Source organism: Stenella coeruleoalba (assembly GCF_951394435.1).
Source record: "Stenella coeruleoalba genome assembly, chromosome: 3".
Taxonomy (NCBI): Eukaryota; Metazoa; Chordata; class Mammalia; order Artiodactyla; family Delphinidae; genus Stenella; species Stenella coeruleoalba.
In genome coordinates this window covers 150,553,072-150,697,250 of record NC_137148.1, presented here as the reverse complement: position 1 = coordinate 150,697,250, position 144,179 = coordinate 150,553,072, and the positions used below count along the sequence as shown (strand labels likewise).

The window sequence follows — 144,179 nt, the reverse complement described above, 5'->3', positions numbered from 1 at the left end:
CGCCGGCCCCTCCACCTCCCGAGCCTGTGCGTTTCCCTAAAAGAGCAGCAGCTGTGCAAACTGACCGTTCACAGTTGTGATAAATCGCCTTAGGAAAGCACTTCGATTAAAGTCACATCTAAATAGAACGCAAGAAGTCACCCCTGAACAAATCAATTGCGAGAGGGGCAGCTCTGGGCGCGCACCCACCCCGCTGCTGTTTTGCTTTCCCCGCAGGACGAGGGCCGCTCACTGGGTCGCGGGGACAGCGCGCTGTCTCAGCTGGGGAAGAGGCGCTTCCTCGGGACACATACAAAACCCAAAGTGTGAAAGGAGGCCTTTATTCCATTCCTTTGGGGGATTTCTTAATGACGTAAAGCCCAACTTGGTTTTAGATCTGCCTGTCGTTTCCATGACAGAACCTTCCTGGGGGGTCCACCAGCAGCGGGGTGGCCAGGTGCCACAGGGCTGTGCTCTCCTTCCCAAGCCAGTTCATCTCCATCTGTAGCATTTTCAGAGAAACTCTCGGATAGGTTTTCTCCAACAGGTTCTTTTTCCTTCAGTTTATAAAGTCATTCTCCTGCACAAAATAAACGGCCTGAAGACATCACTGAGCCTCTTTTTCTCCCAGGGTCAGGGCCAGCACGGCCCCCAGACCACAGGGACGCAGGACCTCACAATGGGCTTCAGGTCTTCCCCTCCCCTCCCGCCCCTCCCACCCTGCCCTACCCCTCCCCTCCTCCTCTGCAGAAATCACATCCCTTTCTCCAGACTCCCCACTTCAGCTTGAATTCCAGCAGATCTTTACCCTGCCAGTTAGTAATTCAGGACTAATTAGGTGATTGCTTTCATTTATGGTAGCAGTTGGGGCGGGGGTGGGGGGGTGGGATGAAATGGCTTTGCCCCTATTCTTGTTGGAAAAATAAATCACACCCACTGTCACTTGAGATCTTATTTTGGCCCCCAATCAAGGAAATTAGCAGCGTGGTTCATTTCCCCAGCATTCACTCCTGAACAGACGGCAGTGCCCTGGAACATGGCTTAGAGCTGTGTGGTCAGTGCAATTGTTTGGGGCTGTTTGTGCCGACGGTGAGAGGAGATGCCTGTCTCCCAAAAGAAGAGTGGCCCTTGTCTTGCTTAGGCCAACGAGCTGCCCGGAGCGCTGCCCGCCTGGCTTCTGAGGAAGATGTACACCGCCATCTAGTGGATATGGGGGCTCACTGCAGTGTGCTCGCTCTCCCGCCTTTCCTTCTGGCCGGTAAGGACAAGCAATAATGCTTCTTGTAAATTCCTAAAAATAGGGAGGTCTCATTATATCACCAGGAGTGAAATGTTTGCCTCGATGTCTGTAATGAAAGTGCAACCCCATGTTTGCACAACGTCTGTCTTGTCAGTAGCCCTCTTTCATCCCGATGTTTAGGTCCAAGACAGGATTGTCATTGTCTGAGCAATGGGTATCTCTGTGAAGCTGGGTAGTTCTCCCCTGTCCCAAGTAGTGTGGGAGGAGACAGTCAGCACCTTCAGAGGCGCCTTCATCTCTGCAGCCTCGCCATCACTCCTCATCTCGCCCACAGCAAGCCCTATTCCAAAGTGCACAGGGTAGAGGCGTTCGAAAGTTGGCTTGTTCAACCAGGGGCATTGCCACTTCCCAGCGGGAGCCACAAACACACCCACATCCTAAGACTCTTTTCAGTCTTGGTGTTGAGGGGGTTCCCACTCTGTCCCCTGCCTACACACAAGTCAGCGTCTTTTTCCTTTCCACTCATTCTACCTACATGAAGAGCACGTTGATCTCCCCAGTTTTAACACAGGAACCATGATTTTCTTGGGTTTTGTGTACTGGGGGGCGGGGGAGATTGAGAGAGAGAGCAAGTACATCCCAATATGGAAGGGCTTGGGGCCGTGGTTCTCCATCAGGGGCAATTTTGCACACAGGAGACACTTGAAAGTGTCTTGGGACACTTTGGATGGTCACAGCTTACGCGACGCTAAATGTCCTTCCATCACAGGACAGGCCCACAGCAAAGAAGCATCCAACCCCACCCAGCAGTCGTGCTGAGGCTGAGAAAGCCTGGTTTAGGCTCGCAGATATCGCCCTCCAGCAAGCCGGTGAGAACACTGATTGTCCTCAAATGGGCCACACTGCAGAGGCTGTGGATAGATAATGCATCCTCTCCCAAGTCAGTACTGACCACCGTTTTTCTTCTTTTAGACTCTTCCATTTTAAACATAATTTAGCTGTCTCTTTTTTGTCCCTCTGCTCTGCTGAGAAGAGAAAGGATTGGAAAGGGGGAGGGGAAGGTGACAGAAAAGGAGGATTAGAGGCCTGATCTGTTTCTCCTGCAGAAGCTGGGCACATTCCTCTCTCACAAGCTTTGTGACCCAGCAGGGTACAATTAAAAGCACAACAATTTGCTTGTTATTCAAGTCAGACATTAGTCCCGGTAATGGCATGCTTGCTAGAGAGATGGATTTCCTTGTTTGGAGCTAAGCACAGGACTAGCTGAATTCTGCATGGAGAAATCTTGATTTGTTCAGGTCTTTCATGTTTTCTACAGAGAAGGGGTTATGTCTTCCTAAAGAGGGGCCTTGCTTAAAAAGCTACAAAAGTATAAGAAAAGGATTTAGGGCAGAGGGGCCTGTGGTTACGTAGCTGGGGTAGAGGGGTACAGGGAATTTCAGAGCCAAGGATTATTTAAAGCCATAAAGTTAAAAAAATAATTGGTTTAGGGACTCCCCTTGTGGTGCAGTGGTTAAGAATCCACCTGCCAGTGCAGGGGACATGGGTTCGAGCCCTGGTCCGGGAAGATCCCACATGCCACGGAGCAACTAAGCCCGTGCGCCACAACTACGGAGCCTGCACTCTAGAGCCCGCGAGCTACAACTACTGAGCCCAAGTGCCACAACTACTGAAACCCACGCGCCTAAAGCCCGTGCTCTGCAACAAGAGGAGCCACCCAATGAGAAGCCCGCGAACCGCAACGAAGAGTAGCCCCTGCTCACCGCAACTAGAGAAAGCCCGCGCGCAGCAACAAAGACCTAAGGCAGGCAAAAATAAAAATAAATAAATTTTTTAAAATTTATTTTAAAAATTAGTTTAGCACTACTGCATCCGTGCTGGCGAGTACGCTGTAAAGGCAATTAAGCATGAGCTAAAATTCATTTTACTTTGGCTAATTACTGCATGGATCCAGGAGAGGGAGAGGAAAGAAAACATGCCCCCTCCCTGGCAATCAGGGAGGACGTTGGCTTTGGTTTCTTTGCCTTATCGGCACGTTTATTAGTTGGGGTGCCCAGAATCCAGCTGTCACAAGGGCCTTATTAGTTAAAACACAGGAAAATTGTTCTCTCAAGGCAGAGCAGTGAATGCTCTGCTGTCCCAGTGACCAAGCAGAAGCCACTGTTAGTTTTAACACCATCGATTACTGTTAGCCAGAGAGGACATGACATACACAGTCCTGACTTCACCCATGTGCCTGCTGAGCCTGGGTCAGGGGCTCTCAACCCAGAGCAACTCTGCCGCCCTCCCCCCAGCTCCCCGCCCCCGGGACAATTGACAAGTTCAGGAGGCATTTCTGCTGTCACAGCTGGGGAAGGACTGCTGGCGTCCGCTGGGCGGAGGCCAGGGATACTGTAGGAGTATCCCACAATGCCCAGGACAGCCCACAGCAAAGAATTATCGGACACAAAATGTCACCAGTGGCAAAAGTAAGAGGTCCTGGTCTAGACAGAGGCAATTTCCTCTCCTTGAGTAGGTGAAGGTCTTCAGAATCTCCGCTTCCTCAAATACATAATGGACAAGTCATCAGATGACCATATTTCATGCTAACTAACACGCTTTTCTTCCCACTTTTCTACACTGGGTATTCATTCTCCCACTTCAGGAAATCGAGTGACACTAAGAAAAACTTGCCCTGGAAGGATGGTCCGCGGCGGCGAACCGAGACCCAAGTCGGTGCCCGCCCTCTCCTTCCCCGATTCACACACAGGCACCCAAGAGAGAAGACAGCGAGCTTCTCTGCAATCCCCCGGTTCGGAGTTTTGAGAACTTTTATTCCCTTCTCTGAGATTACCCACTCCTCCCTGCATGAAGCATGTTCAGTGAGTCATTTGTCCTGCAGCTTTACAGGAGTTAAGAGCCCGCAGCAGTGAGATATCCATTTCCTCCCTGGAGAATGAGGACTCCCCCTGAGGGAGGTTAATGCTCAGGACAGGAGCATCCCTGGAGCTGGTGACAGCCAAGGGGCTGTGACTCAGGACTGTCCCAGGCAGGCCATCAACTCTCTGGGAGAGCCTCAAGGATGTACTTAGCCTCCGTTTACAGGAGGTGAGGAGGGCAGAGTGCTGCAGACAGGGAGCGGGGCGGCCACACCCAGACTAAACCCTACCCGGCACCCTGCAAGGGACAGAAAACCTCTCCCCTCAGGTCCCACCAGCCCTGCTCTCCCATTCTGTGCACCCCTTTCAAATGCGTTTTTCTGCTTTGCCCCCTCCCATTCAATCCGTTCTAGGTACAGCAGTCACGGTGATCCTGGTAAGTCCCAAGTCAGATCGTGTTGCTCAGAGCTCAAAACCCTTCAGAGGCTCCCATCTGGATTCGAACAAAAGCAGTCTTCTCCCCCTCTCCCCCTCCCCATTCCTCTCTCTCTCTGTCTCTCTCTCTCTCTGTCTCTCTGTCTCTCTGTCTCTCTCTCTCTCTGACACACACACACACACACACACACACACACACACACACACATACACACACACACACACACACACACACACCGTCCCTCCCCTTCCCTCAAGCCCTTCCAGACACACTGGCACGCTGTCCCTGGCTGTTCCTAGCAGCTCCTTCCCCGTAGCCTCCTGCACTTACTATTCTCTCTGCCTAGAATGTTCTTTCTCTCCGTATCTACAGGGGCTGCTCTCTCCGGTCTGTCCACATGTCCCCTTCTAATTAGGGTAGCCCTCTTTCCCTTTGATGCTTTATTGTTCCTGTAACCTGCATCACCTGGTAACATGCTAAAAACTTCCATGCTTTCATTTGCGGGTCCTTCCCTACCCCACCTCTCACTCCCAGATTGCAAGGATCTCTGTATAATTTTTTCACAGCTGTCTATCTCGAGGACCAAGTACAGTGCCCGGCTCCAGCAAGCACTCAGATATTCGCTAAAGAAATTAGGAAATGGACCAGGCTACTTAGCTTCAGAAGCTCTTTCATGGAAGTTCCCATCCCCTCCGTACCAGTTCTCAGCTAGTTGACTGAAGACTAGCACCCTGACAATGAGACAGCTCTAAACTGTGAACGACAAAAATATTTACTGTGTCTCCGAGGGCCACTTGTGTTTGGTATTTTCTTGTTTTAATAATTTTTTAAATTAATTTTTAAATTTATTTATTTATTTATTTTTGGCTGCGTTGGGTCTTCGTTGCTGTGCGCAGGCTTTCTCTAGTTGCGGCGAGCGGGGGCTACTCCTCGTTGCGGTGTGCGGGCTTCTCACAGTGGTGGCTTCTCTTGTTGAGGAGCACAGGCTCTAGGTGCATGCACTTCAGTAATTGTGGCACACGGGCTTCAGTAGCTGTGGCTCGCAGGCTCTAGAGTGCAGGCTCAGTAGTTGTGGTGCACGGGCTTAGTTGTTCCGCGACATGTGGGATCTTCCCGGACCAGGGCTCGAACCCGTGTCCCCTGCATTGGCAGGCGGGTTCTTAACCACTGCGCCACCAGGGAAGTCCATGTTTTGTTTTTATTTGTAGTGAAATGCACATAAAATTGTATCATCGTATCATTTATGAGTGTAGAGTTTAGAAACGTTCAGGACATTCACGTTGTATGGCAGCCAATCTCCAGAACTCTTTTCTTCTGGAAAAACTGGAACTCTCTGCCCTCCAGCAACCGCTACCCCCAGCCCCTGGCACCCACCATTCGACATTCTGTCTGTATGAACTTGACCACTCTAGGTGCCTCATACAAGTGGAATCGAGAGCATTTGTCTTTCTGTGACTGGTAGGTTAGCATCATGTCCTCAAGATTCATCCATGTTGTAGCCTGTGTCAGAACTTCCTCTTTAAGGCTGAATAATATTCTGTTGTGTATACATCCCGTTTTGCTTATCTATTCATCTGTCAGTGGGCAGTTGGGTTCCTTCCACATTTTAGTTATTGTGAACAATGCTGCTATGAACATAGGTATACAAAGTATCTTGCAAAACCTGCTTTCAGTTATGTTGGGTATATACCCAGAAGTGGAACTGGACCATATGGTAATCCTACTTTTAATTTTGAGGAACCACCATAATATTTTGCACAATGGCTGTACCATTTTACATTCTCACCAGTAGTGCACAAGGCTCCAATTTCCTACATCCTCATTAACCCTTGTTATTTTTTGTTTTCACAGTAGCCACCCTAATGTGTGTAAGGTGGTGTCTCACTGTAGTCTTGACTTGCATTTTCCTAATGATTGCTGATGCTGAGCATCTTTTGAGGTGTTTATGGGCCATTTATGTATCTTCTTAGCAGAAATGTCTAATCGAGTCCTTTGCCCATTTTTTAGCCAGGTTGTTTGCTTTGTGGTTGAGTTTTAGGAGTTCTCTGTACACTCTAGATATTAATCCCTTATCAGATATGTGATTTCCAAACATCTCCTCTCATTCTGCGATTGCCCTTTTCCTCTGTTGATAGGGTCTGGATGCACAGAGTTTTAAAAATTTTCTTGAAGTCAATTTCTCTATTTTCCTTTTGTTGCCTGTGCCTTCGGTGTCATATTCAAGAAATCATTGCCAAAATCTAATGCCATTAAATTGGGGGCACTTGTGCTTTTTAAAAGGACCTTTTAATGACAAGTTCCTCAGTTTGGGGAGTTCAGAGCCCTGAAACCTAACTATAAGTGTTCCCAATGCAGAACGTACATAAGAACCAGAGTGCTTAATCAACATTTCTGTTGGCAAGCAAGGTCCCAAGGAGCGTGTGGAAGCACAGCAGAAGTATCATGGAGGACTTTTAGGAATGTTCTCTGCCACCTTAGTTTCCTCCCTCTTTCTCCATATATCCCTCCCATTTTTCCTTCTTTCCTTCCTTTCAGATAACATGTCTGGGGCAGCATATGGTGAAGAAAATGCTTTTACCTCACTCCCCTATAACAACACTGACCACTCCATGAGCCTTGGAGAAACAATTTGCCTAATTTGGAGAGAAAAACTCCATTCAAGTCCTGCTGGGATGCAAGTTCAAATCTGCATGACCACAAACCCACGTTCATGGACACACTTGCCTCTATTGCTTTTTTAAGCTATAGGAATGCTGGATGAGGAATGTTGTCTGTTATTAACTAGCAAAACACGATCCCCCCTTTGAGCCTTCATGTCATTATCTATACGATGAAAATGGACAAGCACAGCACATTTCCAGTGTTACTTTTGAAATTTTCAGTGCTATCTTACATGAAAATAACATGAAGACACAGAAGCAAACCTGCCTGATTCCCCCTTATGCCTTGACTTCTTGGCCTGCAGAGAGGTCTCCAAGACCCTCCTTGGACGATCCAGGGTTCAGCCCAGCACTGAGCTAGACGACCACAGGCTCCCCTCCCAGCACAGTGAGTCTTTGCATGACTGTTTTGGGGGTTTTTTTTCCTAGACTCCCATTTCTTAAAAGTTTGAGAGCCAGTCACAGATCTCCATTTCACCCAAGGGCTGGCATGTCACGAGGTCACCAATATTTGTTTTATGTACTGCTAAGAGATTAAGGGGCAGTATAATTTCAGAGAAAAGTTAGGTTCCCTGGAAGTCAGGAACCCCAGCATCCTGCCCTTAAACACTCGAATGACCTTGAGCAATGAAAGGTCTCCAGACCTTCATTTCTCATCTTCAAATGAGAAGACAAATTGGACAACATCACTGTTTCCTAAAGTGTGGTGTGTACACCGCTGTGGAAAGTAAGCAATAGGTAGAAAAAAGTTAGGTGCTTTTACCTTATGTATATATCTATAAATACTTAAATAGCCTCTCAGCTCTACAGTATCTTAGCTATTATTGCTACAGCAAGGCTGAAGTCGGTGACACACACACAAGCAAGACCCAATGCTAGTACATGTGGTGAAGGTATCGCACCTTCAGGAATTGTCCTTTCCACCCAAACTGTCCAGAGAGATTGACACCAGTGAAATGGATCGCTAGTGTGGATCCTCATATACCAAATTCCCGTGAGCTTTGCTGAGAAGACCTCAGCAGTGCATCAAAGCATCCCTTTGATGCAATGTGAATAAGGTTTAAAACAGTTATTAATGTGGCTAGTAACTGACTGCAGTTTGGGAAATCCTACACTTGATTTCTTGGTTTCTTCCACGTCCAGCTGTCTTTGACGTGTGAGGTGCTTAGACGAAAGTCAGTGTGCTCTCTTCAGGTCAGTCTTAATCTATAACCTGTGTTATACATGTGCCTCATTAAGGACAAATTGCTAGTTCCAGATGGGGAATTTGGAGCAGGCTCTTTTTTCTCTAAATGAATGGGGCTCTACTCCAAGAACACAGACTTCACATATATGGGTATAAACACATACATACACCAAAGTCAAGTCACTTTCTATCCCTCTATTCACTGTTTAGGCCCTGAAGGTATTGTTTACAGCCGGACACTTGGCTTGCAGGGAAGAATCTCATCCACCTGAGATCTTAGGCACAGTGCCTCCAATCCCCTCCTCTCTTTCTGTTAAATTTCTGCAAAGGCAGGAAGTACCAGAGTGATGCAGAGGTTGGCTGGAAGGTTGAGAAGAGGCCCCAAAGATGTAGGGCTTAGGATGACCCTGAAGAAGAGATGGGGTTTGGGCAGTCGGCATGGAAGCTAGAGAAAATTCCAACTGGGCAAGGAAGGAGTGGGCACTATAAATGGGGGACAGGGAAAAGACTGGAACACAGGGTTTGGACTGGGAAGCAAAGAAGATGGTATAAGACAGGTTCAAGGGGTGGGTTAGAGAGAGCCTGATGGCCCACTAAATCTTTTAAGCTCCACTCTGTGCCACTCACATGCTACAAAAGGATTTATTTCAGTGTGAGGTAAGATGTAAGTGCTACTTTAAGAATTTAACTGAACCAAAATGACCTGGGGACCAGGATGCTAGTCTACTGTTATAGGTACTGTTCTCCTGGGGAAAAAAGCCAACATAAAATGGTGCATTAGTCTGTTTGGGCTGCCATAATAGAATACTAGAGACCGGAGGCTTGAACAACAGAAATTTCCTTTCTCGCAGTTCTGGAATTTTGCAGTCTAAAATCAAGATGCCAGCAGAGTTGCTTTCTTCTGAGGCCTCTCTTCCTGGCTTGCAGACAGCTGCCTTCTCACTGAGTCCTCACATGGTCTTACCTGTGTGTGTGCATGGACAGAGAGAGGCCGCTGATGTCTCTATCTTCTTATAAGAACACGAGTCCAGTCTGATTAGGGCTTCACCATTATGACTTTATTTAACCTTAATTACCTCCTTAAAGACCCTATTTCTTAATACAGTCACATTAGAAGTGAGGGCTTAACTCAGGAATTGGCAGGGGCGGGGTGTTTCTGCCCTATGTGAGAGGGTTGGGAATGGCACAGAGCACATCCCGCTGAAGGCTGTGCCTGTGTTGCCCTTCCCACCTTTTCCAGTGGTAAGATATAGGCAGAGAGGGAAGAGCGTTCTAGAACAGGCTTCATGACTTGCTTCAGTTCAAACCTATTCAAACCCAAGGACAAGCATTCACTCTTGTGGACCAGCACAGCTTACCAGATTTTCAGGGGTTGGGGGAGAGTTTAAAGCCCAAATAAAGTGTTAATATCTCGTTGGCCAGGGGCACAAGCCGCCCACACAGTGTGGGCAGGTAGCTCCCTCAGCATCCAAACTCCCTCTGTGGGGAAATGAAACCCCCGGGGTCATTTGGAGGAAAGGTGCAGTTCCAATACACCCATACAAAGGGAGTAGCGTCATAAGATTTATTACTTTCAAAAATAGATAACTAATGAGAACCTACTGTATAGCACAGGGAACTCTACTCAATGCTCTGTGGTGACCTAAGTGAGAAAGAAATCTAAAAAGGAGGGGTATATGTATACGTGTAACTGATTCACTTTGCTGTACAGCAGAGACTAACACAACATTGTAAAGCAGCTATGCTCCAACAAAAATTAATTTAAAAAATAAAAAAAAATGATTTATTACTTATATATCCCAGAAGCAAAGGGACACAGTGAGCCGGGGGAAGGGCAGTCTTCCACCCCAGGTCACAAGCCAGCAGGAGCTAGAGCGGGGTAGCAAGCACCTAGTCCTTACAAGGTGATTGGGGCAGAGGCTACTAACTTTTCACAGGCTTAACTCTAAGTGGTTATTTTTTTTTTAACATCTTTATTGGAGTATAATTGCTTTACAATGGTGTGTTAGTTTCTGCTTAATAACAAAGTGAATCAGTTACACATATACATATGTTCCCATATCTCTTCTCTCTTGCGTCTCCCTCCCACCCTCCCTATCCCACCCCTCTAGATGGTCACAAAGCCCCAAGCTGATCTCCCTGTGCTATGCAGCTGCTTCCCACTAGCTATTTTACGTTTGGTAGTGTATATATGTCCATGCCACTCTCTCACTTTGTCACAGCTTACCCTTCCCCCTCCCCATATCCTCAAGTCCATTCTCTAGTAGGTTTGTGTCTTTATTCCTGTCTTACCCCTACGTTCTTCACGACCTTCTTTTTTTTTTCCCTTAGATTCCATATATATGTGTTAGCATACGATATTTGTTTTTCTCTTTCTGACTTACTTCACTCTGTAGAACAGACTCTAGGTCCATCCACCTCACTACAAATAACTCAATTTCGTTTCTTTTTATGGCTGAGTAATATTCCATTGTATATATGTGCCACATCTTCTTTATCCATTCATCTGTTGATGGACACTTAGGTTGCTTCCATGTCTTGGCTATTGTAAATAGAGCTGCAATGAACATTTTGGTACATGACTCTTTTTGAATTATGGTTTTCTCAGGGTATATGCCCAGTAGTGGGATTGCTGGGTCGTATGGTAGTTCTATCTGTAGTTTTTTAAGGAACCTCCATACTGTTCTCCATAGTGGCTGTATCAATTTACATTAAAAACTTTTATTTAAAACCCGCTTAGCTCTAAATTTTTAAAAAATTTTATTTATTTATGTTTTTTGGCCACACAGTGTGGCATGCAGAACTTCCCTGACCAGGGGTCGAACCCATGCCCGCTGCAGTGGAAGCTCAGAGTCTTAACCACTGGACCACCAGGGAAGCCCACTCAGTGGTTATATTAAAAGGTTCCACCGGGGAAGGCAAAGCAGGAACCTGTGGGGATACCCTAAACCTATCTAAAAGTCCAGACTCTGAACTTTTGGTGTTAGTAGGGTCACCATACTGTAAAATGCCTCGGCAGCCACTCAGAAAAACAAAATTTTTTCCTCAAAGTTGTTTTTCTCATCACACCTTTCTAGTTTTGACCCTCTTGCATTATTATCCTAGCTAGGACAGGAGGTGACATGATGCAGCTGCAGGAAGGGCTTGGGGGAAAAAAGCTCAGTGAGGGCAGCCTGGAGCAGAGTAAGATAGATCCTGGGTGAAATCCCAGCTTCACCACTAGCTGTGTGACCTTGGGCAAGTGACCTCACCTCTCTGAGCTTCCATTAAAAAAAAATTTCCATTATCAAAAATTTTAAACAGAAAAATAGAAAGAGAATACAATGAACACTTATACATCCGCCCAGATTCAACAAGTCTAAACTCTGCCATATTTGCTTCAACTAAGCCACTTTAAAGTAAATTACAAACGCTAAGGACCATCGTCCCTAAATACTTTAGCATTTGTGTCCAACAAAAGAGAACATTTTCCCCATAACCACAAAACTATTACGCCTCAAAAAAACAGTTCCCTGGGACTTCCCTGGCGGTCCGGTGGTAAAGAATCCACCTTCCAATGCAGGGGACTCGGGTTCGATCCCTGGTCAGGGAACGAAGATCCCACATGCTGCAGGGCAACTAAGCCCACGTGCCACAACTACTGAGCTCCCACGCCTCAACTAGAGAGCCCGTGTGCCGCAAACTACAAAGCCCACACACCCTGGAACCCACGCGCCACAACTAGGGAGAGAAAACCCGCACGCCACAACTAGAGAGAAGCCCGAGCCCACACGCTGCAACAAAAGATCCCGCATTGCCACAACTAAGACCTGACGCAGCCAAGAAAATAAAAAAATAAAATAAATAAATATTAAAAAAACAATTCCCTTATATATATATATTATTTAATATTCTGGCCATATTGAAATTTCCCCAATTGTTCCCAAATTATATTTTACAGATGGTCCATTCACACCAAGATCCAATCAGAGACCTTGCATTGCGTTTGGTCATTATGGATCTTAAATCACTGAGTTCCCATTCTGCTCATCTGTAAAATGGGAAAAGAATAATACACACCTCACAGGGTACACAAATTAGACATAATACATGTTAAGGGGTTAGGCTAGTGCATCCAAAAAAGTACACTATTATTATTAGCTTCCTTACTGGACTTGTTCTGCTCAAGGCAGCAGTGCATTGGGATGGAGTGTCTTGAGATGTCAATAGCATGGGCTAGAGATAATGAGGCAACAGGTCCCAGCATCCTCAGGGATGTAGACCCACAAGCTGCATTTTGCCCAGCCCTGGCCTGGGGATGGAGGGAACCAGTCTCACCTTGACCACCTTCAGCACCCCCGATTCCTGGTCCAGCCCATGCTCCCCCTGGAAGCTCTGCTCCCTCAGGAACTGCTCCACGGTCTGCACAGTCTCCAACACCTCTTTTTTCCACTTCTGGCTGGGATGCAGGCAGTGAGCCACGAAGGAGTTCAGCCTGGAAGCTGGGGTGACAAAGAGCTCCGGGGGCACTGCCATCTCTGTCTTGAGAGTACCACTGGTGGCTAGATCTATACCCACACACCTACCCAGCTCCTGGCACACACACTCTTCTTTAAGGGGACTCCTCCTCAGCTGACCTCCAGCACCCTGTGGAATAAAGGACCAGAGTGAAGAGGAAACAAGGGGTGTCTGGCTGACCAGGGGATCCTCTTCCTGGAGGCCATTCACTGCAGCTGGGGTACCAAGGGACACTGGGTGAAACCACCTTAACAGGCGGGGCTTTTAGTCACCCTTTCTGCTGTAGGTTTCGTTTCTCACCTCTTAGTTTCCCTTTTACAACTTGGAAACTGAAACTGGCTTGAGGATGGCCCTGGGAAAGACAACTCCCCCAGGAGATGGGAGTTGGATGGTATCCACCAATCCCATCCCCACAAGCTTGTCACCCAAAACAGGCTCAGTAAGAGCAGGCACTCGCTGGAGGTTGGGCTGAACAGTGGGAATTCTAGGGTTCCGCAGAACAAACTCTGGAATTCCAGTCTGCCCTTTGCCAGACTCTTAACCTCTCTGACCCTCACAGAAATAATCCTTAAAATGGGTTTAAGAATAATACCTACCCCATAGGTTGTGTGGATTAAGCAAGAGAACATTTAGCAGAGAAAACATTAAGTAAATGCAAGTATTGTTATTCGTTCACTGTACATCTATTGAGTGCTGGCTGGGTGCCAGACATTGTGCGAAGAAGACAATGTAAGACGTGGTTCCTGCCCCAGGGGCTCCCAGAGCAGTGGGGGAGACAGAGGAGACACAGAGAGTCCAGTGTCCTGTGTACTAGGAGAAAAGAGGGCACAGAAACTTGGTGGAAATTCAGGCAGAAGAGTTTCTTTGGGGTCACCTGTGGTGTCAGTGAACACCTGCTTGAGATGAGTCTTAAAAGACTGGGAATGCGGCCACGAGACAGAGGGCACAAGACCGGATAAGGCTGAGAAGTGTGAACCATCCTGCTATGTGCCAGGACTCGGCTGTCAGATCCACGTTGGCATGGAGGGCAGGGAGGGGAGAGGGGAGAGCTGTGCCTGGACAGGTGAGCAGGGATTGAAACTCGGAATGCCATTCATTCATTCATTCAACAAACATTTGTTGAGTGCCCGCTATGTGCCAGGCAGGTGTCCTGGGGATACAGCAGTGAATAGGCAAAATTCTCGGACTGCAGAGAGCTAACACTCTAATGGTGGAGACAGATAATAAACAGGATAAATAAGTAACATTATAATAATTAAGATGGTGATAAGTGCTAATCAGGAAAATAAAGCAGGGAAAGAGGTTAAAAGGTACTGACTACGTGTGTCGGGGGGGTGAGAAGTGGCAATGTTCAGGGGTTCAGTCTCAAGAAAGGTGGCTAGGGAAGGTCTGAAAAGCAAAGACATGCATTTGAGCAAAGACATGAAGGAGGCGAAGAGTGAGCGGTATGTATGTCAGAGGGAAGAATGAGAGAAAGTGGGACTTCCCTGGTGGTCCAGTGGGTAAGACTCCATTCTCCCAATGCAGGGGGCCCAGGTTCGATCCCCGATCGGGGAACTAAATTCCACATGCATGCCGCAGCTAAGAGTCTGTATGCGGCAACTAAGAAGTCCACACGCCCCAACGAAAGATCCCGTGTGCCGCGACTGAGACCCGGCTCAGCCAAAAATTTAAAAACAATAAAATAAATAAAAACAATTAAAGAAGAATGGGAGAAGGAACAGCAAGTGCAAAGGCCCTGTGGCGGCAGTATGCCTGGTGGGATTGAGGAATAGCAGTGTGACTGGAATGGAATGATCAAAGGGGGAGAGTGGGAGGGGATGAGGTTTGAGTACAAGGGTAGGGGGCAAATTGTGTAGGATCTTGAAGACTACTAAGACTTTGGCTTTTACTCTGATTGAAATGGGGAGCCACTGGGGAGTTCCAAGCAGAAGAGGGACATGGATGGACTTTCATTTTAACGGTATCACACTGGCTGTTCTTGGGAAGATTGGATTAAAAGCAGAGGGTGGGGAGTGGAGGTGAGAGCAGAAGCAGGAATTCAGTTAAGAAGCTACTACAACAGTCCAGGCAAGAGATGTGGCGCCTTGGATCAGAATGGTAGCAGTGAAAGGTAGGGAGAAGTGGTATGATTCAATTTTCTTATTATGGAAAATTTCAAACATGAACAAAAGTAGAATAATACAATGAACCTCCACGTACCATCCCCCATCTTCAACCATTATCGACCTGTAGACAGTTTTTTAAATGTTTATTCAGGTCTTCTGCCCATTTTAATTTTTATTGGCCACCCGGCACGCAGGATCTTAGTTCCCCAACCAGGGATTGAACCCATGCCCCCTGCAGTAGAAGCACAGAGTCCTAACCACTGGACCACCAGGGAAGTCCCAACCTACAGACAATCTTGTTTCAATGATATCTCCATCCACATCTCCCCTCCTGTATTATTTGGAAGTGAATCCCAGACCTCATATCATTTCACTGGCTATATTTTGAGTATAAACAGGTCTTGCTAAAGGATAGAGTGTGATGTGAGAGAAAAATTAGAGTCAAGGACCACTCTAAGGCTTTTGGCCTTAGCACTGGAAGGATAGAATTGTCCTTAACTGAGAAGGGAAAGACTGGGCCAGGGCACAGTGTAGGCATGAAGGTCGGGAGTTCGGCTTTGGAAGCAAACTTGAGTGTCTAATGAGATCTGAGTTGGCTAGGGAATTGCATATTTGAGTCTGGATTTCAGGGACGAAGTCTGGGGTTGAGATACAAATGACCAGCATAGATATATTTAAAGCCATGAGGCTGGGTGGGTTCACCAAGGGAGCGAGTATAGAGCAAGGCAAGAAAAGGACCAGTGACTGGGCCCTGAAACACTTAAGAGTATTAAGTGATTGGGGAGAGGCAAGCATCCGGCAAACAAGAATGCGAAGGAGTAGCCAGGGAGGTGGAAGAAAAATCCGGAGTGTGTTTTGATAGCCAAGTGGAAACATTTTTCTAGGAAAGAGAAAGTGATCCACTGGGTCACATATGAGGTGAATCTGCGCTGACTTTGTCCTGAGGGCAGTGGCAAATCAGAAGAGCGACCAGAGGTGAAATGACCATTCTGGAAAGATTGGTCTGGCTGCTTCTGTGGGGAGGAAGGATTGCAGGGGGCAGGGGTAGATATGTAGGGAGAGGTGTCAGGACACTGTACAGTGATCCAGGTGAGAGGGAAGGTGACCCGGACTTGGCTGGAGAAGGGATGGGATTCTAGGTCTACCTTGGGGGAAGGGTGAACAGGACTTGGTGACTACAGGTAGGAGGTGAGGGAGAAGACAGGATGGCTATCAGCTCTCTGGCTTGGGTACCTGGGTAATGGATGGAGGGTACTATTAACAAAGGGAGGAAGATACAAGGAGGAGTGGGAAGTGGGGAGGTCTACAAGGGTAGCTGTTTAAGCCAGAGAGCTTAAAATAGTTGTCCACATTGCCTAATGCTTCCGATAAGTTCAGGAATATAGGTCTGAGAAGCACCCAAGAGGCTACTGGTGATCATTGTGGGTGAAATGTAAGGGAGAGCTGGGAGCAGAAGCCAGATCTTAGGTGCGGGGTTGAAGAGTAAGTTGGGGGAGGAGGATGGAGACCAGGAGTGTAGATAACACTTTCAAGAACTTTGTCGTGAAAGGGAGGAGAAAGACCAGGTGTTAGCTGGAGGAAGTGGTGGGGTGGAGGGTGTTTGTTGTCTTAAATACCATTTGGGGGGAAAAAAAAAACCCTCAATCATGACACGTTTCAATTTAAACTCTCCAACTGGCTAACCCCAAACGGAAAGAATCACATTTTTAATTACATAAATTCTAAAAGTCTCCATATTTTCAAAGTTTGGTAGTGCCTCGTCCTTAAACAGTCCTATATTATAACTGTTTAAAGAGCAGTGGCAATTTCTCAAACCAAAGTCAACAATAAAGTGAGATTCCAAACATTTGTCCTATGTTTATAATGACAGATAATGAGCTTCAAGGCAATATAAAAGTTATTCAAACAAAAGTTATTCAAACATTCAGACCTTACATCTTAGTTTAAAACATTTTTTTGAAGTATAATTGATTTACAACACTATATCGGTTTCAGGTGTACAACATGGTTATTCAATATTTTTACAGGTTATACTCCATTTAAAGTTATTATAGGCACTTCCCTGGTGATCCAGTGGTAAAGAATCTGCCTTCCAATTCAGGGGACACAGGTCTGATCCCTGGTCGGGGAACTAAGATCCTACAGGCGGCAGGGCAACTAAGCCCGCACGCCACAACTGCTGAGCCCATGTGTCCTGGAGCATGCAGGCCACAACTAGAGAGAAACCTCCACACCACAACGAAGAGCCCACGTGCTGCAATGAAAGATCCCGCACGCCTCAATGAAGATCCTGCGTCTCGCAACTAAGACCCAATGCAGCCAAAAATAAATTAAATAAATAAATAAATAATAAACCTTTGAAAAACTAAAGTTATTATAATATATTGGCTCTATTCCCTGTGCTGTACAATATGTCCTTGTAGCTTATCTATTTTATACACAGTAGTTTGTACCTCTTAATCCCGTCCTCCTATTTTGCCTCTCCCCACTTCCTTCTCCCCACTGGTAGCCACCACTTTGCTCAATAGACCTTACATATTAGTTTTGATTCATTTCATTATTCATTTTCATGAGATATCTGGGAGTTCAGCAGCTTTCAAGATTTCAAAAGGGGGAATTCCCTGGCAGTCCAGCGGTTGGGACTCTGGGCTTTCACTGACAGGGACCAGGGTTCAACCCCTGGTCTGGTATTTAGGAACCTGCAGGCCTCGCAGTGTGGCCAAAAAAGAAAAAAAAAAAAAAACGATTTAAAAAGGGAACATGGGGCTTCCCAGGTGGCGCAGTGGTTGAGAGTCTGCCTGCCGATGCAGGGGACATGGGTTCGTGCCCCAGTCCGGGAAGATCCCACATACCGCGGAGCGGCTAGGCCCGTGAGCCATGGCTGCTGAGATTGCGCGTCCGGAGCCTGTGCTCCACAACGGGAGAGGCCACAACAGTGAGAGGCCCGTGTACCACAAAAAAAAAAAAAAAAATGGTGAACATTCAGTCTATTGTGTATTGGTTTTATGGTTTGTAGAAATGCCACGCAGTTGGGCACATTTCTATGGCTGTGGGGGAAGAGCTAGTGGTTAGGAAGGGTGTGGGCTGGGTTTTAGGAAGGAGGAAGATGCATGAAGATGGGTTTTCTCTTAGCTTGTGTTCCTCCAAATGCAGAGCCTGAGACAAGGATTTGCATGAGACTTGTTTTGGGAAATGATCCCAAGGGACAGGTGTGGGGGATTGAGAAGGAGGAAAAAACAGTCCAAGAAATATCATGAAATTGATCACTACTGTGGGCAGCTGAGCTTTGATCCCACTGGGGACCCTCTAAGGAGCAATGCAGAACGTGCCTCAAAATTATCCACCTGAGAGGTGGAGGAGGGGAGTATGCACTCATTGCACTCGCTGGTTCCAGTCTTTCAATGGGTCAAGGCTTACCCCCTGGGGTGTTAACTCCCTGGAACTTCCATATTTGCTCAGAATTACTTGGAAGGCTTGTTAAGACACAGATTGCTGAGTCCCACTTCCAGAGAACATAACTCAGGTAATTCTGGGCTAGCTGCTGAGAATTTTTATTTCAAAGAGGTTCCCAGATGATGTTGATTCTGCTGGTCTGGGGTCCGTACTTTTGAGAATCAATAACTTAGAGGTTTGAACTTTGAATGGTGACAACATGGGGGAGAAGGAAAGTTGACTCAAAGTCATGGAGTTGTGAGCCAGCATTCAGTGTTCTGGAATTGCAAGTGTTTGGCCACGTCTGGTATGTTTTGAGAGTGACGAGGAGAGACTGAGAGGTCGGCAAGAGCTAAATGGTCAAGAACCCTGAATGCCAAGCAAAGGAACTTGAACTTGATTCTGTAGGTAATAGGAGCCATCGGAGAATTTAAAGCAGGGGAGGATTCTGTTTCTATTTATGCTTCAGAAAGAGCACAGTGGTCTGGGTAGAAAGGGGTGAGCTAGGGGGACATGACCATAGAAGTCTACAAAATGAACAGCCTGATCTTGGCACTCGTGGGGATGTGGGGCCTCTCTTAACGAGCATGATGGTGTCACAATCCTTGATGTGCAGTCTGAGAAGCTATTGATTCCACAGTTTCTGGCCCCGGGACCCTCCATGTAAGGTCCTCCAGCCTCTTCAACCTTCTCTTTCAAGTCGTGGATGGAATCATCAGGGTCAATGGCGTAAGGCTTGCCCTGGCCACTGGAGTCCTTCATGAAGACCTGGATCTCAGGAGGGAAGGTCTCCAGCACCTGGAGGCTCCTGAAAGGAGAGACAGTGGTGTCCACTGGGGCCACATGTCCTCTTGTTTTCATAGTTTTGCCTTTCCCAGAATGTCATATGGTTGGAATCATCCAGTGTGTAGTCTTTTCAGACCGGTTTCTTTCAACTAGCAATATGCATTTAAGCTTCTTCCATGGCTTTTCATACATCACCACTCACAGTAACAAATTATTTTTTTCTTGTGATGAGAGCTTTTAAGATCTACTCTCTTAGCAACTTTCAAATACACAACGATATTGTTAGCTATAGTCACTACACTATACATGACATCCCCAGGACTTATTTATCTTATAACTTGAAGTTTGTACCTTTGGACCACTTTCAGCTAGCTATTTCACCCACCTCCCACCTCTGGCAACCAGTCTATTCTATGTATCTGTGAGTTGTTTCTTCTTTGTTTTTAAAGATTCCACATATAAGTGATCTCATACAGTATTTATGTTTCGCCCTCTGACTTAATGCACTTAGCATAATGCCCTCAAGGTCTATCTGTGTTGTCACAAATGGCAGATTTCCTTCTTTTCATGTGGCTGAATAAAAGTCCATTATCTATCTATCTATATCTATCTATCTATCTATATCTATCTATCTATCTATCTATATCTATCTATCTATCTATCTATCTATCTATCTATCTATCTATCTATCTATATCTATATGTCACACTTTCTTTATCCATTCACCTGTTGGACACTTAGTTGTTTCCTAGTCTTGCTTTGCCTATTTTATTTTATTTTTTTACACACGCTGCATGACATGCGGGCCTTAATTCCCTGACCAGGGATCAAACCCATGCCCCCTGCAGTGGAAGTGTGGAGTCTTAACCACTGCACCACCAGGGAAGTCCCCTGATTTGCCTATTTTAGAATCAGATTATTTGCTTTTGTTTGTTTGTTTGTTTTTTGCTCTGGAGTTGTTTGAATTCCTTATAGATTTTGGATATTAACCTCTTATCATACATGTGGTTTGCAAATATTTTTTCCCATTCCTAGGTTGCCTTTTCATTTTGTTGATTGTTTCTTTTGCTCTCCAGGAGCTTTTTAGTTTGATGTAGTCCCATTGGTTGCTTTTTGTTTTTGTTGCTTGTGGTTTTGTTGTCATACCCAAAAAATCATCACCAAGACCAATGTTAAGGAGCTTTCTCTTTATGTTCTCTTCTAGGAGTTTTACAGTTTCAGGGCTTACATTTAAGTCTTTAATCCATTTCAAGTTAATTTTTACAAATGGTGTAAGATAGGGGTCCACTTTCTTTGTTTTGCATGTGGGTATCCAGTTTTCCCAACACCATTTACTGAAGAGACTATCTTTTCCCTGTTGAGTATTCTTGGATCCCTGTCAATTAGTTGCCTGTATGTGTGTGGATTTATTTCTCGGCTCTTGATTCTGTTGCATTGGTGTATGTGTCTGTTTTCATGCCAGTACCATACTATTTTGATTACTCTAGCTTTGTAGTATAATTTGAAATCAGGAAAAGTGTTGCCTCCAGCTTTGTTCTTCTTTCTCAGGATTGCTGTGGCTTTTGAAGTCTATTGCAGTTCCATACGAATTTTAGGATTGTTTTTCCTATTTATGTAAAAAATGTCATGGGAATTTTGATAGGGATTGCACTGGATCTGTAGATTGCTTTAGGTTGTATGGACATATACTCTCCGAGTGAGATGTGCATGTAAATGATTTGCCTAAGACCTATTAGAGCAAAACAAAAAAAGTCAAAGAAACTGCTACATTAGAAAATACTAAACGTGTAGAGTATGGGCGGCTGGTGTGTGCTCGGGATGACCCAGCCCCCTCCAGGCCAGAGAGGTAGGTGGGAAGCAGCAATTACAACAGACAAGGATGACCCTCTCTGTTTACCCCTCCCTCTGGGCCCATTTTATTCCGGGCTGCATCGTTTAAACTCAAAACACACTTTTAATATAGGGCCCTTGTAGCCATCTTGTTGTGCTACTCTTCACAACCCATGAGCAGGGTCACAGGAAACTGTCAACAGGTCTGGCTTTCCATGTTACCACTCATACAAGCCAGTGCTTTTCCACACTTGATCTACAGATCACAGACACGTGAGGATTATGCAAAAGAACAAGAACAAAGCTTTATTATAAGTTTCACATCGAAACAGGGTCCACACGAGGCCCAGCCTGGGAGGAGGTGGACACTGATGGCCTCGCCCCAAAGTTATTGGCTCAGGCCAACTTCTTCCTCTTAAACCCCAAGGTAATGAATCGCGACCTGGAGGAGAATGACTTGGTCGATGGCCCAGTGGTTTTTTGTCCAGCCACGCCCTGGGCAGGTGATGAGGGGGCCCTAAGAGCAAGGCTGCACCTTGCTGTGCCCACTGCGGAGCTGAGGCTGATAGGAGTAGAGGCCGGAACCGACACACCCCTAAAGTCAGCCTTGGCTGGGCATGGGCTGCGCCCTCCGCTGGAAGTAGGGGGGCCCTGCCTGGGTGTGCCCCCAGGGATGTGAGTTAAGATGGGGGCAGTAGTGCCTCCAAACCCAGGCTTCTTCTTAGGTCTGGGTCCCGTGGTCGCCATGGGGTGGCTCTGGTGAGGAGGGCCCCAGGAGTTCAGGCCCACGCTGCCCTCATTGCTGTGTGTGGTGCTCGGGGGCCCCCTCCATTCTTGATGTAACACTGAGAGCTGCAAACATGCAGCTCAGATCATCTAGGGCAGCCGCTCTGCTCCCAAAACCCAGCTGTGTGCTGGCATGGGTGCCCACGGTGGAATTTCTGGATGATGAACACCCAGAAGATGCTTGTGCGGGGCCGCCCGAAGCTGGGGGGCCTGGAGCAGAGGCAAAGGCTGGAGCTTTCGTTTGCCTATGCTGGGGAGAGCTGCCGAGGTCCCTGATGGCATAGGTCTCACCCCGCAGCGCACTGTTGATGCTCCGGAACGCTGCTTCCTTCTCCGAGTCTAGGTCTTCGGCAGTGACCCGGAAACCCGGCTCAGGGGCTGGGGGCAGCATCAGAGGCTCCCCTCGCCTGTGCAGCAGCAGAGGAAACCTGCGTTTTCGGGGCCTTGGACTGTCAGATGTGCGGGAGCCGTTCCTCCAGGGCCGTTTCTGCCCTCTTGCTGCCTCTGCATTTTTTTCAGGCTGGCTTTTCCTCTGGTAAACCACCGGAGCTGCAGAGGGCGATGGAGGGCCCTCCTCGCGCCCTGTCTTTGCAGACTTCTGGGGCAGCCCTTGCGGTATGGCGGGATCCCTCCTTCTCCTCACTGGCAGGAAACCTCGGGTGGAGATATATGAGCTCTTGATGGCGTTTCTTTGGGGGCAGGAGCTCATACAAGAGGTCTGGGGCCACAGAGGCTCCCCTAGCCTGAGCAGCAGCAGAAGAATCCTGCGTTTTCGGGGCCTGGGACTGTCAGGTGTGCGGGAGCCGTTCCTCCAGGGCCCTTTCTGCCCTCTTGTTGCCTCTGCATTTTTGTCAGGCTGGCTTTTCCTCTGGTAAACCACCGGAGCTGCAGAGGGCGATGGAGGACCCTCCTCGCGCCCTGTCTTTGCAGACTTCTGGAGCAGCCCTTGCGGTATGGCGGGATCCCTCCTTCTCTTCACTGGCAGGAAACCTCGGGTGGAGCTATATGAGCTCGTGATGGCGTTTCTTTGGGGGCAGGAGCTCATACAAGAGGTCTGCAGTTTCCTGGCGGATCTGTCCTCTGCCCTCTTGGCGTGGAGGTCTCTCTGCAGAGGTCCAGGCCTGGGCACGAAGAAAGAGCCCCCCAGGGGCCTAAATGCAGATCGTGCGACCCCGGTGTCATTGGGGCCGCTTCTCTGGTCATCGTTCTTCCCTGTGACTGTGGGGACTTCCTCCTGCTTGGCCATCCCTTGCCCGCTCTCTCCCAGGGCCCTCAACACCGTCTTCTCTGTGCTGTAGTTCGGGACACAGCTGTGTGTCGTGGCCGGCACTGGCTGCCCCCGCGCCACACTGACAGTGACTGTGTCCACTGCGGACACTGAGCTGCGGGACGTCGTGGGGGTGCGAGCACCCATCACTGCCTTCTTCCGATGGCCTCGCCTGCAGATGGAGATAAGGACCCCCATAAGGAGTGCAGCGTCTGCGGGATGGTAGAATGGGGTCTCAGAGACTCTGTGGCAAAGCGCAGATGGCAGAGTCACTGGACACTTGTGGGCCGGCCTGCGAGTGGATAGCCGGCCATAGACAGCTGGGTGACCCGGGCCGGCCACGGGAAGTCGGTGGGCGCGGGGAGCGGGCTGGGGGCAGCCGAGCCCTCCTGGCAGGTGCTGGTCCCCCAGTGCCCGGGACGAGGGTGAGGGGCAGGACCTACCTAAGTAACTGCTCCTAGAGAACTTGGGTGAGGTCGGTCCGTGGATAGAGAGCTGGGCTCCGAGCACTCTCCTTCAGCTGCCAACTCGGCCAAAAGCGGAGTGCGCTCTCTTTGGCCTGTTGCCTTTTTATACTCTGAAACCTGTGAGCGAACAATGGGCGTGCGTTGGCGGGGCGCAAAAGTTTAGGGAGGGGTGGCGCATGCGCAGAGTGCACGTCAGGCCCTGGGGCGCACAGGTGAGGATGCGCGCCCCTGGACCGTCTAGCGCTTCTGAATCTCCCGGGGGTCTGAGGGCTGAAGGTGTTTGCCTTGAGGGTGATGAGCTTCTTGGCAGGACAGCTGGCCCTTCTCCCCTGGCCGCGCCCCAGTGCTGTCGGGGTAACTAACTGTACTGGACGGGATCCCCGCCCAGAAAAGTGGAGCAAGGTTGCTGGCTGTGCAGCTCCCACAAGAGGCGGCAGCTTTGGCAGCAGTGCCTCTGCGTCCTCCTGCCCTTTCCCCTGGCGGCACTGGAGGGGAGTCGCTAAGAACGGAAGTGCCCACACCATCCAGATCCTGCTGGGGTGACACCTGAAGTGGTGACCAGGGCTGGCTGAGAGGGCCATACTTACCATATGACCCAAAAACCCACTCCTAGGCAATTAACCAAGAGAAAAACTTTTCACAAAACACATATGTGAATGTTTTAGCTATCTTGTCCACAATTCCTAAATATAGGACTATTGAGGTTATCCAATTTTCTTGAGTTTGTCATTTTTTAATTGTTCTTGGAATAACACTATGTATACGTATTGTTTCACAGTCTAGAGTTAATATTTTACCAATTAAATAAAATTCAGAAGGCTTATATCCATATAGATTCTTTTACCTTCCACTCTTTGTTATAGCTGTCATACGTGTCACCTTTATATGACGTCAACGCCACCCTCTGAGACTGTGGTATCCTTTTTTCATACATATACAGGGAATTGCCTGGCGGTCCAGTGGTTAGGACTCAGCACTTTCACTGCTGGGGCCCCGGGTTCAGTCCCTGGTAGGGGAACTAAGACTCCCTAAACTTAACCCCACTCTGGGGCAATGTCCCAGCCAGGCAGAAACTGCAGGTGGAGCTGGAGACCTTGAAGAGTTTGGCTATACTTCCAGCTCAGCCCAAAGCCCAAGGATGATTCTGGACTTTCACTCTGACTCGTGCATTTCAGATCTTTCTGGGTTTGGACCTGGTATATATGTCCCTCCCAGCCCGCCCTGCCTGCCCCTTCAGTTGTCACCCCAGCAGGATCTGGTTGGCTTGGGTACTTCTGGGGTTTTTTTTGTTTGTTTTTGTTTTTTTTTTTGCACTTCTGTTCTTAGCGGCTCTCTCCTCCAATGTTACCAGGTGAGAGGGCAGGCGGAGGCACAGGCGCTGATGCCAAATCTGCCACCTCGGGCGGCGGCTGCTGAGCCAGGTACCCTGCTCTCCAGCTTTCCTGCTCTGGTGGCCGGGGACCCATCCTGTACAGTTAGAGCCGGCCGGGGGAGAAGGGGCAGCTGCCCTGCCAAGAAGCTCATCACCCTCAAGGCAAACACCTCCAGCCCTCAGACCCCCGGGAGATTCAGAAGCGCTAGACGGTCCAGGGGCGCGCATCCTCACCTGTGCGCCCCAGGGCCTGACGTGTACTCTGCGCATGCGCCACCCCTCCCTAAACTTTTGCGCCCCGCCAACGCACGCCCATTGTTCGCTCACAGGTTCCAGAGCTGCATCCCAGCAACAGGCCAAAGAGAGCGCACTCCGCTTTTGGCCGAGTTGGCAGCTGAAGGAGAGTGTTCAGAGCCCAGCTCTCTAACCAAGGACCAACCTCACCCAAGTTCTCTAGGGGCAGTTACTTAGGTAGGCCCTGCCCCTCACCCCCGCCCCGCGCACTGGGGGACCAGCACCTGCCAGGAGGGCTCGGCTGCCCCCAGCCCGCTCCCCGCGCCCACCGACTTCCCATGTCCGGCCCGGACCCAGCTGTCTATGGCCGGCTATCCACTCGCAGGCCGGCCCACAAGTGTCCAGTGACTCTGCCATCTGTGCTTTGCCACAGAGTCTCTGAGACCCCATTCTACCATCCCGCAGACGCTGCACTCCTTATGGGGGTCCTTATCTCCATCTGCAGGCGAGGCCATCGGAAGAAGGCAGTGATGGGTGCTCGCACCCCCACGACGTCCCGCAGCTCAGTGTCCGCAGTGGACACAGTCACTGTCAGTGTGGCGCGGGGGCAGCCAGTGCCGGCCACGACACACAGCTGTGTCCCGAACTACAGCACAGAGAAGACGGTGTTGAGGGCCCTGGGAGAGAGCGGGCAAGGGATGGCCAAGCAGGAGGAAGTCCCCACAGTCACAGGGAAGAACGATGACCAGAGAAGCGGCCCCAATGACACCGGGGGCGCACGATCTGCATTTAGGCCCCTGGGGGGCTCTTTCTTCGTGCCCAGGCCTGGACCTCTGCAGAGAGACCTCCACGCCAAGAGGGCAGAAGACAGATCCACCAGGAAACTGTAGACCACTTGTATGAGCTCCTGCCCCCAAAGAAACGCCATCACGAGCTCATATAGCTCCACCCGAGGTTTCCTGCCAGTGAAGAGAAGGAGGAGTCCTGCCATACCGGAAGGGCTGTTCCAAAAGTCTGCAAAGAAAGGGAGCAAGGATGGCCCTCCGTCGCCCTCTGCAGCTCCGGTGTTTTCCCAGAGGAAAAGCCAGCCCGACAAAGATGCAGAGGCAACAGGAGGGCAGAAAGGGCCCTGGAGGAACGGCTCCCGCACACCTGACAGTCCCAGGCCCCGAAAACGCAGGATTCCTCTGCTGCCGCACCGGCAAGGGGAGCCTCTGAGGCTGCCCCCAGGCCCTGAGCTGGGTTTCCCTGTCACCACTGAAGACCTAGACTCCGAGAAGGAAGCAGCGTTCCGACGCATCAACAGTGAGCTGCAGGGTGAGACCTAGGCCACTGGTGGCCTGGGCGCCATGCAGCCTCCCTGTCCCTTTCTGCTGCCTGCCGCAGGGGCTGCTTCTCCGCAGAAAATGTTTCATACTTATTTCTATTTTAATATCATGGTACATTAAAATGTATTAGTGCTTGCCTGTGAACACTAAGGTCACTTGACTTGTAATTTTCTATATTGTTCTATATTTTTGTGACTAAAGGCATTACTTGGGGGAATTAAAAGAATATCTTGAAGCGATTTTGGCTTTTGATCTGCCACTAATTCCTATTTAACTTTAATTCAGGGGTCGGATTCTTTGACCCAAGGAAACAGAATAGTATAAAAAGAAAGAATGTGAGTGTCAGATGGTGGCAGTGATTAAGTATAGCAAGAGACGCCTTTGCAAAAGTTACTGTTGGTCCCAGAAGACTCTCACTTAGCTGTGTGACCCTGGGCAAGTCACTTCAACTAAATCTCTGAAATATAGGACTGTGCTGATGATTTAAAAGTGAGCATGGTGGACACTCGGAAATCCTGGGTTCTCAATAAAGCCACTGCCCTGCTCTGTGGTCCTTTGGAATTACTATATTAGTAAAATTTATACTTGACAGTAATTTTAGCTTAAAGTTTATTTTGTCTATTTCATCTCAGCCTTTTGGCTAAGATCAAGTGTAGTATCTGTTCTTGTCAATTTAAATAGCAAGAGAAAAGAAAGGAAAATAACGGGCATGCCCCCACACTCTTCAGACAATAGGAGCCTCTTAACCTGTTCCTTTGTCCAGAGACACAGGCCATTTCTCAGTGAAGGCCTCTGCCATCACTGAGGTTGCAGGGGAGATGTGGTAACTGGGGAGAAAAAGACCAATGGGGATGACCCCCTCACTCCTCAACATCCAAGCCCCCCACTTTCTCACTTGTCTGGCTAGAAATAAAAGGTTGATCCCATGGTTTTAACTTTCAGCTGTTGCTGGACTTTGCGTGCCTTGCCTAAGCTGGGAGACAGAGGCAGGAAAAAAACCCACCATAATCACCCTGTTATGGGCTGTTATTCAACTTTGGACTTCCAGGCCCCATCTGTCTGTTAGCGTTCACTTCTTAGAGTTTCAAGTGCATGCTGTTTGTCCTCTATCTTGCCCCATGCGGCTCTCAAGCCCTCGTAATATGACCACATTTCTCGTGCCACATGTAAACATTCTAACACTTTGCAGATACTGAATTAAAAATCTATTATTTACATTGACTTCACCATTTTCATTTTCCTGGTGTGTTCAGTAGAAAATTCAAAATTACATATGTGCCTGGCATTATGTATTTTTTGGTGAGCAGTGATCCAGAGGATGGAAATGTATGCCTCCTTCGACTCCTTAAACTTAACCCCACTCTGGGGCAATGTCCCAGCCAGGCAGAAACTGCAGTGTGTCTTGGAGAAGGTCTTTTGCATTGAGATAGTAGGATGCTCTTTTAGCTTCAAGAACTTGGATGTTGTTGAGTTTAACATGGTATAAGTTCAAATTAGAGTGTTTTAATTTTAGGATGTTAAAGGTAATCCCCATGGTAAACACAAAGAAAATAGCTATAGAATAGTCCCAAAAGGAAGTGAGAAAGTAATTTAAATATTTTATTGTAAGAAATCAGCTAAACACACACAACGAAAGATAGGAATGCAGGAAATGAGGGGCAAAAAAGCTTTGGGCAGATGGAAAAGAAACAGCACAATAGCAGAAATAAGTCTTTTTTTGTCAGCAATTACTTTAAATGTAAATGCATTAAACTCTGCAATCAAAATACAGAGATTGGCAGAATAGGTAAAAACATATGACCCAACTATATGCTGTCTACAAGAGACTTACTTGAGATCAAAAGACTCAAGCAGGTTGAAAGTTAAAGGATAGAAAAGGGAATTCCAAACTCAGTGAGAAAACTCAAATAGTAACCAAGAGAGCAGGAGTGTCTATACCAATATCAGACAAAATAGACTTTGAATTTAAAATGGATCAAAGAGTTAAATATAAGAGATAAACTATACAAATTTCTGAAGAAAAAAAGGGACAAATCTTCATAGTCTTGGATTTGGCAATGAACTCTTAAATATGATAGCAAAAGCACAGGCAACAAAAGGAAAAAGAAATTGGACGTTATCAAAATTAAAATCCTTTGTGTTTCAAAGAACACCATCAAGAAAGACATAATACAACCTTCAGAATGAAGGAAAATGTTTGCAAGTCATATATCTGATAAAGCCTAGTATTCAGAATATATAAAGAACACTGGCAACTCAACAAGAAAATGTCAAATAACCAAATTTTAAAAATGAGAAAAAGAATCTGCATAGATACTGCTCCAAAGAAGACACAAATTGCCAATAAGCACATGAAAACATGTCCAAAATTATTAGTCAAAATTATGCAAACTGAAACCACAGTGAGATACCACTTCATACCCACTATTGTGCCATATAATTTTTTTAAAAACAAGGGTTGGCAATGATGTGGGGAAATTGGCACTTTCAAGCATTGCTGGTGCAATTATGAAAAAGAAAATAGTTTGGCCGTTCCTCAAAAAGTTCAACACAGAGATACAGCATGGCCCAGGAACTCCACTCCCAGTATATGTCCAGGAGAAATAAAAAACGTATGTTCACACGAAAACTTGTACATGAGTGTTATATTGTCATATCATTATTCATAATAGCCAAAAAGTGGAAACAACCCAACTATTCGCCAACTGACGAATGGAAAACTAAAATGTGTTATATCCATACAATGACTATTATTCAGCCATTAAAAGGGTGAAGGACAGATACATGCTACAACCTGGATGCACCTTGAATACATTTTGCTTACTGCAAAAGTCAGACACACAAGTCCGCACATTGTGTGGTTCTTTTCATATGAAAGGTCCAGCATAGGAAAATCAATAGAGACAGAAAGACCCAGGGCTGGGGTGAAAGGGGAGGACAGAATGAGAATGACTGATACTAGGTATGAGGTTTCTCTTGGGGATGATGAAAATGTACTGGAATTAGAGATGTCGATTGCAAAACCTGAGTACACTAAAAGCAGCTGAATCACACAGTTAAAAAAAATGTGAATTGATGGAATGTGAATTATATCTCAATCAAAGGATAATATGACAACATTTTTATAGTCATTACTCTTGATCAGTTTCAGGATGGAATTCTCACAGTGACTTCAATGGAGTGGCTTGTATGGGATGATATTTGAGGCTCAACCCTTTGGGACTAGATGTTCATTTTGAGCTGTTGAATGACGGTGAGGGCCAGCCAGTATATTTTCTTCACGGAGGATCAATCCCCATATGTATCCTTGGTTTGAATCCTTGTCTTTTTCTCTTCATATTCCTGAAACAAGTTCCTAGGAAATACATTCACAATAGTGAGAGGTGTTGACATCTTCCTGGCAAAAGTCTTAACTTATTCACAGGTGAAACTTCAGATCTCCTTATTACTAGCTGCCCGGGGAGTCCCCTGAATCAAAGTAGGGCTTATGAAGATGGACCTTGCATTTTAGCGTGCACTTAAAATACCCAACAGGCTGATCACATGGCGAAAATAACTTTATTTACATGAGACAAGTACAAAGTCAGCACAATACAATGAGGGAGAGTATGGGTGCTGGTGCCTGATGGCCTGAAATCAAATCCTATTTGAACGCCACGTGTACCTGGGAAGGTTAGTTACTTAGCCCTTCTGTTTCTCAGTTCCCTGGCCAGGGATATGGAAATATTAGTAGGACCTGCTTATTCGTATTATGTTCTGAGGCTAAAAATTAGTAAATACAAAGCCTGAAGAAAAATGATGGGTATTTCATAAGTGCTACCTACATAAATGTTCAAGTATTAAATGCCTGGAAGAATAAGTAGGTCGTCTCCAGAAAGGGCACCTAGGAGGCTACAAACAGGAGGATAGAGCCTACTTTTTCACATTGATGACATGAGTAAGAAGTTATAGAGCTCATGGAAAGAATATTATTTCTTGTGATGCACTGTGGGGTGGGCAGAGTAGGGGCTGTGACCCATATTTTATGGTTCAGGGCACTGAAATTTAGACAGATTGAGTAACTTGCCCAGAGTCACAACACTGATGAGTGATGGGTCTGAGGCAGGGGAGGGATAGAGATTCCTGAACACATGGACATGAGATCATGCCCTGGATACACAAACCAAGAGCTCTCCTCACTCCCTTTCCCACATCCTCCTGCCCCAAGGATGCTGCAGGGAGACAGCTGGTACTCGGAGGAGGTGCCTGGCCCAAGAGAATGGCTCAAATCTGGACCTACCTCCTGGCTCTACGTTTCAATCCCTGACCCCAAATACAATGTCTTTCCCCCAAATGCAGACCCCCTGATGGACCGGGGTATCCAAATATGTGTGCATCTCTCCTCCCTTCCCCCTCAGCACTTGATTCTAGCAGCTGATTTGCAGTGAGACTTCCTGGTGGTCAGGTGACCACCCTGAATGACCAGTAGTCTACTTGACTCCCTAACTGACTCAAAACCCAGGACATTCCAAACCAACTGCCCACATGACAGTTGCACAGAGAATTAGCATCATCTTCAACTGATCAAACCTGGATGATGAGCAGTTAATATTCATTAGCTGGGAACAGGGTCTACTGGGCTGGTGTTTTGGTGGCTTAACAGATGAAGTTTACAGGCCCCCAGGGTCTCACTGACTAGAAACTGACCAATCGTCTGAGCAGCTTGGACTAAGGCCTGGCTAAGAGCGGGCAGTGGCTGCACGGGCTCTGAGTGGGCACCTTCCCTGCCCAATCCTCCCTCAGCCAGATCCAGGCTCTGCTGTACAAACTACAGCCATTGCTCCTGAATCTACTTGCTGGTATTATTTCCACAGTACCTTCAATGGAGTGGTTAGTAGGGGTGCTATTTGTGTCCCTACCCTGTTGTTTGGCCAGATGCTGATTCTGATGTGCCTGAACCACCGCTGCGGATGGCCGGCAGATTATCTTGATCGCAGATGATATTCTTGTGCATCCTATGTTTGACTCCTTTATAATCTTCCTTTTCTTCTTGGTACCCGAGTCATGATCCAGGAAAACACAACAAAAACTGAGAGAACTATTGATATGTTGCTGGGAGAAGACCATGCAGAGGTGTCAATTCATTCCCAGGTCACACGTCTGTTCTCTTTGTTCACCAGCCTCCTAGGGGAGTCTAGGGGAGTCAAGTGAATCGAAGCTGGGCTGAGAAGAGGGTGTTGCAATGTGGTGTGCACTTAAAATAGCCAGCAGGCTGACTGCACGGGGACATGACTTTATTTAGTGAGATAATACAGAAAGGGAGCACAGCACAGTGACCGACAGAGTGGGGGCTGGTGCCTGATGGTCTGGATTCAAATCATACCAGAAGCCACGTGAACCTGGGAAAGTTATGCAGACCCTCTGTCCTCAGTTCCTTGTTCTGTGATAATGGAAATGTTAATAGGGCCCACTTATTAGTATCACATGATGAAGCTTAATACAGCAAATCAGGTAGACCCTGATGAAAAATGATGGTTACTTCATAAGTGCTACCTAAGTGTACAAATATTAAATGTCTGGAAGAATAAGCAAGAAATGTGGTAGTGCTGCCTCCAGAGAGGGGACCTGGATGCCACAGGGCAGGGGAGTGGGGAAGGTTATGGGTGTGATGCTTTAGAGCTTGTGAAGAATATCTGTCATCATCTCCTGTGATCCCCACATCAGCCCCGTGGGGAACTCATGGCAGGTGCTGTGAACAATATTTTATGGTACATGGCACGAAAATGTTGAGATTTTAAGTGACTTTCCCGGAGTCGCAAAGCTGATGACAGATGGATGTGGGACAGGAATGTAGTTGGTTCCCTGGGACAGAAATCCCTGAACCCCTGAATCCTCTAGATGGTGCTCTGGACCCCTGAGCCCAGGGCTCCCCTCCCTCCATGCCCCCAATCCTCCTGCCTGCCCCATGGTTGCTCCAAGGACAGGAGGGGTCTGAGCCAACAGGAGGGCCCATGCCTGACCCGCTGCCCCCCTTACATGTTGATCCCTGACCCCACAGCTCTTAAATATCCCTGAAAGAAGGTCCCTTGAAGGATCAGGGGGTCCCATCTACGTCCCTCCTCCCTCAGCGTCTTCACACACTGGGTGAGCCTCCTGGTGGTCTGACCAGTGGTCGGCTTGTCTCCACGTGGTTCAGAGCCCTGGTCTCTCCAAGCCAGTTGCCCACATGGCACGTCTCTAACAAATTAGCTTGGTGTTCAACAACCAGCCCTGGATGCACAGGTAGTGCTGATTAATGAGGACAGTGGCCTGCTGGGCTGTGCTTGGTGGTTTAGTGGGTGAAGCTGGCGTGCCCCACTGTCGCCTGACTATTGATGTGAGCAACTGTCTGAGTAGCCTGGGCTACGGCCTGGCTGGGGAGGGGCCGTGGCTGCACTGGCTCTGAGGGCGCACCTTCCCTGCTCATCCTTCCTCATCAAAATCCAGCCCCTACAAACTCCTCATCCATCCCTAGACCCTGCAGTGGCACAGGAGAGAGGCCCATGCCCTTCTAGAGGGACCCCTCCATAGCCACAGCCTAGAGACCCCATCCCAGGACTGTCTCTGAGGATGACCCAGGCCCTCCTAATCTCTGTCACCAAATGTTCATTCCACTAACCCGATGGCATTGTCCCTTCTCTCCACGTTCCCAAGCAGCGCCCAAACACCCAGTGATCCTGTTCACATCAACCACTGGAAATAACCACCACGAAATCCCAGTTTCCTTCCTTTCTGAAAACCTCTAGATTTAGACTGCTAATATTTGCTTTTGGATTTTGACATCGACATTCAGAAGTGTTTAGCCTGTAATTTCTCCTGTCCTGTAATATCTGCTGCGGGTACGACATCAGTATTCTCCTGGTCCGATGAAAGCAGTGTGGGTGTGTTCCCTCTGTATCTGTTCTCTGGAAGAGTGTGTAGGAGACGGGCATCGTTTCTGTCTTAAATGTTTGGTAGAAATCAGAGGAAGCCACCTGGCCCTGAAGTTTGTTTTGTGGGGAAATTTTTTTGGCATCTCTTTCTAATTGAAGTTTCCTTGGTGTATGGTACAGGGCACAGATCTTAAGCGTAGAGCTTTATGGTTTCTTGTAAATATAAACACATCTGCTACCAACACACAGTTCAATATACAGGATGTCCCCAGCACCCTGGCTGCCTCCTGTAGAAGGGGAGAAGAATAAGTGCTGACTTATTCGGTTATAAGAATGAAATCAGTTACTCCACGTATATTCCAAGTGCAGTGATTTACACACAAATAACTCAAAATGAGTGTGGCAGCACAATCAGAAAGTAGTGGAGGGTGCTGGAGGGCTGGGAGAATCCAGTCCCTTTGGGATTTCCGCTGTGGAGGTCGGGCCAGAGTAAGGAAGCTGAGGAGCTTCTCAGAAGCATCTGGGCTTTTACAGAGGGAAAAACTACTGCTCCCCAGAGTGCAGCGCCCATTGTAATTCACTGAGCCCTCCCTTTGCAGAAGGTGCTTTTCTATACTTGTGTGTTATCTTACATAGAAATGTTTAAAAGAAAAAGAGATCAATTTTGCTTGATGTAACAGCCTTTCACTGTTAAAAGTAAGACCTATATCTAAAATTTATGCTAAATCTGTACAGCTCCGACAGGAAGTAACCGGCACTCACTAGCTGACTCAGGAGCGGAGGGGGAGCAGAGAGGCGGCCCTCCTTCCTTGGCCTCGTGTCTCATTTAAGCTGCCAGACACTGCACAAGCTCCATCCACTCTGAGTCTCAGGCTGAGGCCTCCAGGTCACAGTCTTCACAGGTGTCAGACCAGAACCTGCCACACAAAGGCAGGGACTGGAGTCAGTGGGGAGGTGGGCTCCCTGGGGTCGGTGTGTGGGACCCAGGGGGGCTACTCAGACCCTGCAAGTGACTTTGGGCCCTGACATCCCCAGGGCTCACATCCCCAGGGCACTGGGGCCTGTTTGCTGCTCTTTGCCAAGTGTGTTCTGGTAGCAGAGAGACCTGTCCTACAGGGGCGATTTAACCTGGGCATTTGGCCGGATTGCGTTCAAGTGACTGGTCCCCTGAACAGTGAAAGTGATGCAGAGGAAAGGGGAGGCTCTGGGGCTCCAGGGTGAAAAGTTTGGGTCCCTCCCACCTGGGCGCTGTGAGGAGTGGGAGGTCTGATGACACAGGTGGGAGTAGAGACCCTGTCCCTCCAGCCCACACGCAACACGGCCCATCATGAGACCAGCACAGTGGAAGTGGGCAGAGAACCGCAATGTTCCCTTTTCCCCTAAGAATCATTTTTCTTTCTTTAACACCCCAGCCAAACTTGCCTGTGCTTTTTAATTTAAAAATACCCTGATGCTGTGGTCATAGAATCATAAATTCTATAGCTTTGCTGTATCCCAACATGAAAAGTTTGTAGAAGACACTGCTTTTCAGCGTGTAATAAAACCAGATGTATTTGTTATCTAATTTTAAGGTCATAATTAACTTGGAATCCTGGCCCTTTAACTCATCCTAAATTAGCATTGCTTTGAATTGCCTTCATTTTGTGTGTGTGTTGTATTCAATTTTTACACATCTATGGAAAATCTATAGAACCTCAGGTTGAGAAATGGTGCCATGAGGTGACCCAGGCCCTTCAGTGGGGCTCCACAGAGGCTGCGGGGTCCCCAGGGGGTGGGCAAATCCCAGCCAGGTGTGGATCCTGCAGTGTCCCCTACCGGATGCCAGGGCTACCGCGTGCCCACAGGGATGCAGCAGCGCTGGGCCAGGTGAGCTGTCTGCTTGCGTGAGAAGAAGCCCCGGTGCCTCTGTCCTCCTCACCCTTTCCCCAGGACGCCTGAACTGGGGGGTACCAGGGCCACTCCAGATATCTCACCACACCTGGTGATTTACTGGGGATGTTGCCTGCTGACCTCGGCGGGTTGGGAGGGCAAGGCTGGGTCCTGCAGAGGGAGATGTGGAACCTCACCAGGGACACTCTTTACAAAGAACACAATGTGAACAACACCTCCAGGAGTGATGTATGTGGTGACCCCACAGACGCCTTCGGCCCCCCATCTAAACATAAGAGCCTGGCATCTTCAGGGGTTCTATGGAACAGGGACTGTTCCCTGGCGAGATGCACTCAGGTCATCCTCCAGTTGCCTGCGCAGATTACCACCATTCTCTTCTCTCCACCTTTTTGTTCACATGCAGTGGTGACCACCTCCGTGCTCTTCTCTGGCTTTTGGGTTTTCCTGAAGCGCAAAAAAAAAAAAAAAAAAAAAAGTCAGGGATGGCAAGGGAAGCACATACACTTATTTGCCTTCTGCTCTTCCTCCTACCCTCTCCACGCTCACATTTCCTCTTCTTGTTCTTCCTCATCCTTTTACTTCATCCCTTCTCTTGAATCCAGGACAAGAGAATTTCTTTTTTTTAATTGGATGAGTCAGTCTTCTTTTACTTATTTATTTATTTTTAACGTCCTTATTGGAGTATAATTGCTTTACAATGGTGTGTTAGTTTCTGCTATATAACAAAGTGAATCAGCTATACATACACATACATCCCCATAACCCCTCCCTCTTTTGTCTCCCTCCCACCCTCCCTATCCCACCCATCCAGGTGGTCACAAAGCACCAAGCTGATCTCCCTGTGCTAAGCGGCTGCTTCCCACTAGCTATCTATTTCATGTTTGGTAGTGTATATATGTCCATGCCACTCTCTCACTTTGTCACAGCTTAACCTTCCCCCTCCCCATATCCTCAAACCCATACCGTTTTTATGCTAAGTTATATTCTACATGTACCTGGAAAAATGTTAAAAAGATTTTTAAAGAACTGCGCATCTGTTTTTGAAGCTGATTTGCCTGTTCAAGGCTTGCTAGCACTTTATCCATCTCAGTGCTATTTCACTTAGTAAACAAATGCAGTTGCCATAATTGCTGCATATGTGTCTGTGTTCCCTTCTAGGCTATATGTTTTTGAAGTTAGAAACTATATTTATATCACAGCCCCTATGTGTAGCACAATATCCATTGCTAATTCAGATTGTGCTTTAAGATATGAGACAAAATTTAAGACTTTTATTATAGTCATAAACATCTAGCAAACCAACCAGAAAATAAAAACTAATTTTCAATGGGTTGGCCAAGAACAAAAAAGAGAGGAATACCTAGTGCAAAATCATATCTCTAATAACTACTGTTGGATTTAGAGCACACACATGCTAAACTTATTTTAAAATATCTTCTCATCAAAGATTTGAGGTTGGACCTGAAAAAATTATATCAGAAGTGAAAATAATTATGTGGTCTGACCAGCGTGGATCACACAAAGTAAGTGTATACTATGTATAAAGTAGATAAACTACGAGGTCCTGCTGTATAGCACAGGCAACTATATTCAATACCTTGTAATAACCTATAAAGGAAACGGATCTGAAAAAGGAATATATATATCTGAATCTCTTGGCTGTACACCTGAAACACAACATTGTCAATCAACTATACTTCAAGTAAAACAAACAAAACAAAACAAAACAAAGTAACCGTAAAGGGAAGTATAGTTTTATAAATTCACCTCTGATATCCAATGGACCAACTGAAAGACAACAGAAAGTACAACTTTCTAGGAGACAGGACATGGCCAGCAAACAAGGCCATTACCCTCGGTAATGGTCATACCTGCCAAAAGATATACAGACTAGCCTGCATTCATGAATACATAGGAATTCTTCATTTATCTGGCATTGTTAGGCAATGAGGTATTGTATGTTAGGAGAAGTTTTTTTAAATGACAAATTGAAGAGGAGTTATTTTAACCTTCACTTGGTAATTTTTTTCTAAAATTAAGAAATGTATCCACTGGTGTATCTAATGTTTCCGTGATAACTCGGGGTCATCAGTTCAATCAAGGTTTGCATGAATAATGCAAATGGAAACAAGACAGGTATGCTTACTGAAACTGAAAATGACATGGCACTGGCTGGAATAACTGATGAGAGAGCAAGAAAAAAGCAAAAATGAAAACAAACCGTGGTCAAGAAACAATCAGTCAAGTTCTGACTCTCTGTACTTAGTTTCAAAAAGAGATACCACAAATCCCAGCGAGAGACTCCAGCATCATTAGCTGTCTTTCTCCTTTGTTTCCACCTTCCTTTCCTTTTCCTTCTATCCTAGATTGTTCCAGGCAGTGCTTATAGCTGCTTGCAAGACAATTTCTCATACTTGCTTTCTCTCACACAAACTTCACAATATGTCCATGTGATAAATAGTGTGGAGGTAAAAGACAATTCATCACAGGCACATCTCCTATGAAAATAAAATTAGAAACTAGCTTCTAAACATGCAGAGAGAAGGGCGTGGTGTCAGGCACTAATTTCCTTGCGAATTCCTCTGCATTTCTAATAAGACATTCTACTTTATCAAGATCCCTTTTTATTGGTGTCCCATTCCAGACTGCTCCACTCCGCCCATCCTCATCCTGTAAAATACATTCACACTCTTTTGTGACCCTACTTATTTGCCCATTAAATAATCAATCATAGAACTGTCGGAATTAAATACAGAGTGAAATTAAAATACTGGAGTCACTTGGAGGGTTTAAGCAGCTCCACCAGAAAATACTGGGCATGGATTTAAAAGAGGCTGCGTGGGACTTGCTCTTGTCCAAGTTCTTTCTCAAGAAGTATCTGAAATAAGCCTAAATTCAGAGTTAATCAGACTGGCCTGCTTTCTCAGGTGGACTGGAACTCATTGCTCTTTCCCCTCAACTCCCTGATGTCAGTGGCACTTTCCGGAGATGAGGTGGACTTCTCTGCCTACTGCAGAAGCTCAGTTCCCCCAGGACCCACTCCCCATCTGAATCCCACACTGGAGGCCAGATGCCAGCCTTCCCAGAACATTCGTGGTCTCCTTTCAGTTTTTGACCTGCTCAGATTGAGTCCCTGTAGACTCTTTCTCAGCTTGAAACCTGATCTTCCACCCCTTCCCTGACCTCGATGGTTACCTGCCTACTTTAGGCCTCAGGTGCTTTAGCTATAAAATGATATATTTGTCCTTAATTCTAAAGTCTTCTTTCTAAGGCTCTACAATGTGGTGGCTCTTGAAAATGTTTCTCTTTGCTGGTTTTAATTCTGTAGAGAATTAAAACCCCAGCCACTCTAAAAGACAGTAAGTTGCATTGGATAAGGAAAGTGTGTTTTTGTAGTTAGATTAACAGGGATGGAAGACAACTTAGTATGTTTTAAGATACTCATGATCCGTTCTCGTGAGAGTCGTGGGAAGAGAGTTAATAAAATACCAAACGATTGTGACAAATTAAGTTCACCAAGATGTAGCTGATTAGTTACTACTTGAATAAGCCACACAAATCCAATCCAAGTTGTCCTTTAGTTTTCTAAGAAGGATCCCAGTGAGCTGAGTCCCATGTTCAGTAACTCCACCTTCAATGGCTTCGTCTTTAAAAACTGTTATGTTGCTGGAAGAAGAAATATTGCCCATCAGTCCTAATTGATGTCTACCTATGACGCACATTTGAAATAAATTTATTACTTTGCCTGATCTCAGTGTAATACATTCCAAATGGGCAAAGAGCACACGAAAATTTATGGAGTCTCCATCTTCTACACTGAAGTGTGCAATAAATTACATATTATTTGGCGGTGAAATTCACAAGCCATAGAAACCACGCCATTAGCAATGTATACAGTGGTAAAGAGCAGGTAATGAGAATGATATAAAACCAAACAGACTGTGTAGGTTGGCACTGCTGCCAATAAAGCAATCATTAAATGCATTCATATGCATCTACGCTAGGTAAGCTCTTTGAGGGCAATTGCTATGAATTCTACATACCTGTCAGGATACTATATATAGCCCACTTTCTATGGCCTTTATTCAAAGACGCTGAGAAAGGGTTACTCTGGGTAAATTCAGACCTTTCTCAATATAGAATTTGGTCAACATGCATTCTGAACAGCAAAATTTCACAGTATTTTCCTACACTAATTGCCACCTCAGCAAATGCAGGATTAAGTATAATGGATTATAAGAAGTTAGAAAGGAAAGATGGAAGACAAGAAGGAAGGTAGAAAAAAGGTGGGTATGGAGTACTTCAACATTTATGTAAAGAGTGGACCTAAAACTAACCTGAGGTTACTGTGAATTATTAGCATATGCTATAGAAACTTAAATGAAAAAATAAAAAAACCCAGCAAGGGAAACTCAAAGATTCTTTGTTTTTTCACTTTACTGCATATACACATCCATCTTAAACAATCTATATGCTTATACCCAATAAGAGAGCATTGTTTTGCAAGGCTATTTGGGTTCTATCAGTATGTAAAGGTCGGACAACTCAACTTTAGCAGAGTTAGCCTTCAGGTGAATAATTGCTTCTCTCAGGTTGCGAGCATTTGAATTTTCCAGAAATGTTTCCCAAAAAATGAAAACTAAAAGAGTCCTAGGACAGCGTCCTTTAGAAGTTTTATAGTATCAAGGTTTTGGAGGAAGCGTATCCTTGTCGATTATCAACACAATGATTCCAAGCAGGTCAATTTATGCTGAGAATATTATATAACAGAACCCACTTCACCTCCATTATACTGACAGTGATCTTCCTTACTTCAACCTTGTGCTTCTTAGTAAAGTTGAAAATACTGAGCCAAGAACAGACAGTGACAATGCCAGAGACTCAGATGTACCTATAGGTGCCTTCAGACTGTTAGACCTTCGCGGTCTCCTAGGGGTTTCGACTCGCCCAGGAAACAACAAGAGTCGGAAGCCGATGCAAAACGCAAGAGGTTTATTGAAGGCCGGTGCACCGGGGTTCCTTGGTCCTCACGCAGGAGGCCGAAGAAGGAACCCCCCCAGGGCGTGAACATGCATTTTTATAGGTCTTAATTTCCTGTTATGCAAAGTGTGGATTCAATTGTGATTTTTAATGATAGGTTCTTAGCTTCTGTTCGGACCAGAGAGGGAACCTATCCCAGGCTTCCTGATTGGTTCTTTGACAGATACCTTTTTTACATTTTGTTTATCTCCCTCCTTCTCGGAAGGGGGCCGGACATCCTGGAAATTCACCCATTGTCTAAGAAGCCCCTATTGTCTGGAGAGTTCTTAATCATTAGCTGGAACAATGTCCCTCGAGTCCCACATTTCCCCCTTTTTCTTGTGACTATTGATTCCAATCATGGAATTTCAATCTTCTGTTCGTAAACTTTGGTACTGTTGTCTTAGCATTAGAACTTGTACAGTACTGATACGTTCTCTAATAAATGCTATCAAGCGATTTAGAATACATGGTCCAAAAGTTAAAATCAACAATAAAACAATAAGAGGTCCCAACAGAGTAGAGATTAAGGTGGTAAACCAGGGGGATTTATCAAACCATGACTGAAACCATCCTTTTTCGTTTTCTCTCTCCCTTTGCCTTTTATCTAAGCGTTCCCTGAGTTTATCCATGGTTTTGGTAATGGTTCCTGAATGATCAATATAAAAGCAACATTCTTCTTTTAGAGCGGCGCATAATCCCCCTTCCTTAAGAAACAGCAAATCTAGGCCTCTTCTATTCTGCAACACCACTTCTGAAAGTGAGGTGAGTGATTCCTTTAGTTGAGGTATGGAACTTTCTAATGCTCGAAGGTCGATGTCTACAGCCTGTCTTAAACTTGCATAATACTGGGGTTGTTGTATGAGGGCTGTGGTTCCTGTTCCTATCCCAGCAGTTATTCCTAGTCCTAGGAGCATGGCCAACGTGAGGGTTATAGGTTCTCTTTTCCATCTTTTTCTTCCCTCGTATTCATCTAGAAAGGACGAATCTGAATGATAGATAAGTCTAGGAACTAATTGCACTAGTACACAAAAATCAGCTGAAGTGTTGAGAACTTCTAGAGAAACACAAGGGGTTAGCCCCGTGTTACATGCCCACCATCCATCTTGGGGAGGTACAAGATATCCCGAGCCTGAAGGGAGGTTAAAATCATGACAAAGGTGTCGATGGGACTGGGGAGGTGTTCCTACACAAGTACCATTTCCAAAAACCGAAGACAGAGTTAATTTACTGTTCCCTTCCTGTTTCCATCGACAATGGTCCGGGGAGCTGACATTAGTATAATTAGAACTATATCCTATAGCATCATAATAAGGGGGAGGGGCAGCATAACAGAGCCAACATGATTTTGTAGCCTCTGGGTTTGTAGCATTAAGGACCGTAAAAGCTGCCTGCACCAAAGAAAGCATTCTATCCTGGGGGGTTCCAGGCTTAATCGTTGTCTCTTTCAGCCCAGAGGTCCCATTATTTTTAGGGGCTGGGGGTAACGGGGGGCTAATTACAAGGTTTGGGCCTATCGACACAGGAGCAGGAGTCTCAATTTTTAGCTTAAGGGTCATCAATATTCCCAAATCATATCCATTCTTGTAAAATCTAATGCCCCATGAATGGCCATTTATCCATTTTTTATCTTTTTTTCCAGGATTACTAAAGGAAATTTTGAGGGGGTGGCACCATCCTGAACATTCGGGGGCTAGGGATTGGGGACCCCTATAAGGAGTATGAGTATAGTTGGCTGTTACTGTAATAAAATCCCAAGTTGAGGTAGGTCTCCAATAAGTATCTCCTGTGGTTTCACATCCCCAGTTTTGGCAATAAAAACTTTCAGTTCCCCCACATTTATAATTCAGGGATCGGGGGCAATGGAACCCGGGGCATACATAGAAGGAGAGGGTTCTGAGCCAACTTCTTCGGACCTGGTTTTTACAACCCTCTCCGGAGTAATCAGCTTTAGTTAGAAGTTGGGACGGAGCATTATGCTGATCATAATAACTCTCTAGATCCCAATAGGGAGCTCCTATGGCCAGTTTACAGACATCAGGAAAAAGGTCTGGCCACCAGGTCCAGGGAGGGGCAGTATGGCTAATGGACCAGGTTATATCTCCAGTTTGAGAAATTACCTGCCAAGTTAGACGTTGGGGCAGGTGAGGGCTAAAATCACTTACAGTCAGTAAAGGCAGTAAAACCAAAATTATAAGTCTTAGGTTCGTAGACGCTTGAGTTTGAGCGGGTTGTCGGTTCTTTGGGCCCGCCATCCTGATGATGCCGCCGCTGGTGCAGCTTTCACGTGTGAAGCATGGATCCAGGCAGCGATGCCGTCCACTTTTATGGCCGTTGGGGTGGTTAGGAGGACGGTGTATGGTCCTTTCCATCGAGGTTCCAACGTCTGGGTTCGATGCCGACGGACGTATACAGAGTCTCCGACTTGGAAAGGATGAGTTTCTCCCGTTGTTCCCGGTTGGTAGGCCTCGGCGAGTTGGGACCATATCTCCTTTTGGACCAGTTGGAGTCCCAATAGCCTAGCATACAAGTCAGTGTTATTTTGACAGTCTGGTTTTATTTCTTCTCCTAAGGTGAGAAGGGGAGGTGGGGCCCCATATAGCACCTCAAAAGGAGTAAGATGGTACCGGGAAGGTGTATTCCTAACCTGGAACAGGGCTAAAGGAAGGAGCACTGTCCAATCTGTACCGCCAGTCTCCAAGGACAATTTGGTTAGGGTCTCTTTTAGAGTTCTATTCATTCTTTCTACCTGACCTGAACTCTGGGGTCTATATGCACAATGTAATTTCCAATCAGTCCCCAAATATCTGGCCACATCCTGACTTACCTGGGCGACGAAGGCTGGACCGTTGTCGGACCCTATTACCTTTGGCGCCCCAAATCGAGGAAAAATTTCTTCTAGGATCTTCTTGGCTATCACAGCAGCTGTTTCTTTCTTCGTTGGGAAGGCTTCTATCCATCCTGAAAAAGTATCTATAAAAACTAGGAGGTATTTATTACCGTACCTTCCAGGACATACTTCGGTAAAGTCCACCTCCCAGTAAGTTCCTGGGCGGTCTCCCCTGAGCCTTTTTCCAGTTTCAAGTTTTCCCCTGTGAGCATTTACCTGTTGACATGGAACACATTCCTGTACAATTTGTTCAGCTAATTTTGTCAATCCAGGGGTTCCGTACCCGGTTTTATGTAACAGGGATATCACTTTTTTAGTCCCCAGGTGTGTCCATCTATAAATCTGTTGTAACATGGATTCTGCTTGCTGAGGGGACAAAGTTCCTTTGGTTGTGGTCGGGATGATTTCCTCGTCGCTGCCTGGTTTTTCGGGAACTTTATCTGACAGTCCTAAAATGACTTCTCCCGATGCCATTTCTCGGGCCACCTTGTCAGCCATATTATTACCCCTAGTTATTGGGGTATTGTCTTTCTGGTGTCCAGGGCAGTGAATGATGCTAACTTTAGTGGGAAGCATAAGTGCAACCAATAGAGCCACAATTTCGTCTTTGTTTTTAATTTCTCTGCCACTTGAGGTTAGCAACCCTCTCTGTTGGTAGATGGCACCGTGGATATGAGCAGTAGCAAATGCATATCTACTGTCCGTGTAGATGTTTACCTTTTTATTCTCTGCCATCTCCAATGCCCTTGTCATGGCAATTAATTCAGCTCATTGGGCTGAGGTCCCTTGTGGTAGCGCAGCTGCCCAGATGACTTGTTTTCCGTCTACCACGGCTGCCCCAGCCCGACGCTTACCTCCTTCCAGGAAACTGCTCCCATCAGTAAACCAAGTAAAATCAGCATCAGGAAGGGGGTAGGTCCGTCAGATCTGGTCTACTACCATGTGCTGCAGCCAACACTTCCTGACAATCATGGATGATGGTGGAGCCTTCTAAATCGGGATCAGGTAGCAAGGTAGCTGGATTGAGTCCTGTGGCTGGAGCAAACTTGATGCGATCTGAGTTTAGCAACAGGGTTTGGTAATGGGTCATCCTGGCATTAGTTAGCCACCTATCCGGTGGTTGACGGATTACATTCTCCAGGGCATGAGGACCTGTTATCGTTAGATTTTGTCCTAAAGTTAGTTTGTCAGCATCTTTGACCACAACGGCTACTGCAGCGATTATCTTTAAACAGGTGGGCCATCCTGATGCCACAGGGTCCAATTTTTTGACAAATAAGCAACTGGGCGATTCCAGGGACCCAATTTCTGAGTCAATACTCCTTTTGCAATGCCCTTATTTTCGGCCACATATAAATGAAAAGGTTTGGTTACATCTGGCAGTCCTAGGGCTGGAGCTGAAAGTAAAGCTCGTTTGATTTGGTCAAAAGCCCGTTGTTCCTTATCGCCCCAAACGAAAGGAGTGCTGTTTTTGGTTAGGGGGTACAATGGGGCTGTCAGCTCGGCAAACCCTGGAATCCATAGTCTACAGAATCCGGCCGTCCCCAAAAATTCTCTAACTTGCCTGGCGTTTTTGGGAGCCGGAATTTGGGCCACCGTATCCTTTCTGCTCTCCGTGAGCCATCTTTGTCCCCCTTTTAACAGGTACCCCAGGTAACTGACCTGTTGTTGGCATATTTGTGCTTTCTTGGCTGAAGCTCTATATCCCAGGGTTCCGAGCTCTGTTAACAGTTTTTCAGTTCCCTTGATACAATCTTCCTGGGTTTCAGCAGCTAATAAGATGTCATCAACATATTGAAGTAGCGTTACCTGTGGATTTGATTCTCTATATAACGCTAAGTCCTGATGAAGAGCTTCATCGAAGATGGTAGGGGAGTTCTTAAATCCCTGAGGTAAACGAGTCCATGTCAGTTGGCCAGATATTCCTGATGCTGGGTCCTTCCATTCGAAGGCAAAGTAGGGCTGGCTGAGGGGAGAAAGTCTTAGACAGAAAAAAGCATCTTTAAGGTCCAAAACAGTATACCATGTATGTTGGGGCGGAAGAGTGCTTAAGAGATTATAAGGATTTGGTACTGTGGGGTGGAGGTCCGCCACTCGTTTATTTACCTCATGCAGGTCTTGCACTGGTCGGTAATCATTAGTTCCCGGTTTCTTAACTGGCAAAAGAGGGGTATTCCACGCGGATTGACATCTTACCAGAATGCCCAATTCCAGCAACCTCTGTATGTGAGGACGGATGCCGTCTTTGGCTTCCTTACTCATGGGGTATTGACGAACCGTTATTGGGGTGGCAGTTGCCTTGAGTTCCACTAGTACTGGGGGCCGATTTTTAGCCATCCCCATACCAGCGGTTTCTGTCCAGGCTTGCGGGAACCGAGTTACCCAATCTGTGACATTAACCCGTAGAGATGAAGGTTTTTCATATAATTTATATTCATCTTCCAATCTCATAGTCAATATTTGGAGTAATCTTCCCTTATTGTCAGTTATGGTGGGACCTTCTGGCTGAAAGTGGATTTGAGCCCCTACTTTGGAGAGCAAGTCTCTTCCCAGCAAAGGATAGGGGCATTCCGGAATGATCAAAAATGAATGAGTTACTCGTCCAATCCCAAGATCTACTGTCCTTCGTGTGGTCCATGAATATTGTTTATTCCCAGTGGCTCCTTGCACCCATGACCTTTTAGCTGAGATAGGACCTTTTGAGTGGAGGAGGACGGAGTGCTGGGCTCCGGTATCTACCAAAAATTGAACAGGTTCCCCCTCCACTTTAAGAGTTACCCGGGGCTCGGGGAGAGGGTTCGAGCCCTGACTTTCCTAGTCTTCTTCCAATGTTAAGATTTTGTTTCTGGTTGGCCTTCCTCCATTCTTTTTCTTAGGGCATTCTCTCGCCCAATGTCCTTTTTCTTTACAGTAGGCACATTGGTCCTTGTCTAATGGCCGCCTTCTGTCTGCCGTTCGCCCTTCCTGCCTATTTCTATCCCCTATATTTCTTCCTCCAACCACAGTGGCCAGTATCTTACTTAAATTCCTCTCTTGTCTCTTATCCCGTCTTATTTCATGGGCTTCCTGCTCTTTCTGCTTTCTTTCTTCCTTCTCTTCCTCGGTTTCTCTTTTGTTATATACTTTATCTGCCTCTTTTACTAACTCCTGAAGCGAAAATCCCTGCAAGCCATCTAGCCTCTGTAATTTCTTCCTAATATCAGGGGCCGCTTGATCAATGAAAGCCATTGCTACAGTAGCCCTATGTTCCTCCGAAGTTGGATCATAAGGGGTAAAGCGTCTAAAGGCTTCCATTAAACGTTCCAGGAACACAGTTGGCGATTCCTGGGGCCCCTGGGTTACTTCCCTTACCTTAGCCAAATTAGTGGGCCGTCTGGCCGCTCCATGGAGACCCACCACCAGAGCCTGGCGATACGTTTTCAGGCGCTCCCTGCCTTCCGGGGCATTGAAATCCCAGTTTGGCCTGACGAGTGGGAAACCAGCATCAATCTCGTTAGGCAGCTGGGTAGGTTGCCCACTGGCGCCTAATACATTTTTTCTGGCTTCCAAAAGAACCCGTTGCCTCTCCTCAGTCGTTAGGAGAGTCTGAAGCAGCTGCTGACAATCATCCCATGTGGGCTGGTGGGAGAAAACAAGGGATTCTATTAAAGTGGTAAGGGCCTGTGGATTTTCGGAAAAAGTTGGGTTATGCATTTTCCAATTATAAAGATCTGCAGAGGAAAAGGGCCAATATTGGAGAGGTCTATTCCCTTGGCCATCGGGGCGGCCATATTCTCTAAGAGGTAGGGCAGTGGAGTCCGGGGAGATAGCCCTCCGGCTCCTAGCGCCCGCTGAGGGACCCCTTTCTTCTTCCACCATGGATGGTTCCATTGGTGCCGAGGGCAGTGGAGCTGGGGGTCCTCTAGGTGGTAGGGGATTTTGGGCCGGAGGATAAGGTGGTGGGGAATCCAAAAGAAGCAAATCAGACTGCGGGTCAGGATAAATTGCTTTCGGTGGATCTGGGGCGCCGGGTAGCTTTTCCGTGTTGGGGTTTCTCTTTAGGGCTAATATCTCCGACGCTGCTGATGTGTGCGCGGACGTACCTGTTGAGGAAACAAAGGGTCGGACCCACGGAGGTGGGGAGAGAATTAAATCTTCCCAGACCAAGACATATGGTACTTGGTCTGGAAGTCCGTGGGGTCCTATATTAAATATCTTAGACTTCAGCAACCTAATCTTGTCTAATAAAAAGGATCCTTCAGGGGGCCATCCTATCTGAAATGTTGGCCATTCAGAGGCACACAAAGTCTGCCACTTTCCTTTCTTTACCTCTACCGAAAAATTATGGGCTCTGGCCCGAACTTCGGTCCAATGGCTTAGGGTAAGGGAAAGAGGAGTCGTCATAGTTTGTCCCATTGTCGTCCATCAGAGAAGAAGAATAGACCACAATACAGAAACAGTTAGAACTCCACGAAACACATATACGTATGGGCCGCCGCGAGCTCGCTTCAAAACCGAAACCTCTTCAGATGGCAGTTATCACAAAGGGAACTGCCGAAACCGAGTGAAGGGGAGACAGAGTTTGCCTCTCCTTCCAGATGAGCCACCAGGGCGTCCCCTAGGGCTCATGGACGCCGGCTATTAGCACGTCTGCCTAGCCAGAGGTCCGATACAGATTCCATAATAAGCCGATTCTTACGGCTTTCCTCCGATAATGGCCCACAAAGAACAAGGGACAAACAGACAATCAAGCTCGAGCTTACCTGGTACCTCCAACTCCCGATGTTCTTGTGGTCCGGGGCGAGTGGAATCCCGGACGAGCCCCCAAATGTTAGACCTTCGCGGTCTCCTAGGGGTTTTGACTCGCCCAGGAAACAACAAGAGTCGGAAGCTGATGCAAAACGCAAGAGGTTTATTGAAGGCCAGTGCACCGGGGTTCCTTGGTCCTCACGCAGGAGGCCGAAGAAGGAACCCCCCCAGGGCGTGAACATGCATTTTTATAGGTCTTAATTTCCTGTTATGCAAAGTGTGGATTCAATTGTGATTTTTAATGATAGGTTCTTAGCTTCTGTTCGGACCAGAGAGGGAACCTGTCCCAGGCTTCCTGATTGGTTCTTTGACAGATACCTTTTTTACATTTTGTTTACCTCCCTCCTTCTCGGAAGGGGGCCGGACATCCTGGAAATTCACCCATTGTCTAAGAAGCCCCTATTGTCTGGAGAGTTCTTAATCATTAGCTGGAACAATGTCCCTCGAGTCCCACAAGACAACATCAGCCACCCAGGCTAAAGTCCTGGTTTAAAACATCCCAACATGAATGAATCTCAAAAACCATATGCTGAGCAAGTGAAGCCAGATCAGAAGGGCACCCACTGTATTATTCAACTTACATGAAATTCTAAACTGGGCAAAAGTCATCTCTAAAGATAAAAAGCAGATCCGTGGTGGCCTTGGGGTGGGAGATGGGGATACTTTTGCAAAAGCCTAGGAGGAAACTTTCTAGGGTTTTAAGATTGTTATCTATCTTTATGGGGGTGCTAGTTATACAAATGTATACATTAATTAAAGTCACTGAACTGTTGACTAAAAATGTCTGAATTTTATTGTATGTAAATGATACCTTAATAAGGTTGATTACAAAATGAACCAAAACCAAAACAAAACAGAAGAAAAACCTCTCAAGACCTCAAAGGAAATACACTGTTTTCTTCCAGGGTACCAGACTGGAAATGAGGCATTGGTCTGTTCTACCCTCAGATTATCCCTAGGATTATCTAGTCTATTTTAAAGCACTAGAGTCCCCTATCAGGAAAACTCACCCCATGTTTAATTACTTTGATTTCTTCTGTGCCTCTTCTCTCAACACAGTGAAGCCATTCACGGAAGAAAAACCACCTTTTTCCAACTTTGCATCACCACATATTCTTTCCAAAGCTATTATGTATGGAATAAAATTTGCCTACACTTTGTAAAAATCTAGCTTTTTGAGCCTTACAAATCTTCACAGTTAACCTATTGCCTCCACTGGATTTTGCAAAAAAAATTATTTTGAAAAGGAATAGCTGAGACTTGACAATTTTGTTTTTTGTGATTTTCTCTTCCCCTAAGAGAGAAGTGAGTAGGTATGAGAAACACATACATAAAGGAAAAAAAATTATCTTGCTGCCTTTGCATGGTTATAATTTATAGGAGGCCCTTTTCAACAATAATCTATTATCAGAATCAATAAAATATAATCTCCATGAAGGCCAGGCCGGGATATTTGTCTCTTTTTCAGCAGATTGCAATACAAACTACATTCATGGATATGCTTCTTGATGATCTTTGTAATACTGTAACAGTTGACCATTTCCTCATGCCTCTTCCCCTTAACTTCAACCTGGTTTTTCACTAATGACCTCACATTTCCTTCTCTATCACTTGGTTGTGGGCCTCTTTTCCAACTCCAACTCGCATTTCACTCCGGAACCAAAGGAAGACTCACACCTTCCTGCTTTTTAGTGATACCTCAAGGTCATTACCATATTGTGATCACCCTGAAGAATAGCCAGACAATTGTTATTTCAGAGCCATCTGACAGTTTGTAGCTCTAAAAATTAACTAAGGACCGCATTTGTCAAAAATATCCTAGTTTAAGATTTTGGTAATACAGCAACAGTAATTCCAAAGTCATTATGCTACAGTTGCAGATTAAATAGACTAGAGAAAGGAAGCTTGCCAGATGGTGGTTTACATTATCTACAGACTGTCTCGGCTCAAGGTTAACTTCCCTGGGAGAAAACCCATAAACCCAGAATCATCAAAAATAACCTGCACATGCAGGGGGGAGACAGCTTTGCTTGTCAAATTTTACATTCTTTCTGATATCTGGGCCCTGGTGATTTATCTCCCATGGAATGGAATAAGGAGGGGAACAAGTAGGGACAGTCCCTTCGAGCAGCGGCCGCATGCCTGGCATGTCCGTAGCCTGCTCTCAAGGCTGAATGCTTCCCACACATATGTTGCCTTGTTTAAGCCTCAAGCCCTCGATCCTTTGCTGAAATACAATAATTTCATTTCTATGGTTTTCAATACCAAAAACTCAACCTCCAGGAGGGCTAAAGTCTAATTTGTACTCCAAACCAAGTAGCAGTGCAGTTCGCTACTACCGAGGCTGAATCCATAAAGACTTCAAGACCACGTCCAGAAGACAAGTTATTATATATAATACCCTAGAAGATCTGAAACATAATTATCATATACATAGCTGGTCCTTCAGAGCTTTTTACCTATAACATGTTTCTTTGATGAAAGTTATTTAATGTACTGGAGATTACTGTGACTTACTGATCAAATATTTGAATACTTATACTTATCTGGGATTTTATTTCTGCTGAAAGAAAAAGGAAGAACAGGACTCACTAAAAAAAAAAAAAAACTTTAGAAATGAAAGTAAAAATCTTATCACACACTATGACTTTTGGAAGCAGCATAGAGGGGCAGTCAACGGTAAAACACTGGTGAAATAGGTCAACACTCTAGGCCAAAATCCATTATTATTATCATCAGTGACAGTACCACAACTGTGCCCTTCAGAATTAATAATCACTCCTAAGGATCTTCATTTGGCACCAGATGATGCGTTTAAGAGAAACACTCTGGGAGGTTTTGAATCAGACTTGTTTTTTTGTTAGCCAAGTTACAGGAGAATTTTTAAAGTGGAGGGAGGGGAAGAAGGAAACGGACCAGGAAAAGAATTTAAGCCATCATCTATAAACCAACAAAGCACTGATAGTTCCAAACATTATGTCAGACACTAAAATGACTGATATAAGCTCAAGTGGTTTACAAAACCTATAAAAAGACTACACCAGCAAAGTCCCCATTTATCTGTAGAGTTCAGAAACTAAAACAAGGAATATTTTAGCTTAAAAGCTTATCTCAAGAGAATCATACACACTTCACATGAATAAAAATACCTGAAACCAAACATTTTTAAAAGCTCCAATACCCAAAATATAAAGAAAAATATTAATTCAGAAGACTCAATCAATCCATGATAATCACAAAACGGCTGGGCAATCTCTATCTCCCTTCCACACTAACCATCCATCCCATGGAAGACCAAGGGAGATCAGACCTTCCACACTTACCTTCCAGACCTTCCAGACACCTGGCTGCTGCAAAATTCTATGGAGACTCCTTGTGGAACAGCAGTTTCCCATCTCTTGTGTCTCTCCCTATCATGATCATGATCATGCAGGAAGCAAGTCTGGCTGTGCTATTTCTTATCATTGTCTGTCACCCATCTGCAACATGGTATTGTACAGATAAGGAAAAAGTTGTTCCCTTTCCCCCAGAAGGTTGAGGCTCAGGTACAGGGGTAATTCTCCTGTGCACACAGTCATTATTTAGGCCGACTCAGTGACTTCAACAGGCTTAATCATGTGATCAGGTTTGTTGCCAGCTGCGTAATGCTCCCACATCTGTAGATAGAGCCGCTCTAGGTCCATTGTGTATTGTTTGGTGTTGAACAGAGGGCTAGATGTTCTCTGCTTCCAGACTTTGCCACGAAGTTTCTTCAGGTATTCTAGATCAGTTCCCAGTTTCACAGCTATGTCTTCATATTCTTGTCTATTTTTAGCAATAAGCACAAGACAGCCTAAACAAGTGAGCTGGGAAGCTGCAACTCGGGAAGCAAGAGTCTCTCCTGGCATAGTCACCATGGGTGTCCCTGACCAAAGGACATCCATCCCTGTGGTGTGTCCATTACAGAGTGGAGTGTCCAAGCAGACATCAGCCAGCTGGCCTCTCCAAACATGTTCCTCTTTAGGAGCAACAGGTGAAAAAATGATACGGTTCTGGGGAAGGCCCATATTTCGTGCGTACTGTTGAATATTAGGTTCTCCTACTGCTGGAAAATGCAACAGCCACAGTACACTATTGGGAACACGCTTCAGAATATTTGTCCACATCTGCAAAGTAGATGGGTCAATTTTATATAACTGATTAAAGTTACAGTACACAATGGCATCTTCCGGTAACCCGTACTGAGAACGTGTGGTTACAATAATGGTACGGGGAACCTCCTCTCCAGTGGCAGCCTTAACGTTGATTTGGGTAGTTGCCAGTCCATTGCTAAGACTGAATCCATTAATTGTTATCTGAATGTGTCCTCTGTTAATCATTTCAATAACTGCTTCTGCAATAGTATTCATAGGAATGACAGGCATATTAAGAGCTGTATTACTGCTGTCTGCGTTGTCTCCTCCATGAGGACATTTCATCTTGACAATCTGCATATCTGGGAGACTATCAAGAAATGCTTTGAGGTCAATGCCATTCAGCACAATCCAATTGTCATAAATGTGCCCATTGGACTGAAAATCGATGACTGCCTTCTTCTTCAGGTGAGGGAACATATTAGCATGATCACCAATAAAGAAAGTATGGGGCATATAAGCCAGTTTCTCAGAATACTGCTCAGCAACTTCAGCAGGTGAAGTTTCCTGATCAGTGATGATATAATCCATGAAAAGCACGCCACTGGTCCCAGGGTAGCCCAGCCACATTGCCTGATAGGAGCTGGCCTGAGATCAAAGAGTTCATTTCAAGCACCCCTGGTATAACCATTCATATTTACAAGGATGTGTATACCATCTTGATGGATGCGATCAGCTGCTTTCCCATTGCATGGAATCTGAGAAAGATCAATGAAATGATGGGCTTCTGCCATCACCTTCGCTCGGAAGTTTGTGCCATCATCTGGGCTCAGGGCATAACAGAATACCTCAAATTTATCAGGATTGTGCATGCCTGGAATAGACTGCATAAGATGAGAAGTAGGATGATTCCCAAAGTCAGAACTCACGTATCCTACACGCAGTCGACCATCACTGAGCTTCAAGTCTTTTGGATGTTCGTACGGTGGTTTATGAAGGACACCGATCTCATCCAAGCAGAGGTTCCCGTGGCTCTCAGCAATAGCCTTCCTGAAGCCATGAGAAAGAGGATAGAGCATACTATGATGAGGCTGCACAGAAGGCAACCTATTCTTCTCCAGCTGGTCAGCCACAATGCTGACCAACTTCTTCATTCGCTCATCATAGTCTGTCCAATCACAGACAATCTGCAGGCAATGAGCCAAATCACAATAAGCGTCAGGAAAATCAGGTTCAAGCTTCAGAGCAGTGCGATAAGAAGCAATTGCTTCTGGAATATTCCCTGAATACTTGTGAATGGAAGCCAGATTGCTGTGGGCATCCGCAAGTGCAGGGTTAATCTGAATGGCACGAGTATAACACTGCAAGGCTCCCTGAACATCCTGCATCTCCTTTAGAGTGTTTCCCATGTTACAGTAGGCATCAGCAAAGGTAGGACTGATTTGAACAGCCTCCTTATAATGCATCAGAGCTTCCTGCAGTTTTCCCTGCTGCTGCAATACACTTGCTAAATTTGAATGGGCAACAGCAAACTCTGGGAAGACTTCTAATGCTTTACAGTACAAGCGAACTGCCTCTTCAATGTTCCCCTGGTCTCCTTTGATATTGGCTAGGTTATTCAGAGAGTCTGCATGGGTGGGACACAGCCGCAGAGCTGTATTATAACAATCTTCTGCTTCGGCAACACTGCCCTTCTCTTCCAGAGCGTTGGCTAGGTTGCAGTAAGCATCAGGGAAATGTGGTTGCAATTCAATAGCTCGCCTGTAGGTGTCTACTGCCAGATCCATCAGGCCTTGCTCATAGTATACACAAGCCAGGTTGGCATGTACCACTGCATGATTTGGGCTCAAGCTTAGGGCACAAAGGTAAGCTGCCACAGCTCTGTCAAAAATCCGTGTCTCTTTCAAGACATTTCCTAAATTGATATAAGCATCCAGAAAATTGGGGTCAAGGGTGACAGCCTTTTCAAAGTGATGAATTGCAAGCCAAATCTCCCCTTGTGCATTGAAAACACAGCCATGATTACTCCAAGCTACTGCAAAGTTCGGTTGCGTCTCCATTGCTTTCAAATAACACGCCTTGGCTCCTTCCAAGCGACCCAGGGCTTTGAGCAGGTTCCCCAGGTCACTGCGAACACAGTACAAATCAGGATTGCACTGAAGAGCAGAGACGTAAGCTTGTACTGCCCCTTCCATGTCGCCTGCTGCTACCAAAGCGGCTGCCAGGTTAATATAACCATCGATGAAATCTGGTTTGAGATGCAATGCACGCCGGTAATGCTCAATTGCTTCCTGCAACTGCCCTCTTTCCTTGTACACATTCCCCAAATTCGAATAGGCTTCTGCCAGAAGAGGGTTCTGTTTAATTGCCAGAGTACTAAAGTGGGCAGATCTGTCCAGCCTTCGACACTGGAAGTGTAGAGATGAAAGTAATAAAAGTACTCCAGTATTGTCTGGCTCTTGTCTCCACAGCTGCATGCAGTGTCTCTCAGCTGCCTCAAAATCACCTGATTGATATTCTCGATGAGCCAACTCAGCTAACCCTTGGAAGGAAAGCATACGTTTCGTTGGTTCTGTGCTGTCGGCCACGTTGCCCACAGAAGACGCCATCTGGAGCTTCTGGAGAGAGTGAGAAAAGGGGGTAATTGAGTCCCGCTGCCGCCACTACTGGCAAGAATGTTTCTAGAGGTAGCAAATACGAGGGCAGCAGCCGTACCACTGATTTGGCAGGCTTAAGCGGCGGCGACAGTTACAGGCACCGAACCTGAGGAACTCTGGTTGGTCGTCTAACTCTCACGCTCTTGAAATCTTCATTCTTAACCCTGCCCTCTTCCACCATTTTTCTCCTAACCAGGGAATAAAAATTACCTATACACTTGCCTTAGAAGAAATCAAAAGTCAGTAGTCCAAACACTTTTCAAAATTTTGTTTTCTGCCCAGTTGGAAAGGAAATACATGATTGACTTTACTTCATCATTCATATAGTCAATGTGGAAAACATTAGGGTCGTGAATTTCAATACAGTAAGTTCAGAAAATTTTAAATTGGCCTTCCCAAACCACTAATAAGTAACCGATGTTGTATATAATGCTAAAATCTTAGAGACTGATTTTGATATTTTAAAAGTTCTGAAAGGATTAGCTAATTTTTCCTCATCATACTTTGCATGCCTCAAACCTGAGTATTACTTTTATAAAAATAAATTTATTTATTTTTATTTATTTATTCTTATTTTGGCTGCGTTGGGTCTTCAATGCTGCGTTCAGACTTTCTCCAGTTGCGGCGAGCGGGGGCTACTCTTTGTTGCGGTGCCCAGGCTTCTCATCACAGCAGCTTCTATTGTTGTTCCACAACTCTATGGGTTCCTTTTTAGGTCCAATGAAGAACCCTAGAATTAATTCACGTAATTATAGGTTTTTGCAAAATTGTCAAAAGTGAGATATTTTCACTTCCATCAGGTAAGACCAGCGTCTCTTTCTTTGCCAATTTTCCTTCTATCATATTCCGCTATGTTGGATCATATTGGAATGGCCACAGGCTTTTTTGAAATCTGGCTAAGGAGATTTTCTTTTGTTCTGTGGTACGCGGACCTCTCACTGTTGTGGCCTCTCCCGTTGTGGAGCACAGGCTCTGGACGCACAGGCTCAGCGGCCATGGCTCACGGGCCTAGCCGCTCCACAGCATGTGGGATCTTCCCGGACCGGGGCACAAACCCGTGTCCCCTGCATCGGCAGGTGGACTCTCAACCACTGCGCCACCAGGGAAGCCCTAAGGAGATGTTTTAAGTGAGGCTATTATGTGATTTTCAGACACCACCATATGTAATTGACTATATACTATCCCATTACAGGAATAACTTCCAGTACTCATACTGACTACTCTACTGACTTAACTAGCACAAGACACAGAAGCATAAGGACAAAAACCACCTTACAATATAGCCATGTCTCGCACTTCACAGCTCTCAAAGCATGTGCGTTTGAAGAAAAAAAAACACAACTGAAAAGTACAAAACCAGAAGCTATTCTGTGGAAAATTACTTCAATCATCAGGCATGTGAAAGATAAGTCAAAGATTCAGTTTTCATCAATGCTTAGTCAAAACGGAAATTTTCTTCTGTCAAGAATATACTCCAGAGGCTTCCCTGATGGTGCAGTGGTTAAGAAGCCACCTGCCAATGCAGGGGACAAGGGTTCGAGCCCTGGTCCGGGAAGATCCCACATGCCACGGAGCAACTAAGCCGTGGTGCCACAACTACACTGCCTGCGCTCTAGAGCCCGTGAGCCACGACTACTGAGCCTGCGAGCCACAACTACTGAATCCTGCGTGTCTAGCGCCTGTGCTCTGCAACAAGAGAAGCCACCGCAATGAGAAGCCTGTGCACCGCAACAAAGAGTAGCCCTCACTCTCTGCAAGTAGAGAAAGACTGCGCACAGCAACGAAGACCCAACACAGCCAAAAATAAATAAATAAATAAATAAATACATAAATAAAAGAATATACTCCATCAACAATGTGTGTAATGGAATGGTGTGAATGAGTATTTTATCAGAATTCCTGTAATGCACAAGCCTATAGCAGTACTGAAATCAGTAATGCATTTATAATAGTAAATATTTATGACGAAGTAATCCATAGAGGTTTTCTCAAAGTTAACAATGAAAATTAATGTGACATTATCAATAATAAATTGTGAAGCTGAAAGAAGCTTTTCTAAACTATTAATAACTAGAAGCAAATTGTAATCAACGATGTTACAAGAAATCTATGTCTAAAAACTACAAAGTTTATTTCTTAAAATTTTATTTCGAAAATATATAAACTGTCGTATGAGGAGGCAGTTAAAGAATATATAGCTAAAAAAGTGGGGGAAAAGTTTTATAGAGACACATCTGGCAGTAATTTTTAAATGTCATTTTCGTGGATTTTGTGACACCTATAGTATTGATATTTGAAAGCATTTAAAAAATTGTAATTTGAAGATTTGCTACTTCCAGGTAGAATAAAATATTTTGAAGCAAAACAACGTTTCCGCTGAGAAAAACAAAAAAAGCCAAATAGCCAGCATTCAATCAAAAAGTTCTAGACAAACCAAGAGATAGAATCATATGACTAAAATTCTAAGAAAAGAACAGATAATACAAAAATATTTATATAAGATATTGTGTATCTTTATCAGGAAAAGTCTTTATCAAGAAAAGACTTTAAAATCTTCAGAATTAATATTATATTTTATTTATTTGTATATTATATTTATATATAGATATTTATATATTTATATAAAGAACTTAAAGATAAAGCCCTAGTTAAGGCAGTGACAAGAGCAGTAGCAGTGGGAGTGAAAAGAAATGGTTATATTCAAGCACATTTTGTCAGGAAAAGTCCAAGATCAAATGTCTGACTGCATACATGGGATGGATAGACGGAGTGGGAAAAATCAAAGTTAACTATAGAGGTTCTAGTGAAGATGGGGTTGCCGTCACCCAACCCAAGGGGTTGCGATCATCCCCAAGGCATAGGAGACTCAAAGGGAAGGTCATGGTCAGAGGCAAAGTTAATTGGTGGGAAAATAAGACTCCCAGTCTCTCCATCTCCTTATACCAGTTTTTTTTTTTTAACATCTTTATTGGAGTATAATTGCTTTACAATGGTGTGTTAGTTTCTGCTTTATAACAAAGTAAATCAGTTATACATATGTCCCCATATCTCTTCCCTCGTGCATCTCCCTCCCTCCCACCCTCCCTATCCCATCCCCCTAGGTGGTCACAAAGCACAGAGCGGATCTCCCTGTGCTATGTGGCTGCTTCCCACTAGCTATCTGTTCCTTATACCAGTTTTGTTTTTCTGCTCATATATGTAGCAGCATTTCATTCAAGGGGAAAGTCATTGATCTGACTGGTCAAATTAAACAACATAGTTCAAGGCACATTTACAGTGGTTAGTTCCTCCACAATTTAGAAAGTCACATTCACAATTTCTCTCTTCCTATGCCACAGAACACATTGGCCATTCCTCCAAAGTTTCCATTCCACAGAGTGGACCAGAGATGACGTTAGCCCTGAACTGAGAGCTTGGCATGAGATGGTGTCAGCCCCACGTAGAGCTCTGGCATAAGCTATAACCCATACCAGCTCTCCAGAGAGCTCTGCATGGAATCCTGGGAGTAAACTCAGCCATAATAATGGGATTCTGTTTTTCATTTGCTTTTCCCTCTTGCTTAACTTTCCCTGGCCACTCTGACAAACAAACTTTCAGGCATTCCTGGGCCACTCGCTAACTTTATTCCATTTAATGTCACCCAGATTCCCAAGAAAATTACTAACTATAAGGAGGGAAATTTGGAACATGGTGAATTTTAGATGCCTGAAATATACAGGTCATTGAATCCAGTTAAGTAGCAAATTATCTGGATCTCAAATATGCCAGTAGAATAGCAGACTAAGCTCAATTTAATGTACTCTTACTGGAGACACACGTAAATTCTGGGTCAATTTTGAAAAAGTTAAAAGCACATAGCTGAGATTAAAAGAAAGAAAGGAACACCTGCGTGTTTCAGAAAGTAACAGAGAAATTAAATCCAGAGAAAGAAGAGCGCACTGATGTCTGTGGGTTCCGTTCCTTAGTATAGGCCTTATGTAAATAGGGGCTGGAGCTAGAAATCTAACATTACCTTGAGGCCAGGAATTTATAGACTCAGGATGGAACAATATTGAGAAGTTGGTACAGATATCCTACAGAAATTTCATGAGGAACTGCTTAGTCCATTAAGAGGGCCAAGGGCGGTGGTGAGGAAGATTGATTATCTCTTGAAAACCTTCAGGTACAGAAAACATCAACACCTCTGAAAAGTAGGCCTCTCCTTCCCAGCGTTGTGATGGCCAGGTTGTCACTAACCTGTAAGGCCCTGTATGAATCAGAAACTGCAAGGAGAGTAATTCAAAGAAAAACAGATGCAGGATGGGTGTGGCAATAAATCCTAGGACCCTATCAGAAACAAAATTAAAACCACTCTAAAGGGAAATTTTAACAAACCAGAGCAGATAGTATCCTAACCAGAATAGAATAATAATTCTGAGGAAGTTACTTTAGTTATTTAAGTAATATTCAACATCCAGAGCAAAATTCACTTAAGTACTGTACTGGTGGAAACTAGGCAGCCCTATGGAGACAATAAAAAGGTGTTTACCATCAAAAAACATCAAGGTAAGAAAGATAATGTCTAATTTTTAATTATCCTGTGGTTTATTGAAATCTTTTGGAAACCCAAAATAGAGAAAACCTAGCAGGCAATGAAGACTTAAATCTTTAGAGATTTATCAACTCATCTATAAAAGCTTTATTAATCTCTTCTTTTAATACCACTTCTGAGAGGTATAAATGTGTCCAGTGATAGGGTTGAAGAAGCCTGAGAGAATTTCAATTGTTTACTATTCTTGGTCAGCTATTAAGACCTTTCAGGAGCATCTTGATTTTCATGGCATCATCCAACAAAAAGCAGGATATTTTACAGAAAGTCCTGGTCCACTTTTTGTCTTGCTTTTGTGTTTACGTTTTTGGTTTTCTCACATTGGGCGGTACATTAGGCTACCTATTGCATACTCCCTCATTCATGCATGCATTCATTCAAACAATATTTACTGAGTTGAGATATTTAATTAACACCCAATAAATGATGTTTAGATGAATGAATGCGCTTTTTATCAAAGTAAGTGTAAGTACTGAGAAAAATTACAGAATGTATGATCCCAGCCCCACAAAAGCGTATAATTGTGTTGAGGATATAACATATGCTGGTGAAATAACTAATATATCATATTGGACAGTTTCTAAGTTCAAAAATGAGTTTTTATAAATAATCAGAACCTAAGGAGGACAAAGAAGGGACAGTTCATTATGGGTTGAATCTATCAATAAATGTACATTTCAGATGAGATTTGAGATTGACCTTAAAGAAAGAAGAGGACTTAGATATATGAACAGAGAACAAAAAAGGCATGGTGATAGCATGTGCATAGATAGTGTGGCCAATATTTATGTTCTTCCTTAAAGATAGTCAGAGATAACCCAAATGTAACTGTTCCCATGGGTCCATTCTCAGTATCCAAACAAAACGGCAAATCCTATCTTAGTAAAACTAATGAAAAACACAGTCTTTAACAAAGAGATTGTGAAGGAAAGGGGGAGAGAAAGGCTTGCATCCCACACCACACAACAAAACTTATTTAATTATGTTTCATTTTCTCCCTCTGAACATTTACTCTCCCTCTCTCTGTACGTCTCTCTTCTCCCACATCTGGCCACACTCTACAAGCCACCTTTCCAGATCTTTCCAGAACTCTCCATCCTAGTTTCATTATGCCACAAGTTAAACATCTCACAGGTCTCCAGGACGCATCCTCATCACTTATTCCACAAAGACAAACAAAGGACACTTCTCAGGATCACGTTTCTTGGAAGGAAGAAGTCACGAGGAGTGATTATAAATAATATAAGGTGGAGAGCAGTGACTTAAAATACCATTTTTCCTCTTAGAATGTGAATACAGGGAACTTTGGGAAACTAGAAAATCTAGAAAGGATTCATTGATAATTATTTATTTTCAATGAATAAAATAAAACGTAATAATATGGCTAAACTCTGACAGATTAACTTTTTCAAAAGTTGCTTTCACACACCTTCACTATTGGGATGTTTGATAAACACATCTTTCTTCTTTCTTTGCAGATACTGGCACCAAACTTTCAAACAGTAAGAACCTTCCCATAAGTCCCTTGCCAGGCAAGATTAAGGTATAACAATCCAAACAGATTTTTGAAGAAGATAACTGGTTGAAAGCACAGGAAAAGAGCTGGGTTGCCCTTTTTCAACAGTCACATAATGAGTAATGTGGGAATTGGTTTACAAAGTCTCTCTCCATGAGGGGCTAAGGTTAAGATTAGAACTTCTGAGGCCAGAAGAGCAAAATAACTACAACAACACACATATTTTCAAGAGCCGCCCTTTGGATGTGAGGGGTTGATTTTTCCCACTCTTTTTTCAGCAGCCCAACTGGTGCCTTTAGTAAATGACATAAGAGAATACAGTGTGGCCAAGAAGGCTTAGATTTCCTTAGCCCCAAGTCAGATATTCTCAAGTGACTGTCCACTCAAATTAAAAAGAGAGATTTACAAGAGGAAACTGGATACAACTGAGTGTACTTTTATTTCAACCCTTTACCTGAATGTTTTGTTTTGTTTTCAGTTCTCCACTGAAGTTGCCTACATTAATATATTTTTAAGAACATTTCCTTAAGTTGAAGTATTCATTCAGTATATTCATTTACTATAATTGAGAAAAGCCAAATGACTTAGGCAAATTCATTTCTATATTGCCACAGCAGTGTATTGTGAACTAAATGACACCTGGCAGTTCTTTACTCAGATACTAACTCAATTAGAAGGCAGAACAAGGATACCTACCCATTCAGGGAAGGAAAGGTCACTTAGCCTCTGTAGCTGTCTTAGGTCTCTTATCATCACAGTAGCAAATTGAAGACTAAAAACCATACGATCATCTCAATAGGTGCAGAAAAAGCTTTTGAAAAAATGCAATATCCATTCATGGTAAAAACTCTCCAGAAAGTGGGCATACAGGGAACATACCTCAACATAATAAAGGCCATATATGACAAGCCCATAGCTAACATACTCAATGGTGAAAAGCTGAAAGCATTTCCCCTAAGATCAGGAACAAGACAAGGATGCCCACTCTCACCACTTTTATTGAACAGAGTTTTGGAAGTCCTAGCCACAGCAATCAGACAAGAAAAAATAAATAAATAAAAGGACTCCAAAATGGAAAGGAAAAAGTAAAACTGTCACTGTTTGCAGATGGCATGATACATAGAAAATATGAAAGACACCATCGAAAACCTATTCGAGCTCAAACATGAACTTGGTAAATTTGCAGGATACAATAGATTTCTATATATAAATTTTGTATTTCTATACACTCACAGTGAACTATCAGAAAGAGAAATTAAGGAAACAATCCCATTTACAATCGCATAAAAAAGAATAAAATACATAAGAATAAACCCGCCTAAGGAGGTAAAAGACCTGTACCCAGGAAACTATATGACACTCATAAAAGAAATGAAAGATGACACAAACAGCTGGAAAGATATACCGTGGTCACGGATTGGAAGAATTAATATTGTTAAAATGACCATCATACCCAAGGAAATCTACGCATTCAATGCAGTCTGTATCAACATATCAAGGGCATTTTCCACAGACCTAGAACAAATAATTTTAAAGTTTGTATGGAAACACAGAAGATCCTGAATAGCTAAAACAGTCTTGAGAAAGAAGAACACAACTGGAGGAATCATGCTCCCTGGCTTCAGACTGTGCTACAAACCTACAGAAATCAAAACAGTATGGTACCGGCACAAAAACATCCATCACTGGAACAGAATAGAGAGCCCAGAAAGAAACCCATGCACTTATGGTCAATGAATCTATGACAAAGGAGGCAAGAATATGCAATGGAGAAAAGTCAGGGCTTCCTTAGGGATGGTTTCATCAATTTGTTTTCCTAAATGCACCATACTTTTCCATGTCTTCGTATACCTTGTGAGTTTTTTGGTTGAACATTTGGCTTTCACATATTATAATGTGGTGTCTATGGAAATCAGATTCTCTCACTTTCCCAGGGTTTTCTGGGCTTTTGATTGTTGAAGGCTGTAGTAGTCTGTTTGTTTAGGGACCTTTCCAAACTATTTTAGCAATAACCGGACTCCTTATCGTATGTAGGCATTGAAGTCTTGTTCCTTTAGTTCATGTTTAGCTAATGTTTTGACAGAGATGTCCTTGAATTCCTGCACCTAAGACAAACAAAAACAAATATACACAAGCACATCCACATGCACACTCAAAACCACACACCTCTCCCCATTGTGCAGATTGCTGGATCACTCCTTCAACATTTAGCTGACCTGCACTGAGGTCAGGGCTCAGCCCATGGTAAAAGCTTAGAGATTCCCCTGGCGTTTTCAGAACATGCATCTGATCTTGAGTATGCATGTGGCTTTCTTAATTTCTCTGGACACATGTGTACTTTTTGTATGTTCTAAGTTCCCAAAGAATCTCCCCCAACGTTTGCTCCTGCATCTTATGTGGTCTATTGTATTTCAATGCACAGTCTTCTGCCCCAGCCATTTGTGCTTTGTTAGTTCACCTTGCACTTTTCTTGAGCAATGACCGCTGCTTTTCCAGACTGTGTTCCAAGTTAGCTAAGACACAGTTAAGCATCTTGTGTCAGTCCTTCAGGTAGCTCCCAGACAGGTTAGAACAGATACACATAATAATCTGAGAGTACGGTCTCTTCTGCTCCCTCCTGAAGCAGGATTGAGGGTCCCATACTAGGAATGGTCTGCTGCTACTTTAAGACTATCACTGCATCAAGACTCTACCACTTTAAGACCATCACTACACTAACAGTGGATGGGGCAAGGGTAAGTAAAAATGCCACAAAACTTTCCTGCCATTTTCCAATTGCCTCTTCCCTGGTTCAGTATGTGTTTGGTTGCTGTAAATCTTTGCCTGATTTCAGGACTAAGAGAAACTCAAGGAACCCCACAACAAGAAACAGTATAATCAAACTCTCAGATGCCAAAAGACAGAGAAAGAATCTTTTCTCCCAAAGGAGAAAGAAAAAACAAATTTGTTACAAAGCAGGGATCCTCAAAAAGATTCATAGCTAATTTCCTCTCTGAAACCACGGAAGCAAGAGGCCAGACATATTTAAAGTGCTGAAGGAAAAAAACTGTCCACCAAGAATTCTATATTTGGCCAAACTGGTTTCAAAACTTAGGGAGAAATTAACACATTCCCAGATGAACAAAGGCTGAGGCCGTTTGTTTTACAACTTCCTAACACTGCCCTATGACAAATGCTAAATTGAACCTTCAGGTTGAAATGAAAGGACACTAGCCAGCAACTCGAAGCTGTATAAAGAAATAGAAATCTCCAGTAAAGAGAAATACATGGGCAGATACTAAGGCCAGTATTGTGCTACTGGCTTGTAACTCTACTCTGTATTTCTTACATGATTGAAAAAACAAATGCATAAAATAATAATAAATCCATGTTATTGAGCTCACAAAGTATAAAGGTGTAATTTTTGACAACAATAATGTAAAGAGGAGGAATGGAACTGTAGAGGAACAGAGTTTCTGTGTGCTATTGACGTTGGTTTCAATTCAAATGATATTGGTTGAACTTTAGAAGGGTGAATGTAATCTTCTTGATAACCACAAAGAAAATATCAATAGACTATATGCAAAAAGAAATGAAAAAGGAATCAAGAGTTCACTACAAGAAAATCGGCTAAGCACAGAAGAAGTCAGTAATGGAGTAAATGAGGGGCAAAAAATGCATAAGACATACAGAAAACAGCCAGGAAACAGACAGAATTAAGTTCTTCCTCATCAGTAATTTTTGAAAAAGTAAGTGGATTAAGCTCTCCAATAAAAAGATAAATATTGGCAGAATGGACTTTAAAAACAACCATAATCCAAGTATATGCTGCCCGCAAAAAACTCACTTGATTTCAAGAGACACAAGTTGGTTGAAAGTTAAAGCACAGAATAAAATATCCCATGCAAATAGTAACAAAAAGAAAGAAAGAGAGAGAGAGAAAAAGAAAGGAAGGAAGGAAGGAAGGAAGGAAGCAAGGAAGGAAGGAAGGAAGGAAGATAGATCTGGGATGGCTACGTTAATATCACACAAAATAAACTTTAAATCAAAAACTATCACAAGAGGAAAAGGAGGCCACTATATGTTGATAACAAGTTCAATCTATCAAGAAGATATAACAACTATAAACATATATGTACCAAACAAGCCCCAAATATGTGAAGCAGACATTGACAGAATTGAAGGAAGAAATAGATAGTTCTAAAATAATGGTTGGAGATCAATACCTTGCTTTCAATAATGGATAACACATCTAGACAGAGGATCAGTACAGAGGTAGGGGGACTGAATAACACATTTAACCAACTAAACCTAACAGCCATATATAGATCACTCCACTCAACAACAGCAGAATACACATTTTTCTCAAGTACACATGGAATATTCTCCAGGAAAGACCATATGTTACGCCACAATACAAGTACCAATACATTTTTAAGAAACTGAAATCATACAAAGTATCTTCTTTAGCCACAGTGAAATGAAGGTAGAAATCAATAACAGAACCATTGGTAGCCACTTCCCATCATGCCTGCCACACATGATATAAAGCAATGAAGGGAAAAACATACTTGACCATTTAGAAAAGTGGGAAAGAGGACATATCATTGACACAGAGTGTGTGCTGTTTCCCGTTGTCAGGGATAGAAATAAATTAGCATCATTTATTCATTAGTGTGTTAATTTCTTGGTCAATCATTGCGTAGCCAGTGTTTCTGCCTGATGGGAAGTTTTCCTATACTCAGTGTTGAGTGGAGACAACCTTGAAAGGGACATTTAAAAGGATTATACTGTGATGGCCTTAGCAGTACCCTTCCTCCTACGCCAGTATTTAGGCTGGGGTATTTCCATGGAGTGTGTACAATCGTAGGCCCCAGGTCACCAGAATTTAGTTGGATTCGTTTTGTTAATACATTCCCTCAGTACTTTGTCTTTTATTTGACTGTTGCATTTACTTCATTCTTTATTATCACTGCAAAACAACTTTGTTTCCTGTTCAGATGCCAAAAAGTGGATATCAATACCTCCTGAGTTTTACACATCACAGATCTGTTTTACATATCAGAGACAGAGACAGCAACTATTTCCAATGACTTTGAGACATACTTTGAACATGAGATTAACATGTTGAGTGTTGAAATGTGTGTCGAGCTCATTATACTTGCTCTAAAAGGTTTCAAACTGCAAAGATTTAAAAATCTTTATCTCTGAATAGTTTTCCTGTGCTGTCCCTTTGTGTCAGACTGTTAATGTGCAGTCTGGCACCTTCAAATAATGTGGCTTTGTAACCAATTATTTACATGTTGTTTTATCCACAGAGAATCTTTTTTTAAAAAATAAATTTATTTATTATTTATTTTTGGCTGTGTTGGGTCTTTGTTGCTGCACATGGGCTTTCTCTAGTTGGGGCAAGCAGGGGCTACTCTACATTGTGGTGTGTGGGCTCCTCATTGCTGTGGCTTCTCTCGTTGCAGAGCACGGGCTCTAGGCGCTAGGGTTTCAGTAGTTGTGGCACGTGGGCTTCAGTAGTTGTGGCTCATTGGCCCTAGAGCACAGGCTCAGTAGTTGCGGCGCACGGGCTCAGTTGCTCCGCGGCATGTGGGATCTTCCCAGACCAGGGCTCGAACCCATGTCCCCTGCACTGGCAGGCGGATTCCCAACCACTGTGCCACCAGGGAAGTCCCCACACAGAGACCCTTAAGGTCAAAACATACAACTCGATTAACTACACTTCCTCCTGTTCAAATTTCCCTCATCTTTTCTTCATCTTCTGTCTATGTTTCCTTGGCCCTGTTTATATTAAGTGCTTTTGCCATTATATTTGATTGTCTGTATTTTGCCGAGTTACCACAATGCTTTATGAGACATGGTAGGATATAAATGCATTTAAGTAATATATATATAGATAGATAGATAGGTAGATATGGATATATAGATATATATATGTAGTTTGCTTGAGTGCAGTGTTTTTTGTTTTCTATACTGAATTCATTAGCATGGGTTGGTATAAAATTTAGCATAGGTCAATATGTAATTTCTAAACTAATAAAGTCTTAAAAGTGAGGAATTAAGTCTTTTGAATTTTATTATTTATTGTAAAGAGCAGAATAGCATACATAAACAGGTGCCTAAGGAAAATTTGTATTCTAATATGGAATTCTCATAAACACCTATTTTTTTTTTCTTTTAATGGTATGACAGTAGGCCATTTGATTATTTCTATTTTTATGGCTTTAACTTTAAAACAATGAAATATTCGTAAATTTTAAAAAGTATTTTTCTGGGGCTTCCCTGGTGGCGCGGTGGTTAGAGGCCGCCTGCCGATGCAGGGGGCGCGGGTTCGTGCCCTGGTCCGGGAGGATCCCGCGTGCCGCGGAGCGGCTGGGCCCGTGAGCCATGGCGGCCGGGCCCCTGAGCCATGGCCGCTGAGCCTGCGCGTCCGGAGCCTGTGCTCCGCAACGGGAGAGGCCACAGCAGTGGGAGGCCCACGTACCACAAAAAAAAGAAAAAAAAAAGTATTTTTCTTTATTTGATGCGGGTGGGATACTGGAGAAATGAAAGGTCAAACACCTCTTGAGGAATCCATACTTGTCTATATATTGTGTACTTTTATTTCAATAACTGATTTAAAATTCCTAAAAGGATGCTATAATAAGTTATTATGCCATTTTACAGACTGAATTAAGTGAATTTCAGGGAGGTAGGAAACTTGCCTAAGGCTATCCAGCTGCCAAGCGGTAGGAGTGAGAATTAAATCCAGGTATACCTATCGCCAAAGTTTCTGCTCATCTCTTTACATCATCCACTTTTAATAGCCAATGCTTTCCTGCTTACAAATATGACTGAGGTTTCCAGACAGTCAACATTCCTTTGTAATCAGATAGAAAAATTACTGTTGATTCTCTAAAGACATATTCCTTTTCCATTAAGTGCCTTTAGTTGTTCAAATAATACTTCCAGACAGTAGTAATCACACAGTTGGAGACTAAGAACAGAACTCAGGGATGTGTCTAGCAGTCAGTAAAGACCAACTGGGCTCACTGATGATATTTACGATCATTTCCTCTAGACTAACATAAGCTTATTAATAAGACCCTAATAATTCACAGTACTGCCCTTGCTTGATTGTTTGTTCTTCTCCCTCTATCACTCTCTCTTTCCCCATATTATTATTATTTTTGGCAATTTTTGGTGAATTAAATTCAGGGATTAGTATTCAGGAGTACTAGTCACAAAAGCAGAGAATCTTAGCTCACAACAAAGGAAGAGAATAGAGAAAATGTATAAATTATATGAATACACACACATACACCCATGTACCAACTATATGTTGCACTTCTCCAAAATCTATTCAGTATCTGCACATTTACTGTATATTAGCAGTAAGGCTAGAAATGAGCGTAACGCTCTGTTTACAAGGCACAGATAACAGACCCAAATATGGAAATTACTAGCAATGAGAATGGGGAAGAAAGACTACAACAAGGAATGTAGATATTTTTGTTTCCTAGCTATGATGCCAAATATTGAACTTTCAACTTGAGTCAAGGAGGCCATAAAAAGTTGTATTAGTTTCCTAGAGCTGCCATGACAAAGTACCAGAGACTGAGGAGGTTAAACAACAGAAATTTACTCACTCACAGGTCTAGAGGCTAGAAATCTGACATAAGGTGTCGGCAGGATTGATTTCTTCTCAAGTATTTCTTCTTGGTTTGTAGATGCCATGTTTTCCTTTTGTCTTCACATGGTCTTCCTCTGTGCATGTCTGTGTCCTAATATTTTCTTTTTATAAGCACGCCAGTCATATTGGATTAGAGCCCACCCATTTGACCTCAATTACCTATTTAGGGCCTTATCTCCAAATACAGTCATATTGCGAGGTATTGGGAGTTAAGACTTCTACATATTAACGTGAGCAGGACACAATTCAGCTGATAATAGAAGATAAGAGTAGTTTAAGCAAGTAACTATTGTTTACAGTGAGTTGCTTAAGGATATGAATTTACTCAAGAAAAACAAGAAGAAATTACATAACACTGTATGTTATACAAAGATATTAAATTAATCACCATAACATCCTGTGAGATGGGCATTAAATTAGACTAAGCAAGATGAAGCAACTTATCCAGAATTGTATAGTTGGTACTTTCCAGAATTTAAACCAGGTATTTTCCCAGTTCCATTCTACGTTATATATTCATTATTTGAAATGAATTTTGAGTCTTCATTTTGCTTAGTTTCTGAAGTTATATGGGGATAGAATGGAGTTGGATCTTTTCAGTGACATTCACACATGGGGAAGGAAATTGAGTGCAGAAGCTTCAGCAATCTTTCCATGGAGAACACTAACAACAGAACCAGAAACACTGTTATTCTTTTGGTTCAGTGATCTTTCCAGAAGCACTACAAGAATCAATTTTAAGAAGCCCAGTGTTTTCCAAACTTTCACCAATGGGCTCTGTAGGGTCCTCTAACAGTATCTAAGAGACTAACTAGTTTCACATTCCAAGTCACTTAAGGAGTTCTGATTGTTCTCTGTGAGGAAATCAAGTGACAATCATAGCAGGTAACTTAGGATAGTTTCTTCAGGGCCCAGGCAAAACCTAATACACAGTAATAGTCATTGTTAACTGCATCTTTGACAAGGATTAATCAGGTATCAAAGAGGTCTATAAATTGGGAGAAATTATGATCAAAGAGAAACACAGACCACAGATATCTAATTAATGCTCAATTATTTATGAGTTTAACTTTGGTTAACCTAATTTTCCTTCTTCTAGACAATTTCCAATTCATCTCCACAAAGAGACCAGAATAATCACCTTCCAATACAAGATTTATTGTGTTGCTTTTAATTTAAAGCATACAGTGACTTCGACATTCACTCCACCAAGTTTTGCCAGGAGAGAAAAGGAGACGTGATATTTTGTCTTGAATTAGGTATGCCACCATACTTGACTTAGCTCATCCTACTGGAAGCACTTTGAGGGCAGATTCTACAGTCTTGTCTTACATCCTCTACAGAATCAAGCCAAGGGAATCACACACAGTTACAGCTGGAAAAACATTTGTTCTGGGTTAATACTTTTAGCCTTTACCACCAAGACTTTATCACCAAGACCTATCTTTACAGTCTCGAAACAGGAGACCTTCTTGCCTTCCCTTTTCATATTGACTAGGAAGGTAAAGGGAAGAACTGAGAAGTACCCAAAGTCAGCTAGCAGCCAGCACAGATAAATCATCTGTGGAGATAGTGTTTCTTTCAAAAGATACAAACATAAGAGGAAGTCCTAGTGTTTGAAACAACTGTGCATAATAAAATTCCATGAAAACCTAGAAATCCAGATGCAGATCAGTAACATATTGGTTAAATAAGCTGTTATGTTCATGCAATGGACGAGTGTACATACATTAAGAAGAACGAGATACTCTTTTCTATGAGATTCTCTTTTCACTGAATTCATCAGTGCTGCAAAAACAATGTTACATAATACTTTTTCTTTAACATTACATCAGGCATCCTCATCTTGTCCTGCATTTATTGCCAGTGTAACTAAAGTCTATCACTTACCTTTTTCTCTTTTAGACATATAATTTCTTCTTATTTTGGAAGCATTCATCAATTCCTATTTTACCCTTTCTTTTAAATTACAAATGAATATTGAATTTTATAAAATATCTTTTGGAGGATATTTCAAGTGATTGTATACTTTTGCTCTCCTTTGATCTTGTTATATGGTAAATTATATTTTGTTATTTTATATTATGTTATTTATTATATATTGTATTATGTTTACTAATTATATTTATTATATTATAATTACATTATTTTTAAGGTAGCATTTCATTTTAGATAGACAAAACAACGGAATAGGAAGCATCTTAAAATTAGATGCGAGAGCATAAGGGAATTGAGATTAAAATAAAATTCATGGTTTGGATCAGTAGCAAAAATTATTCAACAAAAGTGGGAAAATATGGCTATCATAGAATTACTAAATTCTAGATACAGCAACTAGTTAAAAGTTAAAAAACAATGAAAATGTAAAAGTATCAGAAACCTGGGAGACTTGAAATAAATTATTCATGAGGAATACCTTTCTAAGATACAAAAAAAAAGGATACATTTAATTATGTAAGAATTAAAATTTTCCTCATGGCAAAATGCACTACAAAGGTCAGAAAACAAGCAAAAGAAATTGGGAAATATATTTAGAAATGGATATGCTTCTTTACAACTTTTGAGAGAAGCACATGTTTCTTTTTCCTTTAACCTGTTATGTGGGTATTAATCTATAATGTAAGTGCATGGTTCCTTTCTTTTAACTTGTAATGTGAGATTTAATCTATATGGTAAGTGCATGGTTCCTTTCCTTTCATCTGTAATGTGAGTGTCAACATGGGGCACTGCTTCCAAGCACAGACTTTGGATGTTCCTGTACTGGTCCCGTCACTGACCATCCACAAAAACTTACAAATGTTGCTTTACTTTCCTGGGGGTTAGAGTCTTAGCTAAGAAATGGAAGCAAAATAGAACTTTCCCCCAGGGATGATAGAAGGTTTAAAGGAGTAAATATGTAAGTGACTTGGCACAGTGCCTAGTACAAGAGAGATCAATTTAAGTACTTACCAATTTTTTAAAGAGACACATGAAAGAAATAAAATGTGGTGATTTCAATCTATTGATATATATTCTTGACATTAAACTACCTTTTCATTCATTGGATGACCTAACTTGCTCATGCTTTTTCTTACTCTAGTGAACTTGGGTAGCTAATAGCATAGTTTAAAATTTTTGCTTTTATATTTACAAGTAAATTTGACCTGTAATTTTCTTTTTCCTTACAGTCTTAATCTATTTTCAGTATTAGGATTATATAGACTTCATAAGATGAATAAAGGAGCATTCTTCCTTTGCTACTCTCTAGAAGTTTTTCTTTGTTAATATTGATGTTATCTGTTTAATAGAAGTTGGATAGAATTCACCTCCCAAATGATCTGGCCGGGTCTGGTATTTTCTTGGTGAACGATTGTAAACTATTGACTTAATTCCTTTACTGGTGCAAGAACTCCAGCTACAAATTTCCTCTTGTGTCAGTTTTGGTAAACTTTAGGAGCTAGGAAATTGTCCACTTTACAGAAATGTTCAAATTTACTGGCATTTCATATATTCTCTGTTTGTACTCTATGCTATAACATTGTCCTGATTCTTTCTGTATAGTATTTACTTACGTTTTTGTTTTGCTTAATCAAAGTTTGTTTTTTTAAATCTTTTCAAAGAATATTCTTTTGACTTACTAAATCATCTCAATTTTATATTTTTTCTGTTTTATTAAGTTCTGCTCAAATCTTTATTGTCTATTTTTTCTATGTTCTCAGGGTTTATTGTTTTACTCTTCTGATGTCAATTAAAACACTTGGTTATTAATTTTAATAAATCTTTTTAGTTATAAATAGTTGAACTTTTTGAAGATTCCAGCTTAGTTGTACGTATCTAAGGGTCAGCTCCTCCTCATAGTTGCTGGCCTAAGGTTTAGTTCACCCTATAGCAATGTATATATTGACATTTTTTCCCCTCGACTTTCTGTGTTTTGCTACTTCTCACTTTTCTTTGCAGAGAAGCCCTTTGACATACCTTTAACTTATTTTACAGCCAATAAGTCTTTAAAATACTGTGTATTTTCTTAAGATAAATCAACTTATGTAATTAGGCAGGAATCTGATCTGCCATATTTTAAAAAACAGCATAATTTCACTCTTCTCCACGATTAATCTGCTGTATTACACGACCTTCGAGTTTTTAGCTTTATCAATGACATGTACTTTAAAAATGTTTGAAAGATCCTACCCAGTCTTTTAAAACATCCTTGCTCCTTGTTTCAGTTCTAGTTTTATGTATATTTTCTGCCTGGCACCTGATTATTCCAACACCTGATGATTGGCCTTGGGAATCTAATTCTAGTATTGATTGTTTTTGCTGATTCTCTCCACTTGTAGCTGATTTCTTCATTATTGTGTAAATTTAGATCATGAGCTCACCTTTAGCTAAACTTTATCTGTGGGAACGCTATAGGCCTGTGTTGAAGGTCTACCTCTCCAGAAAGGGTTTAGTTTTGTGTTTGGAATACCACCGATTTGGGAGCATTTTAAGTTCATTTCTTAGCTTCTGTTTGCAAGACCGCAAATAAATTTGCAACCCAAACACTGTGAACACAGATCTGCGGTTCAGAATTCTCAAGATTTCCTACCTGTTTCCTACCCAGAGCAGAGGCCAAGAGAATTTGCTCTTAGTCTCCCTTTGCCAGCAGATATTTTTTTCTCCTGGCACACCCTTTCATTAAAGGTGAAGCCAGGGATAGGTAGGTTTAGTTCTAACTTCCCATCTAGTAGGGATGGAGTCTTACCTCCTGCCTCCCATGTGGTCATGGCCATTGAAAAACAAGTCTCTATACCAGGTGTGTCATTCAACTACGGCCTGTATTCCAAATCCAGACAGCTGCCTATTTTTTATGGCCTATAAGCTATGAATAATTTTCACGTTTTAACTGGTAACATTTTAAATGGTTACCTAAGTACCTAAATAATATCCTCAATTTTGCCTCTTTGGTCTACAAAGCCTAAAATATTTGCCATTTGGCTCCATAAAAACAGGATTTCCAGCTTCTGTTCTAAGCTATCAAGATCTTCAATCCACTCTTAATAGAGCTATAACTCTCACACATGGACCACCCTTTCTTCATGGGTCCTGGACATTTCGACTGCACACTTCCCAAATCAACCACGCACTTAAAAATAAGCTGTGTACATTTAACCTAGCATACCTCACCCTTTTCTTTTAGGAGAGTTTTTCAAGTAATCTTGCCCACCATATTCTTCAGAACTTCATTAATAATGGCAAAAAATTGGGCTTACCTGGTGGCGCAGTGGTTGAGAGTCCACCTGCCGATGCAGGGGTCACGGGTTTGTGCCCCGGTCCGGGAAGATCCCACATGCTGCGGAGCAGTTGGGCCCGTAAGCCATGGCCGCTGAGCCTGCGCTCCGCAATGGGAAAGACCACAACAGTGAGAGGTCCACGTACCATAAAAAAAAAAAAGGCAAAAAATTAAAACATTCAACAAAAATGGGAATTGTTCATAACAATTGTAGAAGCACATATCGTAGAAAACTATAAACTGTTACTGAAACAGTGAGACATACATTTTTATTCTTAGAGAACTATGTTTATTTAGGTCCCTTTTGTTTAAATAAGTATATTTCTGTGTATGTATGTATACAGTCATGTATTTATATACACATACATTATTTGTATGATATATATATATAAACATATGAAATACATACCTATACACATACCTTTGATTTATATTTGTATACATACACAGGAATATCATTATATATTTTATAGACATTGAACTGAAAAGTGGTACTATACATATGTATCGTGTATAAATGTGTGTCTACGTGCATGTGTAGAAAAGCAGGTTGAGAGATATGGAAGCATGAGTTAGACAGGGTTCAAGATTTTAAAAGTAGTCATGTGTAGGTAGTGAGGTTAAGGCCCATTGGATTGAAAATATTGCATATTTTTACATCAATTGTTATGATGACCAGATTCCTATGTAAATAAAATTATAAATAGCTATACATACTCGTATGTGTAATGTATAACCAAAAGATATATAGTTTTATATATGTATTATATTTATATTATATAATACAATTATACTAATACATTATATATTGTGTCATATAGAATATATTAACTATAGTGTATTATATCAGATAATAATAATTATATATTTATATATTATGATATAATTGTTTTATAATCAATATTACAGGATATATCATATTAATATTATGAACATATTAACCATAGAAATACATTTCATTACTCATGTATGTTGTATATAATATATGCTAGGCAAAAATATATATTAATATAATACATAATTGTTATACATTAATATAAATAATAGTATATTACATTTATACGTCAATATAATATTTAATATTGGTATATTTATATTATTTTTAATATATACATAGCTAATGCTCTTTAAAGCCATCTGCTACAAGTAGGATAAGACCAGGAGTATGGCCAAAGCAAATTGTAAAAATATTAGATTACTTATATTCATTTATATGTCATTTTCCTGGAATCTGCCTCTGGCTATTAGAGAGGACACACAGCAAAATCAACAAAAAGTGCCCAGGACATAGGATCCTTTCTTCATTGGAACGGAACCTCAAAGGAAACACAGTGCTATTCAGTCCCCCTTCAAAGAGCCAAGAGCAAACCTTGAAGCACCCAGTAAAAGCCAATTCAAACAAAAAAGCTTTTCCACTTAAACTGGAAAAAGTTAAGTTCCCAAGAGACCCCCTACATCAACCACTGAAGCTCATTTGGCAGTAAAAACAATAATGTTCACCGAACAACAAGAAACGCAAAACAATAGTTGTTTTACCAAAAACACAAAAAAGCAGCTAATTAGTGTCTTTCCTGTTTGAAAGAAGGGGGTGGGAAGTGGGCAGGAGACCTGATAGGAAAGATTAAAAGAAAAGGAAAAGGAAAATAACAGTTTCCAGTTTGACACTCAAGCTGTCTTCTGCATCCATTTGGTCAAGGCCACCAAGTCAATGTGGAGGCTTTTTCCTCCTTCCTTTTCTTTTCATGAGACTGATCACAACCAGCACTGCAGATTCCATCCAATTAAGGAATGCTGTTGCCTACATGTGTGAATGAGCTGTGAGTAAAGTACTGAAGTAGAGGACACCTAAAGTAAAACGTCTTCATGAATGTCCACGTGGCTGAGCAGCAAGTTAACCTTTCACAGATGTGCTAAAGAAGAAGAGTTGGGTTTTATTTTATTTACTTTTCCCTGGACTGTGTTGAATGACTATCATCGACAAGTTCAGGCTACTTTTTGCTGAGGATCAATGCACTGGGAGAGCTGAGAGAACACTGAACAGTAGAGCTGTCTTTTTCTTGACCAGTTCACCTTAGTTTCCCAAACTCTAAGTCTTTCCCTAATTCTTTCTCCTTTTTATTGTAGTAAAATGAACATAACACAAAATCCACCATTTTGATCATTTTACAATTCACTGTACCATTCAGTGGAATTTACTACTGTCACAATGTTGTGCAACTATCACCACTGTCCAACTACAAAACATTTTCAGCACCCCAAGAGGAAACATACACCCATTTTGAGGAGTCATTCCCTATTTCCCTCTCTTCCAAACCCCTGGCAACGACTAATGTATAATAGTTTCCGTGTGTATGGATTTGCCACTGCTGGACATTTCATATAAATGGAACCATACAATATAGAGCCTTTCGCGCCTGACTTCTTTCACTTAGTTGCATCCATGATGTAGCATGTATCAGTAATCCATTCACTTTTATGGCTGAATTCCCTGATCCTGTTTTCTTCATACTGTTTGAATACAAAACTTAAAATAAGTTGAGAGTGAAGCTCTGTTTTAAGGGCACATCTACGAGGCCAATTCTTTAAAAAAAAAAGGTGAAAATGGAGATATTGTTGTGAAATGATAATTGTTGGGAAGCCTCAGCCAATTTGATAATGAAAAGTTTGGGAAATGTTGCAAAAAATTATCTGCTTTATATTAAAAGCCTTTTAAGCAAGGATTTGGGAGATTGTCTTTTTCTTGCAGGTAACTTAAATGAGTCAGAAGGGAATAACTGCGCTTTAAAACAGATTTTGAAAGGATTCTATTTATTCTTAATAGACGAATGGGAGTACAGGTAGTTCACATCCAATATGGACTCCCTGTCCAAACACTGTTTATCGTTTTAGCCACCACTATCGAATTATATTTCTTGAGAGTAAGGCAGCTCAATTCCTGCATATTACTTTTTTTCCTGCATATTACTTTTTAAAATTCATCTATCAAATCCATTAATACAGTATAAACAAGAGATGTTCATGTTTCAGTGCAGTTCAAATATCAGGTATAAAGAACCACCAGTAAGAAAAAGAATCCTATATCTCTTGCCAGAATGTGTTCAGCTCTAGGGTGCTTTGCTAGCTGAAACACACTTTCATTGTCAAGAGGATAGAGGTTGTTTAAGAGGGATGAGAGCCAAAAAATGTTAACTATGTGTATGTGTTAAGAACAGTGCTAGGTTATCTCATATTCTACATCAGTCAAGGCTCACCATTTTACATATGTGAAAAGCGAAGTTAAAAGTGTTTTAGTAGGGCTTCCCTGGTGGCGCAGGGGTTAAGAATCTGCCTGCCAGTGCAGGGGACGCGGGTTTGAGCCCTGGTCCGGGAAGCTCCCACATGCCAAGGAGCAACTAAGATCATGCGCCACAACTACTGAGCCTGCACTCTAGAGCCCGTGAACCACAACTACTGAAGACCACACACCTAGACTCCGCAGTCAGCAACAAAGAGAAGCCACCACAATGAGAAGCCCGCGCACCGTAACAAAGAGTAGCACCCACTCACCACAACTAGAGAAAGCCTGCGCATAGCAAGGAAGAGCCAATGTAGCCAAAAATAAATAAATAAATCTACTTTAAAAAAAAAAAGGGTTTTAGTAACTTACTAAAAGGCACGTAATTAGTAAAGCTGAGCAAGAATTCAATCCCAAATCTGTCACACTGAAGTTTAAGCTAATACTTGAGATTAATAAAAACAGCACTAAATTAAAAGTTCAGAGATATTTTTAATTTCATATTCTTTCACTAACGCTCTTTGGAGATAAATCATTTCTTTTATATGGGCCTTAGTTGTCACAACTATAACAGTTGGAAGCTTGACTAGATGATCTGTATGTAGTCTTCCAATTCTAAAATGTTCCACTCATTTGGATTCCTACAATAATTGCCCTTGCAATACATGCATGCTGCCACCAAGTAGCCGCAGAGACTATTAGTTCCTTTTATATCCCTAGTGGGGAGTGCATTTTGACATCAGACTTACCGGTCAATAGTACAACCTGTTACTATAACTATAAAATAACAAAATAATCTGGTATTATTTCCTGTAAAGCAGAAGCTTTACATTGTCTGTGAATCATATCAGAATCACCTGTAGGTTTGTTTGGTTGTGTTTTAACATATTTATTGGAGTATAATTGCTTTACAATGGTGTGTTAGTTTCTGCTTTATAACACCTGTAGGTTTTTAAACATAGAGGAAATCCATAACCCATTGAATGAGAATCTTCAGAGACAGCACATGGGCATCTGGATTTTTGGGCTCCCATCATCCGTATATTTTATTTTATTTTATTTTTTGCCTATGTACAATATTTGCCACATCCTCTTGAACCTTTAAATGTTTCTTTTTGTTTTAAAATTTTAGAATATTCCATAATCTTCACCTACTTTTCATAAGGTGTTATCTGTTATGTTTATTCGATCTTGTGCTTCTCCTGGTTGTCTTCTTTTTTTCCTTTTTTTTGGGGGGGGCCCTGCCTCATGGCTTGCAGGATCTTAGTTCCCTGACCGGGAATTGGACTTCAGGGCCCCAGCAGTGAAAGCGCCAAGTTCTAACCACTGGACCACCAGGGAAGTCCCAAGACTGCTGTTTTAAATGACTTTTTTCCCACTCTAATTCATTCCTGGGATCAGTTTCATGTTTGAACATTAAACCAACCTTGCATTACTAGAATAAAGCTACTTTGATTGTGATATATGATTGTTTTACATACCATGGATACAGTTTGTGCTTCTGTTTACACATTTTGCATGCATGTTCAAAAGAGAAACTGGCCTGTGATTCTACTCTTGCAATATTCTTTTTAGTTTTGATCTGAAGCTTATGTTGGCCTTATAAATATTTTGAGCAATATATACTTTTCTGTCTCCTGGAAGATTTTTATGTAAGATTACCAATATTTCTTCCCTAATATTTGGAAGAATTTACTTGGAAAGCCATTTATCCCTGGAAATCATTTTCTGTAAAGGTACTTAATTATACAAACAACTTTTGCAGTAGATATAGGTTTTTGAGATATTTTTTCTTTCTTGGGTTAGTCTTGTTAGCTTGCATTTTTAAAGAATTTGTCATTTTTGATGAATTTTCAAATTTATAAATATAAAATTATCATAATTTTAACAGCTTTATTGGGATGGAATTTACATACCATAATTTCAACACTTTAATGTATACAATTCAGTGGTTCTCAGTGTAACCACTAAAAGACTTGTGTAAGCATCACAACAATCCAATTTTAGATTTCTGTCCCCCCACAACAAACCCATTACACATTAACAAGCTTTTTTTTCAATCTCCTCAAACCACTCAGCCCTAGGCAACCACTCATCTACTTCCTGTCTCTACAGATTTGCTATTCTGGGCATTTCATATAAATGGGACCATACAATATTATCTTCTGTGAGTGGCTGCTTTTACTTTACATAATGCTTTCATGGTTCATCCATGTTGTAACATGGATCAATAGATCATTCCTTTCTATAGCTGAATGCTATTCTATTGTATGGATATTCCACATTTTGGTTATTCATTTATCCAGTTGTCATTTGAATTATTTCCACCTTTTGTTTTTAGAAATATGCTTCTATGAACATTCACGTACAAGCTTTTGTGCAGACATAAGTTTTTATTTCTCTTAGGTATATATTTAGTAGTGGAACTGCTGGGTCATAGGGTAACTCTATGTTTAACACTTGCAGGAACTCTCAAGCTGTTTCGTAAAATGGCTGCACCATTTTACATTCCCACCAGCAATGTATATGGGTTTCAATCTCTTCTCTTACAGCCTAACATGTCATCTATGCTGGAAAACGTTTCACATGTGGTTGAGCAGGATGAGTATTTTACTGTTTGGTTGAGTGTTCTGTAAACATTTATTAGGTCTTGTTAATTCATAGTCTTGTCCAAGTCTTCTATATCGTTGTTGATCTTCTGCCTAACTGTTCTATCCATTATTGACTGTGGAGTACTGAAGCCTCTACCTAATGTTGTGTAATTATCTATTTCTTCCTTCAGTTCTTCATGGATTTTGGTATTTTCTTCTTCATGTATTTTGGTTTTACCTTATTCAGGGCAAATATGTTAAAAATTTTTGTATCTTCCCTCTCTTTATCATAAAATGTCTCTTTTCATATCTAGTAACTTTTTTGTTTGTTTTAAAGTCTATTTTTTCTGGTATTAGTATAGCCACTTCAGCAATGCTTACGGTTGCTATTTGCATGATGTATAGCTTTTCATCCTTTTACTTTGTACACATTAGACTTTTGAATCCAAGGAGTGTCTCCTATAGAAAACATTTTTTAATACCCACTTCGACAATATCTGCCTTTTGATTGTATTGTTTAATTCATTTACATTTAGTTTTTATTATTGATATGGTAGGATTTATTTATGTCTATCATTTTACCTTTGGTTTTCTACATGTCTCATGTTTTTGTTTTTTTGTTATTGTTGTTGTTCCTCCATTTTCCTTTTATAGTAAGTAGATATTTTCTACTGTAACATGTAATTCCTTTAATGATTTTTAACCACATTGTTTGACTAATGGCTGCACTAGTGCTTATGTAATACATCTCAGAATCTCTTCAAATTTTTACTAGGTTCATTCCAGATAGAAACAGAAACTGTACTTTTATAGAGCTGTATGCCTTCCCCTCTTTTTTGTTTTTATTATTTATATATGTTACATACTTAACAACATATTATTATAATTATTACTTCTCACAAGCTTATTTTTTCAAGGAGCTTAGAGAAGAAAGTTGAGCAAATAAATATTTTTGAGTTTGTCGGGTTAATCTATTTACCATTTCTGGTTCTCTTTCTTCCTGCGGAATCAGCTTATGATCTACTGTCATTTTTATTCTAACACAGCTTTGTTCTCACTGCCTTCGTTGTGCCATATCATCAAATATATGATATTTCTTTATGTTATATAGAGAACAATCCAAATATAGTCATATTGTTTAGGCACTTACTTTTTAAATTAGTTAAGAGAAAAAAGGAGAAGAAATTTGAAATTACAGTATCTTTGATAATTCCCTACACAACTGCTCTAGTCAGCATTCTTTGTTTTGTTTTTATGGCTTGAGTTACTGTCTGCTATCATTTGAAGAACTTCCACTAGTATTACTTGTGAAGCCCGTCTGCTAACAATGAACTCACTCAGTTTCTGTTTCTGTTTCTGAGTTATGGTGAAGTATTGATGATAAGTTGTGGAGTGGTAGGAAAAACTAAAATGAGATGTCCTGTATGATGTATGCTTCACTGAAGTGTCTTGGTCAAATTCTAATGATTTATGATAGAAATCACATAAAGCAAGCATCACAATTCTCTAGGAATGTTCTGTAGAATGCTAATGTTAATGATGAATATGTGATCGCAAATCTTTCACTTGTATTGACCTTATCTCATTAATTCTTCTCCCAACAATGCCATAACTAGAGTTGAGTTCTAAAGTGTACCTTCCTCTTTTCCAATAGAAATGGTCCCACAATTTCAGCAAGTTCTCAAAGGTGAAAAAGTGCACACGGCGTTTATCACGTTTGCAAATGCCAATGAAAATGCTAAGGTAACACTGTCCAAAATGCAATATTCTTCTGTGAGGGCACCCAACTTTAAACAAATACACATATTCTAAATACAGCTTAGATCTGTGACATGTTTTGGCCAATGAAGTGTGAGCAGACATGATGGCCTTCAATGAGCAGCAGAGGCCTTAAATGGGCTTGTGCACTTGGGCTCACCTCTTATGTTTCAGTGAACTTTGTGAGAAGACAGGGCCTGGGAGCTGCGGCCTCACAGTTGGGCTCCAAAGGAAGATGTGTGTTACAGACCTCAAACTGACCCAAAACACGGAGCAAAACCAGCCATCTAGAGGTCTAAAAGAGAGCCACTGCAGCTAGCCAATAGGTCCAAGAAAAATAAATTCTTGTTTATGGAACTGAGTTTTAGGTCGATTTGTTCCAAAGCATTATCACAGCAAGAGCTGACTAACACAACATCCTCCAAATCATTGTTATGTAAATGGCTGCCACCATGCCTACAAGTAAGGCAATTGTGTACTCAAATTGTGAGAATTCTTGAACTCTTGGTGCCTCTCCAACACAATGTACATGGCTAAATTTCCACAAATAATTTCACTAATATACCACAAAGATCTCCATAAGCTTTAATTAAATTTAATGCAAAGTTTATTCTTTTCATTTTCTGCTTCTACATAGTTAAAATGCTTTTTATCAATGTAAAATGGCTCTTGTCTTTTGGCTTCTGTTGTGAGAGTCTTTTGAACTCCGAAACACTGTAGAATATCACCTACATATGGAATCTAAAACATACAACATTCGACCGAATATAACAAAAAAGAAGGAGAGTCGCCGATATAGAGAACAAACTAATGGTTACCAGTGCGGAGGGGGAAATACAGGGGTGGGGAAGTGAGAGATGTAAACTACTGGGTGTACGACAGGCTCAAGGATGTATTGTACAACACAGGGAATATAGCCAATATTTTGTAATAACTGTAAATGTACAGTAACCTTTATAAAGGATATAAAATTTTTTTAAAAAAGAAATCATACTTAAAATTCGAAACAATTTAAATGTCCATCAACAGGAAAATGCACATACAAATTATTGTATTTCCCTACATGGGAATCCTACGTAGCGAGGAAAGTACATGAACTAGACAGATCTTTATGTGTCAGCATGGATGAACCTAGCAAAGATAACACTAAATAAAGCAAGTAACAAGAGAAAACAAAATAGCATATGATATGCAGCTTAAAAATACTTAAAAATGTAGCCTACATAGAAAGACATCCATGCCAGTGATAGAGACCAAGTTCAGAAGAGTGGTTACCCAGGGTCAGCTTGGGGAGTGGCTGTGTTTGGGAAATTGGTCACACCAGAGACTCTTCAACAGGAATGGTAATGTTTCACTTCACACGCTGGCTGGAGGACGGAGGAGTGTCTGCGATGTTATAATGTGAGCACGCTGCATGTAAAAGCCATTGCTGACCACATCTAGGGGAACTGATACGCGGGAGCTGGTAGTGGGTGGAGGCATCCAGAAGGTGGTGGTAGAAGAGGAACGTTTTACACGTAACGCCTAAGGCCTGACCAGAGGACGACCACTGCTCTAGAAACTGGACACAAATCCAACTTCTACGGCCAATCTTAGAAGACAAACTGAGGCATATTTAAAATTTTAACAATTTATGTGCGCAAAAATAGATTCAATTCACGCAGCACAAAGCGGAAGAGGTGAGGAGCACTCCAGACACAGGAGCTGCACAGATGTTTATTTTAAAAGGGCAGAAGCAAAGCAAGGAAACGAGTGATTTGCTATGGCTTTAACGCCTAGTTGGTGGTTTGTGACTGGGTGTCCTCAGCGGTGTTCGTCACCCTGAGGCGCTGACAGGCTTAGATTTGGGTTGGTTTAAGTGGGCAGCCGTATCGCTAGAGACACCGCAGGCTAACGGCCTCCTTGCAGGGTTAATTTACTAACACCAATTGTCTAAGTCCTTCCTCTTACTCAGTCACTTCACTTTCTACGCCTCACTTTCTCTTCTGTAAAGTGGATATTCAGTAGTAAATTCTCTGTGGAGGTGTCAGTACAAAACAAAGTGATTACTAGGAACCACGATGATGTCCTGAATGCACGGAACACGTCACCGTTTGCCAACCACCGTGTCAAGTCAGCAGAAACGACAGAAATTAAGAGCTCTCCGCAGAAATTCACACACCTGTGCACCAGGTAAGGGACCACAGGCAGACGTTCACTCAGCCTTTCCTGTGTCCCTCACGGAGTTCACGCTCTCTTCTGGGCGGGGCGAGCACAGACACTTAGCGGGAGTTTAACTACTTTTAAAATGCGCTGATACAACCATGTCTCACTTTTGTTTGCATCAGTCAGCAAACGTACCCCAAACCCTCCACACCGCCTACCTTTCGCGCTGCCCTAGTCTCAAAGCTGCCGACACCGCTCCTCAGGCCGCATCGTCAGGAAAGGCGGGTCTGCGTGCTGCTCCTCAGGCCGCGTCGTCTTGGGAGGCGGGTCTGCGTGCGGACGCACGGCGAGCGCGCGGAAGTCCTCGAGCCCCGCCCCCACGGGCCCGCCCGGAGGCTTAAACCGCAACCCCGCGGCTCGGGAGGGCGTTGATGCCCGCGCCAACACCAGGCCGCGCGTCGGCTCCGGAGCGCGGCATGGAGGGCCCGGCCTAGCTGGGGCCCGTGGCCCTATGTCTTCTGGCTGCGACGCCGGTCCTGCGCACGATGCGGGGCCGCAGCCGCCGGGCGGTGGGCGCCCGAGGGGCCGGGAGGCGAGCCGGGACCCACAGGAGGGTGTGGGCATCCTGTCTGCAGCCAGCGTCCCCGAGGCCGCGCTCAGGCCATGATCACTCGGTGAAGCTGCGCCCGGACAGCGCGGCCGACTCCTTCTCGCGCTCTGAACACCTGTGCGCGCTGCAGGACTCGGTGCCTCTGCCCTCCGTGCGGGCTTCCCTGAGGGAGGGCCTGCTGGACTTAATGCCGACTGCCTCCGCGGGTAGACTGGGCGCCGCTCCTGAGCACCCTCTGCCCCTGATCTGTATCCAGAGCTTCTTCCAGCCACGGCTTGTCGAGACAGGTTTGTACTTCCCGCTTCCAGGGGCCCTCGTGTGGGCGCTGAGAAGCGGTGTTTTAAATGGTTAAAGGTGGAGGGTGGGCACTAGAACCGGTGCCCAGTGACTGGGTGTGCGTGCACTGGACGGGGCGTGCGGCCTAGGACTCCTGCCAGCTCGGTGACCCCGGCCGAGTGCCTTAAGGCTTCAAGGTCTCAGTGTTCTCATCTGTAGCATGGGCTTCACAGGACCCAGCCTCTGTGGCGGTTACAAGGATGCACTGTGTTAATGCTTCTAGACTCTACAAAGTAGAACACTTAGCACAGTTTGGAGCATCGTTAATTGTTGCACAGATGTTACCTGGTCTGTTGAATGACTTTGCCTGGTACACACCAAAGCGGTTAGGAAATGGATATATCCCAGCTTCACTTCCTTTCCATTCAAACAGGGCTCAGGAAAAAAAAATTTTTTTTCAATAGGTGTATCATATATAGTGGAAAGAGCACCGGTGTCAAGGCAGCTTAGGGTTTGAATTCCAGGGCTTATGCTCTCTGTGGCCTGGACAGGTTTCTTTTGCACTACAATCCCCACACTTGTAAAATGACATTAAAAACCACTCTTTCTGTGGGTTCTTAGAATTAATTAAGCAGGTTATGTGTGTAAAGTATCCTGGCACTTGAATGAGTTGTCAGAACCAAGGGCTGCTGGAGACGATGCTTCTGCCCTAGGTAATCTTCCCTTCTACTGGGCAGCAAGTAAACACAAGCACAGGAGTCAGTGCTCTGGAAGAAGTGAGTTCTGCTGCTACAGAGCACAGAATCTCTCTTTTTCTTTAATTTAATTTTTATTCTATATTGGAGGATAGTTGATTTACAATATTGTGTTAGTTTCAGGTGTACAGTAAAGTGATTCAGATATACATATATCCATTCCTTTTCAGATTCTTTTCCCGTATAGTTTGTAACGGGGTGTGGAGTAGAGGTCCCTGTGCTATGCAGTAGGTCCTTGTTGATTATTTTATATATAGTCGTGTGTATATGTTAATGCCAAACTCCTAATGTATCCCTCCCCGCCATCTTTCCCCTTTGCAGAGCACAGAAACTTGGAAGGGAAAGTTCAGGGTAGGATTCTAGGGGAAGTGCCGTCCTTTCTAAGGATGTGTAGAAGCTCCTGGGGTGGCAGGAGAAAGCAGTGTGTGTTGAAGTTTGAGAAATGTAAGAAAATATGGCAAAACTAATGTACAGGGCTGGAACTCAGGGTTTGGGAAAGAAATGAGAGTTGATACTGAAAACTTAGTGGGGCCCAACAGAAAGGCACCTTGTTTGTCCTGTCAGAAGTTTGGATGTTTATCCTGAAGGCTGCGGGAAACACCAAAGAACAGTGAGATGGAATTCTGGTTTAGAGGCTCACTTGGACCTCCATGTGGAAGGCAGTTGATTGGGTGCAGGGTGAATTGTAATCTAAGGGTCCCACTTAAGTTATAAAAGGTGGGACCGGGTTTTGCAGATCTGAGAGAGAATGGGTGAGGCCTGGTGACCAGTTAGAAAAGGGAGGGCAGCAAGCGTGGGTGACAGTTTACAGCTGCATCTTTTTGAGAGATACAGAGCACAGTAGAAAGGGATTGGGGGTGGTGAGAGGATCTTCCTTCATCTTCAGTGCTTTAGAGGGGCCTGGTAGACAGGTCTGGGCCCAAGGTACAGATGTGGGCTTTTGGGAGGACCGGTGTTTGAAGGCATGGTAGAGACTTAGGTTATCCACAAGAATATCCAAAGAATCATAGGTCTGAGAGTTTTTTAAGTGGGTATATTTGAGGATGTTTATAAGCTGAGAGAAAGTAGCCAGCAGAGGAAGGGTGTGAAGATCTAGGAGAGGAAATGATTGTTCATTTGTTTTCGAAAAGCTGAATACTTATCATGTGCCTGGCCCTTTTCTAGGATGTGGGGTTCACACCATCTGTTATCTCTTCTGCAACGACAGTTCAGCTCATCCCCTGGTGAAGAGAAGTCAGATTATTCTTTGCATCCCATTCAGGTATAAGAAGTGTTCTGTACCTCTGAAGGGACTTTACTTAACCAGAGTAGTAAGTTAGAAATCAAAAGAAATTAGAGCTGGAAGGGACCTGAAAGGCCACGGTACTTAATTTTGCCTAATATTTTACATTGAATGTAAGAAAAATTTATTGTAGAGCCCATTCTCTTCAGAGTTCCTTCACTGAACTTTCTTTATGTCTTCCATCCAATGGGTCCAGCTTGTAGATTTTGGCCTTCTCCTAAATTTGCTTCTTCATCCATATTACATTTTGCCCAGACTGTGGCAGAAACTCCTGGGTGGTTTTGCGGCCCCTGGTTCAGTTCCTCTAAGTTCATCTGCCTACTCGTGTTGAGTGATCTTCTACATAAAAAGATGTGCTTAAAATAATGCTGCTACTGGCTTGCCCACACAGAGTTAGTGCATACTAGCCGCCCAGCGTGTGCTCTGCACAGAGGCATGTAGTCTGAACTGTGTTTGGCCAAGCCTCATAGGGCTCTTTGCCCTGAAGAAGGGGAGCTTTTTGTGATCACTCCCTTAATCTAATTGGTCCTTCAGCAGCGGGGTGCCTTTTTCTAATCAGCAGAGGCACCCTTACTCAGCCAGTGGTAGCCCCAGGCCTCATCACCTGTGGGGTACAAGCCATGCTCTCTCCCAGGCTTGCTTCGGCCAACATCTCTATTTTCATTTCTGTCTCTACTTGTACTTGGACCCCTGGCCCGTAGTCATCCCCACCTGCAGCATTTACAGTGCCCAGCAGGAGTCAGGCTTGAGTATGTTTTCACAGATGTTCCCTCTGCAGTTAATGCACCTCCTACTCCAACTCTGCATAGCCTCATCTTTCTAGATTGTACTTCAGGGTTACCATGAAGCCATCACTTAGACATAACTTTTTGCCTCCATAGGAACCTCTGCGTATAAAGGTTACGTTTATTTATCTCACGTGATTGAAATTTTGAGTTTTTATACATGTCCCTCTTTAATGAAGGCTTTAAGGGCAGGAGTCGTTTCTAATCCTTAGCACAGAGCAGATGCTTTTGTTTTTATTTAGATGCTTTTTAATGATGATAAAATGTATGGTTTAAATCACTCATTTTACAATAATTTTGCTTTAGGTTGTGACAGAAATAAAGTTTACAGAAGTCGTGTTCCTGCGATATGGAATAAAGATGTGACCTTCCAGTTGTGTAAAGCTCATAAATGCTGTGTAAGTGCGTCGGGTGTGCTAAGGAATGTGGAGCTAAGTGGGCTAGTTGTGAGAGAGAGAGACTTAACTATGTTAACAAAGGTAAGCCTTCATTGTGTCCTCCCAACATTTGATAGTTGCTTTTAGGGTGCTTTTGGGGCAAACGAAACCAAAAAAAGTTTAAACTGTTCCTCCCCATTAAAGGGATTTAATAATTGGCTTCTTTGGTGCACCTGTGTCCTGTGAATTCTCCAGTTGGAGATGGAGGTTTAGAAAGTGAGTTTCAGTCTTGTTTAAGTCTCTTCCCATCGGACTGGTCTCATGATTTCCTACACACCATGTCTGTCTACCTTTTTCCGTCTACCTTTTCTTGGTGTTGTTCATGTCTGGATTGTCTCCTGTACCTGCTCAAACCTTGGTCCATTCTCATTTGTACCATGGAAGTTTGTCATGCTGGATACTGTCAGAATTAATCTTATTTAAGTTTGTGTTAAGCCACAAACCACATGTTTTGTATATTTTCTGTTTTTTGTGTTTGTTTATATTTTTATGGTTTCTTTTCAAGAAATATTATGGGAAGGGAAATAGCAAGATATAAAGAGCAAAAAAGTTGAGCTTCCCTGGTGGCGCAGTGGTTGGGAGTCTGCCTTCCGATGCAGGGGACGCGGGTTCGTGCCCTGGTCCGGGAGGATCCCGCATGCCGCAGGGTGGCTGGGCCCGTGAGCCGTGGCTGCTGGGCCTGTGCGTCCGGAGCCTGTGCTCCGCAACGGGAGGGGACACAACGGTGAGAGGCCCGCGTACTGCAAAAAAAAAAAAAAAAAAAAAAAGCAAAAAAGTCATCTATCTGCAATCATAATTATAATGCACTGTGGTATGTGTTTAAATAGGAAATACATGTAACGTCCCATAGGAGCAGCAAATTTAGTGGTGTCGGTGAGGGTGTGTCATGGAAGTAATCACAAAGCAGGTGACTCTTGATTAGGGTCCTGAAACATTAGTGTGCCTTCCCTGTGTCCAGTAGTGGTCTGAAGGGGTAAGGAAGCCTGCCTTTCAATTTGAGGGAACAGAGGGTTTGAGGTCCTCCCTCTTCTATTGCTCTAGTATACTGCATAGCAGCTAATAAAATACTGGGTTTATAGTTGACATTTACATCGCTGATTGATCATCAAGATTGGCATGTATCATTGGAAATGAAAATCGGAAGTCTTACGCTCTTTAGGTTTTTCTTTTTTTTCCTTTGTCTCAAAAGTATGTAGTACTTTACTGAGTGGTTGGGAAGAAAGTTTGCAGTATCCAGTGTATTCAGTTTTAGTACTGAATAGAATTAAACTGTTGCTGTAAACTGGCATAACACTTTGTTACTGACAAGTTTTAGAATGCATCAGTTCATCAGTTACCTGTTTGGGAAGATTGTAGTTAATGATTTTAAGAATGTGGCTGTAAACCTCCAATTGACTCAAGAAAAGCAAGTTTACAGAAGAAACTTTTACTCAAGAAAAGAAAAGTCAAGATTGACAAATGTATAGGCTCTTCATCTTATTGTGTGTGTGGTTTTTTTTTTTCCTTTTAGTTACTTGTCAAGGTATAAAGAACTCTATCACTCTGAAGACAGTAAACTTCACGGGGTATAATTTGACATGGCAGGGAGCAGATTACATGGCCAAGATCTTAAAGGTGATTTTATGTTTAAACTTTCATGAAAACATATGTGATTGAAGCACATTAACATATTGATACAGATGGCAGTTAATTTTTGTCTTTTAATACATGTGAGTGCATCTTTTGTTTTGTAGAAAGAATATGACCAAATGGGGATGTGAATTGCTGTTGCATAAACTATAGTGTTGAATCCCCAGTCTTTGCATTTTAACAACTCTGTGGGTTCCTGTCTTCTTCCTGAGACACTTAATCTGAGGTCCATCCTCCTCATACAGGGTGGTAAATTAGAGAATGATTAATATCACCATTTAAAGAAGTGAGACTGAAATCTCAAGCATCCTGAACATAGGAACTGAAGGGGCCTCTCAGCAGTTCAGAGAGTTATTACCAAGCCAGTCGACTGAATTCTGTTCAGTTTTCTCCATAGCAGAGCCCTCCAGGTCCTTGTTTTGAGCTTCTTTATTTTTATACACAATTCTATATGGATACTGTATATAATACTAAATAGTTGTATTAACTGGGTTTAACTGGTGATGTATTTACATCAAGATCTAACTTCGTTTTGTTGATATCTTTTTAGGGGCTTTCCATTCATCAAAGCTCGTGATGTATGTAATCAGTTGCTGGTGTTTAGCTATCATATTTATGATATATAGGGCTTGAACTGGGAAAGGTAGATGGTCATTCTTGCTTTTTAAACGGACAGAGTCTTACAAGAAGCATTTCCCTTTCTGAAATAAATCATGGAAAACATGCTTGGTCGCTCTCCCAATGCAACGGTGTAGTTGTGTGGATTTGGCACACAACTGGCAGCCTTGTGGTTGTCTGTAAACAAGGAAGCCTGTTGTCCAGTCGGCAAATCAGCTGTTACCCGTGAAACGAACTTGACTGCCATGTCTGACCCCTCACATGGAGCTCTCATACTCAAGAACGTTCATATGTTTGCAAGAAACGTTGTTTGCAGGCTATGTGTACAAACTCCTGATCTGAAAGCCAATATAAAGCAACATCTCCCAAACCTCTGCTCTCTCACCAAGGCCACACACATTCCCTAGCTTATGGCCTCATGGCAAGCTAATACTGTCAGTATCAGATTCTCCTTCCCAGTGGTTCTGGGAGACTGCATAGTTGCTCTGTGAAAGGCACCACTGCTGAGGTTGAGAGAAGAGCATCTTGGGTGTCAGTCCTGCCCTTGCATGCCCAGAGAGAGGGGTGTGTACCGCGTTCTCCTGTTAGGGTTTTCCTATGCTGCAGGGTTTGCTGCTTGTTGTCAAAATGATGTCCTAGTGACTTGTCTTCTGCGTGGTTATATAATCCCAGCACACTTCTTTATGATCTGTAGACTTTTATGGGGTTGTGGCCAGGTCAGGTTTTAAATGTTTGGAAATGTCCAGTTGAACAGCATTGCAGTGGCAGTGAATCTTGATGGGAGAATTGTATTACTGTTACCCTAGTTTTGGCTTAAGGGTGATGAGAAGATGAAATTTCTGATGGGTCAGTTTTAGTTATGTATGTGTATGTGATTTACTTTTATAAATTCTAACATCTATTATTCCCAGCTTAGATATGTTGACTTTCTGATTATTCTTCTGATTCTTTATCAGTCCCTTTACTGATGTATTTTCCTCTGTAAAACTACATTTTCTTCCAGACTGTTTGTGTCTGATGGTGAAGAATAAATTTTTCATTTGCAGTATAAAGTTGATCTGAGAAAAAATGTTTACCTTGGATCTTCACTTGGCTTCTGTGAAAGAAACTTAATAAAATAATATGGGCAATTCCCATTACTAATCCTAACCATGTACAACAGAGGTCTGTACAGTAACATAGCAAAGATAAGTTCCTGTAATTTTACTTAGTCATTGCCTCTTTTAGACCATGGAGCAGTGAGAGACGTTTATAAATGATAACCTCAGATCACTTTTGTTAAATGTCCTCTAATATCTGGATATTTGGTATCTGGCTTGTGTTGTCTTTTATACAATCTTGTCTTCTTTCTTTGCACTTTAGTTTAACAACTCTGTGGTTTCCTGTCTTCTTCTTGTGACACTCAGGTCCATCAGAATTTCCTGTGACTGTGACAGTAGAGAGTCCTTCCTCCTCAGAAATCGAAGAGGTTGATGATTCCTCAGAAAGTGTTCAGGAAGAGCCAGAGAAAATCAGTTTGAAACAAGAAGCATTGCAGGTACAAAGTTATCACTTTAAAGCTATAGAGAAGATTATTTTTCAAACAGCAGCCTGATTGCAACACGCCACAGCTTGTGTGAGGGTTCTGTTTTCTCCTCCCATCTTCATTGTATCCCCTTGAATGGTTCCTTAAGCTTAGACCAAGGTGAATGGTGGACATTTGAACTCTAAGAAATAAAAATCAAAACATGTCGTTAGTAATATATTTTCCTTTCCTTAGAACCTTAGTATATTAGATTTAGGGAGAACCATAGTAATCATAAGATAAAGAAATTGAGTTCTTAATGAATCTAGTCAGCTGATTCAGGGTTCTTGTTTTACAGATGAGAAAATTGACAGTTCTAGTTGAACTCTGTTTTAATAAGAGGAAAATATGGCCTCATTTTAAATAAAAGTAAAGTTGAAAAAAGTTTTGATTTTGATATTCTCCTTTCCTAAAATAAAAAATATCAAGAAGCTACATTATATTACCAAACAAACCTGACCTCTAATGTCATTCCATACTTTTGTTTGTATGGACAGAAAAGAAAAATTGATTTTCATAAGAAATTTTTGCACCTCAAAAATAATATATTTATTTTATTTCAACTTTAATGCAGAGCTGAACATTTCTAGTAAATAAAGGAACACCATTTGGGGGGGACTTTGTCTTTGTGCTACAAAGTCCATGTTTAATTTTTTAAAATTATTTAATATGATTTTCTTTTCGTATGAAACTTGACCGGTTTCAGAACTAATTATCCCATTATTGTAGGACTATGGGAATTAACTCTTTGATTTTCAAAAGAGAAAGTTAGATTTTTATTTTTTTAATTAAAATTAATGATAATATAGAGAAATTTTAAGAAAAGAACTTAGAAAATTATGAAATGTTAGAGTAGGAGAAATCTATAGTTCATGTAGAGTTACCCCCTTTCGTTTTATAAATGAGCACCTACAATTTGTAGCACGTAGTGGTTTATTAGTAAATGGCAAAGTATGAGAAGACCCTAGAGCATCTACCCGCATTGCTTGTCATTTTAGATGTGTTGTATTCATTTCCTCCACGAGTAGACCAGGAGATTGTATTTCTAAAAGCAATGATAGACACTGGGGAAGACCAAGAAGTTTAAACACTGGGACCACAGAATAGCAGATTCAGAAGGCACTGAGAACCCTTTTAGCTCTTCTCCATTTTGACGAGACACTACAATGATGGTATCAAAGTGTTTAAGTATATAAGCCCACAACAATGAAGAGATTTCAACATAGTTTTGAAAGACGGAAGACAAGTGGAAGAGTGTGAAACTGAAGCAGTAGAACAGAGGAAAAGCATCACCTGGAATATGCACAGCGACCACCTGCAACTGAGGAGGATTCTGACCCCACCTGCAGAAGTAGCCCCATGCTCAGATGGGCATGTAGGAGAGAGGGTGGAGTTAGTTAAAAGTGTGACTGAAATAGGGGAGCTCATTGAAGGGTTGTGTTTGGAGGAGTGGACTCCCAGCCCCACCCTCACACTCCTGAAATGAGATGATTTCATTTTGAAAACAGTGAAACTGGCGAGAACTAGGGCAGCTGGTGTGAGTTTTTACACCCTAGAAAATTGTGTTTGGGGGAGATCCTATTACAGTTACTCCCCGCTTTTTCCTGCATAAGAAACCAATCAGTCATTGACTTCAGGGAGCTTTCTGCACTCATTCTTAAATAGAAAATAACTGTCATTTGCCTGATAGTTGAGTAAAGCTTACAACATGAGAGAGGGGGAAAAAAGAGTGAAAACATATCCTGGTAGGACCAGGGACAATTTAGGGAACAAAATAATTTAAGAAAAATCCCTAATTAGTATCCTGAGAGAGGTTTAAAAAGAGCTAGCAACTATAAAATAAGACTAGGGTGTTAATTAAAAAGAGAATGGTCAGAAAGCAAGAGAGGTCTCTTGAAAATGAAAATATGGTTGCTGAAATAAATTCAGGAGGAATTTTTAAAATTTCTCAGTATATAAAAAAGAAAGACACAGTGGAAAATGTGATAGCAATATGTTAGAGAGGCTGCATCTGGGAGATCCCACATGTTACTATTGGAAACTCCAGACCCAGAAAAAAAATGGAGGGAAGCTATCAAAGGGCAACAGAATTCCCCACAGCTGAAAGTAGACATCAGGCCTCAGATTGAAAAGAGTTACTCAATTTTTGAGCAAGATAAACAGGAATAGACTCATACCTAGGCATCCTTCACTGTGAAACATTAAAATACTGAAAAAATAAATTAACATACAATAAAATACTGAGAGGATACATCCATTCCAGAGAGAAAAGTACTGGTCACCTAAAAAAAAATGTTAAAATCTGACTTTATCATACTTGTCATCAGCACCATGGATCCTGGAAGGCATTAGAAAGATACCTCCAAAGTTTTTCAGGCACATAATTTTCACCCTAGGGCTTTGTATCCAGCCAAACTACCAGTCATAAGTGGAGGCTGAAGAAGATATTTTGTACACAAAGATATTTGAAAAATTGACCTCCTGTGCTACACCTTAAGCTATTTATAGAAATAATCCAGCAATATGAGGCAATAAACCAAGAAGTAGGGTAATAGGGGATTCAGTGCAGAGAGCAGATAGTCTAGATTGGAGAGGCTTCTATTGATTGTGTGATTGAGAGCTTAGAAACACCTTGAGGCATATTGTACTTACTAGCTATTAGGCACTGTTGGAAGGGAGGAGGGAGAGGAAGAGGAGAAGGAACTTGAACTCCAGAGGAGAAAAGGCTATACGGACATAAACCTGAAGCAAACTAAGCTATGGTTGATTTTTAACCACTTAAACTTGACACTATAGATGAATCCACTTAAACTTGACACTATAGATGTCCCCCTTTTCAGTGACACACAGGGGTAATGACCACCTATCTAATTTGTTGTCCACACCAGAACACTTCAATAGTGTAAGGAGGTGCTCTAATGCTGTAACATCAGGACAACAGGTATAAACTGGAACAGCCCAAGGCGGCTTGGGGTATGTGGTCACGCTGCACAAGGGCAGTGACACTGACACAGTATGGAACGAGGTGTAGTCTATACACAGAGACAGTACATCTGCAGTGGGCAATATTAATGTAATTGTAATAATGGCAATACTGTCTCGGTTTGCAGGTTTTATTGTCAACTTGCATGTAATAACAAATAACTAACCTAAACTATACTTAGTATGTATTTGTATTAACTTGGTATGTACTGAAATGTATTGTGTACTAGTATGTACTTAGTATATATTAGGCTCTAAGTGTTTTTGCATATATTAACTCATTTAATCCTCTGAATAGCCTTATGAGGTTGGTGCTAATATCATTCCCACTTTTTTTTTTTTTTCCTGTACGCGGGCATCTCACTGCTGTGGCCTCTCCCGTTGTGGAGCACAGACTCCGGACGTGCAGGCTCAGCGGCCATGGCTCATGGGCCTAGCCGCTTCGCGGGAGGTAGCATCTTCCCGGACCGGGGCACGAACCCATGTCCCCTGCATCGGCAGGCGGACTCTCAACCACCGTGCCACCAGGGAAGCCACATTCCCACTTTTGTGAAAAGGAAGCTAAAACAGGGAAGGAACTTGCCCAGGCTGTACCTAATTTAGGGTTGGATCGAGGCTTTGAGTTTAGGCTCTCTGCCTGTTCTCTTAAACCTTACTCCCTACTGACTCTCAAATAACAGAAGACTTAACTGCACATAGAACAGAATATAAATTTCAACTTTGACAATGTAAAAGCTAGGTCTGGAAGGTAGACAGGAGGTAGAAAGAAGGAAAGATGGTATGAATGTCCTCATTTTACAAAGCGTGACGTTGAGAGAATTTATAGCTGATCAACAATTTAGGTTTTTAAGTATATCACTACAAGTCAAAGAGATCCTGAGCAGAAAACTAATGATGACATAACTTTACTAAGCAGTGTGGAAACAGTGTAAAGGAACTAAACCCTTACTTAGTAAAATAGAAAATGAACAGATAATGCCTCCAATTTAGTGAGAAAATAGTCATGTAAGAGTGTTACTTGGAAATGGAGAAGAACTCAAAATAACAATAGTTGGACCTCACTGGTGGCGCAGTGGTTAAGAATCTGCCTGCCAAGGCAGGGGACACGGGTTCGAGCCCTGGTCCGGGAAGATGCCACGTGCCGCGGAGCAACGAAGCCTGTGCGCCACAACTACAGAGCCTGTGCTCTAGAGCCTGCAAGCCACAACTACCGAGCCCATGTGCCACAACTACTGAAGCCTGCGTGCCTGGATCCTGTGCTCCACGACAAGAGAAGCCACTGCAATGAAGAGTAGCCTCTGCTCGCCGCAACTAGAGAAAACCTGCACGCAGCAACAAAGACCCAACACAGCCAAAAATAAATAAGTAATAATTTAAAAATAATAAAAAATAACAATAGTTGACGTAAACGTCATACAAAAGGAAATCCAAACAGCCAGTAAACAGAGAAAAGTGTACGACTTCATTAAGTAATAAGAGAAAAGTGAGTCAAAACCAGTGAAACTACATGCCAATCAGTTTGACAAATACATAAATAAAGTGTGGTAGTATCAGGTATTGTAGACCTGGAGTACTATGGGAATCTTCTACCCTGTTTATACTGGAGTATAAATCGACACAACTACTTTGGAAAGCATTTAGCACTCTCCATCAACTGAAGGTATATAAATAGTCTGTGAGCCAGCAGCCGTCACCCCCGCCCTGTGTAAATGCACCGGAATAACCGGTACAGCAGGATTCCTGTCCATGATTTGCATTAGCACAAACTGAAAACAAATCAAATGTCTATTAAGAGTCAAAAATTAAATAAATTTTGTGTATTCGTACAGTGGGAAAACTATCCAGCAATAAAATTGAATGAACTAGAGCTACAGGCAGCAATGTGGGTGAATTTTTTAAACCAATGTTGAGAGAAAGAAATAAGATAGAAAAGACTTCATATACTATGATCCTCTACATAAAGGTAGATGTTGACAAAACTAAACTCTTTTGTTAGGGATGCATGCAGGTTAAAGGAAAGGATTGTCAAGAAGTGAGGATGGTGTTTAACCTGGAAGAGGAAAGGAGATTGTGATGAGAAAAGGATATGGGGGGGCGGTTTTGAGATGCTGACAAGTATCAATACTTTCAGATTCGAGTAGTGGTTATGTAAGTATTCTTTTTTTATTTGTCACATTGACAATTTTGTCCTGAGCACTTCTCAGTACACATTATCGTATTTTACACTTAAAAACCTGAGTAAAGAATCGGTCGCTTCTTGACTGCTGGATGTGGGAGTGGGATGAGACTATTTCATTTTAAGCCCTTCACTACTGCTTGCGTTCACATGTTCATTCATTCAGCCTTAACTGAACATATGCTGTGTACCAAGCACTCTTCTAATTTTATATGTGTTTTAACTCATGTAATCCTCACAAGAGCTCTGTGATGGGGGAGCTTATCTCCATTTTATAGATGAGGAAGTTGAGGCCTAGAGTTATAGAACTTGTCCAAGGTTATATAGCTAATGGGTAGTGCCAGGCCCATTTGCCTCAGAGTCTGAATTTTTACAATACAATCTAAAAGAGAAATTTAATTACTAATTATAAGCAAAAAAATTGCACATTAAAGAAGATGACAAGTTTTCATCTATCCAGTTAGAGAAAAGCACACAGTCTGTCTTTCACACACGTACATCTTGTATTGGCAGGGATTTTCCTTATTAAGCAATTATTTATTGACCGTCTACGTTGTGCTAGGCACAGGTGCTGGGAATAAACACTTAATAAAATACACCCCCTATCTTCAGATAACTTGCACTCTAAGTGAGGAAATAAGCCAACAGTTATAGTAGAGGTTATATACCAAGTGATACATCGCTGATGGGTGGCAGTATAAAATCTCAGACATCTTTTGGAAAGAAGTTTGGAGATAGGTACCTCAAGCCTTAAAAATGTGCATTTGCTTTGATGTCAAACTCATTTTTATGGATTTATTGCAAGAACGTTATTCTCAATATGGAAAAAAGCCTTCATGCATAAAAACGGTTATTTTGTCTGATAATATTGAAAAGTTGGAAAGAATTTAAATGTGTAAAATGGTTAACCAGTAAAACCACTCAGTGGAATATTTTGTAGCCCACACAAAAAAATCAAGGTTATGAATCCCCTGATTATATGAGAAATGATTGATTTCAATGTTAAATGGAGAAAAGGTGAACATAAAATTTGATATCCAATACGATGGGAGCTTTGTCCCAGAAAAATCACCCTAGCCGGTGTACAGAAGGGAGGAAGGAGAGCAGATGACAGGAAGGAAAATTATTCCAAAGCCTTATCATTAGTCTTACCTAAGTAATAGAATATCAAGCAATTTTACTTTCTAACTTTTTTGGTTCCATATTTCCATGTAAGGGACATGAATTATGAATACTTTGTAGTAAGAGGACACAGTTTTTCACAAAAATTTAATACTGTGTACTAATTCCCTCCATTAGAGGGAGAAACTATTCCATGTAACTGCACTTTGATGTGCTATTTAGAACCAGTCAGGATGTTTTACTCTACTTTCCTCTGACTGTGGTGAGGGTTTTTTTGTTTGTTTGATTATTTGTTTAGAATTTCTTTAAAATCGGTTTTAGAAGATTTATTGAACCATTATATTGAAAGTAGAGGAATTTTGCAATTTTTTCCCCTTTTTCCCCATTGAAAACTTGGCTGGCTTTAGTAATGAAACATTAAAGAATTTGAAGTTCTTAGACTGTCAATTTTTTAAACATCTGAATATAAAAATATATGTTCATTGAGCAAATTTTTGAAAACAATGAACAACGCATTGAAGGAAATAAAAGCCACCTCTGCATGTACACACACCTAATCTGCTCTTTTGTCTTAAAGAAGTATCAAAAATATTTTGCCATGTCACTAAATACTCTTCTACATCAGAGAATTTGATTAAGCTTATGCACCGTCTCCCAGGAAAAATGCACAGATACATTATGAATGTAGAACTCCTGAAGCCCATTCATTAACTCTGGTTGACACCTGTTGTCATTCTTTTCTTAGTGGCTTCATAGCGCATTCCTTCAGACGGGGGGCTGTTTTTGTTTAACCCAGTCCCAATTTGGAGGCTCTTAGCTTTCTTCTAGGGTTTGGTTATAAACAATCTTATGACATCATGTTGGTAGATAAATCTTTGCCCACATCTTTGATTTCCTTAGGGTAAACTCCTGATGTAGGATTGTTGTTAGGTACCAAGAGCTACCCTCCTGAAAGTGATACCAGCTCCTCTCCCAATGATGGCACATAATAGAGTTCCTCATTCTTTAAGTGATTGTTCAAAGCAGCTAAAATGTATAAATATACCGTACTGTTTTCATAAGTGTAGGTATTCTGTTTATCGCTGCATAAGAAACCACCCCGAAACAGTGGCCTAAAACAATGACAGTCATTTATTTTGTTCATGAACCTGGAGGTTGAGTAGAATATTAATTCTTTTAGTACACTCTTACTGACTGAAAACAATACCTATTTGACTAGCTCACAGTTCTGCAGGTCAGAAGTCCAGGCAGAGCGTGACTAGGTTTCCTGCTCAGATACACACTGGAACATGTGGGTTCCCTCCCGAGAGTGTTAAAGCACGTGAAATGTAAGACATTGAGCCCCAAACGCTGGATGTTCACCATAGTTTGTGTGGGTCACAGAGCTGAAATCAAGATGTCAGTCAGGCTGTGTTAGCATCCAGAGGCTCTGGGAAAGAATGCCTCCAGTCTTCTTCGGCCTGTTGGCATAATTCAGATTCTGCAGTTGCAGGACAGAGGTCCCCATTTCCTTGCTGGCTGTCAGTCGGGGGACAGTCTCAGCTCCTAGAGGCCTCTCGCTTGCCTTCCCTGCCGCAGCATTTGACTTCTTCAGAGCCAGCAATGGAGAGTCTCCCTCTTGTCCCTTTTGTACTTCAATTCAGGAAGAGTTCAGGTCCTTTTCATGGGGTGCCTGAGTAGGCCATATCCACCTAGAATAATCTCCCTATCTTAAAAAAATCAACTGATTTTGAACCTTAATTCCATCTGCAAAATCCCTTCACTACAGCACCTAGATTTAGAGTTTGATTGGATAAGTGGAAGGTTTGTGTACTTCAGTAAGTAGGAGTCTTAGGGGCTCTGTTAGAATTCTGCCTATTGCAAGCAGTGTCCCCACTTCAAGGACCGAAGTGTCTTAGTTCCTAAAACTCCTAAGAGAGTTTATCAGTGTTCATTTTATTTCAGTGACCTTGGTGAATGGGAAGACTACCACCTCTGTGAGCAGGAATGGCACCCAGCCTCCTGAGTCCACAGTGTGGCTCTGCTACTTAGTGGTGTGACCTTGGCTGTGCTGCTCTACTTACTCTACTTCTCTGCCTCTGTTTCCCTCATCTGTAAAATAACATGGAGTTAGTGATCGTTCTTTCCTTGTAGGGTTTTTTGTTTTATAAATTTATTTTATTTATTTATTTTGGGCCGCGTTGGGTCTTCGTTGCTGCTCGGGGGCTTTCTCCAGTTGCGTCGAGCCGGGGGCTACTCTTCGTTGCGGCGCGATGGCTTCCCTTATTGCGGAGCACAGGCTCTAGCGCGCAGGCTTCAGTAGTTGTGGCACGTGGGTTCTAGAGCATAGGCTCAGTAGTCGTGGTGCACGGGCTTAGTTGCTCCGCGGCATGTGGGTTCTTCCCGGCCTAGGGCTCGAACCTGTGTCCCCTGCACTGGCAGGCGGATTCTTAACCACTGTGCCAGCAGGGAAGCCCCCTCTTAGTGTTTTGATGATTAGATTATTTGATACCCAGGGAACTCCAGGAACAGTGCTTGACTGTAAATTGCTTTAAACGTGATTACTTTTTAAAAACATGCTTTTGAATCTGCAATTATGCAATTCAGGTATGTTAAGCATGTTCATTAATAGGACTTCCTGCTATAAAAAGACCCACAAATAAAAATAGAATTTTTCTTTCTTGGTCTTCTTATTTCTGACTTGCTGTGTTATACGCATATGCCTTTTATGGTGGGCTGCCACAAACTTATGTTGGAAAGAGTGGAATTTAAATAAATTTTTACTATGCTAATTTGATAGATTTTGATAATTCATTTCACTAGCATGGTATGATATTACCAGTAGCAGACTAAAATCTGAGTTCACTTCTGGCTCTGCCCCTAAATCCTGATGAGTCCTATAGCTGGAAAGGCTTTTGAATATTATACTACGAATTAGTTATAACATTTACTCTGTTTGTTTAGGAAAACCTGGAGGAGTGCCTAAAGCAGTTAAAGGAGGAAAGAGTAATAAGACTGAAGGCTGATAAATGAGTCAGTGAGGTAAACAAGTTTCTTCTTCTGCTTTAGAGAGTGTTTTGGTTTTATTTTGATTTGATTTTAAGCCATATACACATAATTTGTAAGCTTTAAAACTGTAATATGTTGCAAATTGGTTGTATCATATGGACTTTTGCATTTACTGGTATTTAGTGATCATATGATCTATATTCCAGAAAGCATGTTTTTAAAAATGTGAAAATCTGGTTGTGTGTGTGTGTGTGTGTGTGTGTGTGCTCTTATATGACATTAGCATATTTCCTGTTCATGATTCTTTGATTCAAGAAGGCACTTTTTGTGCATATATTGTATATACAGTAACATAAAAGACATGATGAGACTGTCCTGGCAGTGAATTAGCAAAGTGAATCATTTAAATAAATTTAAGATATTGGAAAACTTCTAAGAATGCAATGAAAGATAAAAATATATACCATGAGGGGGCTTCCCTGGTGGCGCAGTAGTTGGGAGTCCGCCTGCCGATGCAGGGGACGCGGGTTCGTGCCCCGGTTGGGAGGATCCCGCGTGCCGTGCAGCAGCTGGGCCCGCGCGTCCGGAGCCTGTGCTCCGCAGCGGGAGAGGCCACAGCAGTGAGAGGCCCGCGTACAGAAAAAAACAAACAAACAAAAAAAACCATATATATATACCATGAGAATTACATTAGGTAATGTGCATGAAAGCAGGGCATAATCTAAAAAGTTCTATCTAAATATAATTTATCACAGGGTGAGTGTAGGGAGGAATTTTTGAAAGTGCATCCATTGGATTGGCGGACACTCATTCAATAAATGTTGAGCACCGGCTCATGTAAGGCAAAAGGGGCATCATGAACATTAACGGCCTTTCTGAGAAATACTAGAGTTGAGCTTATAGGGGCTTTTAAGTGCATAGATGATGAGCGGAAGGGGAAGAGTTCACGGGGGTGAATATTTTCAAGAAGCCAAAGAAAATATTGGTGATCGTACATTTAATAAATTGGGTTGGGTATGATTTAGGACTTTTAAACGTAAGCATTAGATATTTTGCTCACTAAAGTTAATTCTTAAGATTCAGCAGAGTTGTAATATGTTTTGTTCAGATCAGATTCTATAATTCACTTTCCAATTTAAGGGAAACTTAAAGCAGGTAATTTTCTAATGTGGAATGAGGCTCCGTTATGAATTGAACCAGTTAGAAATGTGATCTTTTGTGAAAGATCATTAATAAAATGGTAACTTTGGTTTATTTATATACCACCTAAGCGTTATATAGGAAACTTTGTTGGGTGCCTGTGGGTTTTGGTTATTATGTGATGTGGTCTCTGTCTTTACTGGTGGAGAGTTAGGTTAATTACAAATTAATTACATTTTGAGTGTTTTAGTTTTGTTCCTTGAAACTAGGCAAGACTACTTTTGATGACAATGAGAAAAAATCATGTCAGATATTTTCCGTCTTCTTTTATAGCTGGAACATGAAAATGCCCAGTTAAGAAATATAAATTTCTGTTTGTCTGAAGCCCTTCATGCCCACTCATTGACAAGCATGATCCTGGATGATGAAGGTGTTTTGGGCAGCATTGAGAATTCTTTTCACAAGTTCCATGCTTTCTTGGATCTCCTTAAAGATGCTGGGTTAGTTCATTTCTCTTCATGGCGTTCTTCTCTTGGCGACTATAATGGTAGTTTGCTGAGGAACTGGAGCAATTTTCATCACTTCTGTGGCCATATTTAGTGTAATTATAGGTAATATAGTTGACTTTTTAAATTGAGGAATTAAATTTTTTAAGAAATGCAAATAGGGAAGCCTGCTTTGGTAGAGTGGGGAGCCCAGTATAAAAGCGTAACCTGTAGACAGAGTAATTAGTAGGTATAGTTTTTTGTAAGGACTAAATTGAAGGCAGTTTTCATTGAAAATATTCGGGAATGCATAAGAATTGTCTTATCTTTCACTTATTTTGCTTGTTTGATAAGTTTGAATTAAAGTTATTTTTAAAAATTAAAAGATTATTATTATTAATCTGCATGGGAGATATAGGTCAGTGGTTCTCAACCATGAGCGATTTTGCTGAAAGAGGGAAGTGGAGATTGATAGTTGATGGAGTAGTGTTTTGTCAGTGAATGAGTTGGTGTTGGTGTTGGGAAGGAAGGAACAAACACATTCTTGGAAACTGGAGGAAAGGTGGGAAAGAAGCGTGGGAATAGAGGTGTGAGAGGTAGTGGACGAGGTGCGTGGTAGATGTTGAAATTGCTAGTGAGACAGTGTTTAAAATGGAACTGTAATAGGTAAGGAGATGGGATGTGTCCTAGAGGATGAATCTGGAAAGGGCTGAGAATTTGGGGGAGAGAGAGGCTTGTAGTCTGGAGTAGGATGTTAGCTTTTAAGATTTTAGAAGTATTTCATGATTGTAGGTCTGGGGAAATCTAAACTGCTGTTCTGTGATTATAATAACCTTTGTCTTTTCTCCTTTCCTCCTCTGGTCCAGGCTTGGGCAGCTGGCCACAATGGCTAGCATAGATGAGTCAGATTTTCATTTACTAGGTCGTCCCCAGATGAATTCTACTGTTAGTAGTCCACCTAAAGAAGAAAAGAAGCCACTTGAAGAAGAAAAATCAGAATCAAAGCAGAGTGCCCCAGGACCAACGCAAAATCTCCAAGTAAGTGGAAAGGACAGCACTTAAGGATTCTAAGAGTGATTAGCAAAAAGGAAATGACCAAGTCAGGGAGAAAACAATAATGATCAGTCTCTAATAGTTCACATGCTCAGGAGCTAGAAGATTCTGGAATCCTTTCCAATCTGAGATTAGTAAATGTGTGCCCATTCCATGACACTGTATTGTTGTAAATAAGGAGACTGGAAGTTCTCTAGAGAATTTATGAGTTAAAGCAAACTATCCTTAGTGAAGAAAGAAAACATTAGAGAAAATATTCCAGATTTTAAATTGTATAAATGTCTATTCTATTCATATTTTATCTAGGTTTCTATTTGTATGCAGTCAGCTTACAATGAAGGAACACTAATGAAGGTACACATACTGATATAATTTTTGAAATAAGTAATCCAGACATAGCTAATAGGTAACATATGACAGTGAATCACCTGGTTATGGGAATGGGAGGGGAAAACCTGTCAGCTTTTCCTCTAGCCTTGCTTGGAGCCCCCTTCAACCAATCTCAGACTGGTCTTGGGAACTGACAGCTTGAGAACACAGTCTGGTCACAAACTATATTATATACTGTTTACATGTGCCTGGAGGATAGAAAAGAAATTAATTATCTTACAGAATAGGGTTTTATTTTTAGTGAGGGAAAGGAAATTGGTAATAACTACCCCTGTCACCAAAGTCTGAAAATGTAGTGGACATAGCCTTGGATATAGCTAGGTTAAGCTGAGAATCACTTGGCAGGATATAATTAGAGAAAAACTGGCTCTGAAATCTTCTGAAGAATCAATTGACTGTGTTAATAATAAGATCACAGAGTAACATTGAAATTTTGAACTCTACTTTTTAATGGTTGGCTTTGTTCATCACTGAATTTTTGTCTTGTATTTTGTTTTTTCCCCTGGTTTCAGAAAATTGCAGGTGATGCTAGGATTCCTTTGCCTCTCGACTCCTTCCATGTCCCAGTCTCTACTCAGGAGGCCTTAGAAACTTCCAAAGACAACCTGGGGGTCGCAGTCACAGAGCAGCAGCAGGAGTCTTTTGAAGATTTCATTGCTAGAACATGTTCTCCTTCAGCAGACGTCATTTCTGGAACTGGAAGTCAAAGAAAAGAAGAGGAATTACCTAGAAATAGCAGGTCTTCTTCAGAGAAAATGACCAAAGCAGGTGAATATACCCAAAACTACTCTCCTAAGAAACAACCTGGGAAGAACCTGCATTCCTGCTCTGACTCACCTGTAAAGCAGAAAAGCAAAGGAATTGGGCAAAATAATTCTTTGCTTAATGAACCAATTAGAAGTGAGTCTTCGAAAAAGCACATTTGTGTTAAGAAAGACAGTACAATAGTGACTGTTTCTTCAAAGACAACTAAAAGTAAACTCAGTCTACTAGAACATTCTGAAAGTGATACTCTTGGATCTGATTGTGAATTTCAAGAAAGCATCCATACTCTATCACGCCTAACATAGGTCTAAATCTTTTAAAATCTTTTAAGATTATGCTTTTGCCTTCAAATTTTAATAAATTACTTATGTTTTTATTATAGCATATGGTGTTTTAAAATACTTAACTGGAAGCCATTAGAGAAAGATTTATCTATTCTTTTTTATTATAATGAAAGTTTTGGTGTATTTTTCCTTGTGACAGTTTGCACCATTCATTCAGCTAGTGTTTACTGAGGGCTTCATATGTACAGTACTTTTCTGGGTGCTATTGCTTTCAGCAGTGAACAAAATAAAGCCTTTACTCTCCTGGAACTAACACTCTGTGGTGGGAGAAAACATAAACAACAAAACAGGGTAAGGGGTAAAAAGAGATGGGAATAATAAATGGAATACTTTTACCATTTGGTTAAATGTCAAACTATTATAAATCACATGGCCAGAAGCCATTGACATATTTTAATTCACAGTAACCAGAGAGCCTCAAACATTTACCAAGGCACTTAACTGTGTTTATGGATTACAGCAACGCTATGAGGTTGGGAACTGTTACCACCCCATATATAGATGAGGAGTCTGAGGAGACATGTGAGTTGCCCAGAATTACACAGCTGTAAGTAAGTGGGAAGCTGCGATTTAACCCAAACCCATGCTCTTTTTTTTTTAACGTATGGACTTTATTATGTTTCCTTTGTTTCTGATTTATGTGATTTTTTTCTTTAAAGTTTTTTTGGATGTCGACCATTTTTAAAGTGTTTATTGCATTTGTTACAGTATTGCTTCTGTTTTATATTTTGGTTTTTTGGCCACAAGGCATGTGGGATCTTAGCTCCCTGACCAGGGATCGAACCCTCACCACCTCCATTGGAAGGCGAAGTCTTAACCACTGGACCACCAGGGAAGTCCCCTTTATGTGATTATTTTTCTGGCAATTGTTTTTTAATTTTATTGACGTACAGTTGAATTACAGTGTTGTGTTAATTACTGTTGTACAGGAAAGTGACTTAATTATACATTTATAGATATTCTTCTTCATATTCTTTTCCATTATGGTTTATCACAGGATATTGAATATAGTTCCCTGTGCTCTACAGTAGGACCTTTCTGGGTTTTTTTAAATACATCCACTTTTTTTAAAATAAATATATTTATTATTTTTTTTAATTTTTGGCTGCGTTGGGCCTTCGTTGCTGCACACAGGCTTTCTCTAGTTGCGGTGCACGGGCTTCTCATTGTGGTGGCTTCTCTTGTTGCAGAGCACGGGCTCTAGGTGCATGGACTTCAGTAGTTGTGGCATCAGGCTTAGTTGCTCTCTGGTATGTGGGATCTTCCCGGACCAGGGCTCGAACCCGTGTCCCCTGCATTGGCAGGCGTATTCTTAACCACTGCGCCACCAGGGAAGTCCCATGTAGGACCTTTTTTTTATCCATCCTGTATATACAGCAGTTTGCATCTGCTACTCCCAAACTCCCAGTCCAACCTTCTCCCACCCCCTCCCCCTTGGCAACCACCAGTCTATTCTCTATGTCCTTGGTTATGTTTCAGTTTCACAGATAGGCAGAACCCAGGCTCTTAATTACTTTGTTACTCTGTTTCCTTGTTGTTAAGAGAAGAAGGGTTTAAGGAAGGCACCGAGAGAGAAGCCAGTGAGCACTAGAGATGCAAGAGTGGGGCTGTCAGAAAGCACACCTGTCTCCTTCCCCCATCTGAGCAGAATTTTTAAACGGCAAAGTATGTAAGAGTATGTGATGACACATCTCTGGATTCAATTATGTCTCCCTGGTAAAACATGCACAGATAAGTCTTTAGTTCAATCAGACTGAAAGGTGAGATCAGAGAAAAGCTGGAGTGTCAGATTTCTTCTAAAAGGTCCTGCCTGATTGTTACTAAGAGGGCTACTACAGTACTAGTTAGTTCATTAGTCATGGATTGGGTGTTAAAGGAGTGAAACAATGAGCAAGATGTAGCGTTGGCCCTTTAGAAGTGGAGTGAGAGGGAAGACGCACAGCAGATGTCTCATCCTGCACGTGACATGCTATGACGGGCATGTTCAGGGCATTTAGTCAGTGTTTGTGGAAGAAGAGGGGGAGCTGTGAGGCATAGAAAAGTCATCTAAAGAGGCAGTCCCTAAGCTAAATCTTAAAGGACTCCTGAGAAACTGGTGAGTCAGCAGTGAAAGGCAAGGATACTCAAGGCAGAGTGGACAGCGGAAGTCCAGAGCCGTGAGTGTGCGAGGGGTGTGTTACGGAGCCACAGGCACAGGCTCTGCAGGATCAGTGCAGTGTCACCAGGCAGTGGCAAGTGCCCCTAAAGGAGGCCGCGAGGAGGAGGAGAGCGGCTCTTTACCACCCATGTGCGTGGAGCTGTTTCCTCAGAAAATAGCCAAGAATGGAAAGGACAAGTTCAGGTGGCATTTTAGACCACTGACGTCAGTATGGATGAGGAATCTGAAGAAGCCTGGAGACAATTATGCCCCACTCTTCTGAGGAGCAGTGTTTTTTTATTTTCGAGTGGGACTTTCACGCTGCCACCTCCTCTCCTGTCCCTACTGAAAGCTTTATAGGCCGGCAGAAGGGAGACCTGGCTTAAGTAAAGTTAATCAGGTTTCTTTACTGTACAGCTTCTCGGGGCTGCTGTAGGCTAGTGTTCATTCTGGATCGTCACAGCAGGCGCATGGTACACAGCCATCCTCAAAGCTATTTGACTCTAGCGTCCTCTTTAATAGAAGTGTCTAACAACTGGTTCCACCAAACAGCAATTTGGTAACTTCTAGACCAGGTAATAGCAAGAAGAAAGGGGTCTGAAATAAGGTATAGATGAAGGGAGGAAATAAGTTCTAATTGTATTTGGGAAATTACAAGCAAGCCTTGATCTTGGGAAGTAAGGAAGAAGTAGGAGGCGGAGGCTGAACCCCCGTCTGTGTGACTAAGGTTGGGTGGTGGTATCATTGAGTTTGGAAATAGGGGATAAAGAACTGAATTGGGGAAAAGACTTTACTTCTGGACATGTTGAATTTTAAAGCACCTGTAGAATTTAGGAGAAAAACTGGTAGATAACTAGAGATGCACATGAAGACATGGAAAGATAAAAATTTGAATGTTATCAGCACATATCAGCAGTCATTAAAATCATGAACATGGATGAGATTTCAGAGAATTGGGAGTACTGACAACGTTTAAGTAATAAGCAGAGAAAGAATTCTGGGAAGGAGAGAGGTGATAGAGTTTCAAGAAGGAGGAAGTAGATGACAGCGTCATCCTTCAGAGAATGTGAGTGTCCATTGGATTTGGGCAGTTAGGTCCCCAGTGACCTTAGAGCAGTTCAGTGAAGTGGTGGACAAGAAGCCAGACTGCAATAAATTGAGGGCATAGGGCTGCCTGTGGGGGCCAGGCGGGCCTAGTGAAGACAGTGGGAATAGGCTGCTTTGAAGGAGTTTGGATGAAAAGAGAAAATAATTAGCAAAAAAGTATTTTTTAGAATGAGAAGGACTTATATTTTATATGTTGAAATGAAGGAACTGATAAAGGAGATCCTGAAGATGTAGATAATAATTTAGAGAATTGGGGAAACATGGACATATGAATAAGAAAAAAACCTTGCACAGTATATAAAAATCACTTGTATCCTTCGAGTTGGATGGATACTGGTAAGTTTGGGAGGAAATAAAGGTAAGAAGAGATAGAAGTTAACTGAGTTTATACTGATAGCCTCAGTTTCCATTGACCCAGATTTTTCAGAGACACATATATACACATACATAATTAGTTTTAAAATTCTTTCATAGTTACATGTTTTATTAATCACTTCTGAGAAAAGTCATTGATTTTCATTTTGTACAGCATTATCTTGTAAGGACAAGATACAGTGACAACTTCCAAGCTTTTTGCATATCAGAGCTGAAACGGAAAGTATCTCCATAATTGAAATTTCACTTCTTATTTGTAATAAGTTTATCCTTAGGAGGATACTTTCATAGTGTTTGATCACAGGTGAGTTTGGGCATTGCCATCACTCAGTAATGTTAAGCATCTGTCAGGTTCTCTCCTATACTATATATTAATTTTTTCTCCGTGAAGCAAATATTAATTGGCGGCCTGTGGGAACAAGATACACCTAGGTCCTCTTTCCTTGGTATATTCACAAAAGCCTCTGAAACTAAATTTCCAAGTCAGGCCATACTAACGCCTGGCATAATAAGTTTTCATCGTGAACAGTTTTTTTGTGTGTTTGTGGGGTTTTTTTGTTTTTATTTTTTTGAAGCAAGGATAAGACACTGTCTTAACTCAGTAGTTGTCCATTCATTAATAAGTCAAAGAAGACACTGATGAAGCATGGTATTTTGAATATCGTTTCCACAGAATAGGTAATGGGCCATCCTGAAACTCTGCTGAGATGCTTATCATTTTCAGATTTTGGAGTGGCAGAGAAAACCCTATTACACCTTGAATTATCACTAGAAACATGAATTCAGCCAAATAAAAACAGTGCCTCTGCCTACTGAGGTTGTCAATTTCCATCTTAACAAAAGTGAACATTTCTCCTTTAGATTAAAATCAAGAAAATCCCCTCTGTCCAGGATGCAATAATGGGGTGCAAGAAAGAGGAAAACTGAAGCTACTCCCTCTTTACACCTGAACAGTGAATTCATTCTGATATCAAATATTTGTTATGATTCTGCTATGACCAGGTGCTTTATTGTATTTAGAGATCAAGCTACTGTTCATTCTTGGTAAGAAAAATCCATATTTTAGGACTCTGAATAGTAACTTTATATATTTTATATATATATTAAAAATAAATATATATATTATATATAATATATATTCCACCTATTCAACAAAATTGTAATTTTCATCATCTCTTATGAATGATGAACTGTATTCACTCTTTGGAAAGGGCTTATAGGGCATTAAAGTCTCCATATACTTTCTATATAAGACCATGGAAACCAAATTCTCAACTGGGAGCAAACTTAGGTTTTGCTATGAAGGTTTATGCTTGCCTGGCCTTAGAGTGGTAGGCTAGGAACTCAAGGTAGAGTTTTTTTCCTCTAAGTTACTTTCATTGATGCCACCCTGAAAAAATTTGGAGGGAGTATTTTTTGAAATAGCTTTATCTCAGTAACCCTTTAAAAATGCTTCAGGATATGGGGAACATAACTGTCAAAATGTTCAAGCAACTCTTGTTGAGTTAAGTGTAATTGATCAGGAGCAATACAGGAAGGAGCTGGGTACAAAAGACAAAAGGCCCGAGGCTATTTCATGTATTGTTTTTGGCTTATTGTACAAGAGAAATTCTCATACACTCAAGCAGCCAAGGTCCCCTACTGTTCTCTCCTTTTAGTAGAAATAAAAGAGAGCTAGTTTCTCAATAGCAGCATTCTATCCTTAAGTGGGTACACAGTGATATTCTAATGGTCTCTGGAGCAGAGAATAATTCCGTGGCAGCTCTGACCTCCAGTCACCGGGTTCTCTGTAACTTAAGTCTTTCATGGCCAAGGACTATAATCATTATTTCCATTTATATTTAGCATCTCAAAATTGAAAGGATTCCATGAACAACAAAACAGTAAGTGATTTCATGAAGTGTTTTAGTATGGATAAAATAATAAACTATAAAAATACAAATCATCAGTACAGCTTTATCTTCCTGGAGAACTATATTCAGAAATTAATGTAACCATCTAAGGTGCGCATGTGTGTTTTTTCACCCATGATCATGTTTGTGTGTGTGTGTGTGCATTCCACTGCTACAGGAGACATGCAAAATAATAATCAGATTTGTTACTATATGAAGTACTGGTTTCCCCAAGAACTGTGTGCTCGCAGGGTTTGTTCAGGAAGGTGAGTGCCCTACCACCACATCGCAGTCATATCTCATCACCTTCGGCAGGAATAATTTACAGTTTAACCTTACATGCAGGCGTATTAAATTAGTATTACTCATCAGAACTTGCTTATTAATAAAACAAGCTGAATTAGGCACTGGAGAATCATATTTGGAAATTCAATGACAATTTTACATTTTTAATAAAGGCTCAGAAATATTATTGCAGAGCAGGTGGTACAGAAAACTGTGGTCAAATTTGACATTCATTAATAATTGAAATGTGAAAGTAACAGGTGAAAATTGATATTGATTTCTTTCCTCTAATATTTGGAAGAGTTCTAAAAGATAAATAAAATGAGATAACAAGACATCTCAAGTCTCACTGATTTCTTTGATCACCTCCTCCCCACATATCACTCCTTTGCCTACCATGTTTTGAATAATTCAATGCCCATAGTCTTTCAAGTTCAGTGCATTATAAAATACACTCAAGCTGGGTTTCAATCGTATTAGACCGAAAGCTGAAATTTTTATGAAGGATTATTTAAAACCAAATGCGTCTTGAGCCCAACAGCCTTTGAAACGAAACAATCCTGGGAGTTCAGTAAGGAAATGTCAGCACTGTGGAGAACTTTTGGATTCAGAAAATTCAGTAATCCTATTTGATGTATGTTAACCATATCAATATTAACAACCTTCTGCTTGATTTCAGCACTGATTTGAGAGCTGAGTTACTATTGGTCTTGTATTTTAACTAGTTGTGAAAGCACTGAGAGAGTTGTTCTTGGGTTGAACTTGACCTGCCTCTGGGAATGCTCTCTGTTCTATCCATCTTGAAAAGCTTTATTCAAGTGCATTTCTCTGCCTTCCTTCTTCTCATCTGCACCCCTTGGGAAAACGAAAGATGCTCAAATATAGATGTGAACACTGCAGATGCTCTGTTTGACAATGGTGTCTTTCAGCTTCCCAATAAAAAATTATATTGCTGACCACCCATTTGACTGAAAAGTGACTCATTTTACTGACACATATCTGGCTTCAGAGGCCAAAAGAAATAGGTCATTTCAAATTTCCTTTTTAAGTCATAGCTTTGTGTTGCAACACTACTTGTTCAACAGTTAGATCATGAAGGTTCCTTCCAATGACCTCCAAATAATTAATCAAAATGTTCTTGAATAGGCTATATAAAAAGCAAGCAGAATATTCCTAATTATCAATCTTTCTCTTGAGTCATATAGTTCTTGTAATTTCAAGGAAGAGAAACTCAAATGTAAAGTGTTACAATAGCCAAGCATACCAGCACTGTTATCTAACCATTCAGCAATTTTCTCTGCCAAGTCACTTTGAACCTTAGACTACTGAGAACGTCCTTTTAATTAATTTTTAAGGTTCTCCTCTTTTGAGTTAAAAAATGGTCACAATTTTATAAGTAAAATTAAAGAAAAAATAAAATAGAACATCTGAGATATTTCCATTAGGCATTATATATATATATATATATATATATATACACATAGTTTTAATATATATACATATATAAATGCACTGGGATAAATCTCCCTCTTCTGTGTCAGTCGGTCATAGGTCCGTTTTCTTAGGAATGGGGACCTCCTTTCACAATGGAAGTGGGGAAATTGGCTAGACCATCCGTCTTGAAAATAATTCCATGAAGCCGCCATTTAAGGTTGTCTGGATCTTGGTTCCTTCTAGCAATCTACTACTCCAACAGTGTGTAATTCATCAAATTCAGGTCTTTCTGAAGCCAGGCTAGAAATACAGAGTGAGCTGGACGACTGAGGTAACCGACCAGAAAGGAGGAGGAAGAGGAGCAAAACAATTTCCCAGTTTCATTTTTTCCCATATTCTCTGTGCTTTACAAGGGAAAAAATATTGGGGTCTGAGTTCCTCTCATTCTTAGCCATTGTTGGTTCAAAGTCTGAGAAAAAAAAAAGAAAAGGTAAAAATGAAAATATGGAGTCCAGAATTCCGTTAGCTCTCTTACATGCAATATCACAACTTCAAAGGCCTTCCAAAATGAAGAGATAAACTTCTAAAAATATAGCCCAATCTTTTCAATCTAAACAAGTAAACACTAAAAATATATTTTAGAAATCCAGCAAACACACTTACCACAGTCAAAGCAAAGGAAGGCTTATGGCTTACCAAATGACAGTGGCTGTCTACAAGAGAGAGAAAGAGAATACTCCAAAATTCTATCTGACCTGGCAGAGCTCAGCACAGCTACTATCCTTCTTTCCTAAAATCAAGGCATAAAGAAATTGAATACAACTTGCCAAAATGTCATCTGCTGCCTCCAGAAGCAGATTAAAGAAGGGAGTGTCTAGAAATCAGGATGAAGAAAACTGCTTAGAGAAGACCCTTCTCCTATCAGTGGACCACCAGGGTTTATCTGTGTCATAAAGTGATAATAGGCCTTTTTGTCATCTTCTTTTTATAATTTATACATTTAAATTTCAGTTAACATTTTAAAAATATCCAATCAGAATGACAGGCATTTCCAGAAGTATCAGTTTTCTTCATCCTCACCCTTTTACAAATGTGAAAACTGAGGCTCAGTATAGCTGTCAAGGAATTTTCCTAAATCATTGAAGCTGTAAATTTGGGACCTAAGTCTAAATCAGTTTCTCATTTTATCTTGGCAAACTACTTAAAATTCTGTTTAGGGACATGAGGAGGGGGAAGGGTAAGCTGGGACGAAGTGAGAGAGTGGCATGGACATATATACACTACCAAATGTAAAATAGATAGCGAGTGGGAAGCAGCCCCATAGCACAGGGAGATCAGCTCAGGGCTTTGTGAACACCTAGAGGGCTGGGATAGGGAGGGTGGGAAGGAGACGCAAAAAGGAGGGGATATGGGGATATATATATACGTATAGCTGTTGCACTGTTATACAGCAGAGACTAACACAACATTGTAAAGCAATTATACTCCAATAAAGATGTTAAAAAAATATATAAGAAAGATATACTATAAAATAGATACAGTGATAACATATCTGAGAGGTGGAATTATGGCTGCTTTTTAATCTATTTTTGGATTATTTGATTACATGATTTCTCTATAAAGAATATGAATCTCTTGTGTAATAAAATTTACTCGAAACTAAAAACAAAACAAAACAATTCTGTTTAGGAAGAGAGGACAGAATGAAGGTTTGAGCATAGAAATCATCTAGAAATCATTGAAGATACTGGGCCTGTAGTGCAGTTTCATTTGTAGTGGGTTTGGCTTATATTTAGTTTAATTTCTATACAACTATCAAAGAAGGAGAAAGAAGTTGGGTAATATTCGCATTTGCAACTAATCAAAGCAGAATTGCTTTTAGCTTTAAGAAAAAGATCGTTTTGTGATCTCAGATGAACATCTTTATTCTCAAATGGATCATAAGTAACATTTATTGGCTAAGATTATTTGCAATAAACAAGACTGTTTACTGTTTACCACCTAGTAGATGACTATTTGTAAGTCTCACTGAGTGTGCTAAAAGCTTATACTGAGCTCTCATTTTACCAGAGTGAATTTAAATTAACTGCAGCAGCCAGAATTAATGCAACCGGGTAAATGATGCAAAGATATTCCACAGGGTATTCTGCTTTAATTAGAGATAGAAAATGTGAGTCATTAGAGGTTTTTAAAAATGTTGCATTCTATTACTTTCTCATATTTTAAATCTCGGAATATAGATGAAAACTAAAACATGTTAGCCACCTTAGTTCAGTTTTTAATGTATATCAGCTCTGAATTTATATTGAGTGAATAGTAAAGAGTCTGAATGAAGAACATAGTCTGGAGGCATTCAGGTACAAGTAATAAACTTTATTAGAAGTTGAGTATCTGTTAATTAGCAGGCAGCTATATAACTTAACTATAAAGCCACTACAATTCAAACATTGTATTACTACATGAATGAGCACATATACAAAATAAACAGAAAAGAATATCCACAAATAGTTCTAAGTATGTCTGGGAAGTTTGATTGTGACAAAGTCAAGGTATAATCCTCAAAATTGATGCCTAGAAAACTACACACCCATTGAAAACTCAAGTCTGTACCTCACACTACATACCAAAATAAATTACACCAGTTGCACATGTAAGAAGCTTGCAAGTTGCCACTTTACCCTAACAAGATGCGTCTTTTACAAATGCTTTCTCACACACTGTGGCTTGTCTTTTCATTATCTTGATAGTGATTTTCACAGAGCAGAAATTTTCTATTTTAATGAAGTCTAACCTATCAATTCTCTCTTTCATGGAGTGTGCCTTTGGTGTTATATTTTAAAAGTCATTGCCATACCCAAGGTCATCTAGGTTTTCTCCTATGTTATCTTCTGGGAGTTTTACAGTTTTGTGTTTTACATTTAGATCTGTGGTTCATTTTGAGTTAATTTTTATGAAGGATATAAAGTCTGTGTCTAGATTGGTTTTTTGTTTGTTTGTTTGTTTTTACTGTGGACATCCGGTTGTTTCAGCACTATTTGATGAAAAGACTATCTTTGCTCCATTGTATTGCCTTTGTTCTTTTGCCAAAGACCAGTTGATTGTACTTATGTGGGTCTATTTTGGGGCTCTTTATTCTGTTCCATTGATCTAGTTGTTCTTTCACCAATACCACCCTGTCTTGATTACTGCACCTTCATAATAAGTCTTCAAGCTGGGTAGAGTATTTCCTTCAGCTTTGTCCTTCTTCAGTGAGGTGATAGCTATTCTGGGTCTCTTGCCTCTTCATATGGACTTTAGAATCAGTTTGCTAATATCCATAAAATAACTTGCTGGGATTTTCATTAGGATCACACTGAATTTCTATAGATTAAGTCAGAAAGAACTGACATTTTGATAATACTGAGTCTTCCTATTCATGAACATACAATATCTCTCCATTTATTTAGTTATTCTTTGACTTCATTCATCACAGTTTTGTAGTTTTCCTCCTATACAGGTTGTACTTATTTTATTAGGTTTATACTGAAGTATTACATTTTTGGCAATGCTAATGTCAATAGTGTTTGGTGTTTTTTTTTAACCTATTCCACTTGTTCATTATTGGTATATAGGAAAGCAATTGCCTTTTGTATATTAACCTTGGATCCTGCAACCTTGCTATAATCACTTATTAGTTACAGGAGTTTTGGGTCAACTCTTTACGATTTTCTACATAGATGATCATGTCACCTGTGAACAAAGACAGCTTTATGTCTTCCTTCTCAATCTGTAAACCTTTTATTTCCTTTTCTTGCCTTATTGCATTAGCAAGGACTTGCAGCACAATACTGAAAAGTTATCATAAAGGAGGACATCCTTGCCTTGTGCTTAATCTTAGTGGGAAAGCATTGAGTTTCTCTCCAGTAAGTATGATGATAGCTATTGGTTTTCTTGTAGATCGTATTTATGAAGTTAAGAAAGTCCCTCTCTATTCCTAGTTTACTGAGAGTTTTTCTCATGAGTGCACACTGGATTTTGTCAAATTCTTCTTCCGCATGTATTTATATGTTTTTTTTTCCTTTTTTTGTCTTGGTTGGATTATATTAATTAATTTTCAAATGTTGAACCAGCCTTACATACCTGACACAAATCCCGTCTGGTCATGGTATATAATTGTTTTTATACTTTTTTGGCTTCAATTTGCTAACATTTTGTTGAGAATCTCTGACACAATTTTTATCACATTTCTACTATAAAAGGTTTGATTGTGACAAAGTCAAGGTATAATCTAGGTATAATCAAGGTAAATTCTAATGAATTTAAGCTATTAATTAGTCTTATCAAATTGTGCTTTTCATTCAAAGATACACCATAGCAGAACCCTGAGGGAATGGATGGTGAATGCTAAGGCCTGAATTTACACTTCTTTTATTCTTTATACCCTGAACCTGTCTCTCAACAAGTGTTTACAGTTGGCGTTTATTTTTTTGGAGATTAGACATAGCTCACTCCATTCATTCATTCAACAGATTCTACAGCAGAAGGGAGGCTTCTAAGGAGGTAGGGTGTATTAGTGGGGCTGCAGGTTATTACAGGGAATCCAAGCAAGGCCTCATAATGGAGATGGTGATATTTGAGAAAAGACCTAAAAAAGTGAGTGGATGAGTACTGTAGGTAGTAAAGACAACAGCAATTCAGGTAAAGGGAACAGCAAGTGAAAATGTCTGCCTACTATACTTGTTGAACATCAAGGACTAAAGAGTATAAGGTGTTTGGAAAAGAGTGAGCAAGGAGTAGAGGTGGAGGAGATGAGATCAAATATATAATGTGGAGGGTAATCATGTAGCAACTTTCCAGCATTTTAAGAACTTCAGCTTCAACTATGATGAAGGGGAAGACACTGAAGTCACATAATTCTTCTGACTTACATTCTCGAAGGGTTCTCCGGCCACTGTGTTAAGGACAGATTTCAGAGGGATAATAATTAAGATGACAGACAACGAAATCTTAATCCTGAGTGGTAACAGTGGAAAAATCGAGAAACTGTCAAATTCTGGTTCTATCTCAAATATACGGCTGACACCTTGTGCTTCTGTACTGGATGTGAAAGGAGAGGGAAAGAAAAAAGTCAAAGATGAATCACGTTTTGTAACTGAGCACCAGGAAGAATGGAGCTGCCCTTTTCTGTTTTGGGAAGTCTACAGGAAAAGCATGAGTGACTATGTGTGTATTTGATTGCAAGGTATATTAAGTTTGGGATGTTGATTAAATGACAAAACAGAGAATATTCTGTTAGTAACCACTCTTGTTAAGTGGACCCAATCCGTAAAGGACAACCATCAACCTACCTAATCTGCTCAATTTGAAGACCCATAAAGGACTTTGAGGCATTAGTGTGAAGAGGGCTTCCTTTTGCGTTTGTGTGTATGTGTCTCATTTGCTTTGACACCGTGGTTACGCTAAAGTGGCACTATTCTGGGCTTTCATCTTTGACAATATTTTTCTCACCAGGAAGCTTTTTTATTGGGTTGACACCAAATGAGTATTTGCCTGATTCTTCCTGTCCTGATTCTTTAACTATTTTCCTAGTTTGGACAGCCACAATTTGGTTAGTATTTGTTAATTTCACCCTTCAACGTGGACACACTTGAAGCGAAGTGAACTCCCACCGCACTGATGGTAGACTCCATCTGAGCATGCTCAAAAGGGCACAGAAGGTTGTCCACGGGGAGGGTACTATCAGAGGCTGATTGACAGTATCTGTGTTGTATACCAACTTAAGGGCAAACACATATGGTTCTTACGCTTTGCTCCTCCTGATAATAGGCAATGGCAGGCTCTGGATCACGATGTTTGAACCCAGCCCAAATAGTTTTGCACTATATGTGGCATGACTATGATAAGGGGTATGTATCTTATCTAGCCTGTATCTTCTTTTTTATGCTACACAAATACAAGGCTGTCACTTTCTGAGACAATAAACTTTCTCTGGCTGTGACAGATTCAAAGCAGATGCCAAGTTAGAAACATTTCTGAATTAGGTGATTTGGGATCCTTGACCAGGTTAAAAAAAACAAAACAAAACTGTTTTTCTTCTTGGTTTCACATTTAAACAATATGAGTTAGTCTAAACTATATGACCAAAAAATCGAACTACTAAAATAACAGGCTCTTATCATTATTATTTTGATATAATAAATAATAGAGGGATATTGTTTTACTAATAATTACCAGCATTTAGTAACGACAAGCCAAATATTAAGCCTTTAGGAAATTTGTGAACTCCTTCATTTCTTACAATAACTCTGTCAGGTTGGTACCAGTATTTATCACCATTGATGAAGAAACTCAGTTTCAGAGGAAGACGCTGAGGCACAGAGAGGTTGAACGTAACTTGTCCATAATTGCCCTAGCTGCTATGCTAGTCTGCTTCATCAACCACTATCACCACTATCACATTTACTTAATTGGACTTTGGATTCAGATAAACAATTTTTCCTGGTTGCAAGGAGATCATTTAACAAGCCCAGATTGCAATGCTTGAAATGCAAGTCTGAGCCCAAATCTTAGAACCATAAACCATGTGATCACTAAAAATACTGAGTATCAATTCTGAGCCTTATGAGTTTGCATTTAAAATAACAGGTCCTATTAGGAATAAGTGTACAAATGGCATTCTAGGAGGGAATATATATAACAGGGGTTTTAAATTCCTTTAGTGGCAATGAAAAAGTATGAAGGCATTTCCTGCAACACTAAATGAGCTGATTTGGTTTTGGTGGGTAAACACTGAACTTTGTTTACAAAACTTAACCTGAAAGTATCTAAGGTTCACCTTGTACCTCTCCTGTCATACAACTCGTCACTTTCCCCACCATCTGTCACCAAATGCCAAAAAGAAATCTGAGTACTCTGCGGTCATGGCACAGGTATTTCTAAAGAGAGGAACACCTATTCAAAAATCACTAACCCGAGAATAAATATATGGGGAAATGAACTGGGGGCATGAGTGGAATCAACTGAAACCGTGAGAAGTCAGCAGGGCAGATATGTGTGTCTGTATGTGCCTTAAAGAATAATGTTCTCTATGAGAAAAAATGCTTTATTGCCCCACACTTTAATCCAATTAATATCTGGGAATATATTTCAAGACAACTTGCATATATGTGTATGTACATAATGTTAGCATTGTATATTATTTGTGTTATGTTCTCCCTTCTATTCATGGTAATATGTTGCCTTTAAAGCAAAGAAGATGCTATAAGGCAGGTTCGAGGGGTGGGTTAGAGAGAGCCTGATGGCCCACTAAATCTTTTAAGCTCCACTCTGTGCCACCCACGTGCTACAAAAGGATTTATTTCAGTGTGAGGTAAGGTGTAAGTGCTACTTTAAGAATTTAACTGAACCAAAATGACCTGGGGACCAGGATGCTAGTCTACTGTTATAGGTACTGTTCTCCTGGGGAAAGAAACCAACATAAAATGGTGCATTAGTCTGTTTGGGCTGCCATAATAGAATACTAGAGACTGGAGGCTTAAGCAACAGAAATTTCCTTTCTCGCAGTTCTGGAATTTTGCAGTCTAAAATCAAGATGCCAGCAGAGTTGCTTTCTTCTGAGGCCTCTCTTCCTGGCTTGCAGACAGCTGCCTTCTCACTGAGTCCTCACATGGTCTTACCTGTGTGTGTGCATGGACAGAGAGAGGCCACTGATGTCTCTATCTTCTTATAAGGACACGAGTCCAGTCTGATTAGGGCTTCACCAGTATGACTTTATTTAACCTTAATTACCTCCTTAAAGACCCTATTTCCTAATACAGTCACATTAGAGGTGAGGACTTTAACTCAGGAATTGGCGGGGGCGGGGGGGTTACAATTCAGTTCCCAATAAACGGTGTGAACTGGGTCCAAAGCACGTGATCACAATGGAAATGCAAGGGCAGGACAAGAGGGACTTTGGAAGGACAAAGAGAAGTTATTTGTGAAGGGTAGAGAGGACTCAAAGACAGCACTAATGTTACCAACCCAAGCACACGGGGGCTGGAGACGCCTTCCGGAAGAGCCTCTCGCAGGGCTTTATATGCCGTTACCCTCCTCCCCATCACTCTCTCCTGCAGGGTGACTCATGCATTTTCCAATGTAAGAGCAGCCTGTCTTTTATCAAACGAGAATCGTTAGGACCAAGTATAAAGAGTTTTTAGGATGGTGCAATAGACTATAACTAAGGAAGATGGGATGGCATTAAATGAAGGGGATTTAGACTTCAGCAAAAAAAAAAAAAAAAAAAAGACCGTAATATTGAACTCTGTTAGACAGGATAATGTTCAGTTTCCCAAAGGAAGAGCTGACACATTCATTCAGCAATCCAAAGCCAGTTTCAAAATTGCACTCAAGTGTGTTCGGCAAACCACTGTCAGAAGCTGTGAAGCCTCTTCCCTTTTTCATCTACCTCCCAAGGTACCTGAGATCCAATGTCACCGGCCAGACCATCGTAACGTCCCATCTGACTAGCAGTCGTGCTAGCCCTTAATCATTTCCATTAAATGTTTGTGCCATCAGAAACCTGAAGATCGTTCACAAGCTGGCTTGGATTGCACTCCCCAGAAGTAGACCCTGAGATGAGGATTCATGCACATGTTCCCAGGGAGACTGGCAAACGGAGGGGGGAAGCAAAACGAGAGGAGATGAAGCCACGCAAAGACACACGCCCAGCAGGTCCTGCAGAGGGTAGTTTCACCACTCTGAAGTGCAAGTGGTGCCTCAGAGCTGGGGCCAAGGAGCTGGGCTTTCCTACCCCCTCATCTACCCGTCACTGGCTAAGGGCTACACCAGAGTGATTTCCAGGCACCACAGTCAACCTTCAGGCACTTCTGTTTCTCCAGGTGTTCGGACAAACTCCAGTAGCCCAAGCGCAGTTTTCCCAAAAAGAGTCCCAGGTACCTACTGTGGCAGTGAAAGCACATCAAAGCCAGTGGGAACATAAAAACTGTAAAAAGGAATTCAAGGGAATCTGGCCAAACACACACACCCTAATTGCACAATTCTACTAAAATATAGGCAAAGGAAAAATTCATGAATGGGCACAAAGATTTAACTGGGTATGTTTGTTGCAGTGCTGTTTTAAACGAATGTGTCAATTAGGATGCTTTTGGTTTCAGGAAAGAGGAACCTCAACTCAAACTGGGCTCAGTAAAACAGGGAGTCTGCTGGTTCACCCACTGATAGGTTCAGTCGTAGTTTGAGTTTCCACCATGGTTCTACCTGGGCTTCTCTGCCAGTTCTCCCAGCTCTGTCTTCCTCCATGTGCAGACTTTGTTCTTAACTTGGCTTCCACGTGCCTTTTTTTTTTTTAATGGCTGCAGCTGTTAGAGGAGAGGAATTTTTTTCCCCTTTTCCTAGCCACAGAACACATAGAACATAGTACTGAGCTTCATTCCAGCGGAATTAACTGCGGTTCCGTGCCTGCTCCCGAACCAGTCCCTGTGGCAAGAGGGCATGGGGCCACCTTGGGTTAGTTTACACCAAGCCCGGCTGATTTGGGGCGGGGAGGGAGAAGGGAAATCCTACCCTGACCACGCAGCTGACAGGCAGCGGACAAGGGGAAGTTCTGAATAGCCACTAGAGCCAGGCAAACTGAAGATAACCTAAAATATCTGTACACTGGACACTGGTTTTACCATTTATCTTCATTCGGTGGAATACCACACATCCATTTAAAGCACATAACAAAACAAAAAGATGTTGAAAATATACTTTATATAGAAAGAGTAGATTATAAAACTCTTGGAAAGACATACACCCATTCATTAACAGCCATTATCTCTATGTGGTGGCATTCTGTTTGGTTTTAAGATTTTCATGTTGAAGTTTTACTTACCCATATTCATATTTTCCAAAATTTTATAATAAAATATTTTTCTTTGTAACAAGAAAAATATCCATTCCACTACCTTCATGCTTTTCAAGGGGCTGCATTTTTCTCATCTGCTTTTCCCATTAAACTTCCAAAGTAGGTAGTGTAGCATTTATTCTTTTTTTAATAAAAGAAATAGGTCCAACAAAATTACGTGACATGCCCAAGTTCTCACAGCAAGTTATTATAGGAGTTGATGTTAAAAATCAAGAAATCTCGGTTTCTATGGCAATTCTGTTCCAGTTCTCCATGTTCAGTGATTCCTTTCCCTGAGCTGATAAGGAATAATCACACTCTTGACACCTTTGTTCCAAACAAAATCAACGCTGACAAAGGGACTTCTCCACTCGGCACCAAAAAGGTTCAACATTTCCAAGAAATGCCAGTTCCTTTCGTGTCACCCCAAAAGCAGTCTAGTGGACCCAGCCCTGATGAACAGGATTATTAGTGACACACAGTGAATGGGGTTCTCCGGCCAGCCCCCATTAGTGGCGCATGGCTAACTGCTGACTGCTGGGGCCAGTGCTGTTGGAATGGGAAACCTGACTCTACGTCCATGGGTTAGTTTGTACTTTGTTAACTGTCAGTGCTGGTGTCACAGAGGATCGATCCAACCATCGGGGCGCAGGGACTTCTCCCAGTTCACAGGCCCAAAGATGCACTGGGCTGTCTTTCCAACCTCTCCATCAATAGCAGTGCCAAGCCCTCCCTTGGGAAAATAACGTTAATAGAAAGGTCAAAATACCAGATCCATGTCCTTAGTGAACCATGCCACGTGGGATTTGGATAAATAATCGTCACACCCGCACCCTCATTACCAGCACCAAATCTCTCAGAACCACTACAAATCATCTCATTTTATCCTTCATGTATTTTCTATGAAATATCAGTCTTATTCTAAATTTAGGCCATTATTTGAGACTACCCAGGTCATACGGAACCCTGAATTCTGAAGACAAATGAAAAACATAAGGTCTCCCTAAGGCCTAATGTAAAACTTCAAACTTCTGTGGCTCCAACATCTGCCGACTTCCCGGAGGACATTTGCCTGGTATACGTCTGCACTGTGTACTGTGACATTTTCTTCATCTATGGTGACATCGAGTGTGGGGCTCATCCCCTTCTGGACACATGGGAAGAGTACATCCTTGCTTCTTTTACCTTTGGGTCCCGTGACTAGTTCTGGCCAACTGGTTCTAAGGGGCAGTGATATGTGTCATTTCTGGGCCAAAGCACTTGACAGTGAGACCCTCCACTCGCCTCCACGTACATCATCGATCACAGAAGTATGTGTTGAGATGGCGGGGCCATGAGGTCGAAGCAGCCTTTACCATTTAGCCAACCCTTGGAAGAGTCTCCCAGACCCACAGCCAACATTAGGTGAATGAAAAATAAATCTGTATGTTTCAAAGACACTTAAATCCTGTGTTGATTGTTACAATAACACAACTAGCCTACCTTGGCTAATACACATGCTTACTATGGGGTCAGCCACAGTGCTGGGCACTTCACAGGCATTATCTCACTTACTGTTCAAAAGTAAGATTGATTCTATTATGATTCCACTTCACTGATGGAGAAACAGAAAGGTTAAGTAACTTATCCAAGATCACACAGCAACTAAGTGATGCAACTGGATTAGACTCCTAAACGTACATTCATAACCACCACATTGCTAAAGAAGCCAAAGGTGAGCTCATAATAATGAGCTGAGTCAGAAGAAGGAGAGAAGCAGGGAGCAAGAGAGCCTTAAGGGCTAGGATTGAGAAAAATTTGAGGATTAGGAGAAAAGTAGGCACCTTAGAGAAAGACCTAAGGCATCAACTCCCAAAATAACGTTTGGCAATTTAACTACATCAGAATTATTAGAGGTTTAAAAACTACAAATATATAAATAAGCTAACAAACAGTTAACTGAATTACATTTGTGTAAATGGAACATGTCACAATCAAGATGAGTATAGCAAAGTTTCACCTATATTAAATGCTGAGAACAATCGCCTGTTTTCCTATCAGGTGGAACACTGAGCCATTTTTCCTCACAAAATACTTTACTTCCAATGGCTACTCAGATGCCAGTCTTCATATAAACCCAACAAAAATTTTAGGAGCATAAATTCTATTGACCATTCATTTGTTTAGAATATAACCAGACTTGGCATTCCATTGGACAGTAAATCAAAGAACCCAAAGCAATAACATTGAACCAGAGTCATTGTGGCGTGCCTTAGATGCAGACACATATATTGCCACTTTTAAGAAAATTTTCAAGCTGTGATTATAAATAGACATCTCCAGAAGTTAGTAAAAAAAATCGAAATTCAAAATTTCAAGCAATAAGCATAAAAGATGATTCTTCAGTAAATTAAAATTCATTTTCTAACAATGTTGGAAAACATCTACTTACACATATACACATTTGTGCATATAACATTTTATTATGCTTTAAGGAAAGCCTATTGGAAGAATCAATATAAATGTATCACGTCTTAATATCCCCAAAGTTTAACTCCACCTAAATACTGACAATGAAAAATATCAATTTTAATTTAACCCTAACTATAGGTTTACTTTAGAATCTATGGAACTGTTTTATTTTCTTAACTTGTCAGAATCCACCTGCCCTCCACTCCTGCATTTAGTTCCTGGCTTCAATTTCCATCATTTCTGCCCTGTAGTCTTCATGTTTTTTCAGTTAGACTCTGGACTAAATATCAGCAGAGGACAGAGACACCCCCCCCCCCCACAACGAGAGGAGGTGTCATTTACATTCTTTATTGAGATGTGCCTGTAAACTCATAAAAAATATCCAAGGAATAAACAAAAACTGAAAGAAGGTTGTCACCTAATGAGACCTCCTAAGATGGTGTCCGCTGAGCGCAAGGACTCTAAAATGATTCCAACCTTCACGTTTCACATATTGCCTTTTTTAAGCAATTTAAAGTACCCCCAAAAGATGTTTTAGAATGGGAGGAAAGCCAGTTGGAGGAGATACAGGAAAGAACAAATACCCATCACCCCGCTGTCCCACCTCTCCCCCGCACACGATTGCCACTCCAGTTTGACTTCTCAGGGATCCCAGCACAGCACGCCAGCACTTAGTCTCACCCTTTGGCAAATGCCCTTCCCAGATCCTTCTTCCTACCAGAACCTGCATATCCATTCTTCAGAGCCCAGTTCAAGTGCCACTTCCACCATGAAGCCCCCATGAAAGTTCAATCCACTGGGATCTTTTCTAAATTTCTATTGTTCCAATCTTCTTTTATCACACACTCAGGATGGGCTTGTTTTGGTCAACATTTCCATGTGATTAGTCCTCTTCCCCAACCTAGACAGTAACCTTCACATATTTTTATTTTCCAGAGTATCTAGCATGACACTGATCACTAGCAGAGGCTGAGTTTCAATGTGTTGTTTATCCACTAACACATTCTGTAGAACAATGTGACCTGAGAAAGGCAGCTCAAAAATCATGCCGTGACTGAATTTCATTATGGTGAGACTAGATGGAAGGCAAGGGCTTCACAGTTGTCGTAATACTGATTTTTTGGAAAACTTGGTTTCAGTAGTACTAGCTTTTGTCCATTAAGCAGCAACCACTGCTAAGCACGTCAGACAAAACTTCTGAGAACCCAACATTAATGCTCTTTCATGCGAAATTTTGAAATTCAATTTAGTTATGTTATAGAACAGGAATCACTGAAAACAAGCTGACTCTCCAACAATAGGGGAAGAGATGAGTGAAACGTAGGGTATCTTGCTGACGCCTCCTTTCCCGCCTTGGGTGGCAGCCATGCTGCTTCAGCATAACTTCCCCCACCCCCAATACAAGCCAGTCCAAATCATCTCATCCTCCCACCCTTTGATACAACGATTCTATCAGTTGTGGGCAAAAACCCAGCTAATCAGTTTGTGGCATTCCCTATCTGCACTGGCTGGTTTCGTCTAGTCCACTCAAAGTGAAGACAGAACTTTTGTTTGACAGCTGGGGGAGAAGACCTGTCTGGCAAGTCCAGTGCTATGGACTGAACTGCATCCCTCACCCCCAAATTCATATGAAGCCCTAACCTCCAATGGGATTACATTGGAAGATATGGCCTTCAGTTGGTTATTAGGTTTATAGGAGGTCATGAGGGTGGGGTGCCCTTAATGGGATTAGTGCCATTACAAGGACAGACACCAAAGAGCTTGCTTCCTCTCTCTCTCCACCCACAGGCAGCAAGAAAAGGCCATGTAAGGGCAAAGAGGAGGCAGCAGTCTGCACCCAAGGAGAGAGCCCTCACCAGATATTGACTCTGCTGGCACCTTGATCTTGGACTTGCAGTCTCTAGAGTGATGACAGATAAACTCCCATGGTTGTGGTATTTGGTTCTAGCAGCCGAAGGTGACCAGGATATCCGGTATGTAGGTGTGAAGCCTGAAACAGGAGGGGCCTTTTATATCCCCTGAAGAAAGCCAGCCTGAGGATGGAGCCTTCTGAAGAAGGGCAGACCTCTTGAGACAAAGAAATGCAAACAATGTCCTGATGACCTCACTCCTAACGCCACCTGAAGTTTGGGCTTCTTTTGCTTGCTAATAAAAGCCTAATGTGCACAAATTACACAGGCACAAGAATAAGGTTTAAAAGAGAATAAGGAAACATGAAAACATTGAATTTGCAGGGTAGGGAGGTTGGCAGTTTCTCTTTTATTCCAAATCAGTTCACCTCCATTAAGAGCTTACAAAGGGTCAGATATATGCATTATCTCATTTAATCCCCATTTTACAAGGAGGTAACTCTAAGTGCAATTTTAATGTCTGTTCCATGAATTAAAACTTGAATTAATAATTGAACTGTTAAAAAATTACTTTATATGCTCCTAGAGACCATTCTCCTATAGAATAGCAACAGTATAGAAGTTGGTTCATACTGAAGAATCACTCTACATAATACCTGAAGGGCAGATGGAAAATCTCTTGTCCAAACAAGTTTACAAAGGAAAGATAGTGCCAGCTGAACCTCACATAAATATCATTTAATCCTGTCGTTTATTACAGTGAGACCAATATGGTTCATAAATAAGATGACCACAACACTAGGGACATGGTAAGGATTCAATAAATATTTGTTGAATTTTATAAACAACCATGAGGTTAACCCTCTGTCATGTATTTCATTCCTTTAATAGTGTTTATTCAAATGCTTCTGTTGAGATAGCATTTCCATACTAGTCTGTTCAAACTAAAACTAAGAATTACACTCACCTGAATCCACATCACACTGGCATCTCATTACCTTATCTGGAAGTCCTTGATATTTTAAAATGCTGTGCTCGATAGCTTCCATACGCCTCTCCAGACCCCCTCTCCAGCCTTTCCACGCTGTCACCTGTATGATCTATATTGACAAGTTCCAGTTGGGTTTGGCCAACAGAGCGAACAGACAGTAGACAGGAGAACGAGGCTGGAACACTTATCCCCCTGGCTTTCCTTCTGCAGGGCCACCACAGGCTGGCAGCCTCCTGTCATTAGCCACTTCCATACAACCTGGCTCCACAAGTTGGTATCTCCACTGAGGGTAGTGCTAACAGAGCCCCACAAAGAACCCACTGTTTCTAGCCCCAGCAGATGGCACAACTGCCTGTGATTCTGCTCCACACATAAATAATCCCTTTATCAAACTCACTACAAATTATCCAATTAGGGTATGACATTTGATTTCTCCAGGACCCTGACTGATATGTAGTGCCCAGGCAAATTTGTAATACAGGTTGAAATCACAAAGTATACACATGCTCTCTTAGCAAAATAAGACCTACAAGTTATGCAGATGTGGGAGATGTGTCTCATAAGTTGACTTAGTGGCCAAGTATTAAATACTACAGTAGAGATACCTAATTTTTTTTCAGATCTCCATAGAAACTAAAAGAGGGCAAAAAACATTTTAAGCCACCACCAGGTGTCAAGGCCACCTTGACTTCCTTTCTTTCCTCTACCATTCTTGGAATTCTAAGTCTCACCCCAACCCAAAAGTGAAAATAGGTAGGAGGAGGGGCACAGCTCTGATTTCTACCCAGCTTTGTAGGTCAAAGTATGGAGGAATCTGGGGAAAGCCACAGCTTGGGAAGAGAAGGGAGGTGGGAACTTCAGGAGAAAGGAAAGTATTAAAAGGACCTAGCCCCGAGGTTAGGGGCCATAGGCTATGGGAAAGAGGAAGTATATCCATCATAGAACACCCAGCACTGGCAGAAGGAACCTCTATGATACTAAACCAACATGGACGGTTGTGCAGTTGGTGGTTCCCACCACATAACTCCAAGGAGCACCGTATACTGTGTTACACAACGGAAAGGCCATATAAGCAGCAGTCCTGCTGAATCTCACTCAGATCCCAAGTTCCCACATGGTACCTTGGAGGGATTAGCTAGACCAGATGTCATGCCCTACTTTTTAACCTCAAGCTTCTATCATTTGGATTCCATCACAATAAACATGAAGAACAGACAGAACCTTTGGGGCATTCTGCATGTCTGCAACCTCAGCTTACTTCCAATCATCCAAAAGCTCACAAGATTCCTTCACATGAGCAATAAACAGGGAAAGGGGGCTACTCTAGGACTGGTCAGCAATGTGCCCTCAAAAGTGCTTAAAGGAAAAAAAAAAAGCGCTTAAAGTATGTGTACATATATAATCTGAGTTGTCCGCCATCATGAAAACCTGGAACTCCAGCTGCTGCTGGAAAAATTCAAAAGATCTGGCAACGCTGGGTTCACATTCCCAAAAAGCCACCATCACTGGGGCTGAATAACAGCCATGCCCTTCAACCAGGCCTTCCACCATCTGCCTTACTGACTTATGTTAAATCCTGGCTTCGGGAACCATCTAAGTGGGCCAAGCCTGAAAACTCAGACAAGAGTTCCTGACCTCCCCTTCTCTGGGAAAAAACAAGACACTGGTTGTCACCAGCAACCTGTATGGCTCACTCCAATGAGGAGTCGAAATGATTGGACACTTGTGCCCGAGGGAGACAATCTGCTTCATCATAAGAAGTGGCATCAGCTCTACTGTCATTGATCAGCAAAGAGTAACTACCTGGATTATAGAAAGACTTCCAAGGACAACTGCACTTTCAGTTCCAGAGTCTCTCTCCATCTAGAGACATTTAGGAGACCTCCTTAACCTTTCAAGCGGCATGCTGTTTCAGGTTCTACTCTGTATTGTGTCAGGGACTGGGTCTCTGGCTATGCCACCCACCCCAATCCCATCCTGGTGAGATGGTGAGAACATGTGCCCTCGCCTGCAGTTCAGCCCCTTTGCTTTGGGAGGTGCGGGTTTGCCCCCCCATTTGCCTGTCTTCGGAGCTTTACGTCACACTCCATCGGGCCTCTGATGAGAACAGAGGAGGAAAATACAGGAGTGTTTCATGAAACAAATGGGGAGCCACTCCTTTTTCATCTCTGTCAGCCGTGCCACCGTCACCATGAGGAACAGAAACGAGTGCAGCCCTGAGGAAGCCTTGGCTAACTTCTCAGCCCACAGCGTGTGGGAGCAGGGAGGAAGTCTTCTGTCCTGAACACTGCCAGCCCTCCATACCTAATGCACCTAAAACAGTCGGCACTTATCCCACCACGTCAGACTGCTGCGGGCAGAGCCACAAGCCCTTTTAGAGCTGGGACGTCAGTGGTCTCCCAAGTCACCTCGGAAACGTTCTCTAAACATAGCACATGATTTTCAGGGTGGCTGCCACTTCCAAGGTTTCAAGGATTAAAGGGTGAGCTTTAACTTGGAAACCAGAGGATTCCATAGCCCTGAAATGGCACAGGATGAATGAGCAAGGAAAACCCTGTGTGTGGATACGCAGGACCTCATAACAAAACCTTTGTCCCTCAGCTGGACAATGAGGCACCACGTGGTCTGCACAGCAGGGTCCTGGCAGATACCTTGGTCTGGTGGGGATGCCACAGGCAGGGACTCCGAAAACAATGTAACTGAATTAGGTCTTCATTCATATGACAACTAGGGTAGTGATTTTTTTATTCAAAAGATAAAAACTGGGTTTTACTTCAATAACAAGTATGCTTGCTTTGTTGTTTGTTTACTTCTCTCCTATTAGAATCTTTGTGTACATGAGGTCTGGCGTTCATCATGGGCTTGTTCAGACCTATCTAGGATCTCCTGTGAATAGAAACAAAAAGCTATGTGTGGGCCCTAATAAATCAGAGGGTAATATGTTAACCAGATACCACTCTCAAAGGGTCATTCCAAAGATAAACGCGTTTTTGTGCACGAGGTTCTTTGGGTTGCCAAGAAAAGAGATATGCTGTGCATCTGGTCCTGTTAATAACTTCTTTGGTTTTCATTTGTGCTCCTACCTGCAGTAACACAAGCAGCTATGTAGCCTGCTTCACTCATTCATGCACGCACTTTAAGTTTACGTACGAAAGTAAACGCTGTACTCTCTCACTTTTTTCAAAGTTTACATTTAAATAGAAAGCAGGTGGCAGGGGACAAATGAAACCTCTTTTCCATCCTTGTTTACATCTAAGTCTGTAACTCCCTGTAATTCATCTTTTTCCGGGGAACTAAGGTACAGCATGGTGACTATAGTTAACAGTGTGTTATATACTTGAAATGTGCAAAAAGTAGATCTCATGTGTTCTCATCACAAAAAAAGGTAACTATGTGAGGTGAAAGAGGTTAATTAGCAGTTAACATCTGAGTTAGCAATAAAGTCAAGGGCAAGAACCCAGCATTTGCAGGAATCCTTATTCTTTAGCTAACACACATCCTTGCCTCACAACAGGAAGGTTCTCTTTCCCTCATCTACTTCTTTCAAATTGAGAAGGTGATTTAACGAATCAAATCCTACCTGTTATATAACAAGTATCCTGAAAAGCAAAGTAAGGTATTGGAAAACACATGTGTTGTAAAGTGGTAACAAGTACAGCTTTAGACTCAGGCCGACTTAAGTTCAGTCTGGGGCTTCGACGTGTACTCCCTGCATGACTTAGGGTAATTGCGACCCCTCTAGATTTCAGTTCTCTCACCTGTAAAATGGGGTGATTCATACCTACGTCATGAAATGTTGAGAGGACTGAATGAGATGAAGTCTGGAGACACTTAGCCAAGTACCCGGCATATTGTGAGTGCTGAGTAGACACTGCTTTTTGTTGGGGAGGGGGTCGTGGTTATTGACAGACCCCATTCTCACCACACTGAACACTAGCTGAGAGGCACCGTGTCCTCTGCTCCTCACCACAGTACCATCCACAGAGTGCAGACGCCATCAACACTTGCTGAACCGAACAGAAAGCACAGTGAGGACAGTAATCAAGTCATTCAGCAACTGTCTGTTAGGCACTTACTGTCTTCTACAGAACACCTTAAACTCTGGAGATAAAGCCGTAAAGGCAAATAGGTAAACTCCCTGCCTTCGGAGAGTTTACATCTTAGTGGTAGAAGGCAGATACTCAACAAGTAAAAAAATTACGTAATTTCCGATGCTGATTGAGCAATATGAACTATGAAACATTAAAGAGAATTATGGAGTGGAGAATAACTTGGAGTGGCGAATAACTTGGAGCGGGGAACAACTCTGTACAGAAACATTAATGAAATCATCTTTGAAGAAGTGGTATTAACTCTGAGAATTGAACGGTAAAGAGCTAACCACGAGAAGATCTAGAGGCAGAGGATTTCTGGGAAGCAAATATAAAAACCCAAAGTCAGGTACAAGCTTTTAGTATTTGAACAACAGAAAAGCAGCCTGCCTGGTAAGCATGTGTTTGGCGTGGGGTGGGGGACAGCAGGGCCAAGGACCTCTCTATGGACAGCAAGGGTAGTTTGAATTGTTTTCTAGTTATGGTAGGAAGGAAGGCATCAGAAGTTTTCAGTATTTTCTCAGAAAAGATGCCTGCTTGGTACATGATTATGGGATGAAGCAAATGAGGCTGTTCGGGCTCCTGCATAATTATTTCATGCTAATACAGCAGGCAAGATTGTCAAAGCAGGTACCCCTGTGGTTGGTATTCAGAGTTGTTGTATCCAAGGAATGTATTTCCTCAGAAAAATAAAATCAAATCAGGACTTGCTTTTAACTTCAGAGAAGAGAAAATGAGATCAAACCTATCAGTTCATTCAATGTCAGAAGGCTATAAAGATTTATGGGCACGGGGAGATCAGCTCGGTGCATTGTGACCACCTAGAGGGGTGGGATAGGGAGGGTGGGAGGGAGACGCAAGAGGGAGGGGATATGGGGATATATGTATACGTATAGCTGATGCACTTTGTTATACAGCAGAACCTAACACACCATTGTAAAGCAATTATACTCCAATAAAGATGTTAAAAAAAAAAGATTATGGAAGTGAGGTAGGGGAATCTTGCTTTGAAGCCCTTCTCAATCAGAAAAGTTTTTAACATCTTACCTCTGCAAGAGACCATCTTTCCCTTTATGTTGGAGTTCAAACACCCCATTTACCAGGATTCACACCCTAATCTCCAGGAAGTAAAATTTTAAAGTGATTAATCTAAACCTCAAGAACCCAGAAAAATGAAAAATTCCTGGGAATGGGATCGTGCCATAGTAGTGCTGTACCATTCCATGTCTCATCAGGAAAACGGAAGCCACTGTAGGTATTGCAGACAGGAAAGCTAATACAGGAGACAGATATCTGGAAAGAGCCGGCAGAGAGAAAAGTGACCAGGTGAACTTAGCCACAGGCCAGTAATTGCAAGAAGCTGTTCCCATCCTAGGACTGGAGGAACAAATGGAAAATGTTACTCAACGTCCACGATCCGTACCCCATTGCCAGAACATTCCATGTTGGTGCTGTTGGGAGAACAGCCTGGGTTTCTTTGCAGAAAGTTGAGTCCAAACTTGTCCACAGCAGTCATGGTTGCTACTGGAACCAGAGTCTACAGGTGCTTTGTTGCTGGAATACCCACTGCCTAGGCAGGATGCCTAGAGTCTAGACTTGTCTACCACCACTGCCATCTCTGCTGCACCGCAGAAGCACATAAAATATCGTTTCCTTCCTCATGCCTCCTAATCTCCTACCAGTGCCTCCAATTTGTAGAAGGTAACTAGAAGCCATTGGGCAGGGGGATTCTAGAAATGTGGTTTTCTTGTAGCCTTGTAGCCTCCCACGATACACAGGAGAGCATGGAAGAGTGGAAATGGAGACTGAAGCCAAGAGACTAGTAAGTAGCACTTCTCCTCTTGAGCTTCACTGTTAGAAGTCCTAGTAAACTAAGGCAAATAAAGGTTGCCTGGAGATGTTCTGAGAAGTGTTTGTGACTATAAAGAAGAAAAGGGAGAATCTGAAAATCTAGAGAAGGGAAGAGGATAAGCTTGCGAGACGAGCAAGAACTGTAGTGCTTCCTTTGCATACTGTCTCTTTCTTAAGCTACTTTCCTTTACCAATCAATCTGTTGAAGAAACCAACCAAGCCTCATTCACTCTAAAGTGTAAATGACTGATAAGAGTTTCAAGAACAGCCAGTACAGCAGGCAGGAAAAACTTAGAAATATCAAGGAATAGTAGCACAATGAAAACTGACCTAAAACAGTTTCTCAGCCTCAGCACTACTGACATTTTAGGCCAGGGAATTATTTGTTGTGGGGAGCTGTCTTTTATACTATAGAACACTTAGCAGCAGCCCTGATTGATATCATGCCCAACTTGTGACAATGAAGAATTTCTCTAGACACGGCCAAATGTTTTCAGGGAGTAAGATCTAAAATCTCTTACAGAAACTTAAGTGGAGAATTAGAGTGTTTGTAGGAATTGCCTAATGAGAGAGGAAGGGAGGGATTTCAGGCAGGAACAAAACATCAAATGCAAAGGTAAGAAAACGTAAAGCAGGAATGAGGCTGAAGCGTAGGGTGTAAGGAAGGGAATGGAGGGATGAAGCTGGGCGGCAGAAAGTGTTTTACTATGCCAGGCTACAAGTTTGAGCTTTAATTTCTAGACAATGGGGAGCCATTGAAGGATCAGGAGTAGGGCAATGATTTATTCAAATTTGAGATTAGAAGCATGTCTTTGGTGGCTGTGTGGATAACAGAATAAGGGTAGAGGAGATGAAGAGAAAGGAAGCCAGTTACCTATTTGTCATCATCCTGACCAGATGATAAGGATCGATATGAAGCCAAGATGAGTGATACTTAGGAGAGGGAATCAGTACAAGTTAGTGATTAAGTGAATGTGAACAGCAAGGAAAAGGAGTACAAGGATTGCAGATTGAAGGCTCGAAACAGGAAAATGAAGCAGGCTAAGAAATCGGTCTGTCGTTTAGGTTGCGCTTTTCCTTAGGTGACAGGTCCTACTTTGGATATGTAAGTTTGAGTTGTCTGTGGGACATCCAGGCCAAGATGTCTAGTGGGTAATTCTATATAGATAAGCCTGTTGCTGAGGAAAGGGATCTGGGCTAGATCTGCTTGAGGGTCTTCAGATTAGACAGCAATTGACACACCCACGAATTGCACCATGGAGGGAAAGCAGACAGCATGACAAAGACCTAAGGACAGACTTCAGGGGAATGTTAACATTTGAAGAAGGGAGAAGCCAAGGAAGAAAAAAAACCATAAAATGATTCTGAAACCAGCAAAAGTTTGAGAGGAGAGAGTTCCCTGGCCGCCCAGTGGTTAGGACTCAGTGCTTCCACTGCAGGGGGCACAGGTGTGATCCCTGCTCAGGGAACTAAGATCCCGCATGCTGCACCTAACCCCCCGGTGACAATGGGTCTGGTATGCCTGACCCAAAGGCCGCTGAGGAAGGTTACGTAAGAGCACAAGAAAAAGCCCCTGCATGGCCACTGACTGGAGTCCAGCACCCCGCACGCTCCCCCTTTCTCCCTTGCCCACCCACTCCTATTACTGGGACACCCCTCTTGCTCTTTCCCAGGGAGCTTGGCTTGGGAGGGAGGGCTCGGGCTGGCCTTGGGTTCAAGCTCAGAGTGACAGTCTGGTGGGCAGGCAGGGTCATGACTCAGTTTTGTCTACGAGTGACAGACCAATGTGTCTAGGCCTGTTGGCCCCGCTCCCCCATCTGATTTGGGGGGGGCGTCAACCTTATCGAGGTGTAATTTATACACAGTAAACTGCATCCATCAGACAACGGGGATGAGTTTTGACAGATACTTACACTCATGAAAAACCACCACCACAGTTAAACCGCACAATATTCCCACTCCACCCCCTAAATTTCCTCGTGCTCCTTTGCAGTCCTTCCCTCCCTCCACCCCCAGGCCACCACTGATCTGCTTTTGGTCCCTAAGGATTCTGCAAGCTGCGCGGCACGGCCAAAAAAGAAGTTTGAGAGGAAAGGGGTGGTGAACTGTGCAGAGAAACCAAGCAAGGTAAGGACTAAAAATTAGTTCCACCATTGGACACCGCGATCAGGAGCCCCTGGTAACCGTTGTCAGGAAGGTCCGAGGATTTGATAGCACTAGTATTTCCATGACAAGACTGAGCATGTTTTTAGGCTGAGAGAATGGACCCAGAGAAGGAATGATTAATACTGGTCAGACCTTGAGGAAAAGTGTAGAAATGAAGGGTGCAAACAGTGGTAGGGCCAATCTGAAAGGAGGGCAGGACATCTCTGAGACAGGGGTTTGAAGATGACATGTTCAAGTGACAGAGAATGTTCGTACCTCTGAGAAACAGAAGGCAAGGCCACCTGCTAAGAATTAGATCAAATGAGGTACTGCGAGAGGAAGAGCTAGATTGGGCATTCCAGGAGGGGGTAAAGGTTTCTTATAACTATCACAGGAAGGGAGAGAAATCAAACACAAGAGAAGGTTGACCAGGCAGCTTTGATGACCCAACTGAGATCTGAACCCACTTGCTTTGAGAGGGGCCACTTTGTAGGGATGTGCAGTTTTCTGGGATGCACTCAACAGCTCAAGTTAGGAGTAGACTGAGTTTGGGTAGACCCTGACTGCACTGTCCAACAGAATATGGTAGAAATGATGCTATGTGAGCTTCTAGGTCAGGCCATTAGACGCTGGTAGCTTCTACTTCTGGTCTGTGGAATACTCTCTTGGAGCCTTGGGCAATGGTAGGACAAGTTCAACTACCCTGCTGGAGGGACCACATGGTGAGGCAGAGACCACACAGAGAGAGCAGGGGGCCAGCTGAGCCCCGCATCCATCTAGTCCCTTCCGTCAAGGGGCCAGGCATGCGAGCAAAACCCACCAGGACCCTCCAGACCAGTTTAGCACTGAATGACCCAGTCCATGCAACATGCTGGGTCCTGCCCAAATTCCAGACCCACAAAACCATGACGGGAAGTGATGAGAAGCTGTGGTCTCAGTGGAGCTGAAGACTTCAGAAGTAGGGCTGTCCCAGGTTTGGAGCAGCTTGGTGAGGCAGGTGGTGATAAGATCCTGGTAGTATTATAAACATCGGGGAGATATTGCTGACAGACTGGGGGAAGGGGGAAAAGCTTACCAGGTTCAGACTATTGCTAATCATTCCTAGCAGTTCTTACTTTAAAAAACAGGATTCAAGGAGGAAAACTGTTCACCAGCAGTCACCTCAGCTGCCACTGTGATGCCTGGTGACACATAATTAGAAAACAAATTAGTTTAACAATATTCATTAGCAACTAATGAAACGGACAGTGTTTCCTAGTGAAAGCAGTTTGGGCTGCTCGTTGATTTTAAGCCATCTGCTCCCCCCTCCCCTTTCAGCTAGAGGCCGGGGGCTCCGGGGGAAGGATGGCAAATGGGTCATAAAGCACAGCACAGAGGGGCAGATGGTGGAGCGAACAAAAAGAACCAGAGGAGACAAACTCAGAGCAGGAGACGGGAGATTCCTGGGGGTCCCGGGAGGAGAGGAGAGATGAAGGAATGAGGGAAGGAGGTGAGTGTGACCCCGCCCTCCCAGCTGTCCTCAGACATCTAACTGCTGTCAGAAACAACACTTCCGTTTGCCTCGGGGAGGAAGCGGTGAACGGGGGGAGGGGTGGGGGGAATCCCTGCTTGCTTTAAGGCATTGTTTTCTTTTTCCTTAAAAAAAAAAAAATTATCCTAAGTAAGAATTTTAACGACATGCAGAAATCATAGCCGTCTCGCCGAATCGCTGTAGGACAGTTCTTCAATTATTCAGCTATCAAGGGCCTGCTAAACGTTCAATTAAGCATCCTCTGTCCCCTGTCCTGAACCATTAAGTTATGCACGTGCGCAGATAACGGGGCACACGGCAGCTGGAGGCATTAATCACGCAGCCCTGTCTCTCGGCTGCTGTTCTGTAGAAACTGCATCTGCCAACAGGCCGAGGAGCCACAATTCGACCTCGCCCGATGGAGTGAGAGGCACCGCCCAGCCCTCCGCGCCCGTGTTCGCTTGTAGACCCGGGAGTGCCCGCGGCACTTGGAGATCCGCTGGCCCTCGTTCTCCCTCGCCCCGCCTCTCTTTTTAATACCGGCTCCTCCGATTGAAATGAAAAATTACCTGGAATTGTTATCATTTGCAAACAAAACCCGTCAGAAGACAAACCTGCTGTTCACAATGGATGTTTTCCTTCTTCCTCCCGTAGGGCTCCTTGGGGCACTTCCCGGATTTGTTTCTTTAATGAATTCTCGGTCTTTGAAGGGAGGCTGGGGCTTGGGCGAGGGAAGAAGCCAACAGCCTTTTTTTTTTTAAACATCTTTATTGCAGTATAAGTGCTTTACAATGGTGTGTTAGTTTCTGCTGTATAACAAAGTGCATCAGCTATACGTATACATATATCCCCATATCCCCTCCTTTTTGCGTCTCCCTCCCACCCTCCCTATCCCACCCCTCTAGGTGGTCACAATGCATCGAGCCGATCTCCCTGTGCTATGCGGCTGCTTCCCACTAGCTATCTATTTTACATTTGGGAGTGTGTATCAGTCCATGCCACTCTCTCACTTCGTCCCAGCTTCCCCTTCCCCCTCCCCGCGTCAAGTCCATTCTCTACGTCTGCGTCTTTATTCCTGTCCTGCCGCTAGGTTGTTCAGAACCATTTGTTTTTTGTTTTAGATTCCATATATATGTGTTAGCATGTTCCCTCACGGCCTCCAGATTGCCGCCTGGGAGGCCAGACTGCCTAGCCCCGCAAGGCTGTTTGCTGGAACACTGGCCAGCTTACCTGGGCTCTCCTGGCTGCCCTGCTCAGGCCAGCACCTCATCCTACGGGAGAAAAGGCGGGCAGAGACTAAGCCGGGGTCCCTCCCTGCAGTCAGGGGTTAATTAAATGGGCTGGGAGACACGCCGCCACCGTCTTCTCAAGAACTTTCACCGTGCTTCCTCATGATTTAACACTCAATTTACAGCTTATGTCTTTTTTAAAATCCACGTTGTTAAGCATTTATGTGGCGGTCTATTGTTTTGCCTGGGGTTTTTTTTTGTTTTACTCTTAGGGTGTGAAGATAACATTGACCGCTTTGTAGGAATATGTATATGGGCTTATATGCATACATGCAACTCTATATAGGAGTTGAGTTGGCCTATCTTCTTTTTATACCAAAACGTTGATTTCCACCTGGTGTATCAAGAACCCTGGGGTTCTACAGTCCTTCTGGGTAAGTAGGAGGCCCACTGCGGGGGAGTCTCATGATCACCACCCTTGCCAACCCCCAAAAGCTGCAGGGGCACCGCTTCACACAGCACCTCAGTATGTGAAACAGGTCTTTTTGAAGTTTTTCTGTCTTAAAAAGAGTTTGGGAAACCACTGTTGTAAAATGAAGTCATAGAGACATTTAGACTTGGCCCCTGGCAACCTGCATTCCATCTCAGATCTGTTCTCCCTGTCTGCTAAATACAGAATCACTAAATTGCACACAGTCAATGGCACTGTTTCTTCTCCTTCCCTCGAAAGCTCTCCAACACTTTGAGGAAGTCTACATGTGTTTCTGAGCAAGAAACCCAGAGAGGAAAGGAGGAGTGATGATCTGCCAATCATTGAAGCAGGCTGCCCTCCCCTACTGTCTCCACCAGCCCCCGTATCAGGCCAACCTGCTCTGAGCTGGGTCAGCGCACTCCTGACCTCCACGTGCAAAGGCAGCAGGTCTGAGCAGAGGGAGGGAGCTGGCCAGCTGGCGGGAAATCCGGAACCGGGGAACCGCCCAGCTTTTCTGAGTCCAGTCGGCTCAAGCAGCGAGAGGGCACACCGTGCTCTTTCCAAGCCTTCCAGGCCTGCCTGCTCCGTGCTGTCTTCTCCTAGACTTTCAAGCGGTGCTTCCTCCCAAGGCCTCCCAAGCCAGGGTGAACCCGACCACCAGGATTCAGGTCCTTCTTGCCTCATCTGGAACACTGGCCCCCTGAGCTCTGCCTCACCCTCCCCCCTCCGTCTTTCCACAAACCCAGCAGTGCCTCCAATGCCCATCTGTGTGGCCTTCCCCCATTTACAAGTCGTGTGTGCATCTGACCAGTTCTTCCCGTCAAGCTGTGGTGTCATCACTCTGGGGAGCCTTCCCTGACCTTCCTCCCCTCCCCACCCCACCCAACCCGTGCCAGGTGAGCGTAACTCACACCCTCTTCCGCACTCCCAGCCCCTTGTTACTTGCTTGTAGCTTTCACACTAGGAAGTCACTTATTCGCATGTCCTTCTGTCTCCATCAACAAACTCAAGATCTAGTTGCCGGCAGGTTCCAGCTCTACTCATTCCTAACTGTTGCCTAAGCCAGTGTTAAGCAATGTTAAGGATCCTCCAAACCATGAGTCTTAGGGATCCTGCTTAAAAAGCAGACTGATTCAGCAGGTCTGGGGTGGGGCCTGAGTGTCTGCATTTCTAACAGTCTCCCTGGGATGCCGATGCTACCCGTCAGTGGACCACGCTCCCAGTAGCCAGGCGCTAAATGACCTTCAAACCCAAACCCAGCCTCTATGTCATATTGCCAGTGCTTAGTACCCAACACAAGGTTTGAGTGACTACCTCCGCCGACCAGTTGTTAAATGACTAGGTCTGCCCACCAATTCTCCTGTCTAATAAGCCCACGGTAAGGCCTCAGTCACCACGGTAAAGCAGTCACAGCAAGGCTGCTTGTCACTAGAAACAACTCAGGTGCGCAGACAAATGAATCATTAGCCCTTCTCATGTGAAGGCTCCCCTGGCTCACCTCTAGAGGCAGCTGAGTCCTCCCTCCCCGCTCCCCGAAAGCCCTCAGCCCTGTCACTCCCAGCAGGTCTAGCACACTTCGTTTTCTCTGTAGCACTGCTACTGCACTCAGTTTTGAAAACCATTCTATCCACGTGTCTCCTCCCTTGCTCATTGCCCACTTCCCACTGGAGGGCAAGGTCCATGAGGGCATGTCTGTCTCTCGCTCCATCACCTCATCAGCACAGAGCACAGCACCTTGCATTTAGGCATCAGAAGTGCTGCCCGAACCACTGGGGCTCTTCTTCCTGTTATCAACACTGAATGACTCCAAGAGCCAAAAAGGCAGAGACCCCCATGGAAAACACCCTGTTTTCACCCTGGAGCAGAGGCAGGGTTTTATCTGGAGAGCACTCTGTCATTTTTTAACCTCAGTTGGTTTTTTAAATGTTGGCGTCCTCTGGCAATGCTGACTTGCATGAAAAGCACACATGTATCCTTCTTTTCTAATGATCTTTATTTCTGAGGACGTTAGTACCTCCTGTGCTGTTAACATGTACTCTGAGGCTGAGGAGCGCTTTCCATTTTCCTCCCAGTGCTTCAATCTTCTAAGGAAAGCTGTTGAACAAAGAGCCCACCCACGAAGCTTGGCTGGAGGGGAATAAAGCTAGAACATGATCTCACTAAAACAGCTTTGAAATTTAGAACAATACTTAACATTGCAGCCGAGGAGATTTGTATTTTCTGCCACTAAGAACTGGGTCTGGGTAAGAACACTGAAGGTTTTACTATTTTCCTTAAAAATTCAGCTACACAAATATCAGAAATTCTTTAGTTGGAGAAAATTGAGAAACAGGGTAGGAGGGACAAATATAGGCCTGTCCACCCTCCACTCTGAATTTCGAGCACTCTATTTTGTTCAGAAGTATTTTAGGAGTAACTGACAGGAACCCAATTCATACCACCTTAAGCTGAAACATGAAGGAATTGATTGGTTCATGTAATTGTCAAGTTCACAGAAAGATCTAGCATCAGGCTTAACTGGACCCGGGATCTCTACAAAGGTCAGGTGTTAGAAGACCTGTAATTTTTTTTTTTTTTTTTTTTTGCGGTACGCGGGCCTCTCACCGTGGTGGCCTCTCCCATTGCGGAGCACAGGCTCCGGACACGCAGGCTCAGCGGCCATGGCTCATGGGCCCAGCCGCTCCGTGGCATGTGGGATCCTCCCGGACCAGGGCACGAACCCGTGTCCCCTGCGTCGGCAGGCGGACTCTCAACCACTGTGCCACCAGGGAAGCCCAAGATCTGTAATTTTCAAATGCTTCAGCACAGACATATGAAATCATGTCTATGTTGGTTAAGCTTCAACTCTAGGGACAATCTGTAGCCATTATACAAAAAAAGGGAAACATTATACAAAACAAGGGAACCTACAAGAGACAATTACACACAGTTCTATTATCCAAACCTCTGTCAACACCAAGGCTTTGCCAATTAGCAGTGAGTAAGAAGATAGCGGCTAATTAATTAACATGATGAATTTTAGGATTAAGTTCTTAATGGTCAAGGTATGTGGACTGGCAAATCTTTGAGATGTCCCTTCCCTTGCAAGAATAATGTTTGCTTATCATTTCTGCAAGACCTATGGCTTTTACCCCTGGCGATCCCCTCCCAGGGCTTCATCCCTAACCAGGCATGTGCCAAGCCATGGGTTTGGAAGACTTCTAGTTATTTATGCTGATCTTCACGGAAAAGAATCTTGCCTCTGGGATACCATCATCTCTGCCTCAAGCGAACCTTCCACGCAAAGACCTTGATGTGGCCACTCTGCAGACACAGGATGGACTCCCACCCAAAACTGGGTTCGGACGTCAAGACTGAAAAAATGGAGACTGGCCCGGGTTCTTACTGTGATTAGGAGGTGGGGATGGGGAGAGAGTTTGCACAAGGAAAGGGGTGTGTGGTTTGAATCCCGCCCCCTCACCAAAGGAAGGAGCACCCAGGCTTTCTGACCTGCTTACCCACACGTGGGACAGGAGGGGAAGAGGAAGGAAAGAGGCTTACAAGTTCTCAGCAAACATCAAAAAGGGAAGTCAGACTCTTTACTGCGGACCTAAAACAATCAGAATGTTTAAATTCATAAAGCTAATAGAGTAAATCAACCCACGCGGCTCCTGCTCGCACTTCAATGTACTTATTAGCTGTCTGTATACGTGAGAGAATTTGTGTGAGACCGGTTGTCCTTATCATCTGGAAACAGGTGAGAGAGCAGTCAGCCCTACCCACCTTAAACATTCTGCTGGTTAACATTACCAGTCAAACACCACCTAAGGGTTTCACACGACCCACTTGTTTCAGGTAAGGTTACAAGACCCCTGCTTTCCTTTATGTCACACCCACGCTCAGGCAGATTCTCTGCAAGTGCTGACACACTGTCCCGCAGCGACCCCAGCCAAGGGCCAGGCCTCTGTTCCAACCAATCCAGATACGGCTTGGGTCACGTACCTGAACTGGATCCAAGCTTCTGATGGACCAGGCCTGGTTCCCCTGCCCTGGCCTGAGGATCAGCTTTTATACGGCTTCTGAGCAAGGAACAGAGGGGCAAAAACGATAGCTGTCCACCTCACACCCTTCCCCAGTCGCAGAGAAAACAGGGTCCTCTCTGGCTACCATCTTTCCTTCTCAAACGGCAAATGCAAGATGGTATACCCAACAGTGCAACATTATTCAGCCATAAAAGGGAATGAAGTACTGATACATACTTTTTAACAAAGATAAACCTTGGAACATTTGGCTAATCAAAAGAAGCCGGGCATCAGAAGACCACACGTGATTCCATTTATATGATGTGTCCAGAATAAGCAAACCCAGAGTCAGGAAGTAGATTGGCGGTTGCCAGGCAGTGGGGTGGAGGGGGATGGGGAGTGACTATAATGGGTACAGTGTTGCTTTTGGTGGTGATGAAAATGTTCTGGAATCAGAGTGATGGTTGTACTTATGAATATCCTTATATCAACCTTATGAATATCCTGAAACCACCAAATTTGTATACTTTAAAAAGTGAGTTTTATGCTTTCAGAATTGTACCTCAACCAATAAATAAACTGAAAATTTATACACACACACACACACACACACACACACATATACATATAAAACAGGCAGCAAATGGGACCTTACAGATAAAATTACTCCTGGCAGAGAAGAGTTTGTGCTGCGTGGTTTGGATCCCCTCTCCCTCAGCCTCTAATGTGACCCAAGGAGGCTTTAACTATCCAGTGGTAGTCTATCCGTATTCTTGCTTCTCCCCCTAAGGCTTCCTTCCTTCAAATCACAATTTTCCAAGCTGGTCTTCTGCTGATCACCTTGAAGTTTGGCAACACTGCATGGATTAAACAAAGTCAAAAAACTTCCTTCTGCAGTACTTCTGGGGGCCTCGCCGTGCTAATGAGCACTGTGGACCACTGAGAAGAAAATGGCACTCCTCACACTGGACTACCAAACAATTTGGTTCCCCTCCACCACCCCTGGAAGAAACAACTTCTGGAACGAATTCCATGCAAAGTGGTTTGAAAAAACACTGTTCTCCAGAACTAACTCGTTCTTCTTTTCTTTGGATGCGGGGAGATCTGTACATAACAGGTCTCATGAAAGCTTTTTCTTTTTTAATCTGCTCCAGGGTTTGATTCCTAGCTTTGCCCTTATTTTGCTTGTGTGACCTTAAACAATTGCCTCAGTCTCTGAGATTGTTTTCCATCCATCAGATGGAGATAGTACCTACCTCTCAAGGTTGCTCGAGGAATCCAAGAAGAACAAACGTAAGATGCCTAGCACAGTACTTGGTACACAGTTGGCGCTTAATAAATGTGTGTCTTCTTTCTTTACCAAATATATTGACATCAAACCCTTCTGGAAGAAGTAGGCATATCTCTCTGTAACCCCCACAATGCTGGCACGTGCTGTGTCCATCATGGACTTGAAGTATTTGCTAAATGCACGGATGAACGGATCATCAATGCCCTGCTAGACCCCCGTCCCTGAGCCACACAAATCCAGGGTAGATGACCCATGACAACGGGACAGTCATAAAATGGGAAGAGTTCTGGCGCTTACAGAAAATAG

General features: G+C 42.6%; 2 protein-coding genes and 1 long non-coding RNA gene across 3 annotated transcripts; 1 reads left to right on the top strand and 2 right to left on the bottom strand.

Annotated features, from left to right (window-relative positions):
* Window positions 1-34,651: 34,651 nt before the first annotated feature.
* On the bottom strand, window positions 34,652-54,115 carry LOC307184904 (uncharacterized protein; the record flags this gene model as incomplete). Its single annotated transcript, XM_079918661.1, has 2 exons — window positions 34,652-35,690; window positions 51,267-54,115. One exon carries the CDS (start codon window positions 54,113-54,115, stop codon window positions 52,724-52,726), a length of 1,392 nt encoding a protein of 463 aa, XP_079774787.1. The 3' UTR covers window positions 34,652-35,690; window positions 51,267-52,723.
* A 22-nt stretch (window positions 54,116-54,137) lies between these two features.
* LOC307183212 lies at window positions 54,138-83,755 on the bottom strand. Its single transcript, XR_013827419.1, has 3 exons — window positions 83,714-83,755; window positions 73,708-73,826; window positions 54,138-54,673 (listed from the first exon to the last, which is right to left on the bottom strand). It is a non-coding gene; the product is annotated as an uncharacterized lncRNA (long non-coding RNA).
* Window positions 83,756-84,040: 285 nt separating this feature from the next.
* Window positions 84,041-104,953, top strand: LOC307183204 (centrosomal protein of 78 kDa-like; the record flags this gene model as incomplete). The annotated part of the gene is given in 8 exon segments (XM_079915375.1): window positions 84,041-84,392; window positions 91,294-91,424; window positions 100,675-100,740; window positions 100,744-100,752; window positions 102,193-102,359; window positions 103,211-103,382; window positions 103,704-103,751; window positions 104,300-104,953. Coding segments are annotated over 8 exon segments (1,503 nt in total). The 3' UTR covers window positions 104,858-104,953.
* Between the last annotated feature and the right edge of the window lie 39,226 nt (window positions 104,954-144,179).